We start from the raw sequence: 144179 nt of genomic DNA on the forward strand, positions 1-144179 counted from the left end.
GAGTCACATAACGCAAATCATTTTGTATGTGGACAAATGTCTTGATGTCATCAGAATATTTAAACAATGAAGTCAAGACATCCATATATGTACAGACCATAATTTGCCACAATTGATCTCCAGCACAGGCTCCTTTTTGTCTCAGCTTTTGGAACTCTGGAAATGCAAGGTAAAAGTAGCAATAGACACCTAATCGATGCTGAAATTCAATTCAGTTAGAAAATCTAAAATCTTCTGCCATCTCTGAGGGCTACTAACCCTAGGGGTATTTAACGTCCCAGGTAGGTATAAAGTCTATGAATCTTGTGCAGAGTGCAGTTTTGACCATGTGGTGCCAGCCTGGCTCAATTGCTATCCTTCTTGTCTCTGAATCAGAAGATTACAGGTTCAGGCCACACAGCAGGACCTGGAAGTCACTCCAATACAGTGCTGGAGGTGACCTGCATTGTTGGAGATCTTGAGATCTTGTGGGTGCTGTCCTTGGAGGAGTTGTTAAACTGAGGCCGGATGTGCCTATTTAAGTGGATGTTAAAGACCCATTGTGCTATTGAAAAACTAACAGCAGTTTTTCCTGGCATTCTGACCCCAAGTTCCCCTAATAAAACTGATAAATTATCTCCTGGCTTTGTGGAACATCACTGTGTCAAATTGACTCCCATATTTGCCTACAAAATACAATTACCACAAGTTTTACAGTAAATCCTGTAAAACGCTTTGTGACGTCATCCTGATGTGAAAAGCATTATATTAACTGTAAGGATTATTATTTTTGCTTTTATGTGTACAGAGAACTTTGTACTGCACTAACTTTGCGCTCCGGGACACTACCCATGTGAAGGACGCTATATAAATACTGGTTGTTTGTAATGTCAGCTTGCCACAGCAGGTAACACTCGGGTAGGTCTCTGTTTCAGAAGGTTGTGAGTTCAAACCTCAACGTCATGACCTGAGCTTCATATCAGTCTGACTATGGGCTGTTATTCCAGTTTAGTGCTAGAAAGCACTGCGAGTTTGGATGCGCCATCCTGTGGATGGGACAAAAGAAACAAAGTTCTGTTTACCTATTGAAGGGGATACTGAAGATCCCATGATATTGCATATTCAAAAAGAGAATGGAGTTTCTCTGTGCGTCCTGGCCAACCCCAGGTGTCCTGGTATTTTGCTCGGTATAATAAAGGATCAATTGAGGGTGAGATGATACAAAATCAAAGCCAATCAAAAGCTGCTCCGAAGGACAATTACCCAGCCTGGCTTGCAGTTTGTGTTTGTTATATCAGGAGTGGCACTGCTTCAAAGATTGCTGTGTTGGGGTAAGAACAATAATAAAAAAACAGGTCTTAATATCGAGTTTGTTCTAACTGGAACGATCGTAATAACCAGGGATCGTTCTACCAAGGTCTGTCTGCAGCACCTTTCATGCAGGGAGGATGTCTCAAAGCGCTTCACAGGATATACACAAAGTGCAATACTGTGTAACTTGTATCCAAACCTGTAGACAGATGATCTGTCATTACTTCAGTTTAAAGTATAAATAGGATTTTATCTTTCAGCATAGATGTCATTTCTTCATCAAGAATTATTGCTGACCATTCAAAATAAACATTGTGACATTACTACTATGCTTAATACATCAGCCAAAGTTCTTCAATTGATGTTAGATACAATCTAAGAGTCAGCAACATCTGTTTCAGTTTGTCTTGGCAATATTTCAGATTGCAATCAGTTTTTTTTTGTTTCTTCATGTACTGCTGGTAAACAGAAACTGCACTAATTTACTAAATTGTGCTGTCTATTAATCAAGTTAAACAGTGATCAATTGTACAGTTGGGTTCCTCTCCCGCCTTAAATCTGAAATGTTTGTATGTTTTGTTTAAAATTTATTAAAACTACAAATCACTGGATGGGCCTTTTCTTTAAAACCAGCTGAATCTGAATATTACAGAATCTTCTTGCACTCAGTTTCATTAGTTTAAATCATAACATCGATACATTTATTCTACTAATAAATAACTCCAGTAGTTTTGATCAATTATGGGTTGCTTGTGAGACATGCAGATCTGCAGTATTTTGAGATTTCTTCTGATCAAGCTGGCTCAGTTGGTCACTCTCGCCTCAATTCAGAAGTTATAGATTCCTAATGTCAGGACTTTGAACTCACATTGTCCAGGGCAGGATGGTCCAACCGTTAGGCTGCCGCGGGCCGGATTTCCTATTTGAGAAAGGTCCGCAAACCACATCCAGCTGGTGATTTTATCTTTCCCTCCCTCCCTGGTGAACGACCTCCCAGGACAGTGGCAGGAGCCGGCTGTGGGACAGTGGAGTGGAGTGGAAATAATAATGGCTGTTATTGCAGTCTATCAGGAAGGAAAACACGTCTCGTACCAACCGCATACTTAGCAACTTAGTCCTGCCTTGTACCACCCTGCCTGCTCCGTCCGTTCAGCGGCCTGCACCATGTCTCCCATCCGACCCATCCTACCATCGGTGGCTGGTCTTTCAGCCTCTCTGCCCCCAAACTCTGGAACTCCATCCCACGGTCCCTTTGCCTCACTTCCTCCCTTGCCTCCTTCAAGGCCGGTCTCAAGACCCTTCTCTTCGATCGTGCCTTTGGTCACCCTCCCACCTCTCTGCCTTCCCTCACCCCTATACCACACCTCCCCCATGCTCGGGCCCCGACACCTGACTGTTCAGCGCTTTGGGACATCCTCCTGACATGAAAAGCGCTCTATAAATGTAATTTTGTTGCTGTTGTTGTAGATAGTGACCCGTGTGGCTGATTGGGAGATAGAGGGGTTGGGAGATGGGGAAGAGGGGGAGGCGGGACAGAGAGGGGGAAGGGGGACACTCTCCTTCTCTCCCCCTCTCTCTCACTCTTGCATACACCCTCCTTTGCATTTATATAGCGCCATTCACACGGCGTAGCGTGCCGGAGTACTTCACAGTGGCGGAGTCTGACAACGAGCCAATGGGGAGAGGGAGGGGGGAGGTTACAATAAGCACAATCAAAAGGAAAGGTCTTTTGGTGGGATTTGAAGGTGGGAGGGAGGGGCAAGGCAGAGGGATCAAGGGAGAGTTCCAGAGTTTCGGGGCATAGTGGCTGAAGGTACGGCCACCGATGGTGGAGCAGAGAACATGAGGGACAATTAGGAGGCTGGATCCAGCCAAGGGGAGGCAACATGTGGTGGAGTGAGGGGTAAGCAGGTCAGATAGTTAGGGAGGTGCGAGGGAATGAAGTGATTTGAAAACAAGTGATAGGATCTTGAAGTCGATCTGTTTGTTGATTGGGAGCCAATGGAGCCTGGCAAGGCCTGTTGTGATGGGGGTATGGAGTTTCATGCGGGTGAGTATCTGGGCGGTGGAGTTTTGAATGAATTGGATATTGTATATGGTGGAGCTGGGGAGACCAGCGAGGAGGGCATTGGAATAGTCCAACCGGGAAGTAACGAAAGCATGGACGAGGGTTTCGGCTGCATGGGTTTAGAGGCGGGCAATGTGGCGGAGGTGGAAAAATCCTCAATTACTCTCTCATTCCACTTCTCAAACTCTCTCTTCCCTCTCACACTCCACCTCCACCCTCTCAACCACTCTCTCCCCTCTCTCCTACACAGACTCTTTTTATGCCCTCTCACACTCTCAATCACCCTCTTTCAATCCCCCTCCCTCGCTGTCCCCCCACCCACCCCCACCAACTCTCTATCCCTCTCTCCCCCTGTCCTTCTCTCTCCCTCTCAATCCCTCTCCCCCATTCAGCCACGTGTGTCACTATCTGGACCACGTTGGATATGGCCCGCGGACCTTTCCCAAATAGGGAATTTTGTCCATGGAAGCCAAAAGATTGGACCGCCCTGCTGAACATAAAATACGCAAGAATGGGGACGAGCTCCCTCGGGTAACTGCTCCCTGTAGATAAAAGTCAGCAGAACCCAGGAGGGGATACCTGTGGAGTGGGTTGAGGCCTTGTCAATATGTATATTGTATTGTTTGTTGTGTTCAATGGGAAATTTCCAGGTGCGTGTAAATGTTTTTTTATTTATACTGTACCCTCAGTAAATATATATCTATATGTAAATTATAATGGGGAAAGTTCATACTTGTCCTACTGACGTAATGGCAGATTCACAAGCAGTTTGGAGTCTCACACATACTGCCACTATTGAACATTTAATCACCATGTGGACACACTCACAGATGCCCTCAAGTAATATAATACAAAATTACATTTGTATAGCGCCTTTCACGTTGGGAGGACGTCCCAAGGTGTTGGAAAGTCATGGATTTGGACCTGAGCAGGTACGAGGGGTTGGAATCACAGAGGGTGGAGGGCAGGGAAGATGGCTGAAGCGTGGACGAAAAGGAGGGTCTTGAGAAGTGCCTTGAAGGAGGCAAGGGAGGGAGAGAGGCGAAGGGAACGTGGGATGGAGTTCCAAAGGTTGGGGGCAGAGAGGCTGAAAGTGGCAGAAGAGGTGATGTTGCAGAGGTGGGGGAAGGCAGAGCGGGTCATGGCACGGTTGTGGGGTAGAAAAGACAGTTGAGGGTCAAATGAGAACACCAAGGCTCCGGACTGGCTTAGTGAGGTGGAGTGTGTATCCTTGGATGGATGATGCTGTCAGCGCCTGAGGTAAGGAGGCGCTGATGGGAGCCAATCAGGAGGGCCTCGGTCTTGTTGACATTCAACTGTAGAAAGTTAGCTCTCATCCACGCCAGTGATCCTGGAGTCAAGGGTGGAGGCAGAGAGATAGTTGGGTGTCCTCCGCATACATGTGGAAGTTCAGCCCATGTTTACGGATGATGTCACCCAGAGGGAGCATGTTCAGGTTGAAGAGGACCGAGGACAGAGCCGAGGAACGCCGCACGAGTCTGTGCGGGGGCTGGAGGAGAAGCCGTTTGTGGAGACAAAGTGAAGACCTTCCTCTTTAACTGTATCTACAGTCATCTTCTCCCTCTTGTTGATTCAGTCAAACTCCCCCACTGTTAAGCCCTCTGAAATACTACTCCACCTGAATGGTGCTGCATAAATGCAAATTGCTGTTGTTTGCACAAGTAATGTCTAATATTCACACAGTTGCTATGTCCCATTGGCACTGTATTCAACAATTCACATCTATATTTTCAAGATTTGAAATATTAATATTTTACATCAATCTTAATTAGAAGGCAAAGTTAAATGAAAGTTTAATGAGTTGTAAAATATAGTAAACATTTACACTTTGATAGGTGCTTGGTTTATTCCAACATCTTATCTTTCCCTTAAAGAATCTTATGATTATTCCACAACTGATCATGACCAAACTGGTTTATTAGATATATTTGTGTGAATCAGATAAAACTGCTTAAAAAGGGAAGGAAACATATTTTTTAAAAACAATCATAATTTTTTTGAGGGGCGGTGTGGGTAGATGTCTGATACTTTATGCATTTATGTAGCACTATTCAGGTGGGGTAGCATTTCAGAGTGCTCAACGGTGGGAAAGCTTGATGCTGAGTCAACAAGAGGGGGAGGTGACTGTAGATACCGTTCAAGGGGAAGGTCTTCAGGTGCGATCAAAAGATGGGCAAGGAAGAGGCAAGGCAGAGGGATTGAGGTAAATTGAGGCTTGCATTATAATAATAATCTCACATCTTCAAGACATCTCAAAGCACTTGACAGAACATACTGTAGTGAATTGACTGTATATGTTGTGGGGGAAACGCAGCAAATTGAGCACAGCAGTGTCCCAAAAACAATCGTGGATTGAGTGACCACATTTTTTTTTGAAGGGATTATTACCACTGGAAAAGCAATCTGCCAATCGACTAACATCCAGGTTCCTACTTACTGCTAGGTAAACAGAGGTGTGTGGAGTAAGGAAACGTACCCATGTTTGCACCTGCCCAGGAATCAAACCCAGGTCCCTTTGCTTGTGAGGCGAGGCTTTAATAACTAAACTCCACAATCGCTGTATTAATATCTATCTCAGCACGTATGGGTTTTATTGTAATTGGTTATAAATAAAAATAGTAATTATTGGTCTATAATTTGCAGGTGCATGTTGTAATTTCCACTTTACAAGACTTGGCAGCTTGCAGACACTATACACTATGATTCCAAATAGCAAAGGGTCATACTGTACGTCAGCAAATCAGAGTATAGAGATGTGGGGTCCAGATAGTGGGGGACAAGAAAGCCCATGTACACGACAAGATAAAAGACTGTTAGAAAAGAAGGGTGCTATCGGCAACCCAAAAACACTAAAATAGCAATGAATTGTCTTATGCGACTTGGTGGAGAATCGCTTCCATATGGGAAAGACAACTTCAGGAGCTGGCCTGCTGAATTGGACAATGCAGTAAAACCTTTAAATTGAAACTGAGCACCACTTCATAAAAATGCATGCGATTTAATCAGTAAGTTTGATTAGTTAGATAAATCTGTCTTTATTAATTTTAAAAAAGATTATAATGTAAAATGATAGTACCTATAATAGCTGAAATTTGAAATACATTTTAAAAATTCATGCATTTCAAAATACGTTTGAATCATACATGTGAAAGGTAATGAATACACAGAATTGTTAAGGATTATGCTTGCCAATACCAGCGCTCACAAAACAAATGAAGCAAAGTAGCCTCCTTCCTAATGCTCCTCCAGCAGGCCCCAATGGCCATAACCCTATCATATTAAATTTATTTAGATTGCAATATTAATAAAGCTTCTGTTTTCCATTTTTTAGATGTAAGTGAAATCAACAGTTTAAATTTACTTATGTTAATCGTCCGATTTTTCACATTTAAAAAGTAGAATAGTTGCCGCAAATAAATTATCAATTGTACATTTTTACTCAATATTAAGCAATTTTGCACAAAAAACAAATATATTATGAATCACTTTAATATTCTATTCATATAGTACTATTGTGATTTTAGATGCTTGATTTGGTTCGCAAAATTTAAACTATGTTAAAAAGACAATTATCGAGCTGATATGGCCAGGTTCTGCTAAATGTGCATTATCCATACAGGTAAAGGGAAAGCAGTAGATGTTATGTCTATGGATTTCTGTAAGGCATTTGACAGCATACAACATAAGAAGTGAAGTAAATGTAGAGGGTAGATTTGTTTTAAAGGGAATTGATGTTCATAATAGGAACTAAACTCTAGATTGCTAAGGTATCTTCATACATACTGAAATAATGATTTGCAATATTCTGCAACAATAGATAGCTCTAGGCTGTGAATAACATTTCAAAGAATAATCATGAGTCACATTGTGTGATGGATAGTGTATTGGCCCTTAGCTGACATTTCATTTCTTTTTGGAGAAATCAGGTCAGGAAATATTGTATTCCAAGCATTTGAGAGTGAACACCCTGCCATGAAATATTAGAATGAAAACACACCTCATTAAAATTAGTCTTAGTCCAAATGATTTATTTGCATAATTCCACCCTTTGCACTCTTTCAGGTCATACTCAATTTATGATGAATTACTTTCAGAAAAGTTAACATAACTCTCAAAAAAATACAATAATGAACAAATTTAAACTTGGAAGTTATTTTTAAAGTTTTCTTTAAAACTAGCTTGGTAAAGTTGGTTTAAATCGGAAGATGACCTTTACATTTTCTTTTTTCGGCAGATGATATCATTTTTTAAAAAAAAAGTTCTCAAGAGGTTCCCAATAACTAAGATAACTGTGTTCTGAAATACAGCCACTATTTTACCACTGCCACAATGTGCTGCTTCTTTTCTGGGACAATTTTTACAGATCCAGGCTTGCTATGCTTGCGACGATTCATTTCCCTGAAAGTAAGAAAGAAACAGTTCCTTGAATGATACTCCTGTTTGGCAAACTCAGAATATGTTGGTGTTTACAGCTTACTGCATCATTTTCTGTTCAAACTATGAAATAATTCGATGGAAAATTCTTATGCAAATAAAGATGGAATTATTTCTAACACATTTTCTATGAGATAGGATCAGCAAATCAATCAAGTAAACTCTACTAATTTGAGCAATAGTATGCCAACGTTCCTGTTCTACTACTAGATTTTGCCTGTCAATTTTATTGGAGAAAAGGACGGAAAAGAAAGTGTGTGAGAAAAAAAAAGTCCTGAATCTGAATAAACTGTGAGTCTTTCTGAGACCAGCTCCCTGGTCTCTGCGAATACCAACCATTCCACAACCAGCCTTTTGAGTCTATACAATTGCCTGCATCCTGCAGGGACTCTCACAATAATTTTACTTTGTTTTTTTTATAGGGAAATGCCTGAGCTACACTTGCCCCATCAGGAATAATCAGAACTTAACTGTGGAATATGGATTCAAACTCACATTCTACAACTCTGCAGCAAAGCTCAGCTATTCTCAAGACCTTAAAACATTCTTTATTGTTAAACTGGTCTGTATTGTGCACTGTAGTATAGCGGAACGATTTTCATTGCAAATAATGAATTTGGTCGTTAATCGACTAAGCATTGGTATATTCAGTAGAATTCTTAATTATTTCATATTTCCAAGATAGTACCTCGAATTACTTTAGAAATGTAATTCAAAAAAAGTTGGTTAGAGATTTGAGCAACCCAAAATACTACAGAGCAGCATGTATCATGCAGTGGGTACATAAACTCAAACCTGCATCAAAACAAAGTGTGAAAAATGGCTGCTTACTGGGCTATCAAATTGCTGCTAACTTCACTTCCTGCAAATTGTGCACATGAATGATCCGGGTGAGAAGCAGCACTGATGTCACTTCCTTTGCAAATCAAAAGGGAGTGATGTCAGTGGCAATTTGATAACTTGGAAGGTGGCTATTTTTTAGTACAAAAACTGGCTAGGCAGGGCCGGAGGCTGGGTGTACCACCTTTCCGCTATACCACAGTGCACAATACAGACCAGGGCTAGACTGGGGTGAATGATAATGCATATATACAATTTTTAGTATAATGGAATAGTCTAAAACATACTTTCTGCGCCTTGATTCTCTCATGATGCGGAGTTCCTTGATCTGGGTATAGATCGATTTAGGCAAATGACGGTGGCGAGCTATTCGCTTGATCTGAGGATGATGCAGGAATTTTTCTTTAAGTTTTTCATTATAGTTTAGAGCAGCCTTCTCCCTTGGTGAAATCTACGGAAACAAAATACATTACGTTAACACAACTAAACATGAAGTGGTTGAAGTCTTGCAGAATATTTCAGTGCATTTATATTTACATTTTTTACTTTTAATACTTGATTTGGATCAAAAACAATTTCACTTAGTGGATTTTGCTGGATGGGGCAGGGGAGAAAGAGGAAGGTTGTTAACGTATGCATTATCAATATAAATTAACCTAGCATTATCTCAATGAAGGGATATTGGTTATGCAAACGTGTTTATTGAAGCATCATTGGAGATTGGAGCTGGTTGTCTTTCTGCCTGATTGCACTATGAATGTGGAAGCACTGACTGGCACTTAATCTTTGTTATGATGCTTGTTGGGATTTTATGCACCTCAACTATCACATCAGTTGTAACAGGGTTCTATTATAATTTACGAGAGATTTTAAGCACAGTAGTGCTGAAATATGTTCATAACTGGCTTTCAAGGATCATTCGAGAGACCTGGGTTTGATTCCTGGCAGGACAAAATATTGGGCAAGTTTCCTTACTCCACATGCCTCTGTTCACCTAACAGTAAGTAGGAACCTGGTTGTCAGTCAATTGGCAGATCGCTTTTCCAGGGGTAATAAATCCTTCCAAAAAAATAATACAAATAATAAATTGGTCACTCATTCCACAACTGTTTGTGGGACACTGCTGTGCACCAGGTTTCGCACACAAAACATGCAGGCAAATCACTTTACAGTATATTCTGTGAAGCGCTTTGAGACATCTCAAAGACGTGATTAGGCGCTATATCAAATGCAAAGATTATTATCATTATTAAACAACACTCTATTACTGGTTCTGGAATTTTTTTTCCTTCTGCTTGGATCTTAAAAGTTGCATGACTCCAAAACCACACATTTTTCTAGTTTGCTTCTAAATTACCAAAATACTTTCAACATGAAACCTCCTTGTAATCTTCTTTGCAGCTGTTAATTATATTAAATACTCTAACATGTCATTCACATGGTTACAAAGTTTAAATAATTTAGTGTAGCACTTTAGGAAGTTACTTTCATTAAAATGGTAAAGCTGCAAAAACAATTGGGGTCTGAAATCTTGACCTGCAAGCATAAGAGGAATTGTAATAAATTAAGAGAATGTCATTAATGTCCTACCCTTCACTAGCAATAATTATGTAAGAAGAAACAGAAATGTTATGTCCTAGTGAACTTGATATTAAGAACAAAATGATTTAAAACCATAAAATCTCAATCCAATGTCATTAAATGCTAGTTTAAATCTCACATAAGTCATTCCATTATTTTATTAAATTCCATTATTTAACATCAGCGATAAAACTGAAACCTTTTATTTTACTCTCTGCTTTCTTTTAAACTCTATATCTAACATTGACCAAGATCACTTTTCTCCACCTTTGGAACATCACCTCTCTCCTTTCTACTTTATTTTCAGCACAGCCTAAACCCTTTAGTTAGAAACCTGACTTTAGTTAGAAACCTCGCTTAACCCTCAATATTCCAGAATTCTGGAGCCAGTAACCTCTCCTGCACTAGGATCTGAATGTCTACCACCCCGACCTCACCCACCTCCATTGGACTCATGATCACCAGCTTTTTTTTCTTTTTTTGGACAGCGCAAAAAACAGCCATTCATCCCAATCAGTCCATTTCATCCTACATATATTAATTCTTCCATACCTCAAGAATATGATGCACAATATCAGCTGCAACCCCTATGGGATATTTCATATTGTTCAGTGATGTATATCATAATTCAACAAAGCATTCCATAAGAGCTTTTTTTAAAAAAAACATTGCAAATGTTATAGTTTCTTTATTTTTAATGGGAGGTCTTTTCTAAATTTGTTCCTTAAAATAAATTGAGAATAGCTAGTTCCACCTTCCGATACTACCTCGCCAAAATAGCAGATCTGTCATTCTATCATGTTCTCCACAGTACTTTATCCCATTTGGAAATATATCCAGGATGCAGATGGTTGAGAATGCATGGCTCTTGTATTCTGGAAATTAAATGAATTTGTTTCTTTAAATAGTATTTTTAGTTGGCAAGATGTTGGTAGAATCACAATATTGTGATTCAAGGTATTTGTATTCAACATATTAATACAAATATCAGTGATTCAAAAGATTTACAATAAATATTTAACTGGTTTAGAGCCCAAACTTTTAAATTAGCTAAATTCATTTTAAATGGAATTAAATTACTCTGTTAAGCATTTGGACTAACATAGGACAAAATACACCACAAACTCACATTGTATATTTATTAACACATTCATTAAAAAGTAAATATTTGAATGTACAAATGTTCAATATCTATGAAAATAATTTACAGATCAAAAGTGTAAATGTTTTGAAGGTGTATAGAGATCCTCACTTTCAAAGCTGATCTGGTCAGTGCACTTAACACTTAGCTCTACACTTCATTCTCAGTAATTAAAATGTGTCTATATAAATATTATATGAGAGCAGACCCCTGTAAATAAATTTTATTCAACTATTGTGTGAGCTATACACTACTGAATTGTCTGAAGAGTAGTAAGCACAGCACTGAATTGTCGTGTGAGCAGCTACCACTTATCCTAAGAATACAGACCACTGAAGTGAGAAGTTTCAGTGTTTATGAGTGGGCAAAGCAAAAACTGTGACAATATTGCCCATGTAGTAAACTATAGATCATCTGATCATATATACAAAATATCTAAACTAAATTATTTTGAGGGACCGCTGTAATTAATACGACCATCCAGAACTCAGAACAAAACCACACTCCCTTCTATTCATTTTATTTTGACTGTTTGTAGAAAATGAGAAAGATGACCAAACATGTGGTTTAAAAAGATGGATATTGAGGCAGGCTGAAGGTGGGGTGGATGTGTGGGGAGAAAGTCCGGTACTGTGTTCCAGAGAACTCAGTAGAATGTCTAAAAGCTTGCCCAATGATGGTGGGGTGGCTTGGGCAGGAGAGATGAAGCATGTCGTTGTTAGCTAAGTGAAGGGAGTAGCCAGGTTGGGAGGATTGCAGGAGGGTGTCGAAGTTGGGTGGAGCAAGGCCACAGGATTCTGAACACGAGGGCAAGGATCCCGAGTGCAATCCACTGAGGATGGAAGCTGCAATTTACATAATCTTACCACTGATTTATTGTACGCCATTCCATTTACAACAAGCCTACGATGATATTCATAAAGAAATTTGAATGAAAGAGGCTCATTGGATGGAAAAATGATGTCTTAAGGAAACCACCACTAGGAACAACAACAATAATACATTTGTATAGCGCCTTTCATGTCGGGAGGATGTCCCAAGGCGCTGGACTGGGTACAGCATTTCAGACCCGAGCTGGGGTTGGGGGGTAAGGGAGAGGAGGGGAAGAGGGGGGGGCTGATGGCATGGTCGAAGAGGAGGGTCTTGAGGCGGGCCTTGAAGGAGGCTAAGGAGGGGGCGAGGTGGAGTGATTGGGGGATGGAATTCCACAGGTTGGGGGCAGAGTGGCTGAAGACTCTCCCGCCAATGGTGGGGCGGGTGGGTCGGGGGACATGGAGCAGGCCAGAGCCGGCTGAGCGGAGGGAACGGGCAGGTTGGTAGGGGATTAGGAGGTCACAGAGGTAGGGTGGGGCGAGGCCATGGAGGGCTTTGTAGGTGAGGACCAGGATCTTGAACTGGATCCTCTGAAGGATAGGGAGCCAATGAAGTCGGGCGAGAGCGGGGGAGATGGGGTCATGGAGTTTGGTGCGGGAGAGGACACGGGCTGCAGAGTTCTGGATTATCTGCAGCCTGTGGTCGTAACGTTTATGCATTGTTCTACAATGAAATACATTCTTTGAAACTTAAAATGTAATTTATCAATTCATGGAGTTGGTAACATTGCCGAAAACAACTTTTTACTATAACATTGAAAATATCTTAATGTAGAACTGTTTTTAGAGGGGCTTTGTGCTAACTTTCAAATGGTACATTTATAATTAATTTTCCCTTTGTGCACTTAATGTTGTCCACTAATTCCATTAAAGAAATAAGGTATTAGATTTTATTTAATCTAGGTCATTTTGACCTGACAAACTAAAAGACAAATCATTTGGGCTTAATTAAATCATTCCTTTCACTTTTATATCTCAATCAATGAAGAGTTCCAACTTCCATTACTAGTTAAATACATGTATCATGCTCCTTGCAGTTCAGTTCATTTTCCTAAGCCTGCTTAAATAGCTGTGTCTGTCTTAATAAATCCCTGTCTCATTCGTTTTACTGGAAATTGTCAAAGCAATCTAAATTCTAAGGGCTTTTACTCTAATTAAAAGCAATGATTTTCTTTAATTCAATCCAAGAAGAGAAAACTGCTGCTGATCTAGTATAACTACAATGCTTATGCAGAAAAAAGTATCAGTTAAGCAATTTATGAAGGTCTTGAAAATTATGTGCATTCTAATGGGATTTCTAGGAAAAACAAATCTAGATAATATATTGCCAGGTCACAAAATCTACTGAAACGCTGAAGGTAATGTTAAGGAAGATACATTTTAACCATTATTAAGTAATCTTAAGTTAATTGCAATGACAAAGCATGTTTAAGGCTTCCACTGTTACTCTCTTCAGGGAAAATACACTTCATCAGGCAGCCTGTATTCCATGTTGATTTTATTCCAATAAATTCACAGTTGGAAAGTCTTTGCTATTGTGTCTTCAATGTATCAGTTTTCTATGCTCCCGTTTAAAGTACATCACATTACACATTTGATCAACTAAGATTTCTGGGTGTTCTAAGAAAGCTTCATCATTTCAAAGCACAATTGAAAAGAAAGGGAAGGGACTAATGCCATGATACAATACAATATTACATGTATATAATGCCTTTATCGTCAGGAGGACGTCCCAAGGTGCTGGACAGTCCCAAGGGTAGCCGAAGGTACAGTCGAAGAAGAAGGCTATACAAATGTAATTTTGTTGTTGTCTTCAGATGGTACTTGAAGGGAGGGAAGAGAGGGTGAGGCAGAGTTATTGCAGGGATAGAGTTCCAGAGTGTGGGGGCGGAGATGCTGAATATCCAACCGCCAATAGTGGGCAGAAAGCGTGGGGACCTGAAGCAGGCCAGTGTCCGCCGAGCAGAGGGAGCGGACAGGCTGATGTGAGGTTATGAGATTGGAAAGGTGGGGGGACCAAGACCCTGGAGGGCGTTGAAGGTAAGAACAAGGGTTTATGCGTAATTGGCTGCCGCGTTTCTCCCACAAATATACAGTCAATTCACTTTATAGCATATTCTGTGAAGCGCTTTGAGACGTCTAGAAGACATGAAAAGCGCTATATCAAATGCAAGGATTATTATTATATTATTATATTCTGTGAAGTGCTTTGAGATGTCTAGAAGATGGATAAGACCCTATATCAAATGCAAGTATTATTATTTATTTAGGGCAGCTGATATGTGTCAGCGATGTCCCATAGAGCCATAAGAAATAAAATAACCATTTGAATGAAGCAGGAATATTGGCCAGGACACGAAAATACATCCTGTTCTTCAAAATATTGCCATGGGGTATTCAAACAACAACTAATTCACCAAAACAGATAGCAATGCATTCTCTGGATAATATGTTAAAAGTGGCAAAATTGTTGAGAGATTTCATCTTTCAGATGAGATGCAAATATTCTAATGAAAAATGGTCAAGGCTACTGGTTTATTAATAAAATTAAATTGCCTTTGGTGCACAATTCGTTGAACTTTGTTTATTTGGAAGCATAAACTCTGGGCCACTGTCAACCCAGTTTATGATATCTAGGTCTGGAGTGGGGCTCAAACTCATGATCTTCTGATCTGAGGTGAGAGCACTCCCAACTAAAGTTGGTTGGATAACAGTTTTTGCAAACATACTGGACAATCTCTGAATTTTTATATTGGAGTCATGAGCCTGCAAGGAACTAAAATATGTGAAGCAAATTTGCATTTGGTAATCCTAGTATTTGATTAACTAGCCTTTGGACTTAGCCCTGACTTTCAGCTTTTACAGATGCAATGAAGATGGACACCTCTCATACTGCTGTAATACAAATGACATCTCCAGGATACAATCAAACATTGACAATAGGCTGGAGTTATATCGCCAGCTCATTGCTCCCATCCCGCACTTATTACAAATAAACAGGTTCTGTACGGTGTAATACTAATATCAATTTTGTAAACATTGAAGAGCTAGAAGTCCTGGTCATTTTTTAAAAAAAGCAAAGAGTATTCCTGTGGAAAGTCTTGGGAACTTTTGAAAACAGCTTATATTGAAAAGTTCACTTTACAACAGCTAAAGTAGTTAGTGTAGTTGCACTATAATTGGTACAAAGCCAAACCGATACAAGATTAACTACCTAAAGTGGGCAAAAAAGGAACTCCTAAACTACAGGTGCAATGCGAAGTGTACATCAGTTCAATAATAAAATTACCACAAATTAGTGTAAACTGTCAGAAATGATTTCTAAGGATGGGGAAGGCAAGTCAAAATTGCTTCCTAGAATTCCTAAAAAGTTGGTCAAATGTAGGATGGAATTTTGTTTATTCCAATGCAGTGTGAAGGAATGCTGAATTGTCAGAGGTGCTGTTCTTCAGATGAGATGTTAAACTGAGGTCCCATCTGCCTGTTCAGGTGGAGGTTAAAGATCCCATTTGAAAAGAGGGAATTTCTCTCTTAATAATAACAGCCAATAAACCTACAGCTAAAAATTAAGTATTTTGCCACATGGTTCCTTGTGGGATATTGCTATGCACACATTGGCTGTCTCGTTCACCTACAATATACACTTTACAGTAAATCCTGTGAAGCGTTTTGAGCAGTCCTTACAAAGTGAAAGGCGCTATACCAAATACAAGGATTGTTTAAATCATAAAAATGGAATAAATTACACAGAAATTTATTACACAGAAAAAGGATTCATTCTGAAAAATTAAGTAATTGGATTGCCAGCATTTTACAGAATCCAAAGATGAATGCAGCACATAGAGAATATACTGCTTCTTTAATGCTTACGTGATAACAGGTACAAATAATAATAATAATCCTTGCATTTGATATAGTGCTTTTCACGCCGGGAGGACGTCCCAAAGCGCTTCACAGAACACACTGTAAAGTGAATTGACTTGACTATATTTGTGGGCGAACGCGGCAGCCAATTGCGCACAGCAATGTACCACAAACAGTCGTAGAATTGAAAATGACCAATTTATTATTGTTTTTGGTGGGATTATTATTAGGCTCTGTGTGGAGTAAGGAAACTTGCCCAAGGTTTCGGCCCTGCCTGGAATTGAACTTCAGATCTCTCGCTTGCAAAGCGAGTGCTCTAACCACTGAGCTACAGGACTCCAAGTCATCAAGGTTTTCAACACATATTGTTTAAGAGTGTCTGGTAGAATAACAGTTCAAACGCCTGGTTCACAAACATGTGGCAGTATTTTCACCTACAGGCCTGTGGGTCATTTAAATCTGTCAGCAATAAATGTGTTTTAGCAGCTGCTATGTTGAGAGCAGTGGAGAATCTTGTATATTTTCTCTCAGCCTGCTGCAAGCTTGCTTCCAGTCAGTTCCACGTTTGGATTGGTAACAGATACAGCAACACCACCTGCAGTCCTGGTTATGGACACATGATGGCAGGCTTGGAAAATTAGTAGAAAGGTCCCACTTTTGCATTATAATTTGTAAAGTTAATGACACAGATCCAAGGATAGAAGTTTCTAAAATGTTGAGATTATTTGCTAACAAAATATACAGTCAAATTCACTTTACAGTATATTCAGTGAATGGCTGTGAGACGTGTCGAAGACATAAGGCGCTATATCAAATGCAAGGATTATAATTATAATTTTAGAAATTGTCATGGGAATCTGCGTTCATTTAGACAGTCAGATGAGACCTTGGTGTAACATTTCATTCAAAGGACGATGCCTCCAACAATGGAGCACTCCTTCAGCAATTTGAACACATCATCTTGGCTGACACCCAACAACCCCCAGATAAAGTGGTCACTTCATTTCACGGCTGTTCTTTGGGACATTTCTGTGTGCAAATTGGCTACAACAACAAGATTTCATTTATAGAGCGCCTTTTATGTCAGGAGGATGTCCCAAGGCGCTGGACAGTTGGGTCAGGACCCGAGCAGGGGGGAAATGGTCAGGGTGAGGGGAGGGAAGGGAGGGAGCGAGGAGGGGGTAGAGAGTCGAGAGGGGAGCTGAAGGCTCGGTCAAAGAGAAAGGTCTTGAGACCGGTCTTGAAGGAGGAAAGGGAGGAAGCGGCGATGGCACTGGGGGATGGAGTTCCAGAGCCTCGGGGCTGAGAGGCTGAAGCCCCGGCCACCGATGGTAGGGCGGTTGGGGCGGGGGATGTGGAGCAGACCGGAGCCAGAGGAACGGAGGGTACGGGCAGGTAAGTAGGGGCTACTATATCAAATGCAAGGATATTGTTTAAATGAAAGGAACTAGCAGAAAGTAATGGTTATTAAATAGAGAACATACTGAAGAAACCAATTATGAAAACATTTGTCTGTTAACCAAGTGCTGGCAGCTATTGACAATCTTTACCCCTGGGAAACCAGTTTTCATTTAAGTTGTTCAGCTCACACAAATGTTACTGATCAAAGCCCAATATAGCTTTACTAAAGTTAATCGGTAGAAGCTTTATCAGAGTATCAATTTGACAGTTACATACAGTATTAAACAAAATACAATTTTAAAAACACTTTATTCACCTATTTAAATCTTCTGTTTATTTACCAGTCTTTCTCCAAGTTTTTAGCTCAACCTCTGGGTAACCTTATTTTGAGCATTATTATTCTATATATCCATTTTTAATCCTTTTTCTTCAAGAAATAAATTAATGTATTTCAATTAAGTCGGTGCACTGATTTTTTTCATATTTCAAGAAACCACAGTGCAACAACCAATCTAGCATGAAGTCTACGAAGCCAATCTGTGCAGTCGAGTTCCCACTTGTTTTCAGCAAAATAAATGTCACAAGTTTGTAATGGTTGTATAATAGACCAACCGTGTCGATCAACACGTTTAATGTCAGATTGAGAAGGGTTGCCACAGCATGAGCCATCTCACCGTCAGCCAAAGGGAACCACATTCTGCACAAACAAGTTGATACTTCTATGATTTGATAGGTGAGCTAAAGCAATTCAAACCAAAGTAAAAGTTGAACAACAGTGGCCATTTCAGATGCAGAAAACGGCACTGAATTTGGCTTATAGTAATAATACTTACATTCATTTTAGCACCTTTTACTTTGGGAGGACGAACCAAAGTGCTTCATAGGATATACTGTAAAAATGCAGTGGCTGTTTGTATTGTGTAGGCGAACGGTCCAATGCAGTACTTTTGATGAAAGTGAGACTGAGACACTCCAGACGAATTTTAAAAATGATACATGTTTATATGGACAAACAAGATAAAAAAACAGGATAGCTGGGGCAACTTTCGTAAAGAATGAATGGATGCTGTAATTAATTAATCAATTTATTAAATGACGTTGTTGGTTTTATAAATTTCCTATCAAGATTGGTGGTCGTTCTATGGTTTCTGGAAAGATATAATTCTATTTGTGCACATTTTTTTGACTTCCATTAAAACCATGTTGAAATTATACCAAAAACGTGTAGAGCAGAATATATTCCCACAGTACTTCATACTGAAATAGCTTACATATTCTTATCAAAGTTTTCTTTAAAAAGTACTTACTATACCAAGTTTTTCTGATGCATGAGCCTTCCATAAACGAATATTCATTTCATCTGAACCACAAAGTATGTACTTGCTGTCTGCAGACCATTTAACACACATAACGTGCTGCATACGTTTTGTATGGTACACTTCCCTAGAAAAGATAACATGATTACTTTATCACTGAATAAGCATTTTGCAGTGGCATTACTGTTTGAAAATCAGTTGTTGCATGAAACAAAATGCAAAAAGGAACCTGAAGTATTGAGTCAAAAATAAACATTCTGCAATCAGTTCCATTCGGGAACTAAACAGAAATACAAAATAGTTTATCCATGATAATTTTATTTATTCGCTTATTTTTTTGCTGCACATTCCAGTTTAGGTTTGCCTAAGTTATCTATATTGCCATACTTAAAGTCCAGATTACACAGTCACTTATATATATGCTGTACAATTATTCTCAATTTCTACAATATTCCAAATTGCAATTTAATTAAAAGCAGCAACCATCTGAAACAGCTTACATTGTAAATAGTCCAAAGGCTTAAAATATATGCAAGAAATTGTAAGAGCTAGTCATGAAAAAGTTGTGCCATTAAGGGGCATTTTATACCAGATTCAAATCAAGTTCCAATCATCCTGGATTAAATAAAATGTGGTTATTTTATACATTTCCCATGAAATTAGGCACAGGGCAACTCCTAGGCAACTATCATGAATACTTTACGTAGCTACCTTTAACTAAAAGTAAGTTATATTTACTTTCACATGCTCAGCAATACGTTTCCCATCAGTGCAAAATGATAGAAAATGAAGTTAAACCAATCTGCAAAAATAAACACGTTTTAAATGATTTGTAAGGCCTTACCATTGCAAAAATGCTAGATTTTTCACAGCGAAATATGATCTACCAATTTCAATGTTTAATACTTTTAGGATGTCAAATACATATAGAGGAAGCAACGTCTTGCGTTTTCTTTCATAAAAACAAATTAAATCTTATTCCAATTGTCAGGATTGTCTGAAAATCCTGGAGTAGCACATAGCACCAGGCGAGTGTTAAAGTTACTTTAAACCACTGTGAAACCTAACGAAACACAGGTTCGCTAACACAACAGGTGCCCTATGGGCACATCGCTGGCTTCCTGAGAGCTTGGTAAGGGATGGAGAGAATGTGATTGTTGACTTTGACCAGTGGAAGGGGCGGAAACTGGATTGGAGGGACTAGAGGAATGAGCTTTACGAAAGGAAAGAGCAGAAAAGAGCATAGCTGGGAGGCGCCGACTCATTTTAGCACCTCGAAGAGGAAGGGGACGTTGGAGATGGGTCAGTAGCTGGAGAGCCTGGAAGTCTCAAGTGAGGGCTTCTTGAGGAGGGAGGTGATGACAGCAGTTTTGAAAGGGGGTGATGGTATGCCAATGGAAAGGGAATTGGGAATTAGAAGCGAAAACTGAAAGAAAAATTAAAGCACAGAATAATCTTGGTTAAACTCAAAATAAATGTCTATCGTTAATGCTGACATTTGAAAACTACATTCTTCTATATTCAGCAAATGGGGAATTTCTGCTAAATCATGATCAAAAGCTTTAAAAGCTGTATTAAAATCAATATGTAACATCTCCGATCAATGGCACACTCAAATAAGTATTTTGCTTTGACCTTTTAGGCATCAGTACCTCTAAATTCATAAGAACAAATTGACAACATATTAAACAAATTAAATAAAGAAGACCATATAAAGTGGATTATGGTTTACATTAAGTAATTATCTTCCCCAAAACACAATAACTACAGAAAAAACCTGCAATGTGTGACAAACATTTCTAAAATCTAAAACATGTAATACGAAATAAACTAATTATGAACACTAAACTTTCTAAAGCTGCAGTATACATACATAGTTTTTCAGACAATATTTCACTCAATTTCCATAATTTCCTTTTCATAAATAGAATTGTATATTTTTCTGATTTTTTTTAATGCCCTTTAATTAGTTAAGAATTTCACTGTATTTTTTAAGGTCCCACAAACATAATCTGAATATTGAAGACAACATAACTGTCTGCTGCAATCTGGATTTCCTTTATCCTATTTCACCAATTCACTGGGTCTATGCAGCTCTCATTTTAGATATTCTTTCTTATGAAACTGTCCAATCATACAACTACTGCTGCAATATTACTCAATCAGTGAAACTATTTAGCTCACCAGTACAGAGACGAGTTCATTTACAAAGGAAATATGAAGAAACAAGAAGAAAAGTTAAGGACACAAATTGAACACAAAATTATTGAGGGGGAAAACTACAGTAGAAAGAATATTCAGAAAAATTACAAAAATAAAGATTTGGGAAAGTGACTAAAGATGCCAAAGTAAATAAAAGCCATAAAGATGAAAAGATTTGATATTAAAAGGAAGCAAAGCAAAAATGTAAATAAATCAGGTTAATATTAGATTTCTCACACAGATCAGATATATTTATTACAGCACATTATGGATCAATTGTAAAGACGTATGCATATATGAATTGTACACTTTAGATGATCAGAATCTGTGTGAGAAGTCCTCCTGTTTTCTTCCAAACTAGACTTAAAAACACAAGCAGTTTCTAAATTGGCAATCTTTATTGGAGGTCTCAGTTCTAAAGATATATGGTTTGGACGATAAAATACATCTTTCTGGTCATAAATTTGCTGCTGGACAACATATAGCATCATAACTGATAATATTTCTCTAGAAATGTATCCAATTTCTTACATCTCATTCATACTATTCATTACAGTGCTTTCTCTGGTATTATTATGATTTAAAGAATACCATTTCCATTATCACAAATAGTGTGGAACATAGGATATGCTAGATGAAAAAATACCAAGGGCCATCTAGTCCATTGCACTGCAAGTATACTGAGCAAAAAATTCTTGGAATTCTATGTTTATTTTTGCAAGTCGATTAAAACAATAAATGTGTGCTCTTCTATTGAATTCCAACCACAATAAAATCAAATCCAATTGTAGATAAGGATTAATCACAATTGATCATACTGCAGATTTATTTAAAAGAACTAGCAGCAACAAAACCATCAACTTACTACTATTAAGTCCATCAAAATATTGAGCAAAAAGCCCAACATGTCTGTCCATTTATATATTTTTGGGGGACAAAAATGACACTTCTCCAGAAATGTATCCAATTTCTTACATCTCATTTATACTATTAATTTCAATGCTTTCTGTGGTATTATTATGATTGAAGGAATAACATTTACATTATCACCAATAGTGTGGAACATAGGATATGCTAGACGAAAAAAATGCCAAGGGCCATCTAGTTCACCTTCTACCATCCTGGTAGTCTCATGCTACAATAATAATGGAGATATTGACGAATCATGGCAATCAATCTCTATTGATTAGTCTACAACAGACTCTGGCATTAGGCGAGGAAAACCCACCAGTGGTGAAACGCTTTGGGAACCATAGGTCCTAAGGTGCCTGTGTTACATTTTTTTCCTTCTATTTTTTTTCTCCATTGGCATATAACTCTCTGTTTCTGTCTCATCTTTTCTTGCTGGGGTGTGCTTCCAGGGTGTTGTTTGCTCTCTGCTGCACTGCCCAAGTGGTACGTGTTAGCCTTGTCAGTGAGGTTTGGGAGGCTGATCAATTGTAGAGGGTGGGTGGTGACCTGACCTCTCTTACCTGGTTTCCATACATAGGCACAGCAGTAGAGGGCTCAGTCAAGGCACCAGGAATCTTGCCAGGTGGTCCCCTCCTTCATCCTGAGAAGTCCATGAGCCAATTATAGTCTTCCCATGGAATCCCAATTGAGACCAGCAGACAGGAAGTTGAACCAGTGAGCTCCTGGTCTATAAACTGCAGCTCTATCCACACCAGATATCTGTCCCCATGTTTTTTTAAAACATAATACTGGTAAAATCAATTATAGCTTTTCCATACTATTGAGGACAGAAAAAGTGCAATTCAGAAAGAACTGTTCTGAACTTCCTTCACCTTATCCTCAAAATAATGTCCCAAAATGACATTCTATATTATCCACTAGCTACCTTCTAAATCCATTTTTATTAGCAATGAATAATGGTCAGTTTTTTGTTCTGAACACATATCTATTTGGAATTCAGCTAAAACTTGAGCATATTCACTTATAATTCATACTACTATCAGGAAAGAGAATATTCTGGTGTAGTAATGATCTAGGTTAAGATTTTCTTTTGCTGAAATGTACTCAACAGTGTACTTTTTGGAGGTTAATGTGTGTGTGAGAACTCCATCCACAGTATGATTTATGCAACCCGTAGCCTCCTAATGGACAAACTGAATACAGTAAAATGATCCTTGCATTTGAAATAGCACTGTATCTTGTATCAAAACATGGTAAAGCATTACAGATTTTTCTGTGAAATGTAGTACTGTGTACATCTAGACAAACCAGCAGCGAATTGCACACAACAATGTCACATGTGCAACAATTAAATGATTGACTATTATTTTCCCTCTGAATTATTTTTGACCAATACACTGGTCGAAACTCACTTCTCTCTTCGAAGATGGGATACCATGGGATCTTTAATGCCACTAAACAGGAAGAGGGACTTTGGTTTATCGTCTCATCTGAAGGTGGCACCTTCGACAATGCAGCACTCCCATTGTAATGTCAGCCTAGACTTAAGATCTCAAAGTCCTGACTTATTTATAATTATAATATTTTGGCTTCTGGCTTATTCAGTGCTGCAGGCAAATTTATCTAGATTATTTGGTAGCTTGGTTTAAAGGTTACTCTAGGCTTCATAAATATATAATTTACTATAAAAATGTAAATTTGCTGTATGCCTCTTACAGACCATCACAGAACTACATTTTAAAGAACATGTTACAAAATCATTGGTAAGCAGTGATTAATGAATTGCAAATTTTAATATATAAATACAATTCAATCTTCACATTCAGATTCAAGATGAGAGCACATAGCTAACAATATCTAGATATGATTGCCTCAGGTTATAGTACAAGTTTCTGCAGGTTTTGAACATACTTGCACTGACAAATCCATCTTGAACTGAGAACTGATTAATCCATGTTTCTCTTTTTAAAATGATTCATTCACTTGCCATCACAGAACACATATCACAAAGTTATTGTTTTAAAAATAGATAAATCTCCTATGTCAAGGCAACTTATTCAATCTCGTGACATTTACAAGCTCTTGGTTTGCACTGCCACCCAGTATTTTATTTTTCCTAAGTCACACTTCGTTGATCTGCAACAACCATTTGTATTTTGTGTGTTTGTTGGAAATAATAATCCTTGTATTTGATATAGTACTTTATCAAGACTTTGAGATGTCTTAAAGCACTTCACAGAATATACTAGAAGGTGAATTGACTGTATATTTTGTGGGCGAAACGCGGCAGCCAATTGCGCACAGAAATGTCCCACAAGCAGTTGTGAATTGAAGGACCAAATGTATTTTTTTGTGTGATGGGATTATAAACCCCAGAGAAGTGATCCGCCAATTGACTAACAACCGGGTTCCTACTTCCTGCTAAGTAAACAGACGTGTGGCGTAAGGAAAAGAAATCAAACCAGGATCCTCTCGCTTGCGAGGTGAGTGCTCTAACCAATACTCTCCAACAATACAGTAAAGTTCATGCATGATAGTATATAATAAATATTTTTGGAATAAAAGGGAACCTGAGTGGGGTGGATTAAGCTATTCTTATAGTTCTCAAAATAAATAATTTTAAAAGGGATAAAAATGAAAAAGGTCACCAACCTGCTGTGCCCCTTGTTTGAAGGGAAGATACGAATACATTTATCGAAACTAGCGGAGACAAATTCCTTTCCTGTTGGGGAGTAATCTACATCAAGTACGGCCGAGACGTGATCCATATGCACCATAAGAGGAGAATCAAGGGAGCGCATGTCAAATGTATACAAGCTGAAGAAAGAGTAAGGCAACATTAAGATTTAAACATATTTCACGTGATTTAAATTAAGACTACAAAAACACTATGTGTATTTGTTCTTTGTTACTAAAAAGATGTCTTAACATTTCTACTCCAGTTTCCCATTTCACCTCCATTTGCAGAATTTCTCCTCTTAGTCAAGGCATTGAGCTTGTTCATTCCACTTTCCCTTTGAATTGTAACATATGGAAATGGTGAATATGCTACCTTAGATTTTGCTTACAGCATGCTTTTGAAGATTTGCTTTTAAAAGCAATTTAGGGTAAAAAAAAAATTATAGTTTAATGTTTTACAGAGAACAGCACTATATTCTGAAAATACAATCTATTGTAAACAACAAAGAACATATTCAACAGCTTACATTCAAACAAGAATATAGGACTGGGTGATAAGCCACACTTCCAAAATGTGAAAGGCTTGTTTTTTTCTTTTAGCACCAAAGTCTTCTCTCAAAAACTCATTTGAGAGGCTGGTACTTTATTAATAGCTATTATGCTTCTGATAGATAACATTTTCACACACCACTAATGTAATCACTTGCTATATTGCGGCTCAGTCACATGAAGCTCCACATACTTCATCCAATATTTCACCTCAACTGAATCAAGACCAAGATTCACAAGTTGCCACAAAATGAAAACTAACTTAAAGTATAATTAGTCAATATTCCTACAGTTTGGGATCCAGCATAAAATAAGATTTATTCTGCAAAAAAGATTAAATTCAATTCAGATTTAGCCAAATTATTTTGGGTGAAATGTTGTCCTCATCGAGGTGAGGGTTATTCGCACTGAGAAATAGAATACTTTCCCATTTTGGGCACATAAGGAGGAATTGAAAGGGAAAATAATACAAATTTCAAATGGGAAGTAAACTAAAACTGTTTTTATTACTATTCCAAATACTAAGCAGATGAAAACTTTTAGATTTTATATCCCCCCCTCACCCAGCCCAATGCTTAGTGATGGTCAAGCGAAGTAAAGTTACCAAGAGTAAAAATGATGACAAGATTTTCAAGGTTCTAATTTTGCTAGGAGTTTTATGGCTTAAAATGTACAATAAAAACTTCTTGAAACGGATAGTGACGAATAATCAATTCATTCACTTATAATCAACAATAAATTCCTGTCAACTACTCTAAAACAAATCAATGAGCCTTTTCAAGATAGTCACTGTGAGCATCCATAAAATTAAATTTACTGCAGTTTTAGCAAAGCAGCGCAATAGGCTTTTGGCTGCAGCATTCTTTGGTAAGCACTATCTATATAATGAAGTACAAAAAAGCATTCCCATATAATAACATTACGCCTAAAGGCAGAAGGAGCAATTCTTCTGTCTCCACATACATCAAGCTATGAAAAATACATTAATCTCACCCTCCTGCAAATTTATTTTACATTGCTCTTTGTCTTGGGAGGGGAAAGGAAAGCATCTTTGTAATTCACTGTATACAGGGTTAGAACTCAAGTATTTAACTATTCTAAGGACACCAAAAGAGAGCTGAATAAGCAAAACAACAAACCTCCACGTTCTTTCCTCTCTTGACCTACCCTTGAATCAATATTTTTTAAACAATTACTTACTTATAGTCTTCATTTGCTCCAGTAAAAATAAAGGCCTCCATAGGGTTCCAACATATAGTGTTGGTCCTCAGACTCATAACAACCTGTCCAAATAAAAGTTTGAATTGAAAATAAAAAGTATATAATATTTAAATTCCATTTAATTTGTGTCATTTTCTAGATAACATTAAGCGTCTTACCTTCTTTAATGGCGTTGCTTGCCTCATATCATACAGAACAATATTTCTATCTGAAGCACAGCTTGCAAGAAGGTAGGTCTGAAATCAAATAGAATAATTGACACAATCATTAAACGATTGCAGTCATTACATGCAAGTTCCAAAAAAAAATTGGAAATCAAAAATAGTAGTATGAAATTAAACCAAATTTATGAAAGCAAACAAGTAGAATTTTGAAGCATAACTGACTGCAAAACCCATACTAACATTTCATCACACTATATGCAATATAAATGTATTTTCAAATAGAATTTAGTTTAATGCTCATTATCCCAACCCACCCCTCCAGGTTAAAAACTAAAGTTTTCTTTATTAAGGATTCAGTTTCTAAAAAAAAATTTCTCTAAAAACTTTCGAGCAATCACACTGAATGAGCACTACATATCCACATCCCCGAAATCTCACTCTTCAAAAAAAATACAATTCAATACAGCTTGAAATGTACAAATAGTAAAAAATCAAGGTCTAAGAATTGGGATCTATAAATTTTCCTCACCCAAGAGTCTCAAACATTAAAAGTCAGCATGCTCAATTCTTAATCTGGCTTCCACAAATATCCCTCCATCCTGGATAATTTAGAAAGCCACAAATTCAAATCATAATTTTTTTTTAAAAAATCAAAAAATTCTTCAAAGAGCCAAAGATTACATTTAGTGCAATACACATAACAAAAGTACCAATGTAATAGTTCATGTTTCAACCACCTTTTCACACTGATTCAGATTTCACCCATTTCGTGTTGGGCTCAGAAGTATACAATTCCAGTCTACTGAACTCTTTACCTCTCAAAAAAACGAATAAAACTGTTAACATATATCAGTTAAAAAAAAGGTTGTGAGGATCGTGGGCCAGCCTATCCTCTAGCCATAGTAACTGTACTGATGTTATAGAATCCCCCTCTTCTTTTGTTAGTTTTCGAGAGATGTCATATTTGCCATCAAAGTTGGCACAGTCACTCAGCTGATGCAACAACAACAACAACAAGATTCCATTTATAAAGCGCCTTTCAAGTCAGGAGGACGTCCCAAGGCGCTGCACAGTTGGGTCATGACCCGAGCAGGGGGGAAATGGTCAGGGTGAGGGGAAAGTTAATATCTGATTTTATATTGAAAATACTAGCCATGAAGGTTTTTGGTTTAATTTCTTTTCTCGAGTACTGCCATTTTGTAAGATTTTTGAGATATCCTCCCGATGTGAAATGCTCTATATAAATGTGTTTGTATTGTATCAAATACCCAACAGGTAGATTTACATGCTATTTGTATCAGAAGAGAGCCAATGTATGAAATTTTAGATGCTGAAACAGTAATTGATGTAGAATCTTTTTAAAAAAGGAATTATAAACATTTTTTTGAAAAGAAAAAAAACCTAATAGGCTAGGGGGATAGGTAGGAAACCGAGGCTATAGGGATAACTCTTAAAGAGAACTTGCTCAGTCAATCTGAGTGAACGGCTTTCTGTGCTTAAACATTCTATGGAAGAGTGTTATGTCAGCAAACTGTAATAATTCAGGATACTGTTTGTAAGCAGTGGGAACTAAACTAGAAACCATAGAGTGACTTCCTCATCACACATTCAGTTAATAATCAAAGAAAATTGGAAAAAGGAACAAGCAATGCACAGGGGAGAGAGGAACTGTTTCTGGCTTCATGGAAACATTTCTGGTTAATAAGCCAAAGCTTGAAAGAAAAACAGAACATTCAATTAAAATAAACAGACAATTTTAAGAACAATTGTAAAAATAAATCTTAATCCACTTTAAATTCACGTCAGACTCCAGGTTTGTTCTGATATTGGTTGAATTTAACTACAGTATTTGACCTGGGCAATGAAGTAGAGAAAGTACAGTTCTTATAAAGCATATAATTGCCTAAGTTGTACATCCACCCAAGTCCCATTCAGTTTCCTATCAAAACTACTTATATTTCTTTGCACTAGTCATATTAATCATCTCCTGACTTACAACGCCACTGCACTATCCTCCACTACTCTCGCATTTACCGACTGTATTGAATCGTGGGAAAGGTAGCCTTGATCCTTCAACACATGCAGAAGAACGTCATTTATTATTATTATTATTATTATTTCCCACAATCCAATGCAATTCCAAAGCTTGCCGAGAAGGGCAGATGCAGCGATGGGTCAAGACCCATTCAATCGTGGGAAATATCAGCTGCAGTGACAATCTTCAGAATGCACAGTCACAAACTACATTGAATTACACATGTGTAGTGTAGATTATTGATTAAATCGGATTTTATACAACTTATACACATTTGCCTGCAATTCATGCTTCAAGCAAGTCATTAAATTTTATGGTCCCCACTGATGCGACTTTTGTGAGTTTACTGTACTTAGCGCCCAAAGCTAGATAATCAGCTCCGAAGCTACTGACTGGCTATTCTATTGGGACTGCCCTTTATATAAACTTCACAGGAGATGTAATAAATATTGAATACGAAACATTCAATCTGCAGGAAGATATAAAAAACTAGTCATTGGAAAATTGACATTTAACCCTGCACTACAGATATACAAATCTCTTTGTATACAAACTAATTTCTAGCAATTCAAAACAAACTAGAACCTGTAAACAAATCGGTTAAATGACGCTTTACAAAATCTTGAATAGACAGTTCCATTTTTTGGTTGTTTCATAATACAATTTTATGTGTTTTTGTTGACAGAAGGGTCACTAAAGCTAATTCTAAGGGACAGATATGGGATCCCTGGTAGGGGAATTTAAAGGTAGCAGAACACCTAGGGTAGTCATCATAACATATTAAGGTTTAGTTTTTGTCACAACCCCATCCCACTTCAACAACAACAACAACACGATTCCATTTATAGAGCGCCTTTCACGTCGGGAGGACGTCCCAAGGCGCTGGACAGTTGGGCCAGGACCCGAGCAGGGGGGAAATGGTCAGGGTGAGGGGAGGGAAGGGATGGAGCGAGGAGGGGGTAGAGAGTCGAGAGGGGAGCTGAAGGCTCGGTCAAAGAGAAAGGTTTTGAGACCGGCCTTGAAGGAGGAAAGGGAGGAAGCGGCGAAGGCATTGGGGGATGGAGTTCCAGAGCCGAGGGGCTGAGAGGCTGAAGGCCCGGCCACCGATGGTAGGGCGGTTGGGGCGGGGGATGTGGAGCAGACCGGAGCCAGAGGAACGGAGGGTACGGGCAGGTAGGTAGGGGGATAGTAGGTCGGAGAGGTAGGAGGGAGCAAGGCCGTGAATGGCCTTGTAGGTGAGGATGAGGATCTTGAAATCGATCCTCTGGGGGATGGGGAGCCAGTGGAGGCGAGCGAGGGTGGGAGTGATGTGGTCCCGAAGCCTGGTGCGGGACAGTACACGAGCTGCAGAGTTCTGAATGACCTGCAGCTTGTGGAGGGAGGTGCCGGGAAGGCCGGCGAGGAGAGAGTTCCCATAGTCCAGCCTTGAGGGATAAAGGCGTGGACCAGGGTTTCAGCAGCGTGAGGGGTGAGGTGGTGCCGTAGTCTGGCGATGTTCTGGAGGTGATGGAAGGCGGTGCCAGTTGTGGTGCGGATATGAGGAAGAAAGGACAGCTCAGGGTCGAACAGAACCCGAGGTTCCTGACTGGCTTTGAGAGGTGGAGAGTGCAGCCTTGGATGCTGATGGTGTCAGCGCCTGAGGTGCGGAGGCGCTGACACGACCCAATCAGGAGGGCCTCAGTTTCACGCACATTGAGCTGAAGAAAGTTGTCTCTCGTCCAGGACTCGATGTCGGACAGGCAGCTGTCAGGACATCGGTGGTCGTGGAGTTGAGGGTAGAGGAGGAAAGGTAGAGTTGGGTGTCATCCGCATACATGTGGAAGTTAACCCCATGTCTGCGGATGATGTCACCAAGGGGGAGCATATAGAGGGTGAAGAGGAGGGGACCGAGGACAGAGCCCTGAGGGACACCGCACGAGACAGTGCGGGGGCTGGAGGAAAAGCCATTCGTGGAAACAAAGTGAAGACGGTGGGAGAGGTATGACCTAAACCACTCAAGGACAGGGCCTTGAAGGTTGAGGTGGGAGGACAAGCGGTGGAGGATAGCGTGGTCGACCGTATCGAATGCTGCCGATAGATCGAGGAGGACGAGGAGGCAGAGGGAGCCCTGGTCGCAGATGGTCAGGATGTCATTGGTGACCTTGACCAGGGCGGTTTCTGTGCTATGGACAGCACGGAAACCCGACTGAAGGGGTTCAAATAATGAATGGGTGGGGAGGAAAGAGCGCAGTTGGGAGGCGACAACTCTTTCAAGGACCTTGGACAGGAAGGGGAGGTTGGAGATGGGCCGGTAGCTTGATAGCTGCGACACATCAAGGGAGGGTTTTTTCAGGGTGGGCGTGATGATGGCAGTTTTTAAGGGAATGGGAACAGAGCCAGAGGAGAGGGACAGGTTGACGATGTCTGTGATATGTGGGGCAAGGAGGTGGAGCTGGGAGATAAGGAGTGGAGTGGGGATGGGGTCAAGGGAGCAGGTGGTGGGTTTCAGGGATAGGATGAGTTCAGTGACAGAGGGTGGGGAAACGGGTACGAAAGTGTGTAGGGGAGGATGGGTAGGAGTTGGAGTGTGGGACGGAGGGAGTGGGGGGTGGGTGGAGGTTGGAGTGGAAGTGACCCCGGAGCAGATTCCCTTGGCTCCCATCCTTCAGCTCAGGTGCCCAACCAGCAATGTTGAGTAGTTTGAGACATCCTTCCGACGTGAAAAAGGCGCAATGTAAATATTGCTATGTTTCTGGGATCACAAAACATTGCTTATGCGGCTCATCGATGTTTCTCAAATTTCTCAAATAGGGCATCTGGCCCGCAGCAGCCAAAAGGTTGAACCACTCTGGTGTATGAAATTAAATCACAGCAGTTAAGATAGAAATAAGGTATTACTAGATAAATTAGCCACACAAAGATGACAAAGCACCAAATATTGTGGACATATTACCTCTACAGGATTGAATTTGACACTGCTGATACTGTCAACTCCCCAAGTAAATGAACGAATTGGGCTGGATCTCTGCTCATCCCAAATATCCACCTGTTGTCCACTTGTGGCAAACAAACCTTCTTTCCAATGATGATCAATTCCTGTGTAAATAGCCTAAGTATAAACATACAAATCACACATTAACCAATTGTGCACAGCAGTGTCCCACAAACAGTGATTATAGGCTTTGTTTTCAAATGGGTAAAAAAACACTAATAAACAATGTGATAATGTTGGGTTAAAATACAGTAGACTATTAAGATGTGCAAGGCTAATTTTGCTATATTCTGTAAACTTATGTTAAGGTACAAATTCATATAATAATAATCCTTGCATTTGATATAGCGCCTTATCACGTCTTTGAGATGTCTCAAAGCGCTTCAGTGAATATACTGTAAAGTGAATTAACTGTGTTTTGTGGGTGAAACATGGTAACCAATTGTGCACAGCAGTGTCCCACAAACAGTGATTATAGGCTTTGTTTTCAAATGGGTAAAAGGAGCTATATCATACACGACGTACACTGTCTGCAGACTCCGCTCCCACACAGGAGAGCAACACATCCCCCCAGATCAGAAGATATAATATTCTAACTTCTCCAACTCTGCTTGGGTTTGGAATATATGGAGGTTTTTTGCAACTAGTTAGTGAAGTCCAAAGTAAAGTGAGAAAGCAGATTCTAGAAAAGTGAGAGAAAAAACACTGAAGCATTTTCATTGGAAATTGCGTGAATTTATTCTTTTCTTTGGAACAAATCGTTGCTGCTCCTCCCTAATTATGGGCACTGAGGTCAATTGTAGTATCCTTATTGCATCCCTCGCTAATATCAACTAACTCAGCACAAACCAGGATTCAAATCTGAAACTTGTTTCTCTGTCGATTCTAGTGCTGCATAAATCTGTTCTTAAAAAAATTCTCACCAATTTCTGACTGGTTCTGACTGGTATCCATGCCTCTACATAGATTTTAACCAAATCCAGTGACCTAGTGACCTGCTGACTCCAAACCAACCTACCTGCTCCCTCCGTTCAGTGGGCTCTGGTCTGCTCCATGTCTCCTGCCCGACCCGCCCTACCATCAGTGGCCGGGCTTTCAGCCTCTCTGCCCCTGCACTCTGGAACTCCATCCCACGGTCGCTTCGCCTCGCTTCCTCCCTTGCCTCCTTCAAGGCTGGTCTCAAGACCCTCCTCTTCGATCGTGCCTCAGTCGCCCTCCCACCTCTCTGTCTTCCCTCACCCCTAGCCCATCCCTCCCCCATGCTTGGGTCCTGACCCCTGACTGTCCAGCGCCTTGGGACGTCCTCCCAACGTGAAAAGAGCTCTATAAATGTAATTTTGTTGTTGTTGGTGGTGTAAGTATTCAAAAAACAGGATCAAAAAACAATGAAAAGCTTCTAGGTGTCCTAGTGAGTAAATGAATCAACAGGTGCAGTATTTCGTTATACAAACCGGAAGCTTGCGGGTTGAAATTTTGATTTATGCTAAATTAGTTGGAGTAACAATGAAGATGTTAAAATTGACCTTAATCCTCTTGGTCTGGAGCGAGAGCGACACAAATCAGGCAGGTTTCTGGTTCCAGATTGCTAACAAATGACTCCCTGCTGAAAAGTACTCCCTTGCTGCACATCCCTGTGTGTTATATACTTAAAATAAACAGAGCCACATACCTTGCCAAGTAATGTATGTATGGGTTCTTCTTCTTCCCCATGTGCAGGGCTCTCCATCTTCCATTGTTTGATGGTCTTATCATCACCAACCTTCAAAACATTGTAATTGTAAAGTTTACTTCAAGCATACTACAGGACAACCCCATTATTACATGCCTTGCTTTAGTACTGCGTGGAGTCCTGTAGCTCAATGGTTAGACCACTCGCCTCACAAGTGAGAGACCTGGGTTGAATTCCTGGCAGGGCGAAACATTGGGCAAGTTTCCTTACTTCACACACCTCTGTTTTTCTAGCAGTAAGGAGGAACCCAGTTGTTAGTCGATTGGCGGATCGCTTTTCCGGGGGTAATAATTCCTTCAAAAAAATTATAATAAATTGGTCTGATAATATTATAATAAAGCGCTCTGAGACGCCGTCCGGCGTGGAGGGCACTATATAAATCCAAGTTGTTGTTGGTCACTTCAATCGACGACTGTCTGTGGGACACTGCTGTGCGCAATTAGCTGCCACGTTTTGCCCACAAAACACAGTCAATTCACTTTACAGTATATTCTGTGAAGCGCTTTGATACATCTAGAAAATGTGATAATGCGCTAGATCAAATGCAAGAATTATTATTATTATTACGACTCTGCTTATTTCTGGTGTTAACTGGCTGGCTCTCTGCTTGTAGTACAGACCCAGAGGGGCCTCTCTGTGGCAGAATCCCAGACATCACCTGAGCAATTGCCAGCTTTTTTGAACATAGGAAGTGGCATCAATGATGGCTATTTCTATCGTAGGCCTCTAATTTTATGGACACAAGGTAATGTGTTATAACAGAGTTGTTCTGCATTCTCCATTGTTTTGTAAATATCAGGATTGCAAAAACATAAACAACTACCCAGGATTTTTGGTCCAACATTGATAGCCACATTGTATGCAAATGTAACTTGAATTGTATTTCCAGGAACTAGGAATGTCACAGAACATTATTTTAGTTTAAAAAGAATGAGATGATGCTCTAGTATTTTAAATTTCTCATTTGTCAAGCACGCAAGACCTGGTACAGCAAATTTAAATGATGGCAACAAAAACATTGATGATAAATGCCTATAATTTTTTTTAACAAAATAAAACCATTAACTGATGAGCAGAATATCTAAATGGAGAAATAGCTAAGTATAATGTTCTACTTACTGAAAAGAACGATGTTCCACAGAATCTGGTACATAGTCCTCTGACAAAGCCTGTGTGAGCTTGCAACGTTCGGAAGCATTCACGCTTTGTCAGGTTCCAAAGTTTTACCTACAATACAGGAAACAAGTTAGTGAATACAAGAACCAAGGTAGTGAGATCCACAGCAAATTCAATACAGTAATTCCCTTTTAAATATCAGGATTTTTACAGAGGGAGGCTATATTTTACATTATTCTTTATAATTAAAAAGTTTTGATTAGTAGGTTCAGTAATAATAATAATCCTTGCATTTGATATAGCACCTGATCACATCTTTGAGACATCTCAAATCGCTTCATGGCATATACTATAAAGTGAATTGACTATAATTGTGGGCGAAACGTGGCAGCCAATTGCGCACAGTAGTGTCCCACAAACAGTCATGGATTGAAGTGACCAATTTATTATTTTGTTTTCTTGAGAGATTATCAGGTGTGTGGAATGAGGAAACTTGCCCAAGGTTTCGCCCTGTCGCGAATCGAACCCAGGTCTCTCGCTCTTGCTTTTTTCCCAATCCTATACATTGCCAGGATTATGAATGGACATAAACTTGCTCTAGGATCTTAACTTTTTACCAACATTTAAAAAAAAAACTATTCCTGTGAGAAGAGTCTAACTAGAAATTACTCCTTTACATTTTCTCTTGTCCAGACTGAGGAGGAACGAGTGATAAGTTCTGAACTGCATCTCAATTACAATAACAATAATGCTTGCAATGTGGATTAGCACCTTTGAGAGGTCTCAAAGCGCTTTTCGGGAATTACTGTAGATGGTAGTGACTGTATGAATTGAAAGGAAGCGCTCCATTTACAGAATGCAAAACCTCCATAATTTGTGATACAAGATTTGCCTTTGTATTACAGAAACAAGGCACAAAAATGTTCTTCAGCACCAACATCCTTTGCCTTGATTAGCACAAAAATGCACCAAAACATTGAAATATTTTTTTTGCGATATTGCAGTAATAATACCCATATTGTTCAAGTACAATTTATATTATTATACCAATATTGGTTCATTGAAAATCCTGAAAAGATCACATATCAGTATCAATTTCACAGGTTTTAAAAGCCTAATGCACAAAATACTAGCTCTTACATTTACATAGCGCTTTATCACAGCGTTAAAATGGTTCAAAGAATTCACTGTTTTTTCAGTAGTGTAGTGATTTTATTTTGCAGGCAAAATCCACAGCCAATTTGTACGCATCAATATTCTCCAAATAGCCATGAAGTTAACGAACAATTTTGTCTGGAGGATTATTGGCCAGTTGAACCTCAATTTCTTTTTGAATAGTGCCACAGGATCAACCACCGGATGAGGCAGACAGTACAACATTTTAACATCTCACCCAAAGAATGATACTTCTGACAATTTAGTGCTCCTTAGCACTGTACTAAAGAGTCGACATAGAAATATGAGTTCAAAGTTCCCACGTGGGAAACCCATAACCTTGATTCAGAGGCAAGAGTGCTATCAACTGAGCCAGGCTGACAACTACAAAATAATTTGAAATCTTACTTTCAGGCAATTAAACAGGATGTGTCTCCCCCTGCAGTGATAAGTATTAATTGCTGGTAAAGCGACCAGGACAGGCAATAGGACGAAAGCTTATGTTGAGATTCAAGACTTGTAGATGTGGGCTGTTGAATGTGAGTGCAAAGATACTTTGTCGTCATAAGTCTTTCTGTCTTCCCCTTTCTGTGCCTATCCCGTCTCCCTGTGGATTTGTTCTTATGACTCTCACTTTCTCTTTTGTCAAGTCTTTTTATGAATTTGTCTGTCTCCCTCTGTCTACGGCAAATTGTCTCACTCACTTGCTATTTTCCTGACTTTTACCACTTATACACTGAATTAGTAACACTGTATTTCTCCATCTATTCCCTGCATCATTCTTCCACACCTCCAACTGGTGGAGGTATCGCTCAATTGGTAAGGATGTGCCTCATAGCAGTGGAAAAGAGGCTGGTGGGAATCCTCTCATGCATTTCAAACTGAATTGTGTTTCTCACCAGGAAGCTCGCAGCGAGTTCTCGGTACCTGCTATCTGCCAAAAATCTGCATTTGTTGGATATCAAATGAATGGCTAGTAACTATCCGCCAGGGAAGGATGCAAGGTCTCCTCAGGGCTGAGATGTTTCTGAGGTACCTGGTGACACAATGTTGGAAGTGAATCTGTGGCTGTCTCAGTAGTCTGATTTCCTAGCCAGGCAGGTCCGCAGTAATCCAAGACACAGACGATGACAGACCAGATAGCCTGGCTCGTTGGCAGGATTTAGCGGAGAATCGAGTCACTGGGGGCAGAGAAACTTCACATTTGGTTTCTGTTAACCCTGCAAGACAAAGCCCTAAAGGATTTGATGGTCCGAGCTGGACAAGGAGTGGGAAGCTTAGCAGACTGTGCTCACAATGGCAAGTCATACGGTTTTTGCTGGTTAATCTCTAATAGTACCACAACACATACTCGAGTCCCTAAACCTTGGTTCATGCCAACCTATGCCAAAAACTTTCATGAATTAGGTAAGCAAAGTGCATTTCTCTGAGGCGACAGTAGTACTCCATTCCAGCCACAGGGAAATTTCCATGTTTAGGTTGCTCAGTCTGAGTTTCGATACACTTAAACCTGGTGATTGATTTTCTGTGTCACACTCAAAGCTGATCACCAAAACAGCCTTGCATGTGACTCACTCATCTTTTAACTCACTTACTTGCATTAAGTAAACTTGTTTTTTTCACTTTCCCCCTTTCTGTCTCCCTCACTCACCTCAGATTCCCCCATTCCCTCACTTTTACGCCACCATTAAATATATAGACTCACCTCTCCATCACAGGCTCCAGAGATTATTGTTGATAAACTCTTTGGGTGTTTAGCCAAACAATGGACTCCATCCCTGTGACCATCAAGTGAAGCTAAAAATGGTTTTGCAAAAACACGTTCCAATTTTGTTGCATTTAAAGCTCTTGTGTATTCCCTTGGGACCTCAAATGGATGTAGTGTAGGATCATAGTTCCTAGGAACTGAAAACATAAAATTTACAATTCAAATGAGTAAGAAAAAAAACTTTGCCATGAAGTTCAATATTTACTAATTTACTTTATTTATATTTAAAAAATAAATCTTCATAACATCTTACAATAATAATCCTTGCATTTGATACAGCGCCTTATCACGTCTTTAGAGATATCTCAAAGCGCTTCACAGAATATACTATAAAGGGACTGTATATTTTGCGGGCGAAATACAGCAGCAAATTGCGCACAACAGTGTACCACAAACAGTCGTGGATTGAAGTGACCAATTTATTATTTTTTTAAGGGATTATTACCCCATAAAAAACAATCCCCCAATCGACTAACAACCAGGTTCCTACTTACTGCTAAGTAAACAGAGGCATGTGGAGTAAAGAAACTTGCCACAAACATTACATATTAAGTTCACCTCAACTCTACAGTTATGTAGTTCCTCCATCTCTGCCACATTGCCCGTCTTCGACCATACCTTACCCTAAATGCAGCGGAAACCCTCCTGCATGAGTTTGTTATCTCCCACCTGGATCACTCAAATGCACTCCTTGCCGGTCTCCCCAGCTCTATTATTCAGCCCAAGAAAGTATTAGGCGCAGGTTGGCAAGAGTCAAAGCTTGGGGACCCCAGAGTGTGTGTTGGGTACTGCTGGAGTCTTAACCAGGTAAGACCTGGTTAAGCTCAGTGTAGATCAGTGATTAGAGCACTCGCCTCACAAGCGAGACCTGGGTTCGATTCCCGGCAAGGTGAAACCTTGGGCAAGTTTCCTTACTCCACACACCTGATAATAATCCCTCAAGAAAAAAAAACAATAATAAATTGGTCGCTTCAATCCACGACTGTTTGTGGGACACTCCTGTGCGCAATTGGCTGCTGCTTTTCACTTATAAATATACAGTCAATTCATGGATTGAAGAGTGGCTAATGGGTAGAAAACAGAGAGTAGGGATAAACGGGTCATTCTCGAATTGTAGGATGTGACTAGTGGAGTGCCACAAGGATCAGTGCTTGGGCCTCAGCTATTTACAATTTACTTCAATGATCGAGACGAGGACATTGAATGTAACATATCTAAATTCGCGGATGACACTAAACTAGGTGGGAAAGTAAGCTCTGAGGATGATGCAAAAAGATTGCAACAAGATATAGATAGGCTAGGGGAACGGGCGAGTAGGTGGCAGGTGGAATTTAATGTGGGGAAGTGTGAAGTTATTCACCTAGGTAGAAAAACAGATTATTTTCTAGAGGGGGAGAGATTAGATAGTGTTAGTGTTCAGAGGGATTTGGGTGCCTTTTTACACTAGTCTCAAAAAGTTAGTTTGCAGGTGCAGCAAGCAACTAAGAAGGCGAACGACATGTTAGCGTTCATTGCAAAAGGTTTAGAGTACAAGAGTAGGGAAGTCTTGCTGCAACTGTATAGGGCCTTGGTGAGACCGCACCTAGAGTATTGTGTGCAGTTTTGGTCTCATTTAAAAAAGGACATACTTGCCCTCGAGGGGGTGCAGCGTAGATTCACTCGGTTAGTTCCTGGGATGAGGGGACTGACCTATGAGGATAGGCTGAATAAACCAGGGCTATATTCTCTAGAGTACAGAAGAATTAGGGGAGATTTTATTGAAACATGTAAGATTCTTAAAGAGCTGATAAAGTAGACACTGAGGGTCTGTTTCCCCTGGTAGGAGAATCTATAACCAGGGGTCACAGTCTTAAAATTAAGGGTCAGCCTTTTAGAACAGAGTTGAGGAAACATTTCTTCACTCAGAGGGTAGTGAATTTATGGAATTCACTACCCCAGAAGGCTGTAGATGCTCAGTCCTTGAACATCTTCAAGGCTGAGACTGATAAGATTGTTTAAAAATAGAGGGATTAAGGGATATGGGGATAGGGCAGGTAATTAGAGTTAGGTCTGAAGATCAGCCATGATCTTATTGAATGGCGGGGCAGGCTCGAGGGGCCGAATGGCTACTCCTGCTCCTAATTCTTATGTTCTTATGTTCTTTACAGTATATTCTGTGACGTGCTTTGAGACGTCTAGAAGACTTGATAAGGCACTATATCAAATGCAAGAATTATTATTATTATTCAAAAAATCCAGTTCATTCAGAATTCTGCTGCCCGCAAACTTACCCGGACCAAAGTCCATACCCACACCTCACCAGTTCTGGCCCGGCTCCACATCACCAAACGGATCGACTTCAAGATCCTCCCACTCGTGTTCAAATCCCTTCACTTCCTGGCACCTCCCTACCTCTCCGACCTCCTCACTCCCCAATCCACCAACCGGTATCTCCATTCGACTGGCACTGGTTTCCTGCTTGTCCCTCGCACACTCCGCTCTATCATTGGAGGTCGCGCATTCAGCCACTACGCCCCAAAACTCTGGAACACTTTCACTCAATCCCTTGACCTTGCCCCCTCTCTCCCCTTTTTCAAGCCCTGTCTGAAAACCTTCCTTTTCACCATGCTTACAGTCCCCTCACCCCCCGCCGCCACCCACCACCACCACCACCAGCTCGGAGTCAGACTCCACCACTGGTAAGTGCTAACCTGTGTGGAGGGCGCTATATAAGTGCAAGTTGTTGTTGTTCAGGGGAATGTACTTTTGAGTTGACCAATTTTAAATTTTGTACCCATCTATGTTTAAAAGGCGTAAGAACAGACCAACAACAACATGATTGCATTTATAGAGCGCCTTTCAGGTCGGGAGGACGTTCCAAGGCGCTGGACAGTTGGGTCGCGACCCGAGCAGTGGGGAAATGGTCAGGGTGAGGGAAGGGAACGAGGAGCGAGGAGGAGGTAGAGAGTCGAGAGGGGAGCTGAAGGCATGGTTGAAGAGAAATTGTGGACAGGCCGGGGTCAGCGCCTGTACCCGTGGCCGCAGACCAATTGTGATGATAAAAGCAGTCCTTTATAATGTATCTGAATCTCTTATAATGTATCTTTGCAGACATTTCTTTCCCTATACCCGTGGCCGCAGCCCGGGGTCAGCGCCTGTACCCGTGGCCGCAGCCCGTGGTCAGCGCCTGTACCCGTGGCCGCAGCCCGGGGTCAGCGCCTGTACCCGTGGCCGCAGCCCGGGGGTCAGCGCCTGTCCCCGTGTCCGCAGCCCGGGGTCAGCGCTGTCCCGTGTCCGCAGCCCGGGTCAGCACTGTGCCCGTGTCCGCAGCCCGGGGTCAGCGCCTGTCCCCGTGTCCGCAGCCCAGGGGGTCAGCGTCTGTGGCCGTGTCCGCAGCCCAGGGTCAGCGCCTGTGGCCGCAGCCCGGGGTCAGCGCCTGCCCCGTGTCCGCAGCCCGGGTCAGCGCTGTCCCCGTGTCCGCAGCCCGGGGTCAGCGCCTGTCCCCGTGTCCGCAGCCCGGGGTCAGCGCCTGTACCCGTGTCCGCAGCCCGGGGTCAGCGCCTGTGGCCGTGTCCGCAGCCCGGGGGTCAGCGCCTGTGGCCGCAGCCCGGGGTCAGCGCCTGTCCCCGTGTCCGCAGCCCGGGGTCAGCGCCTGTCCCCGTGTCCGCAGCCCGGGGTCAGCGCCTGTCCCCGTGTCCGCAGCCCGGGGTCAGCGCTTGTACCCGTGTCCGCAGCCCGGGGTCAGCGCCTGTCCCCGTGTCCGCAGCCCGGGGTCAGCGCCTGTCCCCGTGTCCGCAGCCCGGGGGGTCAGCGCCTGTCCCCGTGTCCGCAGCCCGGGGTCAGCGCTTGTACCCGTGTCCGCAGCCCGGGGGTCAGCGCCTGTCCCCGTGTCCGCAGCCCGGGGTCAGCGCGTGTCCGCAGCCCGGGGTCAGCGCCTCTTGCCGTGTCCGCAGCCCGGGGTCAGCGCCTGTCGCCGTGTCCGCAGCCCGGGGTCAGCGCCTGTGGCCGTGTCCGCAGCCCGGGGGTCAGCGCCTGTGCCCGTAGCCCCATCGTTATGTTCACTGACATTCACACACGTGGGGCCTCTTGAACCAGGATCACAGGCCTTGGCATCGCCCACAGGCCGAGGCTTGCTCACCTCGCTGTATGTCCTGCTTGGTCTCTCTCACATATTGGTCCGAGTTCCTGCACAGCATCTTGACTCTGATACCCGCCATTGCCGGGAGCTGCCCTGAGCACCGAGGCCCGGCGTCAGGAGGAGGCGGCAACTTGTCACGACCAACCGCCGCGGCTCGTGCGCTGCCCGGAGCCTCGAGTCACAGCGTCACGAGGTCACAGGTCACGTCAAGCGTGGTGGGGATGTTTGCGCATGCGCCGGGGTGTACACACGTGCTCCTGATGTTGGTTGCCCTGAAGGGAAACGCCGGGCGGTGTCGCCGGGTTGGGCGGGGTTCACGCCCAATTGGGCGGGGTTCACGCCCAATTGGGCGTGATTTTGTTGAACTGCGCGTGAAAGGTTACGGCTTTTGTTACCTATTTTTTTTAAAAAATATATATATTTTCAAACCTGCAAGACTTATTTTCGTCCCTTTCTTGAAGACCTTTACTTACACAGTTTCAGAAGCACAAAAACCTAAATCGGCCACTACGCTGCTACCCATTGGTTTCGCCGACGCGCTCATATTGGGCTATTTGTTGGGCTAGTATTCGGTTGCCTTCAGGCTACGCACGTGACTTTGCCGTGACGCGCGGCGGCGGGGGTGAGGGAGGAAGGAGGGGGGGGGGCACTGTCAAATGTGTGGGGTCTGCGCCTGCGCACAGCACGCCAACCGCCGCCGACGCGCGCGGTGGAGGGGAGCGAGCGTGGCAGTTGGTGTGTGTGTCGCAGACCCACAGCGCTTGAATGAGAGGGCGGCCGCGGCCCACCCCATGCACAGCCCTGTTTGAATCCACGGCTTGAGCGGCTGACAGAAAGCATGTCTCCCGGGGACGCCCAGGCCGGCCCCGAACGGCCGTCCTTTCGGCTGGTGGACGTGACGAGGTTCTACCGCCTGGTCAGGTACGAGAACCTGGTGGCCGGAGTGAGCGGCGGAGTGGCGGCCACCTTGGTCCTGCACCCACTGGACCTGGTCAAGATCAGGTTCGCAGGTAAAGCCGCGGGGCTCGGTGTTCTGGTTAGACGGGGTGTTGGGGTCTGTCACAGGGCATCGACACCAGACACAGGTCCGCGTGTGTCACCTGCACGTGTGTCGGCGCGGCGCGGCGCGGTGCGGTTGGTAGCAGAGTCGCCTCTTGTCTCGGAAGGGACGTGCGTGTGTTCGTAGGCCCCAAAACAGCAACAGGTTACATTCACACAGCGCCGTTCAGGTCGGGAGGACTCCTGTGGCTCCGGTTGGAGCAGTCGCCTGGCAAGCGAGAGACCCGGGTTCAATTCCCGGCACAGCGACATGTTGGGCAACTTTCCCGACTCCACACACGCCTCTTGTTTACCTCGCAGTAAAATAGGAACCCGGTTGTTAGTGGACCGGTGGATGGCTGTTCCCGGGGTAATATTTCCTTTTTTTAAAAGATTGGTCACTTCAATCCAGGACTGTTTGTGGGACACTGCTGTGCGCGACTGGCTGCTGAGTTTCAACAACAACAACAACATGATTGCATTTATAGAGCGCCTTTCACGTCGGGAGGACGTCCCAAGGCGCTGGACAGTTGGGTCGGGACCCGAGCATTGGGGGGAAATGGTCAGGGTGAGGTGAGGGAAGGGAGGGAGCGAGGAGGGGGAAGAGAGTCGAGAGGGGAGCTGAAGGCACAGTCAAAGAGAAAGGTTTTGAGACCGGCCTTGAAGGAGGAAAGGGAGGAGGCGGCGAAGGCACTGGGGGATAGAGTTCCAGAGCCTAAGGGCTGAGAGGCTGAAGGCCCGACCACTGATGGTAGGGCGGTTGGGGCGGGGGATGTGGAGCAGACCGGAGCCAGAGGAACGGAGGGTACGGGCAGGTAGGTAGGGGGATAGTAGGTCGGAGAGGTAGGAGGGAGCGAGGCCGTGAATGGCCTTGTAGGTGAGGATGAGGATGAGGATCTTGAATTCGAAATCAACAGGGGTGGAGATTAGGGGCAATTGGAGGATGACCAAAGGCACTTTTGAAGAGGATGATCTTGAGACGGGCATTGAAGGAGGCAAAGAAGTGGGCGAGGCAAAGGGGTCCATGTTGGAGTGTGGGGGAAGAAAGACTAAAGACTAGCTGTCGAGAATGGGGCAGTTAGAGCTGGGAACTTGTTGCCACCCAGTGCCTGCCAAACGAGAAGGGTTTGTAAAGGTTTAGTAGGTTGCATTCGCCATCAAAATATACACTGACTAAGTTTTACATTATATCCTGTGAAGTGCTTTGAGACTTCTTGATAATGTGATAAGGTGCTATAGCAAAGGATTATTATAATTATTACACATGGAAATTTCCCGGTGTCTGGAATGGAATGTGTAGTCTCCCCAGGCGGATGCACCCTGTTTACCTAATCCCAGATAGTTTGGCACAGGTTGGCGAGAGCCTACGTTTGGGAACCTCAGAGGGTGGTTGCACTATTGCTGGAGGTTAATCCTCTAAACCTGCACAGCTGGCTATTAGGGGCACTATCTGACAAGCTTCCCACTGCCTGTACAGCTTGGACTATGCTATCTGTTAGGGCTTTGCCATTTTGGATTAACAGGAGCTGAGTGGGAAGAATCCTTGCTCCCAGTGATCAGTTTGCCCTTCCAAGTCCTACTGGCTGGTCTTTCAATAGCAGGGTCCTGGAGTACCACAGAGGCCGTCTTGATTCTGATATTTCATTGTCAAACACGTCATCTTGGATAATCTGTTGTGATGGGCCTGGTGATAGCTGGGTGGAGGGAGCCTGGTGATAGCTGGGAGTGAAGGGCCTGGTAATACCTGGTCAATCTCCTAAACTCCCTCTTTATCCAATTGCTTGGTGATCCCCATGTCTAGATGAAGTGCTTTGAGATTTAATCATTCATGAAAAGTTCTATATAATGGCAAGTTATTATTTTAATACAGGTACAGTGTTTGTTTGGATCATTCCAGTATTATATGTAGTAGTGACCTAGCTGCATTTGAGCTGCTCCATAATTTAGAAAATGGAAACTACAGAGTATTAAGTGACTGAATGTGAAAGAGAAGGATGACAGAAAAAAAGAGATTGGGAAAGAGCAAGTGAGTATGATAGACAATGTCCAAGAGAGAGAAAAATACTCTTGGAGAAGGACTGATCAATGAGAAAGACAGATAGACAGAGTCAGACAGAACTTGCATTTATATAGCACCTTTCACGTAGGGTAGTGGCTCACGGAGAGCTGTGAGTGCAATCAATCCATGACTGTTTGTGGGACATTGCTGTGCGGAATTGGCTGCTGCGTTTCGCCCACAAATATACAGTCAATTCACTTTACAGTATATTCTGTCAAGCGCTTTGAGACGTCCAGAAGATGTGAAAAGCGCTATATTAAATGCAAAGATTATTATATTATTATAGACAGAAAATGAGGAAGAGAAAGGTAAAAACGCATTGATTGAAATGGGAGAGAGACTCATTCACATAGTTATGTTTGCCACCGAAGCTCCCTCCTAAAAATGCTTTTCTCAGGTAAGCCCTCATCCGTATTGCCCATCCTTGGATGGGCTACTTTGCTAGAAGAGTATGATCTAAATCCTTTTTGCTTCAATTAGAATCCCTTTTGATTGAGCTGAGGAATAGCAAAGGATCTGTGCCATCACTGGGTGTATATTATAGACTGCCAAACAGTAAAAGGAAATTGAGAATGAAATCTGAAGACAATTTAGTGACCCTATTAATTATGGGGTTATAATTGTAGGAGTTATAAATAGACTGGACCAAATTAAAAAGTTCTCAAATTAAAAATGTTTAGTAATTATTAAACACTAATATTTGTTTTAACTTTTATGCAGTGAGCGATGGGTTGTCCATGAGACCAACATACAATGGAATTGTACACTGCTTCAGGAGCATTTGGAGGCAAGAAGGAATTAGAGGACTTTACCAAGGAGTCACCCCTAATATTTGGGGTGCAGGATTGTCTTGGGGATTGTATTTTTTCTTGTAAGTAAAATAACCCAAATTGAATTTAAAATAGAAATTCCCGAAATCCATGTTGGAGTGTGTACTTAAAAAATATTCTTAGACTTTTATCCAGAACAATTCAATTGCTGTTTGACAGATTATCCTGTAAAAGATCAAGCCCCGAATGAGCCCCACCAACTTAATGTCAACAAAACTAAAGCCTTGCTGTTTGACTCCTGCCAGTGCCTGTTCACCTCTGGGACTGACCATATCAACGTCCCCAGGTGCTCACTCCAACCCACAGAGCCATTGCTGAATCTCATCATTTTATTCAACCCTCACTTCCTTTGTGGCTTTCACCTGATCTTTGACCAAATCTCCTTCCCACCATTTCTGCAAAATGACCCATCTCTGTCCCTACCTCACCCCCAGTACAACCAAAACACCCTTTTGTCATCTCCAGACTTGACTTACGCAAATCCTTGCTCGCCAGCTCAACCCTCCACAAGCTTCATATCACCCAGAACGCCACAGAAAGTATTCTTTCCTTGCTTCACTGGCTCTCTATTATCCAGCAGATTGATGTAAAGATCCTTGTTTTCACCTTGAAATGCTTCCATTCCTTGCCTGATCCTACTGTATTTTGTGATCCTAATTCTTCCCCTCTCACCTGCTCTGCCAATTCAGGCCTGTTTCATGTCCTCGTGATCTCTGGAACTTTCCCTAAATCAATACATATCACTCTCTCCCTCTCTGTTTTGAAAACTTATCTTCAACCTTCTCTTTGAATGCACATTTAGCCATCTCATTTCTATTTTGCCCCCTCTGTAAAATGCTTTGAGAAGCTTTCCAAATTGAAAGTTGCTATGAAGGACAAGTTGTATTTATTTTTAATTCCTCTTTAAATGCATTACTGACTTCCTTTTGGAGGTCGGCTGAATAAGGTAGACAAGATCATTAAGAGTAGAGATCAACATACAAGCATAGCCTTCAAATTATTGGGATCTGCCTCGCTGTATTCTTTGTATCTGCTTTTACAAAACAGTGACAATAATTGGAACATATTAGTGACTTTCATGTAGGGAGAATGTCTGAAAGTGCTTTACAAAAACTAAATGGGAACCTGAGATGGGAGGGGAGGTGGTTAAAAGCATAATCATCTTTAGATGGGTTTTTAAACCAGGAAATGTGTGAGTGGAGGAGGTGGGGGGATTTTGGAAGAGAAGAAAAGAATTAAAGAATATCAAACTTAATTTGGAAACCGGTTTCCTATTAAGAACCACAAACAAGCCTTTCAAATGAAGTCTTTACTTTAGACAATCATGCATGATCTTAATTGTTAAGATTAAATGTTCTTAAGTGGAATTTCTGTCCTCTTAATATCTTTAAATAGTGTCCAAAGGTTTCAGAAAATGTTCAAAAGAAAGGACGAATTAGTAATTCATGCTGCGTTATGAATAGCTACAGTATCCTTTTTAAGAGGTAAATGTAAATAAATATACTCTTGTACCTTTTTAAAAATATTTCCAATATCACATAGAACATGCCAGTAGCATTAATACTTGATATCCAGATTTTTAGGGGGGAAATTAATTGCCAAAGCATTTCAGATTATAATGATGATCCAAACATTTGGCACAAAATTATTCCTAATATTCCTTATTTTTGAGATTACTGTTTAGTTATTAAATGTAGATGTGCTTGTTTTCAGTTACACTGCCATTAAAGCCTACAAGCAGGATGGTCGACAGACGCAACTTAGTGCTGCTCAGCACCTTGTCTCAGCCGCTGAAGCAGGTGAGTAGTTTCAGAAATGAATCTTAAATTTAAGTGCCGGTAGATAATTAGAACTGACCTCATGTCTTTGTAAGTTTATTAGTTCATTAATATTTGTGAGTATGATAATATAACTGATTGTTGTTATGTTACTCAGTTGCAGTTTACTTCATTCTTTATTCCTATCAGCTGATGTATTAAATATTCTATTTAACATAATATACCACCTACATTTTTATATAATCAGAGTAAATATAAAAAAAAGTAATGTATACATAGAAATAACTTCTACTTTAAGCGTAAATTAATTTCTCAAATGTACCTATATTTTATAGGTGCAGTGACGCTTTGTCTCACAAACCCAATTTGGGTGACAAAGACACGGCTAGTCCTGCAGTATGATGCAGGTGTTGACCCATCAAAGAGACGGTATAAAGGCATGTTTCATTGCCTTTTGAAAATATACCAGAATGAAGGTATCCGTGGACTCTATAAGGTGAGGTAATGTTTTAAAAATTACCCTATCAGTTACACTAGTGATGGAAAAACAATTAGCTTTTTTTTAGTTTTCCCTCTAAGAAAAACAAGACAAATCTGGTTTGTTGACTTTATATGTATCCCCTCTGTGTCACATTCCATTGACCATATCAGCATCCGTGTGTGCTCTCTGAGCAAGACTGTCAAACAAGGAGCAAGTTTGTACCTGCATGAACCAAGTAAACTCAGATCACAGGTGAAAAAACTGCCCCCCCCCATTTTGCACCTAGTTCCCCTTAAAATGTGCTTTAACAAATTGTAAAATGGCCCTGATTTCTGTTTATAGGGATTTCTACCAGGTCTCTTTGGTACATCACATGGGGCTCTTCATTTCATGGCTTATGAGGAGCTGAAGAGGGAATACAATAACTACCAGAAACTGCCAACAGATACCAAGCTGGTAGGCATTATTCTTACAATCATACTGTGAATGAGATAGGTGGTCAGTGAGATCTCCTTGGAACTGGGCTGGCGTGATGTGAATGGTAGCAGAATGTCGTAAGCGGGTACAGTACTCCAAAGCATTGGTGATGACAGACTAGCCATGCCAGGTTCATTGGTCAGACTTGGAGGGGCAAACAATTCTGCAGAACTCCAGACACTGCTGATGACAGCAGTACCTCAACGCACACTCAAGGGTCCCCAGGCCTTTTCTAGCAATGAATCCTGCATCAATAATTGTTCATTCAGATAAATAAATGTTCATTCAGATTGCAAAGCACTTATTTTGTGTTCATATGAATCAAGATAACTATTGACCAACAACCCAGATAGATTCTCTTTTTTCTCTGCCTTGATGTTTCATATAGTAATACAACACTTAAGAATTACAACCTGTAATGTATTTGTTATCACCAGTAATATCACACCATTGATAAATATAGTCATTGTGTGCTATTTAATTGAACTAAATTTGCAACAATTCAGAATTACCAGTAAGATGATTTCTAATGGGTGGGAGGGGGAGTGTAGAACTTTGTGATCAGTGCTTGAAATAGCGTACTCGTCGTTTTTCCCATTCCTGATGTATGTTGCGTATTTTGTGACGTTTTTGGGTGCATGCCCATGCTGCTCATCTCTGATGATCTGCAAAAACCTCAAGATATACCACATGACATAAAAAGACCACATCCAAACCTGTACAAAATGCACCCCTTGCACAGTGGTGACCTGATGTTAATGAGGGATTACTTTTTTGTTCCATCTTTCCCAATAGTTTAGAAATGTTTTACTAATAGATGTAGCTGAAACTGCATTTTGAGAGGGGTTATGTAATTGATCTGAAAGATTTTGCACTTGAATCTAGCCTTCTCATTAAACGTTCAAACCTGAGTTAGTTTAGAATTAAGAATATAGAGCAAAGATTGAAAAAGGACATTTAACTTTTACCTTGTACAATTTTCCCTGTCTATGCTTAAATCATGATCATTACTAATAATTTAGTTTGGTAATAGGGATATGATTCATTCACATGTGTGGGAAAATGACATCTTCAGTATCCTTGAATGCAATTCTCGCCCATGAGTGCAACTGGATGGTTTTTTGAAATATTTCTCAGGTTTTGGTTAACCTGTGAATATAAGATGAGTAGCAATTATGAAACTTAATTGGGGGAAAACATGTTGCCTTATATTTGGAACAATACAGTAAGAGTAAGTTTACGTTATTAATGTCAACATATTCCAGTCCTGAATTATGTCCCCACTTAATTTATTATTTAATTTATTTAATTTGCCCCCTCCTTAGCCTCCTTCAAGTCCTGCAACAAGACCCTCCTCTTCGACCATCCCATCAGCCACCCCCCCTTCCCTTCCCCCGCGCCCCCCCGACCCCAGCTCATGTCTGAAATGCTGTACTCTGTCCAGCGCCTTGGGACGTCCTCCTAACGTGAAAGGCGCTATACATATGTAATCTTGTTGTTGTTTTCTAATGGAAACAAGTTGTTTTTAACTGGTCCTTAGAGCTCAGTTATGAGACTGTAAACTGATGCTGCTGGGTATGGGTATTCTGCAAGACATTGACTCGCTAAAGGGAAGGCTAAGTTAAAATGGGGGGATGTGGTATTGAATATGCTCCTTTCTTGTTCCTTGTATAGATAAATGACCTGATTTTTTTTGGCTCAGTACAAAATAGTTAAATAGACAGTTATCAAATCAGAGGAGACAGCCAAGATCTTTCTAAAGAGAGCTCAATAGGCTATGTACTTGGACTGGTCACAAATGAATGATATTTCAGTAGATACATGGTTGTTTGACTACTAATATTCCTATATTTTTAATTAAGTCCATGTTTAATTAATCTTTTCTCTACTCCAGAATCCCTTTGAATACATAGCTATGGCAGCATTGTCCAAAATATTTGCTGTGTCAGCAACATATCCATATCAAGTAATACGGGCTCGCCTTCAGGACCAACATAACCAATACTCAGGAGTAATGGATGTCTTACGAAGAACATGGAGGTGAGCTTATGAACTGGTGAAACACATACGAATGTTTTAATTTGCTAACAGCTAGATAAAATGCCAAATACAAAAACAGGCCTAACCTGTTATTTGACACAGATTAACTGCCACGATTTACCTCCATAACAATTGTTTTGTGTTAATGTATCTGATCGAGAGAAGCACAAAGCATTTTGAGATGTTTCAGTCAGTTAATGGACTATAAATACATTGGGGTTTGTTTCCGGGGAAAGAATGTTTTGGTTTGTAATAGGAGTTGTAAATCACAGTGATCCATGGAAATCCACTCCAATGTGATCCACTTCTGGTTACTAACAAGAGTTGTTATTGCAAGTTGGGCCCAGACATTGCATGCGAAACGCATTTAAATATTTAATATTGATTCATTGCAGCTTCTATTACCAAGCAGATACTGCTGATGAGTACAGAGTATTAATCATATCAGCTTTTTTTTTCCTTCATCTAATTAATTTAAGATGTTTCCACTTGTGCGGGAGACCAAAACCAGGGGCCATAAATATAAAATAGTCACCAATAAATCAAATAGGGAAGTCAGAAGAAACTTCTTTACCCAGAGAGTGGTGGGAATGTGGAACTTGCTACCACAAGGAGTAGTTGAGGCTAGTAGAATAGATGCATTTAAGTACCCAAGGGAGAAAGGAGTAGAAGGTTATGCTGATAGGCTTGGTTGAGAAAGAGCAGGAGGAGTTTCATGTGGAACATAAATGCCGGCATGACCAGTTGGGCCAAATGGCCTGTTTCTGTGCTGTATATTCTATGTAAGTATCACCCTGGATCAGTTCTGACTTCTCCCTCAGAAGTATGCTCACATCCGAGGCATTCATGCCTCACATCGGGGCTTTAAACTTGTGGTCTATGTAAGTTGATATCCCAATAGGGTGCTGGGGGAACACTGCATTATTGGAGGTGCTGACCTTAAATGAGATGTTAAACTGCAGTACCAACCACCTATTCAGGTGGAAAAATCCAAGACAACAGAGTTTTCTGGTGTCTGGCAGAAATTGTAAATTGTAAAGTAAATTGGTCATTTACTTCATGGCTGTTTGTGGGACATTGCTTGTGAAAATTAGCTCTCATGTTCACCTTCAAAATCCAGCTGCTGCACTTCACAGTGAATCCTGTGAAGGGCTTTGCGATGTGTTTCCATCGTGAACAAATGATGGTTTCCAGCCCATATAGACGGTCTTCAACGATAAACTGCACAGGGAGCTACCTGGCGGCTAAATCTTGTTTTATTTCACCTTCATTTTGATCCAGGAACCAAAATAACTACCTGTAAGTACAATTTTATTGTTCAATCTACTGAAACAAAACTTTTTTTTCAGGAACGAAGGGGCTCATGGATTTTACAAAGGAATCATTCCTAATGTGCTTAGAGTGACTCCTGCGTGTTGCATTACGTTTGTGGTATATGAGAATATATCTCGTTTCTTATCTGGTTTCCAACAATCATAATTCATTGGACTGTTGTGAGAAGTTGAATCACTAAGGTATGATGTACAAGGTGTGAGGAAATCAACTTGTTCTCATATAAGCACCTCTGCAACAGATCTATTTTAGGTCTCCAGCTCTTCAAATTAGTGATATTTTGATTACTGCTCTTAATTTATTTCTGTTTTGTAAATCTGCAGTGGTTGCAGGCTATGACATGACTTACAAGTTTGAAGTTAAAGTACTATGTAAGATAGTTTTTAAAGTTTTAATTTAAATCATTTAATTTTCAAGAGTCTGTATAAAACACAAGCAATTAACATTTTGCAAGCAATAGTTACAACGAATAATAATAATAAAACTATCAGCCTGCTATGTTGTTGCAGGGATCTTTTGTAATAAAGTATTTTAAATATATTTTGTAACATTATGCAAAGTTGATGGAAATTAAATGATATAAAGTGTAAATAAAGATAATCATGGTTGACTTGGAGAAGTTTGTTTAGACTGGATCAATTCTCAAGCCTATGGGACATTGTGATGCAACTGAAGCTAAATATTGTATTCCTGAGACTTTTTCCTGGTTGCAGATCTGAATAAAGTTTTAAGGATGTCTGACTTAAGTTTCTGATCACAAAAGTGAAGGATTTGACTTTGTTACCTCAGGCACTATTGATTGCATGTGGGGTAGCATTTGGAGCATTTAATTACAGTAGTGCCAGATGGAGATTCAACATTTCTGATATGCTCGAGATTTTCCCTGACTTTTACCTGTGTATGGACTATCACCAATACAACAGCAACAACAAGTTGCATGTATATATTCACTGTTAAGAGGAATAAGTTGTAGTTCTGTTGGCGGGTGGACCTTCCCCATGCTGAATATAAGTGGAAGGAAGAAATCTATGAACACAAATATCAGCACAACCTATAGCACATGTTTTTTTACTTTTTTTTAAATCAAATTTCTATTGAACAAATATCTCAAAACTGGAATAGTTGTAGAAACCGGTCTTACAACACACATAGGATAACTATTCTAAGAAAAGGCTATTTGCAAGCTATCCATGCATATTACTCCTCAACATGCTGTTTTCAATTTTGCAAAAGTACAAGTTTGAAAAATCTTGTAAATAGACATCATATTTTGTTAAGCATTGTTAGACAAAAAGCCTTAAACTTAAGTGTGTTAGTTTTGCGTTATAATATTAATGAAAGAGCCTTGGAACAGTTTTCCGTGCAACATCAAAGCTATTTTGGCAGCTCCTCGATGATAAGTCGCGACACCGAGTTCCAGCCAGTTGAAGCATCTCCTTGTGGGTACCCATCTGAACACGTACCAACCCAGACAGAAACGTCCACCAGTCCAGCAGTGATTCCTTCACAGAGACCTTCCACTGGTAAAAAGTTAAAAAAAAGTGTTAAAGATTGGTACAAACATGTAACTTTGATTATTTTTCAACAGGGCTGTATAGAAAGAACCTTTCCTTATGGTAGATATCAGCGTGGGACTCATTGCATTGTACATACGTAGCAGAATTATAGGTACTTGTTTTTTTCAGTTTATTGCTATTAATCTGCTGTTTCAATGATAATCCTAATCTCATTATTTCACAAGGTCAGTTTTGGGCAATAGTTTTAATCCTCTGTGCAGGATTTTTTTTTCATACTATTGTACTTGAAATAGCAAATTGTAATCTTATACATTTTCCCCTCCAATTTTCTATTTCTGTCTCCTAAAGATGGTGATTCCTGTGCTCCCAAATGTGGCAAGTCTATGGTACCTTGCGTAGGTGCCACTCACTTTGTGAGCCGAGTCAGCGGTTTATTCAACCAGGAATAAGGGAAGGAATTGAGGGAGAATCCCGGCAAACTTTTTATTATTCTTCTGATTTCTACACACATAGACATTACGAATAGGGGACTTTAGATCGTGATTTTCTTTATTTCCACCCTTTCTTAGCAGAGATCAATGAGTTAGCCTAGCCCTTAATGGACTACATGGCTCATTACGATACTATGGACTACATTTATCTATTGGGGGAGTCGTTACCCTCTTCTCTTTCCCCCAACCCTGTTTTAACACATTTTTACATGTGTTTTCATACAAACCTGAAGATGTGCGATGGATATTAATGGTGGAGTTGAATTCTGGGCTTCCTTGATCAAGGTAGATGATTGCTTCAATGGGCAGTGGACCATGGCACTCTGCTCCATTAAATGTGAAGTACCAGCGCTGGCAGCAAGCACTTTTACATTTTAGGCGAAGTGAACCCGTGAAAAGTACTCGGAGAGCACTGTCTGTACGCGTCTTGGTGAATGTACATTCCTGAAGCAAGGGATAAATTACAATAAATATCTATTGCATGTGCTAAAATTAAATCTGATAAAGAACATTTTCTTTTATCAATTTCCAATCCAATCCAAACAGGGCAAACAACAACATCAATAACAACATGATTGCATTTATAGAGCGCCTTTCACGTTGGTTCGGGACTCACTCAAGTCACTCAAAAAAAAACTTAATGTGTTGTCAGTGCAACAGTCTAAATTTCATCATTAGTTGTTTACAATTTACCGCAAATCAACAGTTTAGGAAAACAGTCTTTTCTGAAATATAATGCAATTTTTGTATTTTGTAAGTTTGGACTTGTTTTAAAGTATGTGTTGATCAATGCTTTCCAGTAACTGCAACTAACAATTAAACAAAGAGTCAATGTGGCTCTTCATTGAATGGAAAGCTCACTTATCTGGTGGAAGTCAATCATGAGAATAACTGGAAATCAAGGAAATATTGATTGCCATCCCCATAAAGAAGCACTCTTCAGCACTTGTTACGGAGCTGGTATTTATACCCAATCTCCCAGTGACTAGTCGGAGTTTGTTGAGTTGGAATGACAAAACCATTATCCCATCCCGTTTATATTGAGTAAAATACGGGCAACTCAAGAAGAACTGAAACTATTGACCACAAGCTTGCAATTGACGACACCCCAAAGCCAGAAGTCAGAGTCATATAAAAGCACTTATATATAAAAAATAATAATCCTTAGATTTAATATAGCACCTTATCACGTCTTCAAGATGTCTCAAAGCGCTTCACAGAATATACTGTAAAGTGAAATGATTGTATATTTGTGGGCAAAACGCAGCAGTGTCCTACAAATAGTCGTGGATTGAGTGACCAAATTATTATTGTTTTGTTTTTTTGAAGGATATCCCCGGAAAAGCGATCCGTCAAATGACTAACAACTGGGTTTCTACTTACTGCTAAGTAAACTAATAAATAACAAAATACTAATAAAGACAAAATGTTTGTCCGTGTGTCTGTCTAACCAATTGACGTAGAGCTATGAATAAACCTTATTATAAGTAACATAACATGCAGGAGTAGGCCATTCGGCCCTTCGAGCCTGACCCGCCATTCAATCATGGCTGATCTTCTAATCTAACTCCAGCTAATAACCTGACCCTGCCTTATCCCCATATCCCTTAATCCCTTTTGCAATAAATATATTATACCTTATTACACCTCATTGGAAAGGTCTTGCATGGGTATATTTTGGGCATTTTTTTCACACTTACGATACTGCATTTATGTAGCGCCCCTCACGCAGGGTAGCAGCCCAGAGAGCTTGACAGCAGCGGAGCACCATTAATGTCACTCAGCGGTTTTGTTTTAGGTGTCTGTTTTTATCAAATATCCCCTTCCTGCCCCCCGCATACATAACCAACACCAAACATGAGTACAGTCTTAAGTTGCATTTGTACAGCTGGAATTGAAACTGTTTTGCTCCCAACAGTAGAACACTATAGTATGTTCCCTCCATGTTCCCACTACCTCTTTCCTAAGGCAGCTAACACTGCCATCTACACCTCCATCTTCAGGCTTGATTACTCCAATGCCCTGATTGCCAGATTCCCAAGCTGCATGCTTCACACTCTCCTGCATACGATCCAGAACTCTGCAGATCATGTCCTCTCCTGCATCAAGCTCATCACCCCCATTCTAGCTTGACCCACATACCCCAGCAGGTCAAATTCAAGATTCCTGACCTCACTTTCAAATAATTGCATAGTCTCACCCCACCCAACCTTAGTGATCTGCTACCCTGCTCCCTCTGGCCTTCAAATCCCACCTAAAGACCCATCTCTTTTTGCCTCCTTTCCCCACCCCATAACCTTGACAGATCAAGACTTTGTTTTCCGTAATTCAATGCAAGTGCGCATGTGTCGACGGGTTAATACGTCATTTCTCGTGATTCAATGCAGCCAGTAAGTGCGGGTGTAATGGGGGTTAGGGGAGTGGCATTACGAGTTAGGAGGCGATTAATACAAGTAGTGCAAAGAAATCTACGTGGTTTTGATAGGAAACTGAATGGTACTCGGGTGAATGTATGACTTATACAGTTTATAAAGATAAGACTTATTCAAGTTTTAATGTACTTTCTTTACTTTATTGCCCAGGTCAGATACTGCAGTGAAATTGCACCAATATCAGAACAAACCTGGATTTCAACATAAATTTAAGGTGGATTAGGATTTATTTTACAATTGCTCTTAAAATTCTTTGCATTTATTTTAACAGAATGTTCCATTTTTCTGTCAGGCTTTGGCTTATTAACCATAAATCTTTCAATGAAGCCAGAAATAGTTCCTGTCTCCCCTATGCATTGCTTGTTTCTTTTTCCAATTCTCTTTGATTATTAACTGAATGTGTGATGAGAAAGTTACTCTTTACGGCTGCTTTATGGAGAGTGACGTTACGAGTTAGGTGATTAATGCAAGTAGTGCAAAGAAATCTAAGTGTTTTTGATAGGAAACTGAATGGGACTCGGATGAATGTACAACTTAGGTGAATATATGGTTTATAAAGATGCAAGTTTTACTGTGGTGCAGCGTGTTTGTAGGGCAGTTTATATTATGTTTATATTGTGTTTTATAGTATGTTTTTACTGTGGTGCAGCATGTTTATAGAGTTTATATTTAGTCTTTATAGTGCAGTATGTTTTAAAGACTTGTTTATCGTATATATTTATATTCTGTGTTTATAGCCAGTATATTTCTGGGACTCTTTATATTGTGTGTTCAGATTCTGGGTTTATAGTGCAGGGGTGTAAATTCAACTGTTCCTCAAACCAGCTACTTCAGGTTGTCAGGAGTGGGGCTCCAGCCTAAACCATTGACTTAATCTCGATTTATAGAATTTCCACTGATCGGCTACCAAACTTGCAACATTAATGCTTGCTTTAAATCATAATATATCCTTGCATTTGATATAGTGCCTTATCAAGTTGAAATTCTCAAAGCACTTCAGAGTTTTTCTGTGAAGTGAATTTGTAGGCCAATTTACAAATCCTAAACAAAGTATTATTCTGCACCTAGCTACAGTATTAGATAGGATTTGCAGCACAGATGTTTTCAACTTGCAAAATACAGCCAGTCTAATAGGGGGCGAGATCTGTTCCATTGAGCTGGAATTTCCAGCTAAATGTAATTACAATGCAGGTACTGATATTTACCGGGTTTTATCAGTGTCTGCTTTTTTCAATGCCAAAAAAGGCATTGTAAATGTTTGAATCCCGCAAGCAGAAGATAGCAAATAAACCAAGGCCAGAAAGGTAGAAATTCCAGATATCTGATAATATGGGGTTCACTGTATTTAGCTAAACGATTTGCAGATTATTCACCGGACATTCAAACTAGGATGAAGATACTGAATAATGTCGTTTTTCTTGTACTTTCATGTCGAACAGACTTCAAATGACTGGATTAATTTCAGGGTAAATTACCTTTAAAAATGCCATGCAAAACGGATCTTAATGGTTTATATAGGAAAAGTTGCCATTATTTTAAACTAAACCTAACCAGATGTTAATCAGATGTAAATACGTATGTAAATACTTTAGGTTTGATGTAGCACCTTATCAGGTTAGTTGAGAAGTCTCAATAATATCCCAAATGTGAAGCTTCTGGAACCCATAATGGAGCGAGAATCAATTATTCTTCATTATTTTCTCTTATTTAAATGTATTTCAGAACACATGCCAGTATAGTCGTGAGTTCAATATGGATCACAGGCGTATATTATACCTGGTTTACAATGCTCAAAAATATTATTGGCCCAAGTTTGCAAATAGCAGTTAATATTTATTAGAAGACAAAGGATAGTTCCCAAAGTATTGCTTCATTTTTAGAAGCTGATTGATCCGCTAACCAGTATTTCTATTTTAATTTCAGATTTTCAGCATTTGAAGTTTTGAATCTCTGCCACTGGAGGGCGCAGTCTCGGCTACAGAAACTGCTTCCAAAGCTTCTCAGTATTTTAGAAATATTCCCATCGATCACTGTAACAAGGTTCCCTATTGTAAAAGTCTGCTCAATTTGACTCCTTTTCCATCTGAACACTGTAGTTTGTGGAATGGAAAAAGGAACAGAAATATAATTAAAATACCTAAACAATAAACAAAAATCAGTTAATGTGAGCAAAAACATTAAATGTGGTATTATGAAAACATTATACCGAAGGAAGTTATGTAAAAATGTAATTTAAAAGAGAATTCAAAAGTTCAGATAAGCTTCTTTGTTTAAAAGCNAAAAAAATACAGTATAATGTAAACCCCTTCGGATCTCACCTTCAGCTTGGATGCCAAGCCAGGACCGTTAAGTCCCTTGAAATGTCCTCCTGACATGAAAGGCGCTATATAAATGTACATTTGTATTCCCAGATTATGCTGGGGTGTTTGAAGTCTTGTATGAGTATACCTTTTTATCCCCAAACAAACTGTTAATCTTTATATATAATTTTGGTAGAGACCATTCCCACATTTTGAATTTCTTCCTTTGACAAATGATAGATCAAAATGTATAACTTACACAACTGTAACATATTTTGTAATGTATAAATGTAATGGAAATTTCCTGGAAATTTCAAGAGAAACTCCAAAAGAATTAATGGCAATCCAAAACTCTCCTGGCCAATCCCACACTTCGGCTGTCTCACAAAAATAGCATTTACAGATTCCTCCTGTGAGTATTGAAACAACTCAGAAAACCACTTCCGCACAATGAACAATTGTACAGTACCCAGCATTAACTATTATAAGGCTTAAAGACCTACAATAATTGAACTTTATAACCGCAACATACAACTTGATAAATACATGAAAATAAAACAAATATTCCCTTGCCCCAATCGAATTGATCCACCACATTCCTATATGTGCATGTGGACTGTTTAGCACTTTAAAACAACTGAGAAATGCACCTCCTGAAATATCCAGTGCACCCTCCACTGTGTGACAGAATGAAAGAAAGAGTGAGTGTGACAGAGAGGAGGGAGGGGCAATGGGAAAATGATGCCTAGCTGTGTTTCCTCTATAGGCATATAGAATGACATCGGCAGTGCTTCCTGGATATATATGCACCGTGCAGGAAGCATACCACGTTCCTGATCTGTAGTAAACCCATGTTATAAGCAAACCTACACCAAACTGGAGCATGTTAATAACTGTCTCGCCCTGTAGATTAAATTCCTCTAGTCTAGAAAGATAGTTTACGTACAATACCTCTTTACTACACCTATTGACAAACTTTTTCACATAGCTCTCAAAGGCCACATTGGAGGTCATGTCTGGCCAATCTTTACTTATTGGATTGGATATTGTTACGTTTCTTAACAGATTCAAAGGAATGTCGTACAATTGGTTAAATATTGCAATTTTCGCGGTCTTATAATAGTTCTTGAACTTCATAGAGTGCCTCATCATGTCATCAAGATGTCTCAAAGCGCTTAACAGGAAATACTGTAATTTTATGGTCAAAACACAGCAGCCAGTTTGCGCAGCAATGTTTCACAACTTCCATTTCATAAAATATATTCTATCTGTTGATAGAAAAATAATAATAAATTGGTCCCTTCAATCCATGACTGTTTGTGGGACACTGCCGTGTGCATTGGCTGCCGTGTTTTGCCCACAAATATACAATCAATTCACTTTACAGTACATTCTGTGAAGCACTTTGAGACGTCTAGAAGACGTGAAAAGCACTCAATCAAAAAAAGGATATATGCTGTAAAATTGGATTGGTCAAATAATTTGAAATGATATTACTGTCATATACATGATATTTAAACTATCTTAAGCAACCTCACTTACCGCGATTTTGCCAAGATCAATGCCATAATTGAGTGAATTCCAAGCACATTGTTTGTAGTTGATTTTCCAGGGCTCCTCCAATATCTCCCGTAAACACTCGCCTTTCTCTCCCTTGATCCCATCCCGTCCTGGAATACCTGGTGTCCCTGGGATCCCATTCGTTCCAGGATTCCCCTCCCTGCCAGGAACACCTGGTAAACTCCGCATACATGCGCCATTGTACTGCAACAGAGGAAAGAAAGCGCAAATTACCTTATTGCAATTGCAATCAACCACAATAGTACTGAATACACCATTTGGTTTAAAATAAAAGAACCCTTTTCTACAGAAACATTTTCGGAAAACACCAACATCTGAAGATTTATGGAATTTATTTGTGGTCACCATCCATACTACTCCTCAGAACAAATATTTATTAATAAAATAATAATTTCTATATTATATACAAGAAAAATATAATAATCCTTTCATTTGGGATAACACTTCACATCAGGAGGACACCTCAAAGAGCTTCACATGATATATGTAAAATGGAGTGACCGTGTGTTTCCTATAATCTGAAATCAACTCAAACTGCATTTATGTATATATATATATATATAGTTATCAAATATAGTGACTATATTTATAGGGAGGAAGAGTAGCTAATTTTGTACAAATCGAAAAGTGCCACAAACAGCAGTGAAGTGAATGACTGAAGTGTTGCCAAGGACAATGGGAGAAATTAACTTCTCTTTTTCAATAGTGTCATGGGACTTTTAATATTGCCCGAGCAGCTAGGTAGGACTTCAGTTTAATATCTCATACAAAAGTCAGCATCTCAAACAACGCATTGCTCCTCAGTATTACACTGGAATATCAGCCTAGACTGTGAGTTTGAACCTTACAACTTCTGACTTAGAGGCACGAGCGCTATCCGCATTTCCAAGCTAACAAGCAGAAGAAGAAAGAAACCTTACCTCAATAAAATGCTTCGAGGAACCCCTCCCCTATATCCTGGGTAACAGATGGAAACTAATCAGCCAAAGGTTTGGGATTCAAGCACTTGTTGAGTTCTACAATTTATTATTGTTGCCAATGTTTAATTCATTTGTCATTAAAGTTTTACATACTGCACAGTAAATTAGATGACTAATCTTGAAACGATTAAACATTTCTCCTTATCCCCCTCTTCTTGCTCAGTAGATAGAGCACTCGCTTTGCAAGTGAGAGACCCGAGTTCAATTCCAGACAGGGCGAAACCTTGGGCAAGTTTCTTTACTCCACACGCCTAATAATAATCCCTCCAAAACCAAAAACAATAATAAATTGGTCATTTTCAATCTACGACTGTTTGTGGGACATTGCTGTGCTCAATTGGCTGCCGCGTTCGCCCACAAATATACAGTCCATTCACTTTACAGTGTGTTCTGTGAAGCGCTTTGGGACGTCCTCCCGACGTGAAAAGCGCTATACCAAATGCAAGATTATTATTATTCTGTGAAGCGCTTTGGGACGTCCTCCTGACGTGAAAAGCGCTATATCAAATGCAAGGATTATTATTATTCCTCCCCACTCTTCCTCCAATCAACTTCAGCATATTTGGGCCTGAAAAAATCTCTACTACATTCTTGCTCTCAAGCATGGAGACTGGCAATTTGAGCTAAAAATAAAACATTGAATGAATGCTGGGATCTGTGAGGCAGCTGGTTCACTGGGTGGCTCAATTACTGCAGCAATTTTTTGTGAGAAACCATTTGAACATGGAGTCTACTCCTAGAAATGTCCCAATAGAAAGTTACCAATGTCCCCCACGTTCATTTTCAACGAGGATATCTCCAGAGCAAAATATGTCACAATGTGATAATTATCAAAGGTGTCAGCTTGGCTCAGTCAGTAGAAATTTTTTGATTATGGGTCAGAAGGTTATAGATTCAATTTCCACTTCGGGATTCTAAGCTTACAACCGAGGCCAGGGAACAGCATTGTCAGAGGTGCTTTCCTTAGATATTTTTGTGCACAAAATATACAGTTAATTCACTTAGGGTTAGGGTTATATAACAATATATTATCCACAATATATTCTGGGAAGTGCTTTGACATGTCTCGAAGACGTGATAAGGCGCTATATCAAATGCAAGGATCATTATTATATGACATTAAACTGAGGTATGATCTGGCACGAAACTAGACATGTAATAATAATAATAATCCTTGCATTTGATATAGGCTTTTTTATGGCTTTGAGATATCTCAAAGCGCTTCACAGAATATATTGTAAAGTGAATTGACTAAATATTTTGTGGGCAAAACACGGCAGCCAATTGTGCACAGCAGTGGCCTATAAACAACTGTGGATTGAAGGACCCAATTTTTTTTAAAGTAATTATTACCCCTGAAAAAACAATCCGCCAATCGACTAACAACCGGGTTCCTACTTACTGCTAGGTAAAAAAATGTGTATGGAGAATGAAACTTGCCCAACATTTTGCCCTGCCAGGAATCAAATCCAGGTATTATTATAATACATAATACTAATGTATTATTAGAAGCTGGCTAACCTGAGGCTTTTCCATCTGGAACAGACAATTATGAGGCTAAATGGCTTTCTACTGTGCTGTCAATTTTCACTATAGAAAGAGGAGATTGAGAGGCCAATAGGAGGTCAAGGATATGAGGAATTTAAGATTCTGAAGAGAGGGAGCAACCAAGTGAATCGAGAAAACGTATGTTTAGTTAGAGATTCAGTGACAAGGGTGTATAATCTAAGGAGCAGAAGAATCAAGGAGAGGAGCAGTTAAAAGGAATCTCTTCAGCTGTGTGTTGTTTGGGTGCTGAATTTATTACCACAAGTGGTTATTGAGGCTGGATCAATAGAATAATTCAAAAGGAAACAGTATACACACCTGGAGAAGTAGACATTAAGGGAAATAGTAAAAGAGCTGGTTTAATAATTAAAAAAGAGTGTTTTTAAAGAAAACATAGGTAGCAGTGATTAAGATAGGACAGACTGTCTTGTGCTAATACATTTTGTTGCTATGCAATGTTGTCAACAATGGCTGCTTGTTCATCTGGTCTTTGAAAATCTTATAGTATTATTTTAAGGGACATTTACCTGATCTGCTGCCCAGTAGGTCTGCCTTCTGCAAATCCGGTAAACAACAGATTAATTGATTTTACAGCTCATTGCTGGTTGTGAAAGGTTGATGATTTACTGCCACATTTGCCTGAGTAACAACAGTCTATGTACACTTCAACATACTAACTCATTGTGTTGAGTGTTTTACAGCATAAGGTGCTAAATGTAACTAATGCAAGTGTTATTTAATATTATGTCGATTGAGAGTTGCAAATAAGATTTGGAATAAACAGGCTGGATTGCTAAACTTGCTTAACCTCGAGAGTTTTGCTGAAAAGATGCGGTCATCGTTGCAACTAACCAACATCCAGTCTGCAAAGCTTAAGTGATTTTTTTCCCCCCAACAAACTTTTAAGGTTCTGTGCTGCCAGTTGTTTTGCCAACACTTCGTTACTGTTAAATCCTCCCAGTGGAAGGAAATCCTTTACATTGTGAAGCTCCAATTGAACTGAAGGGAAGCGTGTTGATGGTTGTTTGGTTGGTTATCTCTGGCTTGTAAATAATATACAATACACAGGGCAGGATTGATTCTCAATTGAGGAACATGTTCCACTAGAACTTTGTTGTGAGGAGCAGATGGCGTTTGCTTCTCAGAAGAATCAATGAGTGCCAGCAGTTTGGGAAGCTATGACAAGGAACCCTTCCTGTACACAAAGGCATTTTTGGCAAAAAGAAAAAGAAATAAAACGAGTTACCTTTTCCAAGAAGTCCTCCTCTCGCTGACGAGCGTTCCTTCTCTTCCCTGGTTCAGCAGCTGGTGAAGGTGAAGGCAGGACAAGGCAGGTGAGGAGCACCAGGACAGCCACACAGCCCATGTTACCAGAGCAATGGAAGGCGAGGGGAGCAAAGCCGAGTCTGAGCGCCAGGCGGGCTACAAAGGAATCACAGTCTGCTTCAGATCACCAACATCAAACACAAATCTGCGGGGATCTCTGGAATTTCAAATGCAAACACTGACTCATTTCTGAAATGTACAGCTGCACTTCACATCAAATAAAGGCAGTGAGAGTTTGAGAGTTTCAGAACTCCAGATTTGCAGGGAGCTCACACACACACACATACACACAGAGGGGGAGGGAGACAGCATACAATTCAGGATGCAATGCAAATAGAGGCAAGCCATAAAACATAGTTGTGGTCAGGAAAAGGGTCTGCTCAGAATACACTGTGGTCTCTCAGTCATACCCGCTGCCTGTTTGTGAACAAAGATTGGTCTGTGCTCCTTCACCGAATGAATGAATGAATGAAGCATTTTTAAGTTGTGATAAACGTGGCTTGTCAACAGTTTTGGACAGAAAACGAGCCACAAATGATAGAATACCTAGTAGTCTAGCTTCAAGAATAGGGTTATCACAACATTTTTAAAAAATATATATAAGTACAGTGTTGCCTGGACACATAGGCAATTGTCTTCTTGCATAGTTGGTGGATAGTCACTGATAATCTGTGACCAACCCACACACACTGCTGAAAAGTGCTTGTTCTATTGCCCCACTGTAATGAGTGTCTGTGCCACTTGCTTGGATTTACTAGTGACTGTCATCTTTGGGGGGAGGGGGGGATGGGAGAGGAGGTAAGTGAGGTCTCCTTGGACAAAATGGGCCCCAAAGTGACATGCTCAGCAACCGAATATCAGAATCGAGCCAGTCCTCTGTGGTGGTCTCACTAGTCCAGTTCCTGAGCCAGGTGGGTCCACACTATTCCAGGGTACTGCTGATGGCAGTGGAGTCCTGTAGCTCAGTGGTTAGAGCACTCGCTTTGCAAGCGAGAGACCGGAGATCAATTCCAGGCAGAGGGCGAAACCTTGGGCAAGTTTCCTTACTCCACACGCCTAATAATAATCCCTCCAAAACCAAAAAAACAATAATAAATTGGTCATTTGCAATCTACGACTGTTTAATAATAATCCTTGCATTTGATATAGCGCTTTTCACGTCGAGAGGACGTCCCAAAGCGCTTCACAGAACACACTGTAAAGTGAATTGACTGTATATTTGTGGGCGAACGCGGCAGCCAATTGCGCACAGCAATGTCCCACAAACAGTCGTAGATTGAAAAAGACCAATTTTTTGGTTTTGGAGGGATTGATTGTTTGTGGGATATTGCTTTTTGTGGGATTATTGTTTTTGGTTTTGGAGGGATTGATTGTTTGTGGGATATTGCTGTGCGCAATTGGCTGCCGCATTCGCCCACAAATATACAGTCAATTCACTTTACCGTGTGTTCTGTGAAGCGCTTTGGGACGTCCTCCTGACGTGAAAAGCGCTATATCAAATGCAAGGATTATTATTATTATGGCTGTACAGCCAGCCTGGCTCATTGACTGTGCTGGAAAGAGAAGTGCCTTTCTCATGGTGTCCCAGCCAACAATCCTTCAGATATAAAATGGCTCATAGCTGTTTGTGGAACATTGCTGAGCACAAATTGGTTGCCACATTTTTAATAATCTTTGCATTTGTTATCCTACTTTTCATGTTGGGAGAATTTTTCAAAGCGCTTCACAGTTTTTACAGTAGAGATTTCAAACCAAATTGTTCTTTACTCGTACATTAACTTATATTGATACAGTGCCAAATTAATAGATATCAAAATTTGTGTTTAAAATTGACCAAATCCCAATATTAATGCACTGTATTCCTGTCAGTAACAGGAATGAATAAGACAGAGCAAGGAGTGCTGACATCCTAAGTTTAAATCATATTGTGCAGTTCAGGGATCTGTGGTTACAGTTAATTGCAAATGTTCTAAGTGAATCACAACTCATCTAAAACATCAGCATTTCCATCAATTGACAAAAGGAAAATCATGGATGGACTGGTATTTTTTAGGATAATTGTCTTGGCTACATTTTTTAAATCCAAAATAAACTTAAATGTCTAATACCATACTTTTAAGCTTACTGCATCAGTGGTTTTTTTTCCCTGTAATTACAGAAAACAACCTCATAATTAAATCATAGGACATACAAAACTGGAAGGAACCAACAGTTTCTAACTTCAACAATCCTACAGAGCATCTTCTTCCAGCCTCTTTCCAAGCAGCTTATTTTGCTTTTCTGCTTAGTCTCTTCTTGCTCCTCTTCAAACACACCTATGGCCTAATAATAATCCCTCCAAATAATAATCCCTCCAAAACTAAAAACAATAATTAAATTGGTCATTTTCAATCTACGACTGTTTGTGGGACATTGCTGTGCGCAATTGGCTGCCGCGTTCGCCCACAAATATACAGTCAATTCACTTTACAGTGTGTTCTGTGAAGCGCTTTGGGACGTCCTCCCGACGTGAAAAGCGCTATATCAAATGCAAGGATTATTATTATTATTATGGCCGCCTCCCACCTCTCCCTTGACCGATCGATATCAATCCCATCCCTGTAAGGCTTCCAAGACACCACCCTATCTGAAAGGCGCTATGTAAATACAAGCTGTTGTTGATGGCCCTCCCAAAGAATCATTCATCATATAGATTCCCATAGATGCCCAGCATTAAAACACATGGCACAATGTGAGATTGGGTGCCAATATTTTCTAATTCCTGATTTTGATGGTAAAGCAAGTTAAATAAAATCCTTACTTTATATAATGGAGTTGGGAAGAAATATTTTTTTTTAAAAAAAAGTAAATATCACTTACAATTAAATAAAACTATTGCTTTGCATCAGTTGAAATCTGAGAAAGGTTTTCGCTGAAATAGCCATATATTGTGTAAGTAGAGACAAACAATGTTTATCTAAGGGATGAATCAAGCTCAATAATGACTACAAGCTGTTGATAGCCGTAAGGCTGAGAATGGTCAACACAAAGCTCTTTACCAGCTGGTGACTGAATGAAAGTGGGTGGATTTGGAAGCGTTTCCTTTTCCATAACTTAAATTTATCCCATAACACTGTGTTGTATATATGCTAACACTTCTGTTTTTATTATATAACAGACAATAAGTACACGGAAAGAAAGGAGAAAAATAATTACAGAAGGAACTGAAAATAGTTACAAAACATTGCACTAAATAACAACACTAAAAAGTTGTTCTAATTGGAACAGGAGTAGGCCATTCAGCCCTTCGAGGCTGTTCCGCAATTTAATTAAATCATGACTGATCTGTTCCTCAACTAATCCTTTCAATTCCAATTTCCTGCTTTCTCCCCATATCTCTTAATACCCTAACCTACCAAAAAATCTCAACAAAAGACATATGAGCTTGTGTTTTTATGTATTTCTGTAATTAAAAAATATTTCAATGGCTTTAGGTACCTATAATTTTTATCTCCCTAGTTATTAATTTACAGCTTGGAAATCTTATCATCAAAATAAGAGTTTATAAGAGAATCTAACATGAAGTTAACATGTTTAATTTGTACAAATGGATTTGGACATAGATATCTTACTTTCTGTCTCTCCAAATCTAAGTGGGAGCAAAAACCAAGAGGGAAGTTGTAGATAACATAATAATCCTTGCATTTTATATAGTGCCTTATCATGTTATGATATACAATACAAATTACATTTGTATAGTGCCTTTCGTGTCAGGAGGACATCCTAAGGTGCTGGACAAACATCTCAAAGTGCTTCACAGACTACACTGTAAAGTGAATTGACTATATAATTTGTGGGTGAAATGCAGCAACCAATTGGGCACAGCAGTGTCCCACAAACAGTCATGGATTTAGTGACCAAATTATTATTATTTTAATTAATTACATTTGTGCGACTCCCTGACGATTAAGCAGGGGAAACCCTCTTGGACTCAAGCGAGAGACTTACAATAAATGAAGAGCCACTGTAACATTTCAATTACAATTTAATTGTAGGGTAATTAAATATTTAGCACATTGTGCTATCTAGTGGTCAGCTGCAACATTGCTTCCACTTTCTTTTATTATGCAGCTACGTTTTAAACATTAATATTACTCTCCAAATATGTATGTATATACACATTTATATATACACACAGTAGATATATATGTCACATATTAAGCAATTTTCAATAACAACAAAGTGCATATATATATAATTATATTCTTTTCAATTCCAATTTCAGAATATATACTGCAAATTTGGATTTCTTACCGTCACCTCCCGCCTCCTTGGCTGGGTGTCAGACCACGCCACTATCAAGCACTCCGGGACGCTACCCTGCATGAAGGGCACTGTATAAATGCAAGTTGTTTTATATAGCACCTTTCACATCAGGAGGATGTCCCAAGGCACTGGAAAGTTGAGCTACAGTCCTGAGTTCGATTCCCGGCAGTGAAATATTGGGCAAGTTTCCTTACTCCACACACCTCTGCTTACCTAGCAGTAAGTAAGAACCCGGTTGTTTGTCGACTGGCGGATTGTTTTTCCAGGGGTAATAATTCCTTCAAAAAAATAATTTGGTCAACTCAATCCACGACTGTTTGTGGGACACTGCTGTGCGCAATTGGCTGCCGCGTTTTTCGCCCATGAAATATAGTCAATTCACTTTACAGTATATTCTGTGAAGCTCTTTGAGACGTCTCGAAGACATGATAAGGTGCTATGTCAAATGTAAGGATTATTATTATTTTCCTTAATACCTATTATATAAAAAGCCTTTTTTGTAACATTGATGTGTTCAACATATTCCACTGGACATTTGTGATATTATGTAAAATACAGCCCAAAATTCAACTTGTGCAAAAAGATATCCAACTGCCCAGGAGACTATGAGGCTGTTTGTCTTTCAGTTTTACCAGTTCAGAGTCTGCACTTCTGAATGCCATCAATAACTTCCTTTGAGCTGCCAACATTCATATAGTATTGTCCTAGCCTCTAGTGTTTTTTTCCTTTCCAAAGCAGACAAGAGAAGGGAGTTTCTCACGGTGTCCTGGTTCACATGCTCCCAAATAAAATTAGTCATGACTGTTTGTGGGACATTGCTGTGTGCAAATTGGCTGCAACATTTACCCAGAAAATACAGTCTTACCACTTTACAGTATATCCTGTTGAAGTGCTTTGAGACGTTTCCATGACTTGATAAGGCATAATACCAAATGCAAGGATCATTATATTTCAAATATTGGAAAACAAAAGGTGAATATACATTGACTAGAGTATACATCTTGCTAATAAAGAACTAAGTTTTATGAACCAAGTCTTATAAAGAACTATATGAATTAAATTCCTTCAAAGATAAAACGGTATGTTTGAGTGTTTTCATGTTCCTGGTGGACAGTGCTGGCTGCAAACTTCCAAATACTTACACTGCAGTGGAGTTTGTAGAAATGCAGAGATAATTCTCAAAGACTGCTGGCTCTGATGCAGAATAATAAAGTACAGTATGCAATCTATTACATATCAATAATTAGCTGGATGCCCACATTCAAGTTTTAACTTTTAAAACAACTTGGGTCGCATTCTTTTTTTGTTGAAAAAGTATTTTATTATTATCAGAAAGCACGTCATCAGTAAAACAATCAAAGACCGAGGTTACAGAGTTGTGAACAGAAATTCAAACTTGTGCAAAAGAAGTCACAGGCCACCCCCACTAAGAAAAAAACACTCATTTATTAAAATACAAAATATATATATATATAGCAGCAGCACTCCTACCCCCACCCCAGAAATATATCTGAAGCAAACGATAAATAAATCATCAGGGATATGCCACTGTCCAGTCCCTTTTCATACTATTTAACTGCTCATTTCAGAGCACGTTTGAATGGAAGAACCTCAGTAATTAGCATTGCTACACAATTATGTACACAAAGTAACTGTTATGCCAACATGGGTTCATTCTAGTGTCTCCATTCCAATGCATATTACTTGTGTGTAAAAAAAAGTCAAAACATTACATACTGTAACTTCTTCCCCCTCCCAGAGAACACTTCAGCTCCCTTTCGGTTAAATGCAAGTTTATAATTCATCTGTACGGAAAATAGAACTTTACTGAGCTTCAGTCTCTTTTAAAAATGTCAAAACAAATTTAGTTTAATTGCTAAATGAACATGAAAGTTATTTCAGGGGTATTTTCCTTCTGAATGAGCTCAAGCCTTCCTAAAACCGGGCTCCGATTTGAGTAGTTGATCATCTTAACTGAATCAATACATGCGTTGCTATTGGCACTTGCTGCAGCCTGAATTTAACATTGAGAATATTACTGACGAGTAAAAGATATCCCAAATCAGGTGCCATATTGATTGATCAATAACTTTCTCTTTTGAAATGTAGATTAAGACTCTCATTTAAATGCCAGGACTGTTCAGTTTCTGAGCAGAGCAATTTGCTTGACATTTATCCCCAAACATACATTGCTTCTATTCTCTTCGTGCCCCTGATGCAATGCAGTTTGTAGGAAACAAATTAGTTGTATTTAGCTCAAAGCAACCGAAATGGTCCCAGAAATGTGTAATTTGTTGCACATTTTTAATGTTAATCAAGCAGAGAGATGGCAGAATTTTGGAGTCATCAGGATCAGATGTAATGTAAAGCTCCCTTTATTCTGATCCTAAAGTGTAGCTCAAAGCCAATCATAGCACAGCAAGTACAACTCCATCTGTGGGTGTCTCTTTTCCTATTCCAGTTTGCCACATCAGGACCATACTTATAGTCTCCCCATTATGCCATTAGTTGTGGGAAACAAGAACTTGAACAATTGGTGTACCAACAGAAATGGCCCGAATAGAAAACAGAGAAGTTGACTTTGACATTTTGCAAAAATGACATGTTCCAGGCTTCGTCTCCGACTGCACTTTCCTGCATCATGTCTAATGATTAAAAAAAAACTGGGGGCAGTTAAAGTCAAGTCAGAACCAGGCAACAAACTGGGTCACTGCTAGCCTGATGGATCCCAAACCTCTTCTGCACTGCTGCTCTAGAGGTTTATAATCAGCACTTATTTGGAATATAACCATAAAATTAGAGCTATAATAGAGAACAAGAAATATTTCATCAAACACGGGGTTGTGGAAATAAGGGACCAAAGAGGCAGAATAATAGGGATTTTTAAAAGAGAAATTGATAGGTGTTTGGCAAGTATGAACACAGAACAAAGGTGGGTAAGTAGTTTTAAAAGATCTAACGTAATAAACGGCTAAGCAGGCCTGAGGGGCTAAAAGGCCTCCTTCCGCTCCTACAGCAGCTTTTCAGTAGGTTGAGAATAAAAAATCATTACTTTTAAAACAATGCAATGTAACAGAAGTCATGCACACACATTCTGGTTTATGGCACAATAGTGCACACACATTCTGATACTTGGCAAACTGGCAAAAAGATTCATGGCATTCAAATGTGCATATTTGCTTACTTTTTTAAATGAAAATGACCATGCCATTGTTTTGAGATATAGGCCGTTGGATATTCAGAATTTCAGAAGCCACACATGTTGCTTTTACTCTCATGCTGGTCAAACAATCCCCGAGGTTAACCAGAGGAGCTTTGTCTGCACGAGAGCAAGACTTGTAAGCTGTAGCTGCAGCTAAAATCTGAGTATGAGCAAGTCCACAGATTTTGGGCCAAATTATGGACAGCCTTGGCCATAAGATACTGGGTGGAGAATATTCACACAGGATCCTTAGAGGCAAGAAACAGAGGAGACTTCCAATAATCTGGTGCACTCAAAACCATATCCAAAAGGAGAAAACGGCTAAGCCCTTGTGTTAGAATATGATATATGTAATGAAATGCTTTAAGACAGGGCTGCATAAAATTGTAAACGTTAAGTTGTTAATCTTGTTTATATGAATCAAAATGGCGGATAACACCATTTTGTACTCAAACCATCCCTCAGCATCTGTTAATAACATAAGTTGTTTTTGTCTGGTTAAGAAGAAATGGTCAACATGAAATGTTGAAGTAAGACAACCATTGGCCTTGGGAGGATAGAAGCTGTTTTGTAGTCAAAACACCCGGTTCTTGGATAAACAGAAGTAACAGCACGCTTGACTCTTTGCGCAACTGTGAAAGGCCTACGTGCCCGATAATTGATTGGATGAACAAAAAGGTATAAAGTTGGAAGGTTATTGACATAAAGCAGTAGATTTGGCAGGAAACCCAGGCACACAGAGGCGGAGGGCCAAAGCACGCTGACTGCTCCAGAACCGGAGAGTATATTTTTATGTATTCTTGCTGTGCTTATATTTGAATAAACTGAGTTAGCCACAAAACTTTATTGTCTGGTCTTTTGACTCGAACACTGGGAGTTGAGATCCCAACACTTACCCGCATATGGAGTGGAACTAACATATCTGTTGATCTCTAAGCTCATCCTCAATCAACAAATTGCACACAATTTATTATAAAAACGCGAGCTCAATTTATAGTTGCACAACAGAAACACCAACCTGTTAACACGAGACATGAATGCACATGCCATAAGCATTAGTGTAAAAAATCACGCCAAATTAGGAAAAGAAATATTCATTCAAGTTGTTCACCAAATAGCTTTAGCACATATTAAATACTAACTACAATAAAGTTACCAACGATACATTTGAGAATACTTAAAACTGCTCCTTGTCATAGCACTCCAGATCCAAAAAACATTTGAAGGCTTGCATTCAAATCACATTTTTAGTGCTATTCACTAAACATACCCTTAAAGGTAGCCTCAAAACCTGTGCAAGAGCTTAAGGTATATACAGCCATCAATCCTTTTTCTAATTTCTTTAGGATTTTGCTTTCAGTACTGACTAGTTGGGCCGATTGGCCTGTTTCTGTGCTATTTCCCTCTATGCAGCTCTGTGACATTGCTAAACCAGAATAAAAGGCCGCGATGTAGAGGGAGAAAATACTAAAATTTAAAACAACAAACGTAGCCCTTTAGTGTCATTGCAGCTAAGTAAAGAGGAAAATCAAGTAGTTATCACTTAGTTCAGTGTTCTCTGAATCCAACAATTGTGTACATTAACTGGTTTATTCAGTGTTTCTATCACAGGGAACAAATCTCTTAACTCACAGCAGTTCAGTAATGAGGAGCAGGAACCCGTTCTACATCACACACTTTAACCAAATGTGTGCAGAATGCTGAGATCTGGTGTTAAGTTTTTTTTAAATTATAATGAAATATCCAGTGGTATGCAATTAGCACTTTAACATAAAGCAAATGCTAAATTCAGAAACCAATCTATGTATTTTAAAAATACAACATGGTTGTTTGCTGATTATCCTTAAAACAACAGGAAAACATTAAATGATCAAAGAGCTGGTTTAGGCCAAGTGGAAGATCTTTTTGGAACAAGATGAAGTGCGGTCTGGTTACTACTGTAAAACTTGCAGTCTGATCTGTATAAATCGTATAATCGCCTAATTCATACATCTGCACAGGTACCATTCAAGAGTTTATATTCTATGCAAGTTTGACAAAATTCATACTTTGCATACGTCATAACAACAACAACAATTTGGATTTATATAGTGCCCTCCATGCTGGACGGCGTCTCAGAGCGCTTCACAGTAATGGATCCTGGGGCCGATCCAGGGGGAGGGGGAGGAAGGTGACCAAAGGCGCGGTCGAAAAGAAAGGTCTTTAGCTGAGACCTGAAAATAGAAAGAGAGGGGGTGAGGCAAAGGGCGTGAGGAAGGGAGTTCCAAAGCGAAGTGGCTGAAAGCACGGCCGCCGATGGTGGAGCGGAGGATTCGGGGGACAAGAAGGAGGCCAGACCCGGTGGAGCAAAGGCAATGGGCACTGTTGTGAGGAGAGAGGAAGTCAGAGAGGTAGGGGGGTGCAGAGGAGTGGTGGGATTTGAAAACAAGAGTGAGGATCTTGAAGTCGATCCTCTCTGGGACAGGCAGCCAGTGCAGTCTGGCAAGGACTGGGGTTATCGGGGAGCGGAGTTTGATGCGGGTAAGAATGCGGGCGGCAGAATTCTGGATGACCTGGATTTTATGAATGGTAGAGGAGGGGAGACCGGCGAGGAGGGCATTTGAATAGTCCAGCCGAGAGGTGACAAAGGCAAGGATCAGGATTTCAGCGGCTTTTGAGGTGAGATATTGGCGGAGATTAAATGTATGGTCCCAATTTATGTAAATACAGTTTTGGAAATAACCTGAAAAGACTTACGCAAAGGTTTAGATGAACCAGTGGGATTTGATCAATTTTAAACAGGCATCATTACAGCATATGTAGAGCTTTAGACCACACTGGAATGATGATTAGTCACAACAGCAAAGACAAAATGTATAAAGAGAAGAGCGTGTCAGCACAAGATTCTAAAGCAATACTTGTATGGTCCTGGGGTGGGGAGGGTAATGCTACAAGTGTTTGTTGCCAGTCAAGGTAATATTAGTCACATTCACAACTAACTTCCTGACCTAATGCCTATGAATTAGTCAGAGTCTCAGAGGAAAATGCAGTAGTTAAAGAATAAATGCAAGCATTTTGCTTGAACAAACCAAGCATTTGGTTTCGGTAAAACATTCTCTTTTTTTGAAAAATAAGACAATAATAATCCTTGCATTTGATATAGCGCTTTTCATGTCTTCAAGACATCTCAAAGCACTTCACAGAATATACTGTGACGTGAATTGACTGTATTTTTGTAGGCGAAATGCGGCCACCAATTGCACACAACAGTGTCCCACAAACAGTCGTGGATTGAAGTGACCAATTTTATTATTGCTTTTTTTCTTGAGGGACTATTATCAGGCGTGTGGAGTAAGGAAACTTGCCCAAGGTTTCATCCTGCCGGGAATCAAACCACGCCTCTCACTCGCAAGGCGAGTGCTCTAACCACTGAGCCTCAAGGCTCCTAAATGGTCAACAAATAGTATTCTACAGGATAATGATATTGGTATTCTCACCATCCATAAACAGAAGACCAGAGCATTACAAGATCAAGGCTGCCACAGTATACAAGTCAACTCTCACACACACTTAACATCCTTTTCTATCACCATTAAGGAGGCACAAATGGTAGAACTTGTGCCTGTTTAGCATCTGAATTTGCAGATGGATATATAAAGCCCAGAAAGCAAATGAGTTGTTTAAGAAAAAGTAGACACAAGAGTTAAAAATAAAGGTCAAAGACAGCAAAGGGTGCATTTTTATAGGGATGAGGGAAGAACTACTGTAAATAAATTGGAAGGATAAGTTTTACAAAGAAAACTGTAGATCAACAATGAGAGATTTTCAATTGTCAGATGGGAAATGCAGGAAAGGTAAATACCCTTCTAAATCAAAGGTTGAGTTCAAAACTGGAGTGTTATGGGATTAATAATGAAGGGTTACAATACAGGTAGCAGTGGTCTGATGTCTCTTCGATGCCGAACATTTCAGTTTCTGTGTTTCTAGGTAGTTATTGGTGATTTTGTTTAAGCAATATGACTTGGTTTACACTTACATCAGGTCTGCAATAAATTGTATGCAAATCTCAAAGCAGATGTTGAAAATTAAAAGGGACAGAAAAATCTGAAATGGAAACAGATAATTCTGGAAATTCACGGCAGGTCAGTTAGCATCTGAAATAATGTTTCAGAAATTTCAGCAGGATTGCTAGACTGGGGAAAGGCTCATGTGTTAAATGAGAGTCAGCTGATTGTTCCAGTTCTGATAGAGGATCAAATCTGAAACGTTAACCTTCTTTTCTCTTTCACCTGCCAGTTGACACATTGTGGACTTCCAGCATTTGCTTTCATTGGCACAACACATGTGTATCACGTAAGTAAGTTGCTCTTGGATACTCTCTGAGCATTTTACAACACACACTACCGCTTTATGATTCTGTATGAGAAAAGCAATTCCATAACAACCAAAACTAGCAACAATTCGGAGAGTTACTGCGATGTGGAATGCCCTGCCAAGTAAGGTGGTAGAGGTATCATGGGGTTCAAGAGGGAAGTGGACAAGTATATGGAGGATAGAGGCTTGAAGGTGTATGAGGATAAGACAAGGCAGTGGGATTGAATGAACACCTTGTTCTGAGAGTTATGAAGACTTGGTGGGTCAAATGGCCTCCTTCTTTGCTGTAAAACTTTGGAACACGCTATCAATCCCTCAGCCTTCCCCTTCCTTCCCCATTTTCAGATCACAACTGGTTGCGATCAACTCCCCCCTGACCCCCACCTCCCCAGACAGCTCGGTGTCAGGCTCCACCACAGTTCCAAGATGTTACCCCGCATAAATGGAGCTATGTAAATCAAGTTGTTATTGTAAAATTTCTACGATTCTAACAAGACCAGATTACAGCAGATAGCAGATAGCAGACACAATTGTGCTGTGGTGCTCTAAAAATTGTGCTCCGGCTATCATAGTCTCCAAGCATTGACTATCGTTAGGAGCAACAGTGATTAATACGGATTGTAAACCAAAGAGCACAGCACCAGTAAAAAGAAAATGCTGAAGCCAAATACCTCATAGGCTGTTGAAAACTAGATATTCTACTAAATTTGAAGCATTCTAGCATATAACCCTTTCTCAGAGAACTGAAGCAATTCTGCCTTCCCTCTTCACTTTTTTATAATACACTTAACAAACTGCCTAGAGATCATCCACTCCTTCATGAAACAATATTGACATTTTGCCCACGGGTTTCTACCGATCTCCACAACCAGATGTATTCAATGTATAATATTCTGTACCAGCCGAATGAATTTCAAAATGCTAAAACAAATTCCTACCCTTCCGATCCCATTTGTCCTGGAAAAAATGCATTCAAACCAAAGCGTAGCAAAAAGCCCCATGTCCTCCACTTCAACCTATTCCGTTCTTTAGGTACAAATAACACACGAGCCACCGTATTCGACCATAATATCTGTAACAGCAGAGAATGCTAGGGAGGCACACGGAAACCCATTCTGTAACAATACCTGTGGACGGAGGAGGTGCTGATCAGAAAAAAAAAACAATAGTCCTTTCCAGTCTTGCACGCTCCTTTGCTCCTACCACAAACAAGAAACATTTCAAGGCATGTCAGAGGTTTTATAAATTGCGAAACTTTTAAACCCCTGAATTAGCACTGTCCACTAAGCCCTAAAATAAATCAACTAAAAACATGTCAGTTGATTCGTATAAACTACTTTAGATTTAATAGAAAAATATACCACATAAGAACGCTTCTGTCCTTCCTTTGCAATATACAAAGATAAGGCTGAGTTCATATTTCCACCTTATAAACAGCAGTGTACAACTCGACTACAAAATGGCACAACATCAAAGAAAGAAGACAATAGCTTCTTTTAAAATTGTGCCGAGAAATTTACAAAAATGATTACACTCGTCCATTTACCAATATACAGTAGTTCAGACATCTGGCTTTCCCTTTATATTAAAACCAAAGTTCAAACCATTAAAAATGGTCTTATTTTAGTGTATTTAAATTGCTTTTTAGAAATTGAAAAAAAAGTAGCTTTAAATCCAAAGTACAGAGAGTTTGGATACAACTCATGTCCTTTGCATTAAAAATTCTTTACAAGAGCAACTCCCCTCTGCCCCCTTCCTGGTAGGTTTTAAATCTGATCCACTTCAGGGATTGAATTACTTGTTTTCTGGGTCTTGAACATTTCTCAGATCTGGTGTTGGATGCACGAGGAGGGAAGTAGAGCCCTTAGTGCTGCTGGTGCGGGAATAGTTGGGAATGAGGTGACGGCCACTCAGGAGAGTGTGTTCCTCAATGAAGTCACCTCTTGGTGTCAATCTACATTGGACAAAAACAAAAGCACAGTAACAATTAAATCCACACGCAGACTACAATAAGAATATCAGACACCGCTTCACATTGAGGTCTCGGGAAGAACATGATTCGTAACTTGCGCAATCATTTCCTAACTCAAAGACCTTCTGTAAATGTTTAACAATGTAATGGATAAAATTCATTCCCACCAAATAAATTGAAGGCAGCCATTCTTTGGCACACTTATCTTGGATGTAGTTTGCTGCAAGTGCAAAACGCAGAAAAAAGCATTTGTTTTTACCGGCCATCTGCGACCCGCTGGATGCTATTGGACTGGTTGCTTATTCGGCCGGATGTGCTTCCACCCTTACTTCTTTTCTCCAGATCAGCAGGCAGCCCTCGCCCCTGCAAACTAAGGGTTGCTTGTTCCTGAGTAGAGATGTCCAATACAGAAGGATTATTGGGTAAGAGAGTACGGTGTTCACTGATCTTATGGGTGGGGGCTTCAAGGAAAGGTTTAGCTTCCGAAAATGTCTCTTGGCTGAAGGATTCGTGATTAGACGTAGGTAGGGTTGATGTGTCGTGGTTGGCCATGCCAGTCGTCGAGGTCCCCATGGACTTGGAGATGACTTTCAGCTTGTGGGAACTTGACTTGTAGTGTTTCTTTTTGTGTTGCACTTTAGAATTGTGTTTCAAGAAAAACTCACAAGACTCCTGTAGCACTCTCCGGCTTTCACTTATAGGGCTGAGGGGGGGAAAAAAGAAAACGCAGTAAGAGTAGTTTTGATTGAAGCCAATCACTGAAGTTGAAATTTCAACATTTCCAATGCAGATACTTAACACAGCATTAGTTTTATATTTAAATCCCCTTTTTTCTCTCCACAGCCCCCCACCCCCATGAACTCTATTTCTTGATCTCTATCTGCGAGGCAGTGAGAACACACTCCAATTCCATCGCCAAGCAACCTGTGGAGGAACCCACATCTCTGACACAGATCCTGCTCATAGCAATGACTTGATGCACCAAATGACCTCCACCAGTGTAAAGGCAACCAGAGTCCCTATCATTTCACTATTGCTAGCCAGCCCTGTCCAACTCAAGCACATTTAATGAAGTTAAAAAAAACTGCCCTTACTCTCTCTTGCGAGCTTTATGAAAGAAGTTGGCCCACTCGGAACACGTCTTTCTACTGCCAACCCAGAAGACTGCCGGGATCCCGACGATTAGTGTCATCAAATACTTCATCATAAACAGAGACAAGTCAGGCCTGGTCAGAGTTTTTACCTGGAACATACAAAAATACAATTACTGGATCTCAATAGAGAATAGAGATGGGGAGGGGAGAAAGAAGAAAATACAAAGACAGATTAATAAAGTACCGAAAAACAAACCAGCCACATGTATTTTAGCCAAGGTGAATAGCACAGGTAACCAGTGTTGCAAAGTGCAATACCTAAGATAAATTATTGGAGAGTGCAACACGGTGAATGACAATTAACTTTCAAAGACTACAGATGCTAGCGCTGAGACATTCCTTTTGCTCTTAAGTGCAGCAATTTTGACAAAGTGCCATTACAGGATTCTCACACTATCAGAACCCAGCATCAATGTCACTTCTGTCAGCAGTGAGAAGGGTTCCAGGGTTAAGAGGGAAAACAGCAAATGAAAATCATAGAACTTCTCAGTACAGAAGGAAGCTATTTGGTTCATTGTGCCTTTCCCTGCTCCCTGTAAACAGTGTTTAGTTCCACTCCCCAGCCTTCTTCCATACCCTTTTATACTATTCTTTTCAGAAGTTTGTCCAATTCCATATAACATTTATTGTGGATTCTGTTTCAGCCATCATTTTTGGAGTAGGGCATTACATATCCTAATAATCATCCGTTTAAAATAATTTTCCTAACCAACCTTTTGTGTTTTTGATATTGATCTTAAATTAATGCCTTCTATTTATCAACTCACCAATCAATGGAAATGGCTTCTCCAAATTTACCTTATCAAAACCCTTCATCATTTTGAACATCTTTACCAGGTCACTTGTCAACTTGTTTTGTTCTATTGAAAAGAACTGTATTGTCTCTAGTTTCTTACAACTAAACCCTCCCACCCCGGTACCATCCTCTGAACTCTCTCTACAGTCTTCACATTTTTGGCAATGTAAGATGTTCAAAACTAGAAACGATACCCCACACCCTAAATAATGACAGATTTTTTCTTTCACATTCTAAGTTAACCCTGCTAGGAATTATTGTCAACATACAGAATAACCTTAAGGGTCCCAAATGTCCTTAGTTATAGATGAGGAAGAATACTATAAAAGGATCTGGGTAAAGAACAGGTGTACGTTATTGGAGTTGAGAGCTCCAGTGGGGTTGCTAACACTAACAGTCATGATGGATTGAATGGTCTCCTGTGATGTGAGGTTTCCATTATTTCAACACGATGTAAAGAGCACATAGTTTACAGCCCATCTCCAAGAGCTGCATCTGGAATGTGTCCTTGGAGTATGTGCAATAGCTTTATGGGGTTTAAGACTGGAGAGGGGAAAGAGCTAAGCTCCTCTTCAGTCTGTGATACAATAACGTTTAAAAATGTTCAGTTATATAAAAAAAAGTTAAAAATGAGTCAGAAAATCAGTACGTGGAGTATTTTTCAGACATACAACAACAACAAGATTCCATTTATAAAGCGCCTTTCACGTCAGGAGGACGTCCCAAGGCGCTGCACAGTTGGGTCATGACCCGAGCAGGGGGGAAATGGTGAGGGGAGGGAAGGGAGGGAGCGAGGAGGGGGAAGAGAGTCGAGAGGGGAGCTGAAGGCACGGTCAAAGAGAAAGGTCTTGAGACCGGCCTTGAAGGAGGAAAGGGAGGAAGCGGCGAAGGCACTGGGGGATGGAGTTCCAGAGCCTGGGGGCTGAGAGGCTGAAGGCCCGACCACCGATGGTAGGGCGGTTGGGGCGGGGGACGTGGAGCAGACCGGAGCCGGAGGAACGGAGGGTACGGGCAGGTAGGTAGGGGGATAGTAGGTTGGAGAGGTAGGAAGGAGCAAGGCCGTGAATGGCATTATAGGTGAGGATGAGGATCTCAATAATATCTCAATCCTCAATAAGTACCATATAATGAATTCGATCCTCTGGGGGATGGGGAGCCAGTGGAGGCGAGCGAGGGTGGGAGTGATGTGGTCCCGAAGCCTGGTGCGGGACAGTACACGAGCTGCAGAGTTCTGATAAATTAACAACAAATTAACCCCACAAACAGATGACCTGCAGCTTGTGGAGGGAGGTGCCGGGAAGGCCGGCGAGGAGAGAGTTCCCATAGTCCAGCCTTGAGGTGACAAAGGCGTGAACCAGGGTTTCAGCAGCGTGAGGGGTGAGGTAATGGTAAGGTAATCAAAGGTAATCTTGGAGGCCAAGGACAACCCCAGGCTTCTCTTCTCCACTACCAACCAGCTCTTCCATCTACCCTCTCACTCCTCACCCATCCTCTCCTCCAACTCCAAATGCGAGGAGATGCTGGATTGCCTCAAATCCAAAATCGAGGGGATCTGTTCAGCCATCTCCGCCCTCCCAACCACCACTACCTCCCCATCTCTCCCTCACACCCCAGCCCCTACCCACACTCCCTCCACACCCCCAAACCTATCTCCCCTTCTTTCTCACCACCATTGTAACCCGCATGAAGCCCACCACCTGCTCCCTCAACCCCATCCCTACCCCTCTCCTTACCTCCCAACTCCACATCCTTGCCCCATCACTCTTAGACCTCATCAACCTCTCCCTGTCAACTGGCACCATTCCCAACCCCTAAAACAGTCATCACCCCTATCCTAAAAATAACCTTCCCTGGACCCATCCCTGCTCACTAACTACCGCTCCATCTCCAACCTCCCTTTCCTTTCCAAAATCCTTGAAGAGTTGTTGCTTCCCAGCTTCACTCCTTCCTCTCCTGCCACTCCCTTTTACAAACCTCTCCATTCGGGTTTCCATGCTGCCCACAGCATCGAAACGGCCCTGGCCAAGGTGACAAATGACCTTCTCTCCATCTGTGACCAGGGCTCCCGTCTCCTCGTCCTCTCTGCCGCGGACCATTCTATCTTTCTCCACAACTCCTCACCTTAACCGTTAAGATTCTGTCCTTGATTGGTTTAGATCCTATCTCTCACACCAGCTCCACTTTGTGTCCACAAATGGCTTCTCCTCCAGTCCCCGCACCGTCTTGCACGGTCTACCTCAGGGATCTGTCCTCAGTCCTCTTCAACCTGTAAATGCTCCCTCTTGGTGATATCATCCGCAGACATGGGGTCAACTTCCACATGTACGCGGATGACACCCAACTCTATCTCATTTCCTCCACCCTTGATTCCAGGAGCACTGCTGTCCTGTCATACATCAAGTCCTGGATGAGAGCCGACTTTCTACAGTTGGAAGTCAGCAAGACTGAGGATCTCCTGATTGGCTCACGCCAGCACCTCCGCACCTCAGGATCTGGCAGCATCAGCATCCACGAATGCACTCCACCTCACCAAGCCAGTCAGAAACCTGGGCGCCTTGCTCGACCCTCAACTGTCCTTTCTCCCCCACATCTGTGCCATGTCTTGCTCTGCCTTCCACCACCTCTGCAACATTGCCCAACTCTTCCCTCCACAAGCTGCAGATCATCCAGAACTCTGCAGCTCGTGTCCTCTCCTGCACCAGGCTCCGTGACCCCATTACACCCACCCTCGCCCGGCTCCACTGGCTCCCCATCCCTCAGAGGATTGTGTTCAAAATTCTCGTCCTCACTTTCAAGGCCATCCATGGCCTTGCCCCCTCATACCTCTCCGACCTGCTAACCGCTTATTAACCTGTCCACTCCCTCGGCTCAGCAGGCTCCGGCCTGCTCCATATCCCCCGCTCAGCCCGCATCATCATCGGTGGTCAGGCCTTCAGCCTCTTTGCCCCCACCCTCTGGAACTCCATCCCACATTCCCTTTACTTCGCTCCCTCCCTTGCCTCCCTCAAGGCACGCCTTCAGCACCCTCCTACCCTCTCTGCCCTAACCCTCCCTGATCTCAACTCCCCCCACTCCGCTCGGGTCCTAATCCGACTGTTCAGTGCTTTAGAAATGTAATTTTGCATTGTATCCTGAGCCTGGACTTACCCAGGAGAGGTGAGTAGGGTGCATCTCTGGGGAGAAAGTGTGCACTCAAATATAAACCATCCACAAATAGAACTCTTAGGCTACACTGGATCATCTTAAACACGATTACACACCAGGGAATTATACACGGAAAAAAAACAAAATGCTGCAAAATTACACTCTTCCTGTTGCTCTCTGCACTGCCTCACACAGCCTCTGGCGAGTAACTGGAAGAAAGGGAGGTCCGATTCATAAATAAACACAAAAATGTGCAATATATAAATATGAAATTTATGAAAACTGGCCTCCATATATTTCTATAGAAGCTACAATAGTACAATTTAAATTGTAAAAAAAAGTGAAAAAAGGGTTAAGTTTCTATTATTTTCAGATTCTGGTTTAGTATATTCCAATGCATTTATTAATGAGAGTAACTGAAGAAGATGAACAAATTACATTGATATGGTGCCCTTCGTATCAGAAACACATCTTAAATTGCTTCACAGTGGACTGGGAGCCTGAGTTTGAGGGAGGGAGGAAAGTTGTCAGTAGTACAGTTGAAAACTAATCTCAACTAACCCTAGACAAAGCATTCTGTTTGGTGGACCTGCACAGGAAAGAGACTGAAAACAGAAGCAGCTTTGAGAGGGCAATGGGTCAGTTTTACAGTGGAAACATTTTACATTTTCACCATGAGCTCATAATCTGTTAATAAAAACAGAAGAACAAAGAGCTTGCCGTTTTAACGCACTTCATCACATCAAAGCATCTCAAAGCATTTTACAGTAATTACTGTGATGTAGTGACTGTTTTTGCAGACAAAATAAAGACTAGATGATCATTACTGAGTCATTTCACATACAAAAAAATCACCATATCAATTTAGCCTGCAAAATACAGTGACTACACTTTACAATGTAACCTGTTAAGTGCTTTGAGTCGCCGTGCTGACATGAAAGGCGTTATATGAAACAAAAGGATTATCTTTCAACAGACAGATTGCTTTCAAAACAAAAATTCAGGTGGTTAATCAAGGCTCTTCTGTATTATTTTCAGCAGATTCAGAAATGTAACCAAACACTCACTAATTAAAACCTGGAGAGGCAATGAGTCCAAGGTGGTGTGAAATAAACTTTGATTGATTAAACTACTGTATATTAAATAAAAACTGAAGAGGCTACATACAGATTTTGCAATTTACTTTCATTACATGCAATGCCACAGAAATATAACTTTATACCTAGAGACATTTCAATACATAAGAATACTTGCAGAGAATACTTGATGAAACTGCACTATAAGGGTGGAATTAAATTAACATCCTAAATAGCTGTAAGTCACATACGACTTACTTCCTTACACTCTACGTACTTGCACTTAGTCTAGTGTGTGGGAATAACTGCACTTTAAAAAGCAATTTATGATATGAACTAAACTGGTCTCCTTGCATTGCACCTTTCCCTTGTGCCTCTGTTCTGTTCTTCCATTAAAGCCTCATATTACATCCAGCCTGAGGAGGAAACGGAAAAAAAAGAACGAGACTGATAACAGTCCTAAAATAAATATAAATTTTCATCAGTGAACAATTAAAAGTGCGCATGTGAAAAAATGCCAACAAAAGGTTATTGAAAATGATTACATTCTTGAGCAAACAAAATATTTCAAATACCTGGTGTTAGGTGATATGATCAGTGACCACCCATGTAGGTCCTAAAATACTCACAAAAAAGCAAGCCTTATGTGCTACCACTATCTATAACTGCAGCACTGATGAATGTTTGGGTTGGAATGAAAACGCGAACAGTATTAAAATACTGCTGGACATTGGCTGTCGCATTTATGCACAAAATGCTCCGTCACTGTACCTTATAGTACATCCTTTGAAAAGCTGAGATATCTTCCTGATGTTCATTACATGCAAGGATCATTATTATTGATCATAATTAATAAACTATTCTGGAATGCACAATTTCTTACGGTACCTGATTTGGGCATGGAATATAATAACCCTGACATTTGTCATAGATCCACGTTGTTTCCCAAGTTGTTCGGAGGGCTTGCTCATAAATATAACATCCCAGGAGAGCAACCAGAGGCACCAGGTAGAGGCCGCTGAACACACCGATTCGGATCATGAATTTCTTCAGTTTGCCCTGGTTCGGCCATCATGCTGCATCACCTGCCGCACGTGATTTAAAGAGATAATTCCGGCCAGTAGCAGGGTCAATCCCACCACCACACAGAGGCACAGGGGCATCAGGATAAAATATCGCAAAGCGTTCAGATCGTAGAGGCCGACAAAGCACACGCCGCTGATATTGTCGCCTTCAACTTTGTTCAAGGCCAGCAGCATTATAGTGAGTATTCCAGGGATTCCCCAAGCAACAGAGTGGTACCACACAGCTTTCTGCTCAATAGCTTCACAACTCCACTTCATGCCTGCAGCGAGGAACCAGGTAATGGTCAAGATCACCCACCAAACGGTTCCCGCCATGGTAAAGAAATACAACAGCATGAAAAGGACAGTGCACCCTTTGTTCTGCGCTCCTAGCACAACAGTCTCCTCGGTGCCCAGCTTCTCATCTGCCTTGTTGCATGCAATGCTGTTCCCTGAAATAAACCCAACAAAGTACATCAGCGATACGACACTGTAGCACACTGCGTAGAAGATGATCGGCCGCTCCGGGTAGCGGAACCTTCTGACGTCGATGAGGAAAGTCAGGAAGGCAAAGAGAGTCGCACACAGGCAAAAGATGGAAATGACGCCAATGAAACACTTGGCAAAGATCAGTTCATCTTCTTTGAAGTACATGTTGGAGCAAGGCGGCAAACAGTCGCTCACTCCGAGAAATGTGGCGTCGTGGCCTGCGAGGATCTTCAGTTGCTTTGGGCACCAAAAGCCATGATCCTTCACTGCTGTCTGCAGAGTCTTCTCTGTGACAGGAGAGCTTGTAACTGGTAGGACCTCAGAGCTCTGCTGGTCATTACTGCAATCCTCAAACCTTGAAACAAAAATGGCCATTAAAAATTTAATTTGGGGATTAGCATGAATGTGCTTTGCACGCAGTTTTTATGTAAAAACCTTCAATCAATTAACTCTTGGCTGAGATGAGAAACTTTGCTCCTAAACATTCGTAGTTCACACAATGACCCTGATCTGATTTTCCCTCTAGATATTCACAAACCTTGTGACACCTTCATTTCCACTGGCTACATCACTCCTACTCCATAAGAGTTGATCCACAATGGTAGCACAGGAGTAGGCTCTGTTCTCTCACAAAGATGTCTAAACATTCACGATAAATTGATTTGTGCTCTCACTTTACACTAGCTGTGCAAATTAATCACTAGAGTTGCAACAAAGCAAAATAGGGGTGGATTAAATTTCAGTACTAAATCATCTTGAATTGTGAAACAAACCTAGCAGTACAAGCGATGATATTCCTTCCAAACTTGGGAGAGGAGCTTAAGTTACACAACACTAAATTGAAGAATAACACTTGTATGTAATATAGCGCTCTTCATGTCAGGAGGATGTTTCAAAGGAGCTTGACATGACTTACTGTAAAAGTGTGGTGACTATATATTTTGTAGGAAAAAGTTGCACAAGGCACTGTCCCACAAAAAAACATTAAGTAAATGACCAATTTTATTTGGGAGATTGTTGGCCAGGATGTCGAGATAAATTCTCTGCTCTTTTCAAATTGTGTTATGCATCTTTTAACATCCAACTGAACAGGCAGAGGCAAGTTTGGTTCAAAGTCACATCCAAAGGATTTCACCTCCAACAATGTGCAGGTGCGTTGTGCAAGTCACCATGTACAAAAAGTGATGCTGACGTCCTTTGCTTCTTGTAGCCGGCAGGTGCAGCGCACAAAAGGTCACGTTAGCACCATGTATTCTGCATAGTGCGTATGAGCAGGAAATTACATCAACATATAGCTTCCTGGGCAGAGTGTGTATGCAGAAGTAATGTCAACATCAACCTGATGATCTTCAGGTCAGACATTGTTTAGCACCAGAAGTGAAGTTTCAACCTGCGGTTTAACTCAAATCCACAATAGACTTCACAATAAGGCAGAATTTAACCAGTGTTCCCTTTAATAACTAACCCTAGTGACTACACTGGTTATCGAGTGACATGAAAATAAGTAGTGCTGAATGGCTCTACCGTCTCTCTCCAATTATGAAACAGAAAAGCTAAGCGACAGGCACCCTTTAACCTTCACACAGAAAGACGTTTCCTCTCTTACCGATCACATTGAAGCTCCTCTGGCCAGGTGATTCCAAATGTGTCTATCAATTTCTCACAGTCCCGCAGAACATGCTCACAATGGTTTCTGCACGGTGGAATGATCTGAAGGCTCTCGGTACATGCTGGCACAAACGCACTGCATAAAAATGTCTTGACTTCCGGTGAACAAAGAAGATTGATCAGTGGAAGGAAAGGCTGCAAGAGGCAATGAAAATAGTCATTAACTGCACCTCAATGGATAGAAGCATTCCTGATCATCTGGGAGTCCTGTTCACTAATCAATGACTCTTATTGGCGTATGTACCCCTGAACACACACATCAGGTGAGGATCAAGACTGGCTGTGATACCCCCAGGTTGAATAACCTACCAACACTCACTAACTGGATCCATACATGAAGAATGGCAATTTGGTTGAGAAAATGCCGGATTAATACTCAGTGCATGGGTGTATAAACTGAAGGACAACGCAGAAGGTTATTGTCTGACTGATCTTTTGAAATACAAGAGAATCCAGAATTATCAGTTACATTATTTATAGCAACTACAAAATGAGTACTGTTCGGTTTAGTTTTTCCAATGGTCGAGATAGAATCATTTCTAAGAGATTTCCCAGGATTTTCAGGGGAAATTTTGTTGCTAGGATACAAAAGAAATGTAAGAAATTCAATAGTAACTTCTATTATTAACCCAAGTACTTTCAATGAAAGCTGCACTGTGTATCTGACACAAGGTTCTGATGCTTGCTCTTTGTTTGAAAAGTGAAACATTAGCTACTCTATCATGTGTTGAAAGATCTGATTAACATCACTTATACCACCAGGCTTGGAGCTGGCACTGCATACTGTACGTACCTTTTGTAGTGGAGGGTTAACATTACAGTGACAAAGCTTCCAACATTTCAATTTATTCCACTGTTGAAAGAACAACCATTTCCTCAACTCAACCTGCACCCCAGACTCCATAGCATGTCTGAAAAGTACACCAGAATGAAGAGAGCTTTCTACAGCAATGGTAATTCAAATATACAGAATAGTCATGGGTCGCAAACATGAATCAAATAAAAATATATGAGTAGAATAAATCATAGTCTGCAAAATGGTTTGTTCTCTGAAAAACAAACACTTTGCCAAGAGGATAAATATCACATTGAAGACAGAAGACTGACGTTCTAATAGCCTTGGCGTGATATCCTATCAAATACATCTGAGGGCAGTGTTCACTGGCCCACTGCCAATAAATCAGTTATTCCATTCTTTGGCTGTAATATTCAAGATTAAATCAAAATAACCACATCTGCCATTCAAATTAAATTACACCATAGGGGAGGAGAAAATTAAAAAAAGAGTGCATCTATAGCCGATTGAAATCTGAAATGGAGAGGGTCACTTGTAGACACCTCCACATATCACACACATAAGCCAATCTTACAGAGCGCACAGAATGCTTCAGTGGTCCGCTCTACAGATTTAATGTTTATTATCAGCTGGGATACCCCACATAAAGGAATTAATTAACCTATTGCCCTCCTCAAAACAATCTTTTGTTCAAGAACAGAAACAAACCAAAACAAAATACCCATAAACTGTGAAAACAAGAACCAGTCACTTTGGAAAGTCTATTCTCAGTGAACAAAGCTATTTAGAAAAAGGATTAATCCTTTCTGAGTTTGTCCTACTCTCTGTAAGAACCTAAACCATTAACCTGTGGAGAAACATAGAACCAACAATGGGGCTAAAAAAAATGTTTGTCAGCCTGTTCATGTGGATCTTAAAGATCCCATGACACAACTTGATAAGAAAAGGGAGTTTCTCCTGGTTTCCTAACCAATAAACCCCCAGATAAAATTGGTCATTCGCTTGTTGGCTTTTTTTGTGACACTGCTGTATGCAAATCCTTTCAACTACAAAATACAATCACTAAACTTTACAGTAATTCCTGTGTGTAGTTTAAGGCATCTCGACATCACAATAAAAGCATTATATCAAATTGCAAGGCTTATTATTGTCATAAGGTAATATTGTTTCCACAGGTAAAAGATATCTGGCTGAATTCTCCCTATTTGTTATGAGCAGGAAAGAATTTCACCTGTGACGCTGTAAACCAAACACAATATCAATTTACCCAAAAAATAGCTTTGACCTTCAATTTTACCGTTGCCACAGGAAACTGTTCAATGTGACTATTGACTGCTTACATTTTAATCACTTTCTGAATTTCCATTCCCTACAGTAACATGTTTTTATTGCTGAGCAAAAGAGAGGACAATTGTAGCTCACTCATTATTTAATGATTATTATTCACCTCTCAACCACCTTCTACTCCTGACTGAGCTTAAGGGGCATCTGAGACTCTAGTGGGAGAAACCTGGCAGATAACTACTTCAGCTTCAAAGTAATGAATCTGAAGCTCAGCTACTTCTTGTAAAGATTTCTACTGCTGCCCTTGATCTTAGTTCCAGCTGATCGCTCTTAGAGAAAGGACCTGAGGAGTTAAGCCTGGGTTCCATCAAACATCTGAATTAATTAGGATTATCACAAGAAAGAGAGGAAGGTTAGAAGAAATTCTTTTGCACAGATGATTGCTAGAATATGGAGTAACTTACCAGGAATGGCTGTTAAAGCTGAGAAATAGAATATAAAGTGGGAACTGAACACGCGAGGGAAATATTAATGGCTCTGGGGAAAGAGCAGGAGAATGGATTCATGTATTGGAGGAGCTAGAATTATAGAAAGTTTACAGCAAAGGCCCAGACATGAAGGGCCTTTGCTGTAAACTTTCTGGAATTCTACTTAAAAGCTAAATGATAATTTTGAATGACAGCTCTCAAAATTAGTGCAACTCACAATAAAAAAAAATTCTGATAGATCGGAACAATTTACCCAGTTTCATTTTCTCATGTTTAAAAGCTTGTTCGGTTTTGCCCTGGCTAAGCATAATGTTTAAACTTCTGGATCAACACAGCACTGTCTGCTATTAATTACCTTTTATGAAATTTAAAATGTCCTCCTTTCTTGCTTAGTTATCTCATTAGTTTCTGGTTTCCAACTGAATGCCAAGCAGTATTGTATGTGAAATACTGGGGCACTATTACTCCAGTAATATTAAGCCAGTGATATCCTGTACTCAGCTTCTAAGAATGTAACTTATCTCTGCACCTATCAATCAATCACGTGAACTCGCCAAGAACTGATGTGCAAACCACTGCCACAGCCAAAATGTACCATCCTCACTTTGTGAGTGGAGATTCTGACCAGGGGATTGCAAATACTCACAGGGACGCATTACACTTTAAACCACAGACATTAAGCGGTTTTACATAAATCGCTTTCAAAGATTTCCAAGAATTCTTCTAATCTGTCTAGCTCGGAACAAAATGAAACATCCCATCACACATTCTCTCCCTCCCCCATCCATCCGTGTAATTTTATTGTATCCGGTGTACCAACTGACTCTGCACCGTGTCAGTTACATAGAAAAGACATCTTTAACAGTGCTCATTTATAATGATATCTTACACCAGATTTTGCAGTTGACCCTTTCAAATCAAGAAGACATCACAAAGTTCTTCACAGGAAATGCAATAAAGTGCAGTGACTCCCCATATCCCTACAGGATCCTTTCTTTCAAATGCCTGTCCACCTCCCTCTTGAAAGCTACAATGGACTCCGCCTCTACCATGCTGTTCAGGAGGGTTTTCCATATCCCAACTACTCTCTGAGTGAAAACAATTCCTAAATTCTCCTTTCGCTATTCTTGCAGCGATCTTATAACTATGTCTAACCAGTTCTGGCCAGGCTCCACTGGCTCCCCATCACTGAATGGATCGACTTCCAACATCCTTTGCACTCGCACAAATCCCTTCACCTCTCCGACCTCCTCACTCCACCACCCGGCGCCTCCGCTCCACTGGCACCGGCCTCCTGCTCATCCCTCGCACCCTCTCAGTAAAGGCTAGCTCATTTGTTAATAACTGAAACAGCTATCAATTGGTGCAAATGGAAAATAAACAAGTAAATAATTCTACGCCTATAAACATGCAGCTTGGCCCATCATTAACACTGTATCCGCCATTATCTGGTTCATCTGTAGTGAAGAACTTCTGATCGCTTGGGGCGAGAATGAAATCTTGATACTCTTTATTTTAAAGACAACATTATCCTAGCCATTCACTTACTATGGGGAGGGGCAGAGCAGAAAGGAGGAAAGCACCTAATACTCTTGCTTTGTGCATATGCAATCCCATCTTCAATTTCCAAATACATATATAGGGTATTAGCAGTCAGTGTTTGTGTGGGCCACAGCAGGCAACATTATACAAGTTTAGTTCAATGGAACAAAAATCTCCACACAGACAGTATTTTGGCATGCCTTTGAGGTTTCCATGGTGAGGGCTGCAATTTATTCTCACAAACCAGTTTTCAACGGAGCAGATTCCCCACTTTATACAATCAAACAACTGGCACAGCACAGTTGCCTTTTTTTGTGTGTAAAAAAACAGCTCTAATCTTATCTGTTGCAACGTCAGAGCATTTCTTATTCAGAACGCACACAAATAGACTTATTCTGCCCAGCAAATGATTTATCTTTAAAGAGGTATATATGTCCATATAGACCTTATAGTTCCAGTTGTGCCTGGGCTATATAGGGCAGTTAAATAGATACTGCTGACTATCAACTAGAAGCTCACAACAACAACAAATTATATTTGTATAACGCCTTTCATATCGGGAGGACGCCCCAAGGCACTGGACAGTCAGAGATTTGGATTCGAGCCGGGGTTTAGGATCAGGAGGGTGAAGGGCAGGGAAGGTAAGGATAGGAGGGTGACCAAAGGCACGGTTGAAGAGGAGGGTCAAAGAGGAGGGTTCAAAACCCTCAATCCGTCACCCAAGATCCTTATCATAATGAATTGTATGTCTTTGTTGGGGATAATTTGCATGTTCTGATCAATGGATGGAGCATTCTGTTGACATTCCAAAAGTTGACCCTCCCCATCAACCCAACCATTTGTGCCAATCTGTCTTAGTTGGTAGGACTCTCACCTCGGGGTCAGAAGGTTGTGAGTTTAAGCCACATGTCAGGACTTTGAGCTTCATATCCTCCAGGCTTCATGTCTGCTCTTTTGTGTCTAAATTTCTACAGGTAACTCACAACAAGACAGAAGCTCTACTACGCAACCCTTATCAGCCTCCTCACCTCTGGCACTGATCACATTGACTGCACAAATACTCAGTCCACCTCATAAGAGCTGCTGCGGAATCTCAGTGCCTTGTTCGTTCCCCAATTGTTTTTCAAAGCCAGGCTCTTACTTGCTCAACTTTCTCTCGGGTTCGCAACATAATTCCCCTTCAATACCACTTCTCCCCAGCAGCCGAGACCCTCTTTCACACTTTTATCACTTCCAGTCTCAATTATTCAAACGCCTTGCTTGTTGGTCTTCCCTATTCCTCCCTATATAAGCTGCACACCATTCAGAACCCTGCACCCAGTGTCCTCTCTTGTACCAGGCTCTGTGAGTTCATCCCTTCATCCTCACTCAGCTGCATTGACTCACCATCTCTCAGCAGATTCAATTCAAGGAGGTAAGAAGAGAGCACAGAAAGGAACACTATACACGAGGTGACTTAAACATGAATATGCTTTTAAAGAGCAGTGGTGCTCTTTAAAGATGAGGTAAGGATGGAAGAAGGTAGTCTTGGATCAGCTCAGGATAAAGCAAAATGTCAAGGTTACACAATATCTGTTCAGCCTGAGAGAGCAGCCAGGGATGTTGATGGAATCAGAGCCAGAGGCACACAGGTGCTGGCAAGAACCAAACAAGATGGCTTCAGTCTCGTTAATGTTCACATGCAGAAACTTATGGTTTGTGCATACAAATATTTTTCCATTTCTTATTGCTGGTCATACTCCCACTCTATTTGTCTCAGTTCCCAGATCTGTTTACTTCGTCAATTCGCTTCTCACCTCCTATTCATCTCCCTCAGTTCTATGTTTGGAAAAGTACTGTGAAAGACTCAGAACTCAGGATCCACTGCATTTCCCAGTTTTTCTCCCCAGGGGCTGTTGCAGGATTGTATCCAGTTTGATCTATACAGGTTCTTTATGTAAAGTACTCCTTTGTGTAATTTTGGCACTCCCGATTAATTCTGTCTTTGGGTACCATTGTGCTGCAGACATATGCATTATACAATACTATATATAATATTCACACACCACACACATTTACTTGACTGTCTGCATATAGAAAATCATCACAAGAAGTATAACAACAATTATACAGCAAGCAGAGATCACAAAAGCAAGACTGAGGTTTACTTGTACTTTAACCAGGACATAAATTTGCACAAGTATTGTACTTGGCACTTATTGGTAGTGCTACATCTCAGTGGTCAGCACACGGATGAATCTGGACTGTAAAGCACAAGAGTTAATAATACCAGGACACATGCATCAGGAAATCTTGACCTTACTTTGTAAGGTACATCTGTATATCCTGTACATCTATGCTTCTCCTCCACTTTTCTCTCTCTCTCCCTCCACCCCTGATTTTTGGCCACCTTTAATAGTCATATTTAACGACAATGTATGGACAGTAAACTGTAACTAAGTCTTACCTCCATTGCAACTGCAGCAATGTCCTGGTCATAATGTTCCAACTTATTGGGGAAAAATGTCATGTTATATGTCAGATTCTGACACCGATAGATGGTTATGGGTTCACAGGTGAACATACTGTGACCTAGGGTCAAAGGTACTCCCAGCAGGGCTAAGAGACAGATCAAAATCAGTTCTAATCCTCTCATTGTGGGAATACAATGAACGAACTTCAGATGTATGATTAATGTTACTTTAATCTATCTTCAAGCTTTAAGAAACAGCAGGAACATCTATTTTTATTCACGCTTGACGGGTGATGTTCAACCACCTTCTTTCTTATCCTGGTACATTGCATTAACAGTAGATTGATGCACGTTACGTTCAATCGAATGCTTTTGAAATGCTAAAACTCCAAAGGCTCATTGTGTCTTCACCAAGTCGAAATTAATCCTGGGGGCAAAACAAAAACCATGTTTGAAGTCAGTGCATTACAGAACATTTGTACCCAATATTCACAACATAATCATAGACATAACTAGATGCCACTTTTTTTCCCCCTTAAAGTGTTCACATTGAAAATCCCCCACACAATGAGCTATTGTGGAGGAATTATTTCCAGTGGTCCTGCTGGGCATTGGAAACTTGTGAATTCAGATAACGTAAGTATGATGGGCAGAAGAAAATCCCTACACTGCAGGATGGAAAAAACATTTGCAAAGAATCTTTAAAAGGAATCATCATCACATTATTAAGCTGTCGGGAAAGCTACTCTTCCTCCTCTCTCCCAGCCCCATGAAAATATGCAATATTAAGATTTTGCTTGTACATGGCGTTAATACAATAACAACAACTTGGGTGTATGTGTATATATATAGCAACCTTTATGCGGGTAGTGTCTCGGGACACAGTAATATCAAACAAAATACCAAGCAATTACAGAAAGTATGATTATTTACCAGTTTATCCGGTGAGCAGTGAAGACAAAGACAAACACATGTGGCATTTGATCCCCACTTTTGAGTTTGCAAATTATCAGCAGGAGTGCAACGACTGCATTATAAGTGCCCTCTATTCTTAGGTAAAGGAGGGTGGGAAACTTTCTGCTCCTCAGTGATATAAAAAGTGCCCTCTATTCTTAGGTAAAGGGGGTGGGAAACTTTCTGCTCCTCAGTGATATAACCTATCACTTACTGCCTCTTACGCCACCTGGTTCGGATACTTTTCAGCACAGTGATGGGTTCCTACATGTATCGGACACCTCAGGAGACAGGGGAGCATTGGATTTCAGCTCGGTTTGCGCGAAATAACCTGACAATTTTTTTTATATCAAAACCCACACATGACCGATGGCTACTTTGGTGAGCTATCAGCAGGAGGAACCGCTCGTGGAACCCTACCCCGAGTCAACGGTGCTTCGGGAGGTCCTCCTGACATGAAAAACGTATTGCATTGTGCAGAAAAGAAATTAAAGAGGCATTCATTTTTTTTGGGGGGGGGTGGAGGAGAGAGAAAATTTGCAAGGAAATTGAGGTGCATTGTAAAAAAAAATTTAGATGTGAAGTTAACAGCATTTGTGTGTGTGTGGGGGGGGGGGGGGAGAGTGGGGGGGAGTGAGAGAGAGAGAGAGAGAGAGAGCACATTACTGACCTCACTGTTGTTACAAGAGTTACTCAGTGTTACAACACAACACTGGGCGATGGTGCTGCAGTGAAGTACTCCGAGTTACTCCCGATTAAGTGCTGAGGCAGAGGCACTGCCTCCTCCCAACACAGGCACAACCCGCCCGGGCCGTCCCCACAGGAGCTGCTGCTGCCCCCACACACACACCCCACACACCCTCACACACACACACCCACACACACACACACCCCCACACACCCTCACACACACACACACACACCCCTTTGGGATTGAAGCGAGAGCCGCGGCTCCTCCCTCCCTCCCTCCCTCCCTCTCGGGGCCCCGAGCAAACACACAGCGAGGAGAGGAGAGGCCACGCACACACACACCAACCAACCAACCAACCAACCTTGTGGGGGGTCAAACAGCCGCGGAGAGGGTTGAAGGCGCCGCTTTGCAACGAGGGAAGCGACAGCGTTACCCACAACGCTCCCCCTGAGTGAGGGAGTGAGTGAGGGAGTGACTGAGCGGCTGTAACCTGTTGCTGCCGCTCGCGGTGCAGGAATGGAATCCCGGCCCAGATCTCACCCCACAGGAGCGGAGCCGCTCTCCCCCCCACTCCCCCACCACACCACACCACAACCCAACCACCAGGGGCGCTGCTGCTGCTGCTGCTGCTGCTCCTCATCTCCAACAACAACAACAACAACACGAATGATGACAACAATTGTGCATTTGACCCAGCGCCTGATCACGCCCTTCTGCGCGTCTCAAAGGCGGCTTCCCGGCACATACCGTGAAGCGCGTCGACTGTGAATTTGACTGTACGTTTTCTCACAGTTACAACAGCGAAGCTCAACTGTGATAGTTACTTGGGGAGGACACGTTTGCAGGGCAATGGGGAGGGAGCGGGGTCAGTGGGATTGATTTGGGCAGCACTTTTCAAAGAGCCGGCACAGGCACGATGGGCCGAACGGCCTCCTTCTGTGCCGTATGATTCTACGATTCTATGGTCCGCCGCGGATCTGTAATGCCAAACGGTATTTACCATCCGAAATACAAAAACAAAAATGCAAAATCGAAACTGGTTGTGAAATGCAGATTTCTTTCCGTGCCATCTGAAAAAAGAAAAGGAGTCCTGTGGCTCAGTGGTTAGAGCACTCGCTTTGCAAGTGAGAGACCTGAGTTCAATTCCAGGCAGAGGGCGAAACCTTGGGCAAGTTTCCTTACTCCACACAGAGCCTAATAATAATCCCTCCAAAACCCAAAACAATAATAAAAATTGGTCATTTTCAATCTACGACTGTTTGTGGGACATTGCTGTGCGCAATTGGCTGCCGCGTTCACCCACAAATATACAGTCAATTCACTTTACAGTGTGTTCTGTGAAGCGCTTTGGGACGTCCTCCCGATGTGAAAAGCGCTATATCAAATGCAAGGGTTATTATTATTATTAAAAGGGTAGTTTGACAATTTTTTGGTCTAAACCGTTCACCAGACCCTTTGAGCTTTCCAAGGAGGTCTGTGCTTTCTCTTTCCGATGCTGAATTCCAAACGTATGTTNAAAAAAAAGGCAAATACTGCAGATGCTAGAAATCTGAATTAAAAACACAAGTCACTGGGAACATGCAGCAGGTCAGGCAGCATCTATGGAGAGAGAGGAAAGTGAGTTAACATTTCAGCTTGATGACCTTTCGTCAGACTGATGAAAGGTCATCGATCTGAAAAGTTAACTGCCTGACCTGCTGCGGGTTCCCAACAACTTCTGTTTTTATTCCAAACATATGTTTTTTATTGGACTCCAGGAATGCAGCTTATTGGAGGGAAAGCAAAGCCAATAATTATAATAATCTGTGCATTCGATACAGTGCAGATCATGTCATCAAAATACCTCAAAATGCTTCACAGAATTTTACTGTGTATTTGTAATTGAATGCAGTAGCCAATTTTCACCTCGCAACATACTCTTGAACAGGCACAACAACACTTTGCATTTATATAACATCTTTGTCATAGAGTAACATCTCAAAGAAATTTATTGAGATGGTGCTAGACATCGAGCGGGAAGAGTGGGGAAGGGCTGAGGTCCCTGTAAGCATGGTCAAAGAGGTAGATTTTCAAGAAGCTTCTAAAGACAGATAGAGAGTGAGATGGAAAGATTTAAGGGGAGAGTTCCAAAGACTAAGACAAAGTAGCTGAAGTTTAATGGTGGGGTAGGGAATATGCAATAGAGGGATGAGCAGGAGAAAGCTACAGAGATGGGAATGGGCAAGGGCATGTAGGGATCTGTAGGTGAGACTGAGGATCTTGAAGTAATTCTAGTGGCAGACAGTGAAGCCTGACAAGTTTGGAATAAAGAGCAAGTGAAGCTCAGTGCAGGTGAGGATGCGAGTGGCCAAATTTTGGATGAACTGTGGAGCATCATACGTTTGGATAGTTAGGCAGCTTGCTGCAATCTTTTAAAAATAGGCACCACTGTGTTAATTCTCATTGACTCCCAATCTGATTTCAAATTTGTGTCAAGTCTATTTTCAGACTTAAAGTAATCCAGTCAGGGCAAGCCCCTCTCTATCTCTATTTGATAAGAATCTTCTAGATCTTCTGTCAAAGGACATTTTATTGAACTCCAATTGAGTTCCCTAAAGAATGTGCTCCCTCCAGCAATCATAGATTGTTCTTATATCTGAAGCCTTTATCGTTACAATACTCCGCACTACTCTCATTGATTAATTCAAAATACCCTCAAAGAAATAACCAGAGCCGTAGTACAGATTATTAATCACAATTAATAGTCACATTGCCAGTTAAAAGATATAGCAAAAGTTATGGTAGGATTCATATAGCGGTTGTGATTATTAATATTCTGTACCCAGTGCAAAGCATTTCCCACTGTTCATTTTCCACCATCTGGTGAAGACATAATATAAATTGAGATTGCTATAAAAGTGCTACTGCTTCCTATATGAGAGGAGATATACTTAATTTGCTTCATTCCATAGATGGGTATCTAATGTTTACAGTGCAGCTGTCCTAACCTGCAGCAAATTAACTTGGAGACCTGAGGAAATCACAACTTCATTTTGCTTGACTCTGGCCAAGTTAGCTCATCATGCAGCCAGAGCTGTCACACTGCAAAAACTGCTTAATAAAATGCGTTACTGAATACTTAACCAACCTATATAGGTTATTTAAACTTCCCGTTAATAGCATATACTCCATATGGTTGCTTTGCCCCAAACAAACGCCTTCATTCAAGTAATCTGGTGCAGGCAGATTCAGATTTTTTTCGTTTTACATGGTGAAATATTATTGTATTGGTGTTTTCTGAATATGTTCTTTGATTAAAATGCATAAATTGAAACAAATGTTGCTCATCCTAGGATCATGTCAATTTACAGCCATTCTGTTGAATTTCAGCCTACCACTCCTGTGCTGGCTTTCTGAAACGGCTGTCTGCTTAGTCCCAATCTTTTCCCTGTACCCTTTTATATTTACCTTTTTTTTCAAACATTTATTAAATAGCTGATATGGATCTGACCTCAGTCAGTGTTCCGGGTAGGTTCCCCATACGAATGATTTTCTGTGGAAAACAATTTCTCCTAACCTCTGTTACCTTTGTTCTTTTGGCAGGTAACCTGAATTTATGCCCTTCAGGTAATTGACTCGGTATCCTGGAAAAATAGTTTCCTCCTGTTTGTTGTATATTTAAAATCTCTCTTTTTAGCAATGTAATTTTTTTTAAATTGGGCAGACAGCATTTATAAAATGTTTCTGTAATTATTCAGTTCTAACTTACTCTCTTCACCCACTCCTACTTTCTTCAAGTGGCAAGCTGCTTTAAGGTTCACTGAGACCAAAAATGTAAGAATTATTTTTGCAGATAAAGATTTTATCTTTCAAAACCTTTTGTGCACATACTTCCTTGAAATAGGAGGGAACGTTTACAATGAATCAAACTGAATGTGTGATGAATCGGTTAAGAGCTTTGCTGAGTACAATACAGTCCATAAATCAAGAACAGGCCAGTTTTTTTTATCTCACACACTGAATGAGTCATGAAATACTGATGTTATGGTTGACAANTTTTTACTAAAAAGACAGCATAGCAAAAGCATTAGTAATCAGGGGTGGGAACCACACTTGGAGGTGTTAATGTCAGAATTCCACACAGGACCCTCAAAATGGAAAGGGATTTTCTTGGTACATTTTATGTTCATCAAATTGAAGCATATGAGTGGAGAAGGTGACTTAACAATATGTACATGTTTTCTCTTGTTCAAACAGCATTAAACTTTTGTTGTCAATTTGTGCATTACCTATATTTCCTAAATTTGGTCCCAAAATTTGTTTGAATGCTTTTTATTAGAGAAGAATAATGCAATAGCTGCATTAACTACATGGTTACAGATTGAATTCATATGTTTTATAATCCTGTTTAGAATAATATCTTACTAAAGGAACAATAAATTCTGCATTACAGGGCAATCGGGGTTTATGTTATTACTAGGCCGCAAGGTTTAATAGCATCGCTATTATAAATTGTTTTTCTACAGCAAAGCAAACGGCGCACTGGAGATTTGCACAATCAGGCATCAATTCACTCAAAGTCCCAACATGGGGCCTTAAACCCACAACCTTCCAACACAAAGACAAGAGCACTACATGAAGTCAGGTTGACACACGCAGAATTAGGACAGAGGATGTTCTAAATTAGACAACTATAAATTACACCGGGTGATTATCAGAAGTTTTGATGTAATCCTACTCCCTTCCTTAGAAAGATATAATATTTATATAATTAACACTCCAATGCTCCAATGTGTGGTCACTAGCACAAATACAGTACTGTAAGCCATTCGAAAGCTGCAAAGGCTCTGCAGGTTTCAAGTCTGCAATACGCAGGTAAGTTCGATACAAAATATTCAGTCACTTCTGACTGGTGCTGTTTGATGTTGACAATAAAGCTCTGCGGTGAATCACAAGATTTATTCAATTTATTTTTTAAACAGTGACATTTGATAGCAGTTGAATAAAAACACACAAAATATATGCTCAAAATTCAGACAAGTAGTTTGTATCGGTATAGTTTCCCACATAGGCACAAACATTAAGCGCTCTGAGATGCCGTCCGGCGTTGAGGGCGCTATATAAATCCAAGTCATTGTTGTTGTTGATTGCAGTTGTGCTGCAACATAACGCATGTAATTTTGCCCATTTTTCTGAATGACACATGAGCTTGTTCCTATTTTTAAGGTTAGTGATCAGTAGATGTATACCATGATATCATTCCAATTGGTTTAAAAAGGAACACATGGCGCAATAGGACTACAACGAATAAATCAATGGGCATCTTAAAATATACTAATTTAGGTGTCTGTTTTATAAACAGAAATGAGAACACTGGTTAAATGATCAAGATTATTGCCTTTTTTTCAACTGCCCAGCGTGAGATTCTCCCTTTAACCTTCATTTATTAGGAATGATTTTGAGCTCAAAGTCTACGCTGACACTCCATCTCAGTGCTTGGAGAACACAACTTTGTTAGAGCTCCCATCCTTTGGATGAAGCATTAGACCAAGAACCGCTCTGCTTATATAGGTGCGCATTAAAGAATCCACAATACTATTCAAAAAGAGAAGGGAGTTTCTCCCAATATTCTGGTCAACAATTCTCAAGATTAATTGATCATTCATTTCTTGGTGTGTGCAAATTACCTCTGTATTCATCATCTATAAATGCAGTCATTAAACTTCACAGTACAATTCCTGCGAAGCACAATCCTGTGAGATGCTTCCACAACGTGACAAGGTACTATATAAAATGTGAGGATTAATTATTATTGTTATTATTATTGTTCCCCCTGCTCTCTCCCACCACTACAGTGAGAGAGAGAAAGATACAAACTTGCACCTGTTTTCTCCCCCATTCGGCATGACAAAAATGAAGCACTGAGCAGAGCATGGGAAATCTAATCTGCATCCTCCCACGCTGCAACACTGAGTGTCACTACTCCAATGCTCACAGAGGTGAGCTGCTCATTATACGATTTAATTGCCAGATTGTTAGGGGGTAGAATCCTAACGTTGGCAATGCTACAGTGAACAGTGGCAATTAAGTCTGGTTATATGAGTCATGATATCTACTGGTTATCCAAACACACTTTCAGAAATCTGAAGATGAAGCATATAGTTCTTTCATGGAGCCTTGAACTTGCTAGGTTACTGTGGTATGTGCTAATATGCAGCAAATTAAGTACAGTAATGCTGTATACAGGATTTATCTGAATACCCCCTGCTCCATATCCACCAAATATTTTTTAGTAGAGAGAGATCATAGATAGATAGATATTTGAGTTGGCAATAATGGCATAAAATAAAATCCTAGCTAATTAACAGCTAACCTTATTCACCCCATCATAAGTGAAACAATGATTATTGTTGACATCCTTTAATTGAGAATGGCTCACGTTAATAAGGACTGCTCACTCAGAGGACAAAAGATTTGAATTATCCTGATTCAATTGGCGGCTCTCTTGCCTCTGACTCGAAAAGTTGTGGTTAAAGCATAAATCCGGTCAGGACTTTGAGCTCACAGATATGCCAATGCAGTTCTGGGGGTGCTGCTGCATTTTCCTTTTAGAAAACTCATGTCAATGTAAAAGACAGCAGGTTAAATGAGAGTCTACAGACATCCCTGTGCCTTGCTGCCTCCCTCGCCACTTTTAAAGCCCTTTGTTTTTGACTGTGCTTTTGGTCACCTCTCCCCCATCTTTGGCTCTATGAATTGTTGTGACTCGCCCTCCCAGCATGAAAAGTGCTGTATAAATGGAAATTTTTTATTGTTTTGACAACATCTTAAAAACCGTGGCTATTTCCAGTTGAACTATCCTGTTTTGCACATTACAAATCTTTTGTCTTTACTCCATGTCACATCTCTATCCTGTATTAGGTAGTCACTTGCAACGTACAAATGCAGCATTTCATTTGCAAGTGGGGTTTGAGCCTACAATCCTCAGAGGCAAGAGTGCGACCAATTGATTCAGGCTGACACCTGAGCAGCATGTATACAAAGTGAATTACAAGTACCTTTGAATTTGTAATTAACCAGCAATGAAAAGGATCCCAAAATCATTAGCTGTAAATACATAATTCAATAATGCATCGCAAGTAAGAGGACCTGAGTTTGATTTCTGGGCAGGGCGAAATGTTGGGCAACTTTCCTTATTCTACACGCCTCTGTTTGCCTAGCAGTAAGTAGGAACCCGATTGTTAGTCGAATGGCAGATTGCTTTTCCTGGGGTCATAAACCCTTCAAAAATAAATAAATAATAATAATTTGGTCACTCAATCCACAACTGTTTGTGGGATATTGCTGTGCACAAATGGCTGCTGCATTTCCCCCGCAAAATGTACAGTCAATTGACTTTACAGTATATTTTGTGAAGCTCTTTGAGATGTCGCGAACACGTGATAAGGTGCTATATCAAATGCAAGGATTATTATTATTATCATTAATATCTGTAATTCCCTTTGTACAAGTGTGCTGTACATGGCTTGCCTCAGGCAAATCATATGTACGTACACGTGTACAACTCCCAGGCAGTTGTTTAACTATTACAATTACTTTACAATTGTTTATACCAATTAAATAACAATGGTTAATGTCGCTTCACTTTGCAAACGGAAGAGGAAAAGTTCTATTGAGTTTGCTCTTTCAGTTCCGAATCACTAATTCGATTACATTTAAAGCAACGCATATGATCGTCCAATACATCTATGGGGTGAAATTAGTTTTGTTTCATAATCTGATGACATCTGATGAATGACACATCAAATAGGATATGAAACGCCACAGATTTCGTATCGTTCTGTATTGAGTTATGATGAGTTATTCCCTCCCCTCTGATTTATCACATTTATGATTCTACATCTCATGCCACTTCTACAGCATCATGGCGCCATCTTGGGGAATTAAGATGCCAAGGCCAGTCCCTGCCATCCTTGAAACACAGTTTTAGCCATGCAGGTTTTCAGCAATGGAGCAGCGTTTAACACAGGGATTCACTTGGACTATAATGAGCCGTCGGGAGTGGGTGGAAGAAGAATCATTGGAAAGGGGATGGTTAATGATCATGGAGTTAATTATTGAACTGTAGGAAATTAGTGACAGTGAAATTAGTGTTGTAGAAATGGCACAGTGAAATTATCACAGCAAGCAGCTTATGAAAGGTTAACTTTACCCCACACTCTGAATATGATGTAAATTGATCTGAAAATAGAATACAGCATGATTCATGCAAACCAAATAGATGACAATAATACGACTTGGATTTATTTAGCACATTTTGTAAAATAAACATTTTGAAGCAACTACTGAATAGTATTGATTGAATAATATTTTAATATTGATTGATATTATAAATCAAGTGACTGTTGTTATACAGGCAAACTCAGCAGCTAATCTGAATTGCATTGTCCCTCAAACAAAAGCTGTGTTTGGTAAAAAGCGTAGTCAAAAGCTGTGAATCTGGTAGTGAATTTAGGTAAGGAAGGGGATTTTAGTTAGGATAACTGAGAGAAAACTCCACATTTCTTTGAAGTGGCAATGGCAAGCAATGTCCATGTGAATCACAAGGCAGACAGAACCTAAAAATAATAACACTTTCAAAAAATGATCTGGAAGATTATCTGCAAATAAATACTTAATATGTACACAATATAGAATGTTGCAAACAGTGTGCACTATAAATCCATGTAAAATAAATAAATGTAGCTTTTTGTGGCAGGCCCAAATACTAAGTTACACCTAGTTTTTCATTTGTCAGAATATTAAATTGCAAAATACATGCTCTGTTAATGTAGAGTGTAAGTGTGTTATTTTGTTCAGCATGACGCAACACTAAAAGAATATTTATCGCCATGGAACAAATATATGTGGTTGAAGGACTAAGAGTCAAAAAACTATCAATTTCCTTTCCCCGCTGTCAACTCAATTCCAATGTGAGAGCACAGTTCAGAATTAATTAGGTACATCATGAATGTGCCAAACAGAAGATGCTCACTAAAATATAATAGAGATAGACACAGGCATTATCCACATTTATATTCGGTGTTACCCTTGTTTGACCTACTGTACAGAGTACTAATGAGGTAGGGCTGATCATGTACATAACTGCTAAAAACTGTAAGATGCTGGCTCACAGAAACCAGCAGCAAGAGGCCTCCGGGATGCAGAGCAATTAAGTGACTTTTGGTATATCCTCGAGATCAGTAACACATATTAATACACAGTAAGAATAAACCAACAGGTTTGTGTTTGGTGTAAGTTGAACATCAGCAAGACCAAGGCTCTCCCGATTGGCTCGCACCAGCGCCTCCGCAACTCAGGCACTGGCAGCATCAGGATCCACGGATGCACACTCCACCTCACCAAGCCAGTCAGGAACCTAGGCATCTTGTTCAACCCTCAACTGTCCTTTCTCCCCCACATCCGTGGCATGACCCGCTCTGCCTTCCCCCACTTACATAATGTTGTCCGACTCCTCCACTGCCTCATCCCTTAGGCCACCGAGACCCTCATACATGCATTCATTACAACCAGGCTCGACTATGCCAACGCCCTGCTTGTCAGCCTTCCCAACTCTTCCTTCCATGAACTGCAGATCATTCAGAACTCTGCAGCTTGTGTTCTTTCCCAGACCAGGCTCCGTGACCCCATCACCCCCAACCTTGCCCGGCTTCACTGGCTCCCCATTACTCAGAGGATCGAGTTCAAAATCCTCATCATCACTTTCAAAGCCCTCCATGGCCTTGCTCTCTTCTACCTCTCCAACCTGCTAAACCCTTACCAACCTGTCCGCTCCCTCTGCTCAGCAGGCTTCGGCCTGCTATATGTCCCCCGCCCGGCCCACCCTACCATCAGCAGTTGGGCTTTCAGCCTCTCTGCCCCCACACTCTGGAACTCCATCCCACATTTCCTTCACCTTGCTCCCTCCATTGCCTCCATCAAGGTACGCCACAAGACCCTCCTCTTTGACCGTGCCATGACCACCCTCATACCCTCTCTGTCCTGCACCCTCCATGATCCCAATCCCCACCCCTACGCCCCCCGCTTGGGTCCTAATCCCTAATCCCTGACTGTTCAGTGCCGTGGGACGTCCTCTCGACATGAAATGTGCTTTCCAGTGCAATTTTGTATTGTATTGTAAGTCCCGTAGCCTAGTGGTTAAAGCATTCGTCTCGCAAGTGATGAAAAGGACCACAAAATCATTGGCTATAAATAAATAATTAAGAGGATCGCAAGCGAGAGGACCCGTGTTCAATACCCGGCAGGGAAAAATGTTGGACAAGTTCCATTACTCCACACGCCTCTGTTTACCTAGCAGTAAGTAGGCACACAATTGTTGGTCGAATGGCAGATCACTTTTCTGGGGGGTAATAATCCTTTCAAAAATTATAACAATAATAATTTGGTCACTTCAATCCACGACTGTTTGTGGGATACTGCTTTGAGCGATTGGCTGCCGCATTTCGCCCACAAATATACAGTCAATTCACTTTACAGTGTATTCTGTGAAGTGCTTTGAGACATCTCAAAGGCATGATAAGGTGTTATATCAAAGCAAGGATTATTATATATTATATATTACATTATATACTCAAACCTTTCCAATCCACTGTTATGTTCCCCAAACACTACAGAATTGTTTAACATATTGAGGGACCCACTCTATCGCCCACAGTATTGCTTGCTTCCAATCAAAAATATTAAGGTATCCATCTTTAAACATTCCTTCCTAAAAAAACATTGGGAAGTTGAACTGCAATGGTGCATTAAAGAACCATATAAATTAAACTAGAAAGGGGTAAGTGTGATCCCTGGTCTGTGCAGTATCAGCTGATCTGGCAACAGGTACACAACCTTTGTCTTCATAGCCCCTATGTTATGAGGGAATAGAATCAACAAGGATTCCACTTCTGATATTTATCTAGTAACACCTTGCTGGAAAGTACATATAGGACGAGGATAGGATGCTGACATTATCATAATAATCCTTACATTTGATATAGCACCTTTCACATCAGGAGGACTCAAAGTGCTTCACAGTATTGTGAATTGTAAGTGACTGTGTATTTCGTAGATGAAAATGGTAGATAGTTTCGCACAGCAGTCTCCCACAAAAAGCCATGAAGTGAATGAGTAATTTTATTTGAGGGATTCTTGGCCAGGACACTGGGGAAAACTCCCTTCTCTTTTCGAATAAGGGATCTCCCACATCCACCTGAACAGGCAGATGGAACCTCAGTTTAACGTCTCATGGGAAGGATAGCATCTCCAACAATGCAGCAAACCCGAGCACTGCATTGGAACATCAGCCTAGACTCATGAGCTCAAAGTCCTATGATAAGGACAACCTTCTGACTCAGAAGCAAGAGTGATACCAACTGAGCTAAGCTGACCAGAATGAAGAAGATTATTTGAGTGACACAATGAAGGATTTTGATTGCTGAAGAACTGTACCTCAGCATGAGCCACTAGCATGGTAGGAGGAGGAAGCAGAACATTGGAAAGCAATTACAAGTGTGTTGCTCATTAGTCTGATCCTTCCACGAGTAGGTAGTTTGTTGACAGTTAAATTAAATGCAAATAAATGCAAGGTACTGCATATAGGAAATACAGTAATAGGAGGAATACTTCATAAGTGGGATAGAACATTGCCAAGGAAGATAATGAAAGAAACCTGGGTCTGTTAGTTGACTTGTTCTTCCTTCTTGAAAAGAGACCTCACAAAAAGGACCTATAAGATGTTAACAAAACGCAAACTAGATGAAGGGTCATGGACCCAAAACATTGACTCACTTTCCTTTCTCTATAGATACTGCTTGACCTGCTGAGTGTTCCCAGCAACTTCTGTTTTTGTTTTATAATATGTTAAATGGGATAGAAAAAACAAACATGGAATCATACTTTCAGATACGCCAAGGCATCAAGGCAAAAGGTCACAGGTTTAGTGTTGTGAAGCATACATTTAGGACAAATGTCAAGTAGTATTTCTTTACACAAATAATAACTTTAAAGATTTATAAGTAGGTATAAAGAATTCCATTATAAGATTTTTTTTAAGTGCCATGCTTTGTTAAACAAATTATTTTTTTCCATCTTGGTTTTATGTTGCAGGAGATATAATCATATATAATTTCACTTTTGGATTTCTTAACCACATATTGCCATTGAATATTATTTGCTAAAGAAGAAATTGTGTGCATGTCATTATCTAAAAGTACCACAACTTGTTGGTCAGCGCTGAGAGAACACATGAATATAAATATATTCTGACTAGAGAATCATTTACTCAGCATTATCTCCAATCAGGCATGCAAAGTGTGCACAGGAAATTGCCTTGGCCTTCAAATAAATTACAGTACTCATATGTGGTGGACACAGTAAGACCTGAGCACAATTGTACTCTCCTAAAAGCAAGTATAATAAGTTTAGGAAGACTGGGTCCCCTTTTCATCTTACTGCTATCAGATAGAAGACAATAAAAAAAATTAAGTCATAACATAAGTACAGTGTGGGTGTGCTTGTTTATTTCTTGACCATATTTCATGTCTTACAATAAATTTTCAGAGACTGATCCTGTAAAGGATAGTGACTGTGTATTTTGTAGGCGAATGCAGCAACCAAATTTCACACAGAAAGGACAAGGCCAATAGCCAAGAATTGAATGACCAGTTTTGACTGGGGTAAATACTGACTAGGACAGCAGGGAAAATTCCAATCTATTTTTGAATAGTTCCACTCATCGTTAATTGATCCCCCTTCTGCTTGTTATTGATCTGAACAGAGGGGTGTCGATTCACCCAAAGGACCACATCTCCAACAATGCAAGTGGATTGCAGTGTCCAAGCATTGCATTGGAGTGTCAGCCTAGACTATGAGATAGATCAAAATGTCTCAGAGGCAAGAATGTCTCAGAAGCAAGTGGCTCAGAGGTAAGAGTGTCTCAGAGGCAAGAGTGCCACCAACTGAGCCAGGCTGACACACTACTACTGTTGTTTAACCAAAAATAATGTTAAGAAATGAACTAATAGAAAATTTGACTAAAACCAGGGCAATGGTAATTATAAATAATTATCTATTTGTAATAATATTCTTTCAAAAAATAATAATAATTTGGTCACTCAAACTACGACTGTTTGTGGTACACTGCTGTGCGCAATTGTCTGCCACGTTAAGGCCATGAAATACGTAGTCAATTCACTTCACAGTGTATTCTGTGAAGCGATTTGAGATGTCTCGAATACGTGATAAGGTGCTATATCAAATGCAAGGATTATTATTATTATATTAATTCCTATTGTTGATTTTTTTGGAAAACCCTTTCTGATACTGGTATACGTATGTAAATGTCAGTTTGTTGTTATTAATGTGATTCTTTCTTTCAGCCACGGTGTTTAGGTCAAGGATTGTTTTATTAATTTAAAATGCATCATTTAAGATGTGCTCTGCAAAATCTATTGTAACTTCTAGCATCCCACTCCCAGGCATTTATAGTTGCTGACTTTATATCGTATGTTAAGTAGTGATACCCTAGTCAGCTATAGCCTACATGGGGGCTGAGCCAGCACAAATTCTTCTGGAGCTCCACTCCTGATGATGTTATGTAACCAGGAGGAGGTGATATCAGGACCATGGGATTCATACCCATTCTATATAAACAGAGGATGATTTCAGGAACAATGAAATTTATACTCACGGTATAGTCACAGTGAGTTGAATTAGATTGGACTAGTTTTCCTGTGATCCATGGAAAGCTTTTGGGCTGTGCAATACTTAAATTGAGAACATGGAATAGTTTTTAAAATACTGACAGCATGAACAACCATTTAATGACATTGAAAATACTAACATTCAACACTGAGATGCTTTTATTTTGACTCCCACACATGGGAAGCATGGGGTATGACTTGCTCTTTCCAATTCACCCCACTGTGCTGCCAGAAGAGAAGCAGCTTTGTTCATATTCAAACACAATGCAAGTTCATTTTGTGATGTAAGTGGAATTTCACAGAAAAAAATATTCATGCTTGAGGCAAAATCGAGCCCCGAATTGAATTCCGTTTAGAAGAAAACAGGGAAAAATTGAGAACCATGTTTTGAGATGTTACATTTTTCACCCCAAAATGGCGCTTACTGAGGAAGTCCATCACACAGTCTGGACATTTGGTTAATATCTTGTGAAAATAAACGTTTTTGACAATTTAAAATAATTTCTTATCCTGGTGGCTTACAACTGATTCAGATTCAGACATTAAATCAAACTAATGTTGTAAGGAGAATAGCGGTAATGGGATGAATACAAGGGAAGGTGCAGCGCATCATTGATTTCCATAGCAACTGTTAAACGACAGTGGCATGTTTTAATAGATTCTTTTATATATCTTTTGTTTTGTTAGTTTTTAATTTGCAGCACTTTTATTTTCTCATTCTTGAGAGAATCTGAAATATTTTGCCTGGGATGTGCATTAGCAATAGTGTGTCATTCTCATTTTATAAAAGTGAAGAAACTCATAAAGAAAGCTTGGCATTCAGTCAGACCCAAGGTGAAATAGGTTGGGTGCCAATTCAGAGCTCCTTCTGATCAAATACACTCAAGCAAACTTCTACATTAATCCAACAGCTCAATTCAACAAACACCCACATCTTTCCTCATGAGGCCTGGGATAAACCACTATTCTCTCTATTAAAGCTTGTAGACTGCGACATTTTAAGTGATGAAGGCTTCATTATTTTTCTCTCCAGTTTTATTTCCTCATCCCTCCTCCTTGAAGTCAGCAACTTGTACTGAAAGCATGGAATGAAAGAAATTGAATAAATCTGACGTGCAAGCCTGCTCCTACAAAGACTATGTTCCAATGAATCAAGTTACCCAACCTACATAATCTTCTAATAATAATAATAATAATAATCCTTGCATTTGATATAGCGCTTTTCACGTCGGGAGGACGTCCCAAAGCCCTTCACAGAACACACTGTAAAGTGAATTGACTGTATATTTGTGGGCGAACGCGGCAGCCAATTGCGCACAGCAATGTCCCACAAACAGTCGTAGATTGAAAATGACCAATTTATTATTGTTTTAGGTTTTGGAGGGATTATTATTATGAGGGAAAGTTCTGCATCAAGCTTTATTGATCCTCAAAAGTAGTCAAACAAATAACTCTTCAAAATATCTAGCACAGGAGCTGCACTATAAACCCATGGTTGGCTCTCCGTCACACATGAAAACCCCTGCTTGGCAGCAGAGGAACCTCTGTGTTGTGGGAAGTCATTGATCATCTCAGTAATACATAAAACATGAAGGTTTTCAGCACAGAAAGATTCCATTCGGCTCATTGTGTTTGTCCAACTGTTACCCGTTTTTCTAAGTCACTCTTTTTCACTAATTCCGCATTCCAGTTCTTTCCTCACATCACTTAATGTTTTTATTGATCAGAGGTTGAACCACCATCACCACCAACAACAACTTGCATTAATGAAACGTCATTCACCGGGATAGTGTATCGGAGCATTGCAGAGTGATGTGGTCTGATGCCGAGCAAGGGAGAAGGGGGAGGGGGAGGTGACCGTAGATGCAGTTGAAGAGGCAGGTCTTTAGGTGGGTTTTAAGGATAAATAGTTTTATTTCCTCATTTCCTCCTCTCTGATGTCAGCAACTCATAATGAAAGCATGGAATGAAAGAGATGGAATAAATCAGACGAGATTCTCGGACAGCTTGCTTCACATATTTGATTCAGTGATGCAAAAAACCCCTTGTGAACTCTGATCTAATTTGCAGCTTGTTAGTTTGGAAGCTGTTTCCTCCAGTTCTTCACTGGCAGAGCTGCTCACATCTAAAGCTATCCCTCGCAGCAATTTGAAGACTGAGTGAAGCACATCTACTGCGAGCATAGGAAAGAACTGCCAGAAATAATTCCAACTGCGGCAAGCTCATTTTAGTGACAGACTGGGACATGAACAGACATTTCTTTGACTGTAACGTCATTATTTTAGCTCATCTGAGTGAGCTCTTGTGGTGTCCTGGCTAACATACTAACATTGACAATACGGCACACTTGCTTTCATTTGGATTCTGTGAGGATGGCTTAAGCAGCATCAGGGTAATTTTCACTCCTTGGCCATCCAAACGAAAACTGATATTTCAATACCACAGATATTTCAGGGTCACCCTGAAACTATATTACACAACAACAGAGCAGCAAAGCCTCGATTTGAAAATCCGCCTCCCTCCTGAATAAGCCCAGAGAGTTTGCTTACGTGCTGAAGATGACAAGTGAAGCCCAAACATTTCAGCGTGCCTTTTACAAGCACGGGATACAAGCCTCTCCGAGCACACTTAGGAGATTTCGGGTGAACTCAGGCTTAATTCAGATTGAGTTAAGGCTGATTGATTCAAATCCAGTGCCCTAAAGATTGTCAATAAAGATCATTGTCAGTATTTGAAATGATCCTGCTTTGGGAGTCCAAGAAAGCATTGCTCTGAGCGTTTTAGCCAGATTTGAGTGAAACAACACAATATGATACAAATTACAACAACAACAACTTGCACTTATATAGCACCCTCCACGCAGGGCAGCATCTCAGAGCGCTTAAATAAATTAACATTCATATAGCACCTTTCATGTCGGACGACATCCTAAGACACTTAACAACGATGGCTTGGGATGAGGAGGGGAAAGATGAGGTAAAAGAGGTAGGTTTTGAGATGGACTTTAAATGAGGTGATGGAGGGAGCGAGTCAGAAGGACTCTGGGGTAGAGTTCCAGAGAGTGGAGGAAGATAGGCTGCAAGCTTGACTGCTGAAGGTGGGGGGTGTGGGGCAGGGTGGGCACATGAAGCAGGCGCTGAGCGAAGGGAGTGGATGGATCAGATGGTGATACTATTATTTAGGTGGTGGGTGGAGGTGGTAGTGGGAGTTCAAAATCACATTTTAATATTGTTCTTTAAGTAAGAAATGGAACATGTTTAGGAATACCAAATGTTGACACCTATATTTTTTTGTGCCAGAGATTCCTAATCTTTACTCACACTAAGACAGACTAACTAACAGCCAGTTAAGTTCAAATAAATTGAAGCCTGTCCTGTGTAATAATAATAATAATAACAAACACAGTTATAAATAACAATAGTAATAATAATAATAACCCTTGCATTTGATACAACACCTTTCACATTGTGGGGGACATCTCAAAGCACTTTACAATAGCAACAAACAAATTACATATGCATAGTGCTTTTCATGTCGGGAGGACATCCCAAGGCACTGTAAAGATTTTACTGTGAAGTTTAGTGATTGTGTATTTATAGGCAAATGATGGAAGTCACATGACAGAAGCCCAGCCCTGTATAATCCATTGCAACAATGTGGACTTAATAAGAACATAAGAACATAAGAATTAGGAGCAGGAGTATGCCATTCGGCCCTTCGTGCCTGCTCCGCCATTCAATAAGATCATGGCTGATCTTCTCACCTAACTCCGATTACCTGCCCTATCCCCATATCCCCTAATCCCTCTATTTTTCAAGAATCTATCAGTCTCAGCCCTGAAGATGTTCAAGGACTGAGCATCTACAGCCTTCTGGGGTAGTGAATTCCATAAGTTCACTACCCTCTGAGTGAAGAAATGTTTCATCAACTCTGTTCTAAAAGGCTGACCCTTAATTTTAAGACTGTGACCCCTGGTTATAGATTCTCCTACCAGGGGAAACAGTCCCTCTGTGTCTACTTTATCAGCCCTTTAAGAATCTTATAAGTTTCAATAAGATCCCCCTTAATTCTTCTGTACGCTAGAGAATACAGCCCTAGTTTATTCAGCCTATCCTCATAGGTCAGTCCCCTCATCCCAGGAACTAACCGAGTGAATCTACGCTGCATCCCCTCTAGGGCAAGTATGTCCTTATTTAAATAAGGAGACCAAAACTGCACACAATACTCTAGGTGCAAACCCCTTTACAGTTGCAGCAAGACTTCCCTACTCTTATATTCTAAACCTTTCGAAATGAACGCTAACATGTCGTTCGCCTTCTTAGTTGCTTGCTGCACCTGCAGTTGGTGAAAGGAGAACAAATGTTGTGATATTTTTGCATCGAAAGATTGTGGGAATGGGAATTGTTTACAAAAACAATGAGAACAGCTAATGATGCTGATCTATGGTATTTGCAAGGGTAAATTAGTACCTATCTGAACATACAGGGGGAGTTGTACTACAGAACATGGGCTGAAATTTCAGTCAGCACTTGTAGAGATGTATGTCGGCTGCTAATGGGCTTTCTCCATCAAAATCATATGTCACCAAAAGTATCGCTGAACATAATTTCAGCCAATAGTGAGTGCCTTTACAGTTAGTCCTTGTCTACAAAAGATCCAACTGCTCCAAGATGCTAAAGGGTGCTTTATAAATGCAAGTTGTTGTTATAGATAGAGAAAGGAATCTAAGCCAATTCAGAATATATCGTCTTCAATCTTGAAATGACAGCTTTGCTTCAAGACAAAAGAGTATGCAGACAAAATGGAAAGTTTTCCTTCATCAGCAAATGCTGTGATGGACGAGCAAACTCATTGTTTGGCAGCTACAGAACAATTGACTTGGTGAATGCATTTATCTGTCAGACCAGGCACCTAGCTTGCCACTGCAGAAGAAAATGCTTCAAAGTCTCTTCAAACGTGTTAATAGATAGGAATGTGATGCTTTTTTCAAAATCCAAACACTTAGTCTCAGGTCATCTGAACTACTAATGCTGGATTGTGGGAGGGAGGGGAGTGGGTGTGAATGAAAGAGAAATTCTTAGTTTGGAAGACAATCAGAATGCCTCATATCTCTGACATCACGTTGAGATCATAACTTGGGCCCTACATTGTAGAGTGATTAAACAAATTGCCTTACCTGCTCACAGAAGAATTTGGGGAGTACAATATGATCATAAACTGATCATATAGTTATATATATTATATATAATGTACATATGTAAGTATTTATATAGTTCATGAAGGAAATGTTAGAAACATATATTGTGATGGTTCATAAAGGCTCTAGGATAATATTTTGCCTTCACCAAGTGTCAATGCTGTGGATAACTTAAATCAGCAGGCTGAAACTACAAAGGACTTTTATTCTACTCTTTGTGAACTTGATGAATACTGGAATTCAGTGGAAAGTGTTGCCAAAGCTTTTTCAAAGAAGAAATGTTAGAATACTGTGACAATGACTGGATTCATGTTATTTCTCAACAGGAGAAAACGTGTGACTAATAGAATAGAGGACAAGGGAGAGTGATTGACAGATGAAGGAGGAAGGGTGGACAAGCCTGTTGAAGGGAGATAGTAGACCAAGAGAGCCAGAGAGGGTTGAAGGAGGGTGAACATGGTGGGGGTGGGGGGCAGAGGAAGATGAATTGAAGGCAACAGTGACTGGTAATATGTAAACTGTTGTGGGGGGAGCCAGTGAGGGCACAAGGAGAATGTTACCAAGAGTTACTATGAAATAATAACTGGCAAAGAGTATGAGATGTGTGCAGTGAGTTAAAGTTAAAGAGACATTCTCAGAAATGGACAAAGAAAATAGCTGAGAAAGCATGATAGGTGGGCGTGGGGGGAAGAGGGCAGCAATAGACAATGAGAGGAGAGAACATGGCAGAGGATGTTGGGTGATTTGAGGCTATCTTTCTTATCGCCTTCTGTACTTTTTCTTTCCACTGCTGAAATGCTAGCTCTCAATCAATGTCTACCAGCTCCCACACAACACATACATATTGATGGAGATAATTGCTCAGCCTGCACACTAGATGGAGTGCCCTGTTCGAAGCTGGCTGTTGCTTCAGCTTTGCTGCGTCTTGACACATCAACCTCCAGGGATCATTTTCAGAGTTGCATTTGCCAAAGGCAAGTGGGTCGAACAATAGTTCTTTAGTAATTATTGCAAATTTCACAATCGGAAGGAAGTATATTTATTAAATGTCCTTATGTCATAACATCTCAACGTGCTTCTCAAGATACTATCAAGATTTGTAACACTTTTTGTAGACAGACCAGCTAGATCCCTCAAACAGTTATGAGGAAATTGGGCAATTATTGGCCAATATACTGGGAGTAACACCCTCCTGTTTTTAAATAATGTCATGGGATTTTTAATGTTCATCTGAAGAACAGATCTATTAACATCTAGTTTATAGGCCATAACCACCAACAATACAGTGAGTGCTCCTCACTTACTGGAGTCACAGCCTGGACTGTGAGCTCATGCCCCCAAGTCATATGAGGGCTATCTCTTTCCACAACCCTATGGCAGTGATACATTCTGTACCATCTGCAATATATCAATGTATATTGCATTGTATATATGTGCAGATAATTTAGATATTGTACAACCAGAAAAAATAAATTGATATCAGTTATATATTCTCTCATTCTTCAGAATGAGGTAGCTTTGCGGCAGTTAATTGATAAATTAATATGGATTTTTGATTGGATTATCTCTTCAGTACAAAATATGTCAAAGAGGCGCATTTACAAACATACTTACTGCACAGATCATAACATGTAAAGTGCACCTCAAAAAAGGATGCATTAGTATGAAATGAAATACAACAGCAACCCCACTAATTCAGTGGCAGAACACTCAGAATTGAGTGACACTCAAGGCCAATAGGTATTTGCTGGTACCAGTCTTTACACTTTTGAATCTGTTCACTGCATTGTTCCTGGTTCCTTACAACATCACCTATTTGCATTTATACTTCACCCTTCACACAGGTAGTCTTAATGTTCTTCCTATCCATGTCATGCTGCTCATCAGCAGGTATGCAGATAGTACCTGCTATCTGCTTGGTAAGGGTCAAACTTGTGCTTGACATCTGTCTAATAACCAATTATTTTCCATGGAGGGGACGAGATAAACAGGTTTTCGTCAGGGTTGAGTTGGCTCCAATGCAAGGAATCTTCTCATTCAGCTTCGGTTAACCCTGAATGCCAAAGCCCTAACCAGTGGGGTGATCTCAGCTGGACAAGTACCAGGAAGCTTGCCAGACAATGGAGAGCTGAAGAATATGTTTCAATCCCACACAGATATTCAGGACCAGGAGCATCAGTATGCAGAGCTGGAGAATTTCCTCTGACTCATCTTTCTATAGCGTTTTTCAAGAACATGTGAAAATGGTGCTTTAGTATAAATCACTGCAGAATTTTAGGCTAAACATTGGACTCTTGCAGCAAAATTAATATGGAGCATTCTGGACAAGCTACGTTTTGTTTGTTTCATAAAATAACAGTAACGTGAATTAAATTAGGCCTTGTTACGCTGAGCATTTAAACTTAGATAGAGAAATACATTATCGTACAGTTTAATGCATACAAGCCACTCTTCTACTTAGAATCACAAAAAATGAATATGTTTGTATGATAACTTATATAGCAATAAAAGATAACTTTTTAATGTAAATGTAGGTCAAACTGTGAATTCTCATCAGCTATTGACAATTTGCATAGCATCCTGACATGTAATAGAAAACCACTAGAGGATAATGGGACAATTTAGAGTAATTGTTAATAATATTTTCAGAAAAGTCTGGAGAATATCACTTGTCAATTCTCAAGAGAAACTTCAATCCACAGAGTAAAAGAAATGAAGTGTTCGTAAGTGATTAAAGCCTGGATACAACTTGCTAAGGCAAATGCTTCAAAACATGTTTATCAGACAAGTCAGACATACCAACTATAGAGGTATGTTTTCTATTAGACGATAACACAGCTACTAACTTTAACAGAATGAGTGAAAGATTTATTTATTTAAAGATGGAAATAATTTTAAATTCTAGTTGCTTTTTTATTAATAATTATCTTACAAGCAACACAAACGTTTAGAAGACTTTTTACGTAAGAGTAAAGACAAGGTGGAATAGACCACCAGATAAAGCTTTCAATGTGTTGTTAAAATGTACTTAGGATTAAATATAGTTAGACTGAGTGTATCAGAGTGGAGTTCCCACAGGAGGGCATGATGCACTTCCAGGTATGGGAAAGAATCCCATTTGTGCAACTCAGAAACCCTTATTAAGGAATTCTACTGTGAATCATTGTAATTTAGACTAATTCTTTTTGAACTTCTGGTACAGTGAAAATGTCATGAATGGCTGTTGGTCAAGGTAGGTCAAATAATTAGCTATGTATTGTGGAGTCTTGCTCAATTTACTTTGTCGGGGGAAAGGACAAGTTTGTGAGCATAATGAAAGAGCGCACATTTAATATGATCACAGAAAGAATTAAAGGGGAAGTTTGAAAACAAATGTGTACAAAGAGGCAGCTGAGAATGTGTAATTCTCTTTCAACAACAACAAATTGCATTTATGTAGCGCCCCTTAAGCAGGGTAGCATCCCAGGGCTCTTGACAATGGCAGAGCCTGACTCCAAGAGGTGGGGTGGGGGTGGGGAGGCGGAGGTGGCTGTAAGCACAGTCGAAAAGGAAGGTTTTCAATCGGGACTTGAAAAAGAGGAGAGAGAGGGCTAGGTGGAAGGATTGAGGGTGAGTGTTACAGAGTTTGGGGCATAGTGGCTGAAAGCGCAACCTCCAATGGTGGGGAGGAGGGCATGGGGGACAAGCAGCAGGCCAGTACCAGTCGAGCAGAGGCGCAGTGTGGTGGATTGGAGAGTGAGGAGGTCGAAGAGGTAGGGAGGTGACAGAGAGTGAAGGGATTTGAACACGAGTGTGAGGATCTTGAAGTCGAACCGGTCAGTGATGGGGAGCCAGTGGAGCCTGGCCAGAACTGGTGAGATGTGAGTATGGAGTTTGGTCCGGGTGAGTATGTGGGCAGCAGAGTTCTGAATGAACTGGATCTTTTGAATAGTTGGAGCTGGGGAGACCGGCCAGGAGTGCGTTTGAGCAATCCAGGTGGAAGGTGACAAACACATGTATAAGGGTTTTGGTTGCATTTGGGGTAAGATACAGTTGGAGGTGGGCAATGAGGCAGAGGTGAAAGAAGGCGGTCCTGGTCAGGGACCAGATGTGGGGGAGGAAGGACAGCTGGGGGTCGAACTGGATGCCTATATTGCACACTGGTTCGGTGAGTGTAAGGGAGAGCCCAGGGAGCTTGGGGAGTTCAGATCCACATGTGGCTTCCGTCTTGTCCACATTCAGCTGCAGAAAGTTTATAGTCATCCAGAGCCTGATGTCTGCCAGACAAGCTGATAGAACATCGGCGGACCTGGAGTTGGTACTGGAGGAGGCAAAGTAGATTTGTGTGTCATTCGCATGTGGAAGTTTACCCTGTATCTTCAGATGACATCGCCCAGAGGGAGCATACAGATAAGGAAAAGAAGAGGGCCAAGGATGGATCCCTGGGGTATCCCGCAGGTGACAGGGCGGGGATGGGAGGAGAAACCATTTGCCGAGATGAAATGGAGGCAGTTGGTTAAGTAGGACTCGAACCATGCAAGTGCGGTCCCACTAAAGTGGTTGAGGGAGGAGAGGCGGCGGAGGAGGATGGCTTGGTCGACCGTGACGAGGATGCAGAGGGAGCCCTGGTCATAGATAGAGAGGACATTGTTTGTGACTTTGACAAGTGCTGTCTCTGTGCTGTGGGCAGGGCGAAAACCAGACTGCAGGGGCTCGAAGAAGGAGTGGAGGGAGAGGTGTGACCAAAGTTGACCTCAACAATGCGATCCAGGACTTTGGCAAGGAAAGGTAGGTTGGAAATGGGATGGTAGGATGAAAGATTAGAGGGATCGAAGGCAAGGCAGAGGGATAGAGGAAGAGTGTTCCAGAGTTTTGGGGTATAGTGGCTGAAATCACGGCCACCGATGATGGAACGGAGGGCACGAGGGACATGCAGGAGCCAAAGTCAGGTGAGTGGAAGCAGTGTGTAATGTGGATTAGTGTTTCAGCTGCGTCTGGTGTCTGGCGTCTGGTGTAAAGTACGGTTGGAGGCGGGCAACGTGGTGGAGGTGGAAGAAGACAGTCTGGGACCGGATGTGGGGGAGGAAGGACAGCTGTGGATCAAACCTGACGCCTAGGTTGCGCATTTGTTCGGTAAGTCTGAGGGATAGGCTGGGGAGATTGAGGAGGTCAGAGGCGCAGGACAGAAGAAATTGACGGGAGCATACACCATATTGATGGGTTAATTGGCTTGTTCTGTGCTGTAATATTCTATGATTCTATATCTTCAGGGTATTACAACAGCAACTCACATTTAACTAGTGTCCTTGATGTAGAATAACTTGGAGTGCTTAATGATGTCTACAATAACAATCATTTTTACGTTTGATATTTTGCCTTTCACATTGAGAGGATGACCCAAAAAATTTCACAGGATTTAGTGCAAAGTGTAGTGTCTGGATTTCGTAGGTAACCAATTTGCACACAGTAATATCCCACAAACAGCCATGAAGTGAATGACCAATTTTATCTGGAGGATTGTTGATCAGGACACTGAAAGAAACTTATTTTTCTTTTTGAGCAGTGCAATAGGATCTTTTAACATCTACCTGAACAGGCAGACGGGACCTCAGTGTAATGTCTCATCCAAAGGAAGGCACTTCTCACAATACAGTACAGTTCCAGTTCCAGCATTGCACTGGAGTGTCAGACTAGATTATGTGAGTTCAAAGACCTGATATGAAACGTGAACCCACAACCTTGTGACTCAAAAGTGAAAGTACTGCCAACTGAGCAAGGCTCTTAATAAAGGTGATCATACATGATGTGGGCAGTCATTAATTCTAAGACATTGATTTGTGGGGTGAGAATCTCAGATCAGAGATTTACAGTAGTAGCAGAACAGTCATTCTTTGACTTTAATGATAATTACATTTGCAAGTGAAATTATTCTTGATTACACATTGCAGTAAAAACAAAAAATTCTTGACCTTTCCCAACCTCCAGTGCTATGGTTGACGGAGTCCTGCATTGTTTGGGGTGCTATAGTTCAGATGCGACACTAAATTGAGGTCCCCTCTCCCTGTTCAAGTGAATATTAAACAACAACAACAAAATTACATTTGTATAGCGCCTTTAATGTCGGGAGGGCATCCCAAGCCACTGGACAATCAGTGTTTCGGACCTAAGCTGGGGATTCTCATCCCAGACAATTCATGACAGACCAAAAATTCCCCAGATGAAAAAAAAGGTAATTCACTTCCCAGCTGTTTGTATGATATTATTGTGCGCAAACTGGCTGCTGCAATCATCTACAAATACACGGTCACTTTACATTTTATGGTAAATCCTGGGAAGTGCTTTGAGATATTTTGACAACATAATAAGGTGCTATATCAAATGCAAGAATTATTATCATTATTATTTCAAGTTAAGGTATTATCGGTAGGCTGCTTAGCAAGATAATTCAGGCTTCCAATAAACCTCCTGGCCAGGCATTGCAACATAATTCATCCCTGCAAATCTGCTGAATCTGCTCTTCATTGACCTCAGAAAAGGCTGGCAGAAACCTAGAAGCACCTCATAATATTAACCCTTGATATTCAAGAAGGAAGTTAGTATATGCAGCTGAATGTGGACAAGACGGAAGTCATACTGCTTGCCTCCCGTCAACGTCTTCACTCCTGAGGATCTAAACTCCTCAATCTCCATGGGCTCTACCTCACACTCACTGAACGAGTGCACAATCTAGGCGTCTGGCTTGACCCCCAGCTGTCCTTCCTCCTCCACATACGGTCCCTGACCGGAACTGCCTTCTTCCACCTCCGCCACGTTGCCCGACGCAGACTGTACCTTACCCCAAATGCAACCAAAACCCTTGTACACGTGTTTGTCACCTTCCGCCTGGATTACTCAAGCACACTCCTCGCCAGTCTCCCCAGCTCCACTATTCAAAAGATCCAGTTCATTCAGAGCTCTGCTGCCCACATACTGACCCGGACCAAACTCTATACACACATCTCAGCAACTCTGGCCAGGCTCCACTGGCTCCCCATCACCAAATGGATTGACTTCAAGATCCTCATACTCATGTTCAAATCCCTTCACTCCCTGGCACCTCCCTACCTCTGTGACCTCCTCACTCCCCAATCCACCACCAGGTGCCCCCGCTCGACTGCCACCTTCCTCCTGCTCATCCCTCGACCCCTCCTCCCCACCATCGGAGGTCGTGCTTTCAGCCACTACACCCTGAAACTCTGGAATACTCTCCCTCCATCTTGCTCTCTCTCTCTTTTTTCATATCCCGTCTGAAAACCTTATTCTTCGACCTTGCTTACGGCTACCATCCCCTTCCCCTGCCCCCCCCGGCTCGGAGTCAGGTTCCGCCACTGTTAAGCGCTCAGAGACGCTACCCTGCATGGAAGGTGCTATATAAGTACAAGTTGTTGTGTTATATCACCTTGGAATGCAGAATCTCTCTGCCACAATAGAGACCTCATGCTAATGCTTGCAAAGAGGTCTTTTAAATCTGACAAGAGAAGAGGATCACACTTTATATGAGGTCCAAGGTTATCTAATTTTAATATCACACATGGGCACGTTCCTTTTTTTGTTATTCTGTGGCAATTCATCCTTTGCTTTATAGCATCAATGTATTTAGTTAGAAGCAGAAAAGATGTTGAGGCTTGTTTTACTTAACATCTAGTCATCTTGTTTATTTTAAAAGAACTGAATTCATTATCATCAGCAGTCAATCTGGAAAAGCAATATCGCAGTAATTGAAATCTTAGTCTTTTATAGTCCAATTTCTAGTGAGGAGCCATTTTTTTGTAGTTTTCAGACAGGCAGGAAATACTTCTCACTAAATTGTCCTTTCACAGCTGTGAAAATCAAAAAATTGCAGCATTTTAATTCTATCACCGCAAAATTCTTTCAGTGTTTGCCTGTGTAAAATATGATTGATTTCTAATGAATCACATTTTACAAAGTGCTTCAAGATGTTCATTTCATAGGATGAGCAGCAACAAATACAATTTACAGCTATACAGATCACGTCAGGAGGATGTGTCAAAGCACTTTACACACTGGCTGGGAACGCTGAGAGGGAGAGGGAAAGGTGACTGAAAGATGTTTTAAAAAAATTGAGCTAAGTAGGACTTCAAAGATCGGAAGGGGCTTTGGGATGGGTGTCCCAGAGAAGGGTCAGGATAACTGATGCTTGCCCATCAACGGTGGAACAGATCAGGTGAGGGACATGAAGCAGGTTGATGGTGTTGAGTGAAAGGAGAGGGTGAGGCAGGTGGTCACAGAGTAACGATCCAGAGCAGGAATCCTGTCTGATTTTACACATGTTAGCTCTGTGGCTGAGTTGCTGCCCGAGTTGAAATAAGTTGGATCAGCACACAATGGGGATCAAACCTAGGACTTTTCCATTTGGTCAGCTACCCACTGAGAGGACTACCATTCAGAATTGGCAACTTTCAATTATTTTCTCACTGTTGCAAAGAATTAAACAAAAAATAATGTGGGCACATTTTGCTTAATTTCTTGAAACTATACTATCGACCGACATAGTCTTGTCCAGGTTCCCAAGTAGATGGGATTAATCTTTACCACCTTTAATTGTGTTTTTTAATATAAGAAAAAAGGGGTGAGCTGTTCTTTAAGGTGTTGATCATTCAAGGTAATACGCTTGTAAATATTATTTACACAGTAAAAGGACAACAGGCAATCCTGGATTCTTTCTTGTATTGTTGAACCAGGCAGAATTAAGGGAAAAAGCACTTCACAAGGAGAGAAAAGCTTGACCAACTCTTAACCTTCTTTTGTACGGATTTGAAATGGAATCAGTTTATCTGGAGCCTGCTTCAGGAAATGAGTATGTTGCTTGTTCAACATTAGAACCAGTTGGGATGTTATTGCAATTAACGTTGCCCTAGTTAACTACAGACCAGTAAGTTTGACATCCATTATGGGTAAATTATGGAGACTCTTATTAAGGATAAAATCATGGAGAATCTGAACAGAAATAAAATCATAAATGATAGCCAATATGGGTTCATGAAGGGAAGTTTTTTGCCAATCTAATTTACTGGTTTTCTGTGACGGTGTGACAAGGGAGCTTGATAAGGATAAGGCTGTGGATGTTGTATATCTGGATTTCAGTAAAGCCTTTGATACAGTTCCTCTTGAGAAGCTGGTACTGATAGTAAAAAAAAAGGGAATCAGTAGCGGTATATTACTGTGGATATGCAATTGGTTGACTGGAAGAACCCAGAGGGTAGTGGTCCAGGGAATGTCATCAGACTGGGAAAAGATTACCAGTGGAGTTAGACAACTGTCTGTTTTGGGACCTCTTTTGTTCAATATTTTTATAAATGATCTGGAACCAGGAGTCGCAGGCACAGTGGCTAAGTTTGCAGATGACATCAAGCTAGTGAAAATAGTAGATTGTGAAGCTGAACAAGATAGATTACAGGAGGATTTGAACATACTTGGGAATTGGGCAGATTGCTGGCAGATGAAATTCAATCTGGAGAAATGTAAACAACAACAAGATTACATTTGTATAGTGCCTTTCACATCAGGAGGACATTCCAAGGTGCTGGAAAGTACTTCACATGGGGACAAAAAATCCTGGAAGGAGCTATTATTTGAACGGATGGAGAATGATATGTACGGAAAATGAAAAGGACCTGGGGGTCCTGAATGACAATAAATTGATGCTCACCCAACAATGCTCTGTGTCCGTGAGTAAAGCAAACCAGGTGTTGAGATGTATCAAAAGATCAATAGCAAGACAAAATCCTGCTATTGTATAAATTATTGTTGAGACCATACTTAGAGTACTGTGTACAGTTCTGGTCACCCCAGTGCAACAAGGATATTGGAGAAATCGAAAAGATACAGAGGAGGGCAACCAAAATGATTGAGGGAATGGAAGGACTGGATTATGAGGAATGACTAAGTAAATTGGGCATGTTCATGCTAGAAAAGAGAAAATTGAGAGGCAACATGATTGCTATCTTTAAGATTCCAAAGGGGCAAAACAATATAGTTCATGACAGGCTGTTTCAATTTGTCCAGAATAGTAGAACCAGAGGACATGGCCTGCGATTGAAGAGGAATAAATTCAGAACAAATCTATGCAAACACTGTTTCAGTGAGCGAATAGTGAACTTGTGGAACAGGCTCCCTAGGGAGACGGTTGAAGCAGGAAATGTTGATTCTTTCAAAAACTGATTAGATCGCTTTTCCGGTGGTAATAATTCCTTAAAAAAAATTGATCACTTAATCCATGACTGTTCGTGGGACACTGCTGTGCGCAATTGGCTGCCACGTTTCTCCCACAAAATATGCAGTCAATTCACTTTACAGTGTATTCGGTGAAGTGCTTTGAGACGTCTAGAAGACGTGATAAGGCATTATATCAAATGCAAGGAATATTATTATTATCTCAAACACCTGTGAGTTAATTTTATTTTTTAAAAATTGAGTAAACGTGCTCCTGAACACAGGGCTTGGGAACCACACTAATAATGTTGTATTTTAGACTAACAATAGATTTATTACTTTGCTTCAGAGGTTACAGTACTTAAAAGGTAAAGAGAGATCTTGATTTATCTTGCTATTTGGGGAGAAATTACAATCAAAGTCTGAGGAGAAAGCAATTTTGAAAAAAAAGGTGTTTAATCAAGGTATTTCATTTCCTTTTAAGATCATTTGAATTCCATAGTATGACATCCTTTTTCAGCTCTGATCTTCAACAGCTTTATAACAATTTTTTTAAAACATCCTTGCATTTAATATGGCTCCTTTCATGTGGGAAGGACATTTCAAAGCACTTCACAGGATTTTACTGTAAAGTGTAGTGACTGTGTATTTTGAAGTAGAACAGCACAGTGAATATAAATATAGAGTGTAAGGCAAAGGGCTGTCTGTTTTTTTTCCTGTTGTTATTACATCAGTATCCTAAGAACAAGAATAAGAAATGACACTGCTGATGTAAGGACAGAATGGGCTAACATTTTGGAAGATGGGAACAGGCTTTTTAAAACTGATTTACGTGGACTCAAAACTAACCTCATACATGTTAATGCAGGCCAATGAAAAGCTGGGAATTAAACTCATTTTTTTCATATAGTGTGCCTCAGTATATATTGTGTCTAATAATAGTGCTTTACTGCGTTATTTTTCTGTAAATAAATAGATTATGTCCACTGCGGTCTGCTTCTGTGCTTATTCACAGATAACAGAAATATATTGCTGGATGTTCATCTCAGCCTTAAAGACTGTATACATCTGGTGTGTGTGATAACAATTCGCTTAAGAGAAAGATTGGTATTATGGCACAAGACCAGATAAAAATCCAGTGTGATACAAAATGACTGGGATAATAACAACAACAACTTGGATTTATATAGCGCCCTCCAGGCCGGACGGCGTCTCAGAGTGCTTCACAGTAACGGATCCCAGGATGGAAGGGGAGGAAGGTGACCAAAGGCACAGTCGAAAAGAAAGGTTGACAGAGACCTGAAAATGGGAATGGAGGGAGCGAGGCGAAGGGAGTGAGGAAGGCAGTTCCAGAGCCTCGGGGCATAGTGGCTGAAGGCACGGCCGCAGAGGGTGGAATGGAGGATTCGGGGGGTGAGGAGGAGGCCAAACTTGGAAGAACGAAGACAACGGGTACTGTTTTGAGGAGAGAGGAGGTCAGAGAGGTAGGGAGGTGCAGAGGAGTGCAAGGATTTGAATACAAGAGTGAGGATCTTGAAATCGATCCTCTCTGGGATAGGCAGCCAGTGCAGTCTGGCAAGGACTGGGGTGATTGGAGAGCAGAATTTGGTGGGGGTGAGAATCTCGGCGGCAGAGTTTTGAATGATTTGGATTTTATGGATGGTAGTGGATGGGAGACCAGCGAGGAGGGCGTTAAAGTAGTCCAGCCGAGAAATGACAAAGGCATGGACCAGGATTTCAGCGGCTTTTGGAGAGGGGTATTTGCGGAGACGAGTGATGCGTTGGAGGTGGAAGAAAGCGATAATTGTTAATCCTTCAAGTACTATCTCTGTAAGGGGGGACAGGAAGATAATAATAATAGTAATAATAATAATATTCTTGTATTTGATATAGCACCTTTTATGTCTGATGTGTGTCCCAAAGGGCTTTACAGGATTTTTCTGTGAAATGGAGTGTATTTGTATGCAATGGTGGCAGCCAACTGCACAAAGCAATGTCCTACAAACAGCCATGAAACAAATGACAAATTTTGGGCAGGACACCCAGAAAAATTCCCTTCTCTTTCTGAATCATGTCATGGGATCTTTAATGTCCGCCCAAACAGGCAGATGGGACCTTGGTTTAATGTCTCATCTGAAGGACAGCATCTCCAACAATGCCACACACCCCCAGCATTACCACAACAACTACTTGCATTTCTATATCGCTCCTTACGCAGGGTAACATCCCAGAGCGCTTGACAGTGGTGAAACAAGATGCCGAGCCGGTCGGGGAGGGGGAGTTGACCAAAGGCACGGTCGAATAGGAAGGTCTTCACCCACAACCTGAAGATGGGGAAGGAAAACACAAATCGGAGGGATAGAGGAAGTGTGTTCCAGAGTTTAAAGAGTGTTCACATAGTCTAAATTGGCATTAGAGTGCCAAGTTATGTGAGTTCAAGTCCCTACACATGGCTTAAACCCACTACCTCTCTCTGACTCAGAGGCGAGATTGCTATCAGCTAAGGCGGATGTCTCAGGCAGATGTCTCAGACATTAACAGTTCAGCTCACTACATTGCAAGAGAAAACCCCCCAAATGGTAATAAGACGAAATTGTATCCTTAATTATAAAAGCAGGTGTACAGATACTTAGGCTGCTTATAAATTCTAAAGTAATTGCCGCACAATTGTTTATACTGAAATAGTTATTTACGTCACTACATTTTCATATATAGCAAAACACGTAATGTGCATTCAGATCCAAGCATTTCTCTCATACAGGGGCTTTAAATCCTGCTTCACAGCAGGATTAACTATGCGTTCTGTACTCACTAAAATAATACAATATCATGACTGGGCTCAATCCATTCCGTCCATTCATTCTTGCTTCAATCGAAAACATTTTTTTTAATCGACAACACCTTCAGTTAAGTCACAGCACAAAATGTGACTCAGGAGCAATAGCAAAAAGCAATAAAAATATGTTGTTGAGTTTAAACAGAACAGAATGATTTGACTTAATGTAATCCAAAATTGAACTACCAGCATGGGGGAATTGCAAGGTGGTTATTAATTATGTCGTCAGGTGATTAAATTCCAGTAATATGTTGTTAAACAAAATCCTTCAGCAATAAGGATTATCTGGACTAATTAAAGCTGATATTAAATTTTGCTTTGAGTGTCATACAGTTCAGTGTTATTGTACCCTGTGTGGTTCGTGACTAATGCTGACCGGAGAACTGAGCGCGCTAAGTAGGATTACATGATTGCACTTGGCAATCCAAGGGAATTAACTACTGGGTAATAAAATAAAGTAATGCAAATTATTCCTTCAATTTCTGTACCAGAAAAGTAATAGTCATCTTAATTATTTGTTAACATATCCAAATTCCTCAATCTCATGGGAACCATCAACATTTCCTTCTATGATAAATTGTAAATTGTAATCGAATTCAAGATCCTCATCCTCACCGACAAGGCCATTCATGGCCTTGCACTCTCCGACCTAATAGCCCCCTACCTACCTGCCCATACCCTCCGTTTTTCTGGCTCCGGTCTGCTCCACATTCCCCGCCCCAACCGCCCTACCATCGGTGGCCGGGACTTCAGCCTCTCAGCCCCAAGGCTCTGGAACTCCATTCCCCAGTACCTTTGCCTTGTCTCCTCCCTTTCCTCCTTCAAGACCGGTCTCAAGACCTTTCTCTTCAACCGTGGCTTCACCCCCCCCCCCCCCCCCCTCGACTCTCTACCCCCTCCTCGCTCCCTCCCTTCCCTCCCCTCACCCTGACCATTTCCCCCCTGCTCGGGTCCCGACCCAACTGTCCAGCACCTTGGGACATCCTCCCGACATGAAAGGCACTCTATAAATGCAATCTTGTTGTTGTTATTGTCTTAAATTCCATCACAGTGCTCTGACTGCCATTGTTGAGGAAAGCAAATGTCAGCACACTCTCCATCAAATTGAATCATGTTTGTGAAACCGCTTGCAGAACAAACATTAATTACATATTGCTAGGCTATTAAGCATTACAAGCTATGGAAGCGAGTTTCACAACTGGAAGAAATCTTGAGTTATCTAGGTTGGGTGGGAAATTTGTAAAATACCCAGTTAGATCCATTTAAGGAATTCAGCTTTATGAATGTCAGTGTAGTGACACAACATTGCCAACCGGCTTCTCTGCCTACCCTTTCATGCCACACCCATCCTCTCCTCTAATGTCAACTGCAAGGAAATGCTGGACTTCCTCAAACCAAAATTGAGGGGATCCGCTCAGCCGCCTCTATCCTTCCAACTATTACCCTCCTCATTTCCCCCTCGCACTCCAGCCCTTACATCCCTCCCTCCACACACCATCCCTCCCTCCACACCTTTGAATCTGTCTCCCCCCCTCTTTCACCACCATTATAACCCACATGAAACTCACCACCTGCTCACTTGATGGCATCCCTACCGCTCTTCTTACCTCCCAGCTCCACCTCCTTGCCCCCCTACTCACAGACATCATAAACCTGTCCACTGGCACCGTTCCCACCCCTTTTAAAACAGCTGTCATCACTCCTGTCCTTAAAAAACCCTCCCTGAACCCATCCCTGCTCTCAAATTACCACCCCCACCTCCAACCTTTCCTTTCTAAGGTCCTGGAATGAGTCGTTGCTTCCCAGCTTTGTTCCTTCCTCTCTTGCCACTCCCTTCATGAACCCCTCCAATCGGGTTGCTTTGGAGGGGTTCATGAAGGGCACAGAAACAGCTTTGCTCAAAGTGACAAATGACCTTTTGTCCACCTGTGACCAGGGATCTCTCTCTCCTCCTCATCCTTGATCACTCTGCTGCCTTTGATACCATTGACCGCTCTATCTTCCTCCATTGCCTCTCCTCTCACCTCAACCTTTATGGTTCTGTCCTTGAATGGTTCAGACCCTACCTCTCACACGGTCTCCACTTCATCTCCACAAATGGCTTCTCCTCTAGCACCCGCACCATCTCCTTCGACGTTCCTCAGGGCTTGGTCCTTGGTCCCCTACTCTTCAATATCTACATGCAGACATGGGGTCAACTTCCACACATATGCGGGTGACACCCAATTCTATCTCTCTGCCTCTACCTTCGACTCCAAGACCACTGCTGTCCTGATAGAATGACTGTCAGGCATCAAGTCCTGGATGACAGCTAACGTTCTTCAGTTGAACATCAACAAGACCGAGGTTCTCTTAATTGGCTCCCATCAGCACCTCCTCACCTGAGGTGCATGGTTGCACACTCCACCTTGCTAAGCCAGTCCGGAACCTTGGTGTCTTGTTTGAACCTCAAATGTCCTTTCTACGCCACATCCGTGCCATGACCTTCTCTGCCTTCCCCCACCTCCGCAATATCGCCCAGCTCCGCCACTACCTCACCCCTCAGGCCGCCGAAATCCTCATACATGCATTCATCACATCTAGGCTTGACTACGCCAACTCCCTGCTTGCCGGCCTTCCCAACTTTTCCCTCCACAAGCTGCAGATCATCCAGAACTCTGCAGCTCGTGTCTTCTAACGCACCAAGCTCCGTGACCCCATCACACCCACTCTCGCCCGGCTCCACCGGCTCCCCATCACCCAGAGGATAGAGTTCAAAATCCTCATCCTCACCCTCAAGGCCCTCCACGGCCTTGCTCCTCCCTAACTCTGCAACCTGCTGACCCCATATCAACCTGTCCGCTCCCTCGCTCAGCAGGCTCCACGTCCCCCGCCCGGCCCGCTCCACCATCAGCGGTCGGTCCCTTCAACCTTTCTGCCCCCACCCTATACAACTCCGTCCCATATTCCCTTTGCCTCGCTTCCTCCCTTGCCTCCTTCGAGGCATTTTGCAAAACCTTCCTCTTCAACCGAACCTTCGGCCTCCCTCCAACTGTCCCTCCCCAACCCAACCCCCAGCTCGGGTCCAAATCCAGTGCCTTGTGATGTCCTCCCGACGTGAAAGGCGCTATACAAATGTAATTTTGTATTGTATTGTATTTGTACTTGAGACATTTCAACAACCTTTTTGAGTTGCCCTTTTATTGAACTATCTTTTCAGCTCATTCCCCAGGGAAGTAATTTTTGTTACTTCTCAAGGTGAGCTACCAACATTATTGCCTCAGTATTGGCTGACTGTTCTGTTGGTGAAGTGGGGTGTCTGTACATACGTGACTCCGAGATGAAGAGCTGAGTTTGAATGACGTAGTGCGTGGGAGTATATGTCTGTGTTCTCTGGCTGTCTGTGCAGTGTCTCTTTACAGATGGAGGGATCAATATCAATTTGTGTTCTGTTAGTACTTAACTAAAGAGCAGACTTAGGGAAAAGTTAGCAGAAGGAAATTAAGGGATCCCGAAATACAATTCCAACATAGTTTTTGGAGCATATTTAATATCACAAGCGCTCCTCTACAGGTTTGCTCCACTCAAGGTCCCAGTGATTCCATTTAGTTTCAATCCTGAGGAGAGTAATCCCCTTTTATCAATTTAAGGATATAAACTGGGGTCTGTTATTCTTTTTTTAATCGTTTCCCAGGGTTGTATTGTATAGGAGGGAGAAACCTTTGCTCTCCCAGGCCAAAAAAGTACTGTTATTGATCAGCCAAAGGCTTCAGGTTTAGCCAGCTGATCATTAAAAGTTAATACTTTAGCTGAACACAGAAGTTTTCAGTCCTTCTCAGCAAATAAACTCTGGGAAACTAAAATTAAATATACACACAGCCTACTAAGAGGCCCAAAAATCACAAAGTGATCAATATCTAAGATTTTTTTCAAGGAATCTCATTAGACTCCATTATTCTGTAACAATAAATTTTATATGAAGGGTAATCCTATGAGTATTGCTTTCTTTCTGATATTGCAAGATCCTTCTTTGTCCTGTAGTCTTTGTTCAAAAGGAAAAACAACACATTGGAGTCTCTATTTGTGCAATTCAGATTGCTTATGAAGGAATCTTGTTAAGAAATACCACAATTACCTCCAGTTATCTTGTCTGATCTCATTGCCCATTTCTTAAATATTCTCTCAAGAGTATTGGTTTTAAAATGGGTCAGTCTCTTTCATTGCTCGATAAGTTACTGTGGGGGAGAAAGGGGAAATATCCTTATACTCCCATCTTCTAACAAATTGTAGGATTTTGTTCCATGGAATTAAAATTGCAGAAGATAAAACTATGTTGGAGCTGGTACATTTTAGCACATAACTACGATGTGATGAGTGAGCAATAATGTTGTGGATTTTAGGTGGATTTTCTGACCAGTGAGATGAATGTCAACTTATTTTGTTGACACAGCTACAATTGTTAATGAATTCAAACAGGATGAGGTTAAGGCAGGAAAGTAAAGCAACCCCCAATAAGCCATTTTTTTTATTTATAAATGAGAATTAATTTTATTTTATACTTTCACATGAAACAAAACTGCATATGTGGCTGTAAAATATTGACAATCATTCAGTACAATATAGAATGCATTAGTGTTAGCTAATAGACATTACTGTAGTGCAATTAGACAAGAATAACTTAATAGAGGAAATATATTGTGGGAGAACTTCCTTGTGAAGTTAAGTGCAGTGACATTGGCAGTGTGTGAACATAGGCAGAATGCTGGATGTTAGGGCATGTTGCAGTTGTAAATATAACATTTGCAAAGTAAGTTGCAACCTTACCCATAGTATTGCTTCTATAATAATAATACTTGTTTTTTTAAGAGCACCTTATCATGTCGAAACAGCTTAAAGCGCTTCATAGATTTACAACAACAATAACAACAAATTGCATTTATACGTTGTCTTTCATGTCGGGAGGAAGTCCCAAGGTACTGGACAGTCAAGGGTTTTCACCTGAACTGGGTTTGGATTCAAAAGGGAGGGGGCAAGTGGTTTGGGGGTGGGAAGATGACTGAAGGCACCGTCAAAGAGGAAGGTCTCGAGATAGACCTTGAATGAGGCGAAGGATGAGGCAAAGTTCCTCTAGAAGTGAGTTCCAGAGGATGGGAGCAGAAAGGTTGAAGGCCCGACCACCGATGTAGAGCGGGCAGGGCAGGGGACATGAAGCAGGCAGGTTGGTAAGGTTTTAGCAGGTTGCAGAGATAGGGAGGAGCAAGACAGAGTATAGCAATGCTGTCAATGCCTGAGGTCACAAAGCACTGACGAGAGCCAAAGAGAAGAGCCTCAGTCTTGTTGACATTCAACTGGAGAAAGTTAGCTCTCATCAGGGACTTGATTTCTGCCAGGCAATCCATCAGGATAGCAGCGGTCCTGGAGTCAAGGGTGGAGGAAGGGACATAGAGTTGTGTGTCATCCGCATACATGTTGAATTGAACCCCATGTTAGGGGTGATATCACCGAGCAAGAGCATGAAAATATTAAAGAGAAGAGGACCAAGGACATCACTAAGGAATGCCGCACATGAAGGTGTGGGGGCTGGGGAAAAGGAGGTCAACAAATACAAAGTAGAGATGATGGGAAAGGTAAGAGTGAAATCAGGCAAGGACAGAACTGTGAAAGTGGAGCTAAAGAGAAGCAGAGGAAAAGAATAGAGTGGTCGACAGTGCTAAATGTGGCAGAGAGATCAAGAAGGACAAGGAGGCAGAGAAAACCTAGTCAGAGATGGACATAATGTAATTTGTGACTTTGACTAGGGCAGTCTCTGTACTGCGAGCAGCACAGAATCCAGAATAGTGAAATTCATGGAAGGAGTGCTGGGGGTGGAAAGAGCAAAGTTTGGAAGCAACGACTTGTTCCAGAACCTTGGAAAGGGAGCTTGGAGATGGGATGGTAGTTAGGGGACTGGGATATATTAAGGGAAGTTTTTTTGAGGGTGAGATTGATGATTGCTGTTTAAGGGGGGTGGAACTGTGATGCTAAACAGAGAGAGGTTCACAATGTCGGTTAGCAGCGGGATGGATGGTGAGGAGAATAGAGAATAGGAGAAAGTGGAGGGTAGGGAATGGAGTCAAGGGAACAGATGGTGGTGGAGGTGAGAGAAGAGAGGGAGATGGGGTCGAAAGTGTAGAGGGGCAGATGGGGAGGGGGTGGCAGTTACAAGGGCAGAGCCAGCAGAGCAGATCTTCTCAATTTTGCACCCGAGGAAGTCCATCATCTCCTTGCAATTGGAGTCGGAAGGAGAGGATGGACAAGGGAGGGAAAGGTGGGCAGAGGAGCTGGCTTGTGGCAGAGAAGAGGAGCCTGGGGTTGTTCTTAGCTTCCAGGAAAATCCTGGAGCAGAGCTATCACGAGGGTGGAGCGGTAGATTGTTGGTGCGATCCAGCCAAATGGTGTAGTGACAGCATTTCTGGGTGAACTCGGCAGCCGATTTTTGTAGAACAACGTCCCTCAAACAGTCATGACGGTTTCTCAGCTGAGTTTCTCGAAATGACCTTACGATGGCTTTCACAATCAATTTGCGATGGACCACTTTTTTCTGTGCTGTAAAGTGTTATGGTTCTCTGATTTCTGACAGGACTGTTTTTCAAAATCAAAATTCATAACAATTCCTGGAATTTCAAACTAGAATTGGCACATTGGCACAACAGCTTCCGATTTGTGAATGTTACATTCAATTCCAATTATAAAAGTCACTACACTTAAGAGCATCCGGAATTTTTCGCCCATAATATCAAAATGTAACTCCGAAGACAGAGCCCACTTTTAAATATGCAAGATGTGAATAAGATTAAACCATTCAATAAAATATTTACACTTCTGGAATAAGATGAGAACAGTTTGACTGAATGAGACCTAGACAAATCCGACCTGGATCAACCAAATAAAAGTATAAATTTAAACTTCATTGTCTTGCTGGCTGGCTGAGCTAAACAGCCTGTCACCAGAACCAATGGTGTGTTCCACAGACAGGAACTGTATCTAATGCATTACATTTTGAATCTTTATTAAAGTTTCAAGTATGATCTCATCACAGATAAATGTCAAGCTGCCAAAATTACAAGGGAAGCAATATTACTGAAGGAAATTGTATCGTAATTGCATTTGTTTACCATATTGATCTATCCGAGAACTGTAGCTATTTGTAATACTGTACCATGTAGTATCTACCTTGCATGCACCAAATTCCAGGTGACACTGTTCTTTCGATAGTATATTTATTATGAGATAAACAATTTGCGCAGCTTCAAACCACCAGCTGCTGAGTGATCAAATATTTGACAAACCTCTTAAAGTGAAGCTTTTGGGGACTGGGCAGTGCAGTAAATTAGGCACTGCCTTTTCATCTCTGTGACAAGTTTTGAATTCAGCCCAAACTGATGGGATGAAAATCTCTTCTATCTGCAGGCTATGAGGGGGCAGTTTTGACCTAACCCCTTAATGTGTGGCCACGCAGCACAGTACTGCTCTTAATTTGGCACTAAATTGGCAATCTCACTTAAAAGCCATAGGGTGGTTGGTGCGGGAAGGTTTACACTGTTGCACATCTGAGGATAGGGCTGAGGCACATTGTTGGTGCAGTGGAAGTGGCTTTGCACTGTATGCAACCGTTCTGCTTCTGTCCCACATGTGCTTGATGCTGACAATAGATGCTTGAAGTGGGACAGTTTTCCGACTTGTTAGCTCTCATATGTAAAATATTCCCCAAAATCCCAGTGAATACTGCAATAAAACTTATTCAAACCTCCTCTGTCACAGTTACTATATATGCAGGATCGATATTATCGCATGTGTTCATTTCGACATGCACAAATAATAATATAATAATAATCCTTGCATTTCCTTGTGTTCACGTTGGACAGGCACAAATAAATGTACAAGACAATAAACTGGGTCTTTAAAGCCAATTTCAAATTGGAAGCAGAAGCACTATAGAGATATTTTAAAAAGCCCTCAGAATTAAATATAATCAGTGCTCAATATTAATCAAGTACAAAAATTGTACTTAAAAATTATGTCACCTACGAAACCATTTGTGGCAGAAAAACATCAAAGTGAATAAACTCTCACCAAACCTCTTTCCAGCATAGTCAGTGCAAATAAAAACAGTGTCATGCTTCACAGCTCATTCATTCAACCTATGGATAAGTGTTGCCCAGAGAAAGATTAAATCCCTCTCAGCAGCCAAATCAAATAGCATTGCTTTGTGAATCTCTATTTGGGATACAATCGTGAAAATGTGACATGCAATAATGTGGCTAGCATTGGTGATAATTATTACATCAGACATTTCCAGGCAATTCTTATAATCTTTTGGAGTTCCTCCTCACACACACACTCTTTAATTTTAGTCACAAAAGCTGAGCCCGAAGAAACCTGCGCCATTACCAGCCCACACAAGTCTGGCATTTATGTGCCTTTGTTTTTTTTCTTCTGTCACAACTTTTACCCCACGGTGGATTTAAAAATATCAAGAAACACTCAACATTACATTTCTCATGCGCATCTTCATCAAGCTGCAGAAAGGCAGAATTATTTGAATGAACATCAGCCATCATTCTTTCCTGGTGAATTCAAACAAAACCTAGCCTTTGTAAGAAGGCTGGAGGACAAGTTACAAAGTGAAGCATTTGGTTTTGCACTTTAGGCTCCTTTACTAATGTACACGAGCAATATTGGGTGGTAAAAGTGAAGCACAGCATGCCTAATGGATACTGCCTAATGTGCACTGCACGCAGCACAGACTGAATTTATAACTGATTTTGAATGATGCAGTCTGTCTCGCATATCTATTATTTCTAGATTCAAGTTGGTTTCAAGCGGATGTATGAGCAGTGCACAGTAGGAGTGAGATAAATGATCATTGCATTTGATATCGTGCCTTATCATGTCTCACCAGGCTTCCATAGCACGTGCGTAATAATATTATTACTTATTGAATCTTTGACTGAATTCATCTCAACTAGGATGGCAGTGGGGATACTACAATTCTATTCAGTATCTTTGGGATGGAAAAGGGAAAAATCAACCAGACAATGTTTTGTTTATACAATAGAACTTCAATCTGGCACATAGCAAACATTGTTATCCAGTTGATCACTGCTGACATGTGTGTGATGGCAGGACTGGGCTTGTCTGAGAACTTCCTCATGCTTAAAAGACCTGCTATTGGTAAGGGTAAGAAAGTCCTCTTGCCAATAAATGTAGTGACTTTGATCATAGTCCCCAAATTGCAATATGGGCAACATGATTTTGCATAATGATCCCAGATATATTGCAGGCAACCTTCTGCAAATCTGCTCAGATAATGGAAGTCAAAAATGGGATTGGGCATTCAAGTGGGGTTCCCGAGAGTTGGTCAATGACTCATTTAGGATCTGCTAGTTACAATTATTTTTGCAAAATTTGCAATTATGTGTGCTAACAATGGGAAAACCTAGTCATACATGCACATCGTCAAAGTGACAAGAAGAACTATACCTCTCAGCGTCGAGGCTCACACTTGAAGATCAGACACTGGCAAGACACCAGCAGATCCTATAATAATCTTTGCATTTGATGTAGTGCCTTGTCACGTCTTCGAGACATTTCAAAGCGCTTCACAGAATATACTGTAAAGTAAATTGACTGCATATTTTGTGGGTGAAATGCAGTAGCTAATTGCACACAGCAGTGTTCCACAAACAGTCGTGGATTGAGTTACCACNTTTTTTTAATATATATATTTTTGTAAAAAGTGTTTATTACCCCGGAAAAGTAATCCAACAATCGACTAATAACCGGGTTCCCACTCACTGCTAGGTAAACAGAGGTGTGTGGAGTAAGGAAACTTGCCCAACGTTTTGCCCTGCCTGGGAATCAAACCCAGGTCCTCTTGTTTGCGAGGCGAGTGCTCTAACAACTAGTGTCGGGTGAAGCAGCCTATGTAGATCTATCCAAGATGATGCAGTCTCTCTAACTCATGTAAAATTGTAACCTTTGACTGGATCTGAACACAAAATCAGTGGATCTGTTGGAAAGCCATCGCACATGTATCACCTTACCTAGTCTTTGAACGTACAGTGATTCAGAATTCCCAGCCAACATCATACATGGATTAGTGCTGTCTCGGTCACTGAATTTTCAATGGTTGTTTCTCAAGGCACACAGAAATAATCATTTGTTCTGTTCAGCTTTGAAGGTTTTACCATTTCATTAGGAAAGGCATCCTGTAGGGATGGATCCAGTTTAAAGTGCAGACTAGTATTGATCTCTCTCTCCTGTAAGACCCTGGGTTAATTGCTTTGTTTACTTAACATAGCTGTCCATTCCTCTTCTGTCTGGGTCAATCGGTCCCTTAATGCTGGCTTCTTTTGCTGACATTCTGCTGGCATCCAGTTTTCTCTTTCAAATAAGGAAGAAACACATTAGGTTTACAAAGGATTCAAAAGCCATATTAATGTAAACAATTCTTATATGCTGTCTAATGAACATGCCCGAGCTTTCTATCAATTTGACACTCATTTGGATGAAATGCATTGCACGGAAATTGAAAATAATGGACACTAAACATGAATTACAAGACTGATCTAATTGAGAGCAACCATGGCAGCAAACAAGTGATTTTAAACCCATCTAAATCCCAAGAAATGATTTGCAGCTTTGAATTCATTCATTGGTATGTATATATCACGATATATATAATATATAGTAGTAGAATCACTGTTAAAGAACAAAATACAAAAAGGAATATCTAGATATAGATATAATATATACACACATTTCTTTCTTGGTTTTGTATCTTGTCCTTTAACAGTGATTCTACTACTGATAACGAAAGAAACATATTACACCTTAGATGTCTGGGCTTTGGGACATCGGTAACAAACCTTTTAAAGATTTTGAATCTCCTGTTGATTATTCAGATTTACCACCACCAGTTCAGGGCACTGCTGAGTGGTGATGCATTTTAGGAGATCATTAATGAGTTGCTCTCATAAAATGCCAGTGGTGATGACATCTACTGATTGCCTTTTCAACAAATGAAATGCCATAATGCCCACAAATGATCCAATGCCATATCATTAAAGATACAATCATGTGCAGTAGAATTTCAGATTTCTAAAGTACACAACAAGGCTGCAACACACAAAAAAAAATCAGATGAGAGCAGAGACCCACAGCAATCTGTAGCACAGGAGGAGCCCATTATATTTGTGTGAATAACACACAGCCACAATGCAACTCAGATTAGCAGGAGTAAAAGGTTAAGAAATGTATGAACATGCAGACCCAGAAAGTGGCATTTCTTTTGTTCATTATAATATCTACAACCTTCTGTTCCATTAATAGGTGTCAGCTTGGCTCAGTCGTTAACACACTTGCCTTTGGGTCTGAAGGTTATGGGTTCAAGCTCCTACTCTAGGTTGACGCTGAAGTGATGGGAATGCTGCATTGTCAGAGGTTCCACCTCTCAGAGGAGACATTTACCAAGATACTAAAGATCCTGTAAAAATTCGGCTCATCATGTCTGTGTCGGCTCTTTGTCCCATTTACCTGCAGTTTATTAATTTTTAATGTTTTCACCTGCCGCCTCTCTGCCTGATCTAGTTTGTTATGTACTCCTGAAGTTGCTTACAATCTTCACACTGTTCGCTACACTCCCTTAGTTTTGCATAATCAACAAACTTAGAAATGGAGCCCAATACCAGAATCTAGATCATACATGGGTCCAAGAAGATGTCATGCAAACTTATGGAAAATTCCTCAAACACAATCTACTTTTAAACAGAGTTCTCACAAGTTACAATGATCTGTGTGGTACATAATCTGGTTGCCAGGATCCCCCTTGGATTTTTAAAGGAATCTAAGTTGCAATGGCAGAGTTTGAAACCCCAAATGTTCATTCCAGTGAGTTGACTTCACTAACCCTGTAGCTTTACGAAATATACCACAGAGAATTAAATAATAATTTCCTAACATTAATTTGATTGTGGAGAGTTCCAGAAATGTTTATGGGAGTTTGGCGTGCCAATATTTAATTCCGAGTGGAGAGAGCAATTGCTCCTCATTCAAAGTTGACACTCATTGACTTGCTTCTGTCTCACTTGTTAACTTGGGCTGGATATAAACTGTTATAGGATTAGTGACTGGTTTACAGGGAGAAAATAATTGCATGCTCAACTGTTTTGATTGTGTGCTGCCCCTACAATCATGAAGATGGACCTTGGGAAGACCTTGGGAAGCCCATATGGTTGGGGGAGGGTGAAAGTTGTCTGAGCCAGCCATTGCTGCTGTCTTGAACTTTTTCCTGTTGGGTGAAGTACAATCATTATGTGGAACCCTAGGTAGAATGACCGCAGTTAAGACAATTATATGCCCACACACACCATTAGATTGTTTCCCACAAACTTTTAGCTCCTGTAATTAAATGCTAGCAAAAAGGGAGATTGAATTTGTCAGCTCTCCAGGCTCGACAATCCTGATGGTGTTGCCATAGCGACATGGATCTCAAACAAGCTTTTGGGGTTTGTTATTCTCACTGCAACGCACTGGGTATCCACACATTGAGGCTTTAGGACATTATCCCTGCTCGGGTCCAAATCCCTGACTGTCCAGCGCCTTGGGAAATCCTCCCAACATGAAAGGTGCTATACAAATGTAATTTTGTATTGTATTAACTCATGTCACAAAACCAGGTCAAGTCTAAAATCCCACAGTAACGAGAAAGATGATTTAATGAAAACTGAGAGACTCGAATCTCGTTCAATATAACTGATGCAGTCAGGCGCTGCTTGAACTGAATGAACTATACACAAATTGATTATGTTCAATTAGGTGTTCAATGTATCGTTAAAGGGGCACACTGCAATTTTTTTTCTCTTAAATGCTGTTATAAGGTGGTGGGCAAAGTGAAGCTTCTTTGCTAACCTAACCCTACAAGAAAACAGTTCTAGGTATTCCCACTATCCCCAACAGTAAGACAGCAGATGACGTCTTATTGAAACAACAATGACATTGAAGCTGTCATCACAGATATCAAGGAAGATCAATGGCCAGAAAATGTAAGTAATTTGGAAGAGAGTACATACAGGTACACGCAATTATTTAGGTATTGCTGTCAGAGTTTGGGATTCTGCCCTGCAGATAATATCAATGTTTGGCTGAGGTTGTTGACAGCAGTGAAAAATAGCAACTGTACTATAGGTTTACTGCCAACACATTGGGTAAACCAACTCAAGGGCAAACCAAGCAACTAAGGGAGAACCAGGCATTAGTGGTTTCGGGCAACAAGTAGCATCAACTGGATTATGCCTAGAGAAGAAAATGTCTCCAGGGACCTTGTTTACAACCCAATGATTTGTTGCACAGAAATCATCAATAATTACATCAATTAAACATACATTTGCAGATCAAAACAAAATCATTTAATTTTAGCATTTCAGCGAGAAAACAATTAAAAAGTGCTGAAGTTTATAAAGTTACCTCGTCTGTTCTGAAAAGATGCTTCTTCAGTTTTGAAGATGCTGGTACGTGGGTTTGGTGCTGGATGTTCACTTTATGCGTGTCTGTTCCAATCGTAGATGTCTTTTTATCAGCACTCACTTTTTCACACGTGCTAGATGACACAGTGACACGAGTATGAGTTTGAGTTCCCTCTTCCATTGTACCTAATCAAAAGGAGGATTTTGTTTAAGGCTCTGGGTGACTTCAGTGAGTAAATAAAAATGATAAATATGCAATGTTGCACAATGTGCATTGTTTATTTCATGCACACAATAGGGTTGATCCATAATCAATTATATATTTACATTGATTATTTAAAGAGGTGGAGATCAAAGACTAACACAATGATGTGATTTATCAACAATGCTGATATCAAGCTCCCAGAAACATTTCTGGAACTCTTCCTAATTATGTGCTAAGGTTTCCCTGGTTGGTTCCCTTTGCTTTTCAAACATCTCAAAGTGCTTTACAAAGATGAAGAGGGTACAAAGCTGGGAGGGATAGAGAGGGTAGGGGCAGGTACCTGAGATGGGTCTTTAGATAGGTTCTGAAAGTTCAGAGGGAGAGAGAGAGAGAGGGGTAGGCTTTAAGGTGGAACTTAGAGACTGAGAGGGGGAGAGACAGAGAGGTACAGAGGTTCGGAGTGTGGAATCTGAAGGCTCAGTGACTGATGGTGGTGTAGAGTGAGTGAGGAACATGCAGCAAGCCTAAGCTGAGCGGAGAGGTGAGCTGAAGTGTGGGGTAGGAGAAATCAGAGAGCGGGATCAGTGGAGAAAGAAATTGGAGATCCTCAGTCGTGAGCTGAGATAGTCCCGGTTTTCAAAAGAGAGAGACAGACTCAGGAATAGAGAGTGAAATTATCAAGTGCTCAGGAGCTTAGAGAGGATTTCTAGAAACGCATAAAGGAAGAAAAACATCACATTGGATTAAAAAAAATGTTATTTCGCCTTACAACAGAATAACAAGGCAACATCAAGCCCAGACACAGTTAATTTTCAATTAACAGTAACCCTTGAAATAGTATATATTATACTGATCTAATTATAGCAGTAGGAACATACGAGAAACAAGAACACGAGGCCATTAAGCCCATCGAGCCTGTTTCACAAACTTATAAGATTTAGAGCTCTGGTCAACAATGGGTCCCAATGAGCAGATGCTCCTCAAATTGAAATCCCTCCAACTCTACTGTCCTTGTCCTCACTTGTACTAGGCTCCGCACCCTTCATCGCCCCAGTGCTTGCCAGGCTTCACTAGCTCCTTGTTGCAGAACAGATGGATTTTAAGAATCCCCACTCTGACTTTCACCCGCTGGCACTCTATGCCTTAACCCCTCTATCTTTCCCCCTCTTTGCCCGTCTTCAAATCACACCTGAAGACTTTTTTCTTCAACCGTGCCTTCGGTCACCTCTCCTCACTTTCCAGCTCAGCATTAAGCCATTCTGCTGTTAAGCACTCCTAGAAGCTACTCATGTGGAGGGCGCTATATAAATGCAAGATACAAGTTGCAGTTGTAGTAGCTCCCGATCTCAATCAGGGGCTGAGAGAGGGTAACTCTGAAAAAAATACACAATCAATACATTTCACAGTAAATCCTGCGAAGGGCTTTGAGAGAGCCTCCCAACATGAAAGCTACTAGGTCAAATGCAAGGCTTATTCTTTTAAAAAAAAAACATTCCTCAGACTTCCCTTGAATATTTCCAAGCAGAGGGTTGATAAGAAGCATAAACAGAACTCTGGGAGCAGTTCACCTGCTCTGACACTTAAATGCAATAATCCTTGCATTTGATATAGGATCTCATCACGTTGTTGAGGTGTCTCAAACCACTTCACAGGACTGTGTATTTTGTGGGTGGAACACAACAGCTAGTTGCACACCACAATATCCCACAAACAGCGAGTGACCAGTGGTGACTGACCAATTTTATTTAGGGGACTGTTGGCCAGGCCAGCGGGAGAAATTCCCTTCTCTTTTCGAATAGTGCCATGGGGTCTTTAACATCCACCTGAACGGGCAGATGGCACCTCGGTGTAACGTCTCATCTGAAGGACAGCACCTCCAACAATATAACACTACACCAGTACTGCATAGGAATGTCATCTTAGACTATGTTGTCCAGGTCCCCATGTAGAGCTTGAACCCACAAACCCTGACTCACAGGCGAGAGTCCTGCCACTGTGCTAGGCTATTATATGATAGATGAATGTTCTATACATCTATCAATAAATCTTTCCTTGTATTTTTTATAATGACATTTGCCAAAATGTAATGCCTTGAATAGATGATAATGTCCTGTAATCTGACATATAATATACATAGAAACAGGAGTAGGCTATTCAGCCCCTCGAGCCCCTTCAGTCTCAACTACAAAAACTCCCTGCTTGTCGGCCTCCCCAACTCCTCCCTCCATAGGTTGCAGATCATCCAGAACTCTGCAGCCCGTATCCTCTCCCGCACCAGGTTCCATGAGCCTATCACCTCCATCCACGCCCAACTCCACTGGCTTCTCATCAAACAGAGGATAAAGTTCAAGATCCTGGTCCTCACTTTCAAAGCCCTCCATGGCCTTACTCCCACCTACCTCTGCAAACTCCTGTCTCGCTACCAACTTGCCCGCTCCCTCTGCTCAGTGGGCCCCGGCCTGCTTCACGTCCCCCACCTCACCCACCCACCATTGGCAGACAGGCCACTCTGCCCCCACCCTCTGGAACTCCATCCCGCAGTCCCTCCGCCTCACCGCAGTCCCTTGCCTCCTTCAAGACCCATCTCAAGACCCTCCTCTTCGACTGTGCCTTCGGTCACTCTCTTTTCCCCCCATCCCACCCTCCCCTCCCCAAAAGGCACTATACAAATGTATAAAATCATGGCTGATCTGTACCTCAACTCCAATTACCTGCCCTTGCCCCGTATCCCTTAATACCCTGACCTAACAAACATCTATCCACCTCAGCCTTGATAATGTAAATGAGTCCAGCATCTACAGCCTTTTGGGAGAGGGAGTTCCAGATTTCCACTACCCTTTGGGTGAAGGACTGCCTCCTAGTTTCACTCCTAAATTTCTCTATATCTACCCTATTGAATCCCTTTATTATTTTAAAAACCTCAATCAGATCACCCCTCAACCTTCTAAACTCAAGGGAATAGAGACCAAGTTTATGCAACTTGTCCTCATAATTTAACCCTTTTACCCCTGGTACCATTCTGGGGAATGATGGCTGCTACACCCACATTGTTCTGTTCAGTGTTACTGTGCAGGCGATTGACAAGCTGATGCATTTTCGTGATGTAATACACCGGGTAAAGGAGACGTAAACAGTAAGTATGGCTTCTGTAGGTAACAGAACATGTCGACATTCCAGTAATTCTCCAGAAACTGATTGAGCTGCGTGACTCCGTCTGCAGCCTTGGGCAGCTCTTCCATATTGCCTCCAAAAAAAAAACAATAATAAATTGGTCATTTTTCAATCCATGACTGTTTGTGGGACATTGCTGTGCGCAATTGGCTGCCGCATTTGCCCACAAATATACAGTCAATTCATTTTACAGTATATTCTGTGAAGCGCTTTGGGACGTCTAGAAGACGTGAAAAGCGCTATATCAAATGCAAGGATTATTATTATTGCGATGCTGCTAAATAG

The 144179-nt window shown here is 41.0% G+C and overlaps 4 protein-coding genes across 4 annotated transcripts; 1 reads left to right on the forward strand and 3 right to left on the reverse strand.

Annotated features, from left to right (window-relative positions):
* Positions 1 to 7386: 7386 nt before the first annotated feature.
* On the reverse strand, positions 7387 to 41638 carry dcaf13 (ddb1 and cul4 associated factor 13). Its single transcript, XM_007903212.2, has 11 exons — positions 41447 to 41638; positions 37267 to 37466; positions 34410 to 34517; positions 33231 to 33320; positions 31523 to 31678; positions 26550 to 26627; positions 26371 to 26453; positions 24595 to 24759; positions 18820 to 18955; positions 8941 to 9104; positions 7387 to 7777 (listed from the first exon to the last, which is right to left on the reverse strand). Exons 1-11 carry the CDS (start codon positions 41523 to 41525, stop codon positions 7690 to 7692), a joined length of 1347 nt encoding a protein of 448 aa, XP_007901403.1. The 5' UTR covers positions 41526 to 41638; the 3' UTR covers positions 7387 to 7689.
* Positions 41639 to 42154: 516 nt separating this feature from the next.
* LOC103184948 (mitochondrial folate transporter/carrier) lies at positions 42155 to 52097 on the forward strand. The gene is made up of 7 exons (XM_007903214.2): positions 42155 to 42456; positions 45264 to 45414; positions 47087 to 47172; positions 47487 to 47647; positions 47975 to 48088; positions 50004 to 50149; positions 51499 to 52097. The coding sequence occupies exons 1-7, from the start codon at positions 42285 to 42287 to the stop codon at positions 51626 to 51628; spliced, it is 960 nt and encodes a 319-aa protein (XP_007901405.1). The 5' UTR covers positions 42155 to 42284; the 3' UTR covers positions 51629 to 52097.
* Positions 52098 to 52122: 25 nt separating this feature from the next.
* On the reverse strand, positions 52123 to 63924 carry cthrc1a (collagen triple helix repeat containing 1a). Its single transcript, XM_007903213.2, has 4 exons — positions 63577 to 63924; positions 59764 to 59985; positions 53717 to 53933; positions 52123 to 53001 (listed from the first exon to the last, which is right to left on the reverse strand). The coding sequence occupies exons 1-4, from the start codon at positions 63694 to 63696 to the stop codon at positions 52856 to 52858; spliced, it is 705 nt and encodes a 234-aa protein (XP_007901404.1). The 5' UTR covers positions 63697 to 63924; the 3' UTR covers positions 52123 to 52855.
* A 12322-nt stretch (positions 63925 to 76246) lies between these two features.
* On the reverse strand, positions 76247 to 95270 carry LOC103184949 (frizzled-6). Its single transcript, XM_042332365.1, is given in 8 exon segments — positions 76247 to 77470; positions 77748 to 78191; positions 78583 to 78731; positions 84547 to 84725; positions 84728 to 85566; positions 86818 to 87014; positions 93436 to 93868; positions 95066 to 95270. Coding segments are annotated over 7 exon segments (2157 nt in total). The 5' UTR covers positions 93625 to 93868; positions 95066 to 95270; the 3' UTR covers positions 76247 to 77310.
* Positions 95271 to 144179: the final 48909 nt, after the last annotated feature.

The sequence above is a fragment of the Callorhinchus milii genome, unplaced genomic scaffold, assembly GCF_018977255.1.
Source record: "Callorhinchus milii isolate IMCB2004 unplaced genomic scaffold, IMCB_Cmil_1.0 Scaffold2, whole genome shotgun sequence".
Classification (NCBI taxonomy): domain Eukaryota; kingdom Metazoa; phylum Chordata; class Chondrichthyes; order Chimaeriformes; family Callorhinchidae; genus Callorhinchus; species Callorhinchus milii.

What these genes read in the sequence shown, in the direction of transcription:
- dcaf13 (XM_007903212.2), bottom strand. Translation starts at nt 41,525, where the DNA reads ATGGCGGGTATCAGAGTCAAGATGCTGTGCAGGAACTCGGACCAATAT. An exon ending in TCAAATTCAATCCTGTAGAG is followed by an intron (nt 26,628 to 31,522) that starts GTAATATGTCCA and finishes ATTTGATTTCAG; the next exon opens with ACCTACCTTCTTGCAAGCTG. An exon ending in AAGCAACGCCATTAAAGAAG is followed by an intron (nt 26,454 to 26,549) that starts GTAAGACGCTTA and finishes TTATTTGGACAG; the next exon opens with GTTGTTATGAGTCTGAGGAC.
- LOC103184948 (XM_007903214.2), top strand. Translation starts at nt 42,285, where the DNA reads ATGTCTCCCGGGGACGCCCAGGCCGGCCCCGAACGGCCGTCCTTTCGG. An exon ending in GGTCAAGATCAGGTTCGCAG is followed by an intron (nt 42,457 to 45,263) that starts GTAAAGCCGCGG and finishes ACTTTTATGCAG; the next exon opens with TGAGCGATGGGTTGTCCATG. An exon ending in GTATCCGTGGACTCTATAAG is followed by an intron (nt 47,648 to 47,974) that starts GTGAGGTAATGT and finishes TTCTGTTTATAG; the next exon opens with GGATTTCTACCAGGTCTCTT.
- cthrc1a (XM_007903213.2), bottom strand. Translation starts at nt 63,696, where the DNA reads ATGGGCTGTGTGGCTGTCCTGGTGCTCCTCACCTGCCTTGTCCTGCCT. An exon ending in AGGAGGACTTCTTGGAAAAG is followed by an intron (nt 59,986 to 63,576) that starts GTAACTCGTTTT and finishes CCTCTGTTGCAG; the next exon opens with TACAATGGCGCATGTATGCG. An exon ending in TATCCATCGCACATCTTCAG is followed by an intron (nt 53,002 to 53,716) that starts GTTTGTATGAAA and finishes ACTTTTTACCAG; the next exon opens with TGGAAGGTCTCTGTGAAGGA.